The 144,179-nt window shown below is 43.8% G+C and overlaps 1 protein-coding gene across 1 annotated transcript; it reads left to right on the plus strand.

Annotated features, from left to right (window-relative positions):
* The first annotated feature begins 23,785 nt into the window (after positions 1–23,785).
* On the plus strand, positions 23,786–117,119 carry LOC122930494 (4-hydroxyphenylpyruvate dioxygenase). Its single transcript, XM_044283942.1, has 14 exons — positions 23,786–23,858; positions 40,089–40,115; positions 40,520–40,582; positions 40,681–40,785; positions 44,009–44,051; positions 56,949–57,031; positions 85,754–85,843; positions 86,154–86,260; positions 99,621–99,698; positions 102,503–102,665; positions 104,388–104,459; positions 106,431–106,553; positions 109,556–109,672; positions 116,932–117,119. The coding sequence occupies exons 1-14, from the start codon at positions 23,856–23,858 to the stop codon at positions 117,043–117,045; spliced, it is 1,188 nt and encodes a 395-aa protein (XP_044139877.1). The 5' UTR covers positions 23,786–23,855; the 3' UTR covers positions 117,046–117,119.
* The last annotated feature ends 27,060 nt before the right edge of the window (positions 117,120–144,179 follow it).

Below are 144,179 nucleotides of genomic sequence, written 5' to 3' on the forward strand. Positions count from 1 at the left end.
ACTAAGGTGGCTGAAATGGCCAAACTTATGAGAGCTTAGGGTGGCCAGAGGTCTGGTTTTAGGCCGGACAGTCTGGCTTTCTGACCCTCTAGCCTCCAACCCACACAGGGATAAAGTCAACCTCCCACCAACCCCCTGCAGCTGACCTGAAGTTTGTTTTGCATTTTATTTTTTAGCGGAGTCGGGGGACGGGGTTGTAAAGTCTGACTTTTGAGGGTGGTCACCCTATGAGAGCTCAGAAGATGCTAATTGCTGATATAGGCAGTGGTATAAAACATGCTGCATGGTGACAGTAGATGGCGCTGTTTGCAAAGTAATTAGCAGGGGGGTAATACATTGCAATATGGAATATGAAAATGCACACAATAAAACAGACATTATTGCTTGCGAAGGCATGACAATCACCATATGCAACATTGGAAAAACCAGCTACCTGCCTAACAGCCTAGAAAAAGTGACTGAAGTGGGCGTAAGCCCAGGTAAATCTAGACACAGATCCCATCGTTCCTTATATCTCTTCAAAGTTCCCATTTAGGATGCCGAAATACTTCAAGTCGTAGGCCATCAGTAAATGATCACACAACCCCACACCCCCAACGATTTAACTGTTCAGGTGTACCTTAAAGAGGACCTTTCATGGGTTTATGTGTTAGAAACTGGTATGCTTACCAGATAGGCCGGCCCCTACAGATGCCAGCACTTTTTTTTTCTTTCTAAAATAACCCTCCGTTCTGGTGCTATGTCCCCTGCTGTTTTTTGCACCTGATATGTTCATTTAGCGTATCGGTACAGGGAGGAAGAGATGGCTGGGTTTCTCAATGGGCGTAGCGCGGGAGAGAAAACAGCTCACCCTGTCCCATTTTCCCCAGAATTTAAATAAAAATAAACAATATACAAAGTCATCGCCGCTTCCCAAAATGCCCGAACTATTAAAATATAAATGTTTTTATCCCATATGATGAATGCCATAGCAGAAAAAAAACGAAATGGCCAATTTGCCGTTTTTTCATCGCTTCACTTCCAATTTTTTTTTATAAAGAGTGATCAAAAAGCCACACACTCCAAAATTGTATCAATAAAAACTAAAGATTTGTCCATCAAAAGGAACCCTCACACAGCTCAATAGAGGTAACTCTAACATTGTTATGGTGGGAATGAAGTGTCGGGAAAGTTTTCTTGGCAAACCCTGGGCCCTCTGATACCTAAGAATAGATGTAGGCAGGCTCGGACTGGCCCACCGGCGAGCCCGGGAAATCCTAGGTGGGCACCTGCCTAGTTGAAGCCCCGCCCCTCGCAGACATCTCTCTCACCAGGAGCAGCTCCAGAGACTGGACTAGACACTACTTTGTGGTTACAGGACCTGTGGTGATGTCACAGTCATGTGATCAGCTATGTGTGTGGGAGGTGTTAGGGGAACACAGGCTCCGTGTAGGACTGCACTGGTGGAGAATGCAGAGGTACTTTATGTATGGAAGGTGTGTATAAAGCAGGGCTATGTCAGTGTAACCAGTCTATTGTACAGTTTTCTATGTGTAATGTGCACTCAGTAGTTCTATCTGTGTAATGGACATGTAGCAGAGCTGTGTGTGCAATGTGTATATAGTAAACGGTCTGTGTAATGGGCATGTGGTAGAGCTATGTATGTAATATGTATATAGTAGTGTCAGGTGGGCGCTGTGTATGGCAGCGTCAGGCGAGCCCTATGTATGGCAGCGTCAGGCGAGCCCTATGTATGGCAGCGTCAGGTGAGCCCTGTGTATGGCAGCGTCAGGTGGGCGCTGTGTATGGCAGCAGTGGTCTTATGTTTAGTGTATGATGTTGGATAAATGTAAAATGGGCTACATTTATTTCTGCATGGGAGAATAGCAATGGTTTCCCTGCAGAAATATCAGCCTCATAACGTTATGTGGCCTATGCATTATACAGTATATGTGAATTACCGCACAATTTGTACTCCTCCTCGGCTAAAAATACTCCTCAAAATTGGTAAGAGGAGTATTTTTAATCTTCTGGAAAAAATGTGCGACCTCTGGTCTATATATTAATCAGCAGTGGCAGGCAGCCCCAGCTTTCTTCTGGCAAGCGCTGCTGGCTGCCGCTTCAATAGGAAGAGCAGAGCTATACAGACATACAGAAGGTGGCGGGATGATCTTAATCATCTCGCCACTTTACTTGCCCTGCAGTGATGCTGACGCCTGGCGCTGTCATCTTTCAGGCAGGAACCGCCTCTTGATACATGTGGTGCGGTGCCTGCGCTTCCTTCTCACTCCCCGCACTGCAAGCACGCTGCGTTCTCACAGAGCCCTGCCACCTGCCCATATTCTAGAGTCTGCAGAGCGCGGTGGCGGCCTTTTACTGTGCTCCTGAGTGTGCAGACGTGCTGGTGGTGCTGCTGTGTCCCCCATGAAACAGAGGCTGCCTGTGACTGACTGGTGGACATCACAGGCTGCCGCTAGTCCCCCAAGACAGTATGAAATATAGGTAAATCTATAGTTTAATAAAAATATTACTTCACATTTTACTGCATTTCCCTCTGGAAATTACAACTCCTAGCATGTCCTGTAAGATGCGAACCTTCAGGACCCGCTGGGAGTTGTAGTTTTCCTGCAACATGCTGTAGTTTTATAACACAATTATGATTGCATACTACAAAAATTTTAATAAACATTGCTAAAAAAAAGTCATACACATACGGTATAAAAAAATTAGTCCTCACACAGCTCCGTAGATGTAAATGTAAACAAAGACAGTATTTTTTGTTTCATTTTGTGCTTTAGTTGTTTGTTTTTTTGTATTAACCTATAGGACACCTAGGTTTCAAGTAAAAAAAAAAACTAAAAAAACGCAGCTTTCCCATAATAAAGTCATATAAAAATATAAATAACTGAATAAAAAAAGAAAACCAGACATATATTAGGTATTGCTGCGTCTCTAACGACCTGCTCTATAAAAATATCACACGATCTATCCCATCAGGTGAATGCCGTAAAAAAAAACTAAATAAAAACAGTGCCAAAACTAAGTCTAATGCCAAGCAATCTAAAAATCGTATGTACTCCGAAATGGTACCAATCAAACTGTCACCTCATCCTGCAAAAAACAAGCTCCTACATAAAGACAATCGCCCCAAAAATTAAAAAAATATGGCTTTCAGAAAATGGTAACACGAAGATATTTTTCACTGTGTAAAACTTAAAGGGATTGTCTTATCTCAGACAATGGGGGCATATGGATTGTCTTATAGATGTGGGTCCCATCTATATCAGTAACGGAGCCCCACAAGGTGGTGGCTGGAGGACTTCGGTCTGGCCACCACCAAGCGGTCTCCCCATAGAAGTGAATGGGAGCGCATCGCTCATGACCGGCCACCACTCCCATTCACTTCTATGGCCCTGACGGAAATAGCCGAGCCAGCGCACGGCTATTTGTGGCGGCCCCATAGAAAATAAATGGATGGCGGCTGCGTATGCACAGTGTGCCCTCTACCAGTTTCAGGGCTCCGTTCTCAATATAGGTGTGGGTCCCAGCATAGGTGTGACCCGCACCTATAAGACAATGGGGGAATATCCTATTAACCACTTCAACCCCGCTAGCTAAAACCCCCTTAATGACCAGGCCACTTTTTACACTTCTGCACTACACTACTTTCACAGTTTATCGCTCGGTCATACAACTTACCACCCAAGTGAATTTTACCTCCTTTTCTTCTCACTAATGGAGCTTTCATTTGGTGGTATTTCATTGCTGCTGACATTTTTACTTTTTTTGTTATTAATCAAAATGTAACGATTTTTTTGCAAAAAAATGAAATTTTTCACTTTCAGCTGTAAAATTTTGCAAACAAAAAGACATCCATATATAAATTTTTCGCTAAATTTATTGTTCTACATGTCTTTGATAAAAAAAAAATGTTTGGGCAAAAAAAAAAAATGGTTTGGGTAAAAGTTATAGCGTTTACAAACTATGGTGCAAAAATTTGAATTTCCGCTTTTTGAAGCAGCTCTGACTTTCTGAGCACCTGTCATGTTTCCTGAGGTTCTACAATGCCTAAACAGTAGAAAAAACCCACAAATGACCCCATTTCGGAAAGTAGACACCCTAAGGTATTCGCTGATGGGCATAGTGAGTTCATAGAACTTTTTATTTTTTGTCACAAGTTAGCGGAAAATGATGATTTTTAATTTTTTTTTCTTACAAAGTCTCATATTCCACTAACTTGCGACAAAAAATAAAAAAATTCTAGGAACTCGCCATGCCCCTCACGGAATACCTTGGGGTGTCTTCTTTCCAAAATGGGGTCACTTGTGGGGGTCGCTGTGTTTGAGCCAATTTTTACTAACATCCTTTTGGAGTCTGCTCCTGACAAACTTGTCAGGAGCAGACTCCAAAAGGATGTTAGTAAAAATTGGCTCAAACGCAGCCTTCCAAAGGGCAACTATAGATGTGGAAACTGTTCACTGTGCACTAATAATTCCCAGAAAAAGAGTATTGAATTTGCTGGTATTAAACACACAGTCAATACCTTTATTAACTGCCGGAGTACTTTTTTAGTATATCTATTGTTGTGCACATGTGGACGTTTCTACATTGGAAAAACTATCAGATGCCTTTTTGAACGTGTGCGGGAACATTTTAATTCTATTAAGACAGGGAAAGGTTGTCCGAGATTCATTGAGCACATGAGAACCGCACATAATGGTGACACTGATTGCATCTCATTCTCTGGCCTCGAAATTGTGTCCACTCCTCTGCAGGGGGGAGACAGACACCGTCTCCTCCTGCAGAGAGAGGCTAGGTGGATAATACGCACCCAGGCCCTGGGAGAACTCGGGCTTAACGATAGAAATGATCTCAGCCCATTCTTGTAGTGCTTTGTAGTGTAATATTACACAAATATTTGCCGCTTGATTTGCATACTTATTCTAATTTATTGCATGGATCTTTGTGTTTTATTGTGTGCGGTTTGTATATTACTTTGTCTATGCAGGTGCTGCCTGATTCGTCAGTCTCTGTGATGACGGGCTGCGCCGGCTTTTAAAAGGAGTGGTGTAAGAGGCACGCATTGACGCACAGCCAGAAGAAGCGCAGTTAGCGCGAAACGGCCGCCGCTGATCAATGCGTTCCTGTGTACATCCGCCCCCTGCCTGAGTTAATCCTGGAATGAATAAAGCTACTGAAGTTGTTTGAAGCACACGGGTGAGTGCCGCTGTTTTCATTTACCTCCTATTACGCACATTCCCCAGCTTCTCCTGAGTACGGCGATACCACATGTGTGACACTTTTTTGCAGCCTAGATGCGCAAAAGTGCCCAAATTCCTTTTAGGAGGGCATTTTTAGACATTTGGATCCCAGACTTCTTCTCACGCTTTAGGGCCCCTAAAAAGCCAGGGCAGTATAAATACCCCACATGTGACCCCACTTTGGAAAGAAGACACCCCAAGGTATTCAATGAGGGGCCTGGCAAGTTCATCGAAATTTATTTTTTTGGCATAAGTTAGTGGAAATTGATTTTTTTTTAGTTTTTTCTCACAAAGTCTCACTTTCCGCTAACTTAGGACAAAAATGTAAATCTTTCATGGACTCAATATGCCCCTCAGCGAATACCTTGGGGTGTCTTCTTTCCAAAATGGGGTCAGTTGTGGGGTGTTTGTACTGCCCTGGCATTTGAGGGTCTCCGCAATCATTACATGTATGGCCAGCATTAGGAGTTTCTGCTATTCTCCTTATATTGAGCATACAGGTAATGAGATTTTTTTTCCGTTCAGCCTCTGGGCTGAAAGAAAAAAATTAACGGCACAGATTTCTTCATTCGCATCGATCAATGTGGATGAAAAAAAAAAGGAGGGGAAAGGCGTCTGCCAGGACATAGGAGCTCCGCCCAACATCCATACCCAACTTAGCGCGTATGCCCTGGCAAACCAGATTTCTCCATTCACATCAATCGATGTGGATGAATAAATCATTGCCGGGATTTATTTTATTTTTTTTACATACATTACATACAAAGTGTTTGCCAAAGCATAGGAACGCCGCCTCCTCCTCAGCTCGTATGCCTTGGCAAACGTATCTGTTACTGCAGAGTAGAAATCTCGTCTTGCAGCGCCGCATACACCGACTTGCGTGTAATCTGACAGCAGCGCAATGCTTCTGTCAGAATGCACATCAGTGCTGCAGCTAGTCGATCGGTTGGTCCACCTGGAAGGTAAAAAAAAAAAAAAAGAAAAAACCAGGCCGCAACGCAATAATTTTATTAACTTTGGAACAGAATATATAAACTTGAACTTTTTGAACTAAACATTAACCTTTTTGCTTACTGGTGTTTTTTTTTTTTTTTTTTACCTTTATAGAACAAACCTCTCCTTCCCCATGGGTCAATGTGCAAAGCGCAAATCGCCCAAAGATGTGGCGAAGTGCGTTATGCACTTTGTCCCAGGTGAAAGGAGAGGTTTGCAGCAGCTGTGAGTGAATGTGCCCTAATAGCCCTGTGTGCCTGTCCTGGTGAGATGATCCCTATGCTAGGTGTACCTGTGTGTGGTACTTCCGGAAACACTCTCCAAAGCATAGGGCAGGGTGGTCAGGACAGTCAGGACAGAAATAGCGGGTGTCACGCCTTATTCCACTCCTGCTACAGACACGACATCTTTTTCGGGGTGACGGTTGGGTTGAGGTACCAGGAACGACATTGGGGAAATGTCGCTCGTGTAGACGGCTAACTACACTGGTAGATGGGGCCACGGAACCTCCTGGGTACAGGAGGTTCTCGATGATCTCTTCCTGAAATTTGAGGAAGGATCCAGTTCTCCCAGCCTTACTGTAGAGAACAAAACTATTATACAGAGCCAATTGAATTAAATATACAGACACCTTCTTATACCAGCGTCTGGTTCTGCGGGAAACTAAATACGGAGACAACATCTGGTCATTGAAGTCCACCCCTCCCATGTGAAGGTTATAGTCGTGGACTGAGAGGGGCTTTTCAATGACACGGGTTGCTCGCTCAATTTGTATTGTCGTGTCTGTGTGAATGGAGGAGAGCATGTAAACGTCACGCTTGTCTCTCCATTTCACCGCGAGCAGTTCTTCGTTACACAGTGCGGCCCTCTGCCCCCTTGCAAGACGGGTGATAACGAGCCGTTGGGGGAGGCACCGCGCGACTAGCTCGCGCGGTGCCACAGGCGCCAATCCGTTCTAGAAACAAATGCCTAAAGAGGGCCACACTTGTGTAAAAATTGTCCACATAAAGATGGTACCCCTTGCCGAATAAGGGTGACACCAAGTCCCAGACTGTCTTCCCACTGCTCCCCAGGTAGTCAGGGCAACCGACCGGCTCCAGGGTCTGATCTTTTCCCTCATAGATCCGAAATTTGTGGGTATAGCCTGTGGCCCTTTCACAGAGCTTATACAATTTGACCCCATACCGGGCGCGCTTGCTTGGGATGTATTGTTTGAAGCCAAGGCGCCCGGTAAAATGTATCAGGGACTCGTCTACGTAGATGTTTTGCTCTGGGGTATACAAATCTGCAAATTTCAGGTTGAAATGGTCTATGAGGGGCCGAATTTTGTGGAGCCGGTCAAAAGCAGGGTGGCCTCTGGGACGGGAGGCGGTGTTGTCGCTAAAGTGCAGGAAACGCAGGATGGCCTCAAAACGTGCCCTGGACATAGCAGCAGAGAACATGGGCATGTGATGAATTGGGTTCGTGGACCAATATGACCGCAATTCATGCTTTTTAGTTAGACCCATGTTGAGGAGAAGGCCCAGAAAAGTTTTAATTTCGGAAACTTGGACTGGTTTCCACCGGAAAGGCTGGGCATAATAGCTTCCCGGGTTGGCGGTTATAAATTGTGTGGCATACCTGTTTGTTTCGGCCACAACTAAGTCTAAGAGCTCCGCAGTCAAGAACAGCTCAAAAAATCCCAGGGCCGAACCGATCTGAGCTGTCTCAACCCGAACTCCAGACTGGGCAGTGAAAGGGAAAACTACAGGTGCGGCTGAAGTTGGGGACTGCCAATCAGGGTTTGCCAGCACCTCAGGGATTCTAGGGGCTCTACGGGCACGTCTTTGCGGTGGCTGCGACGGGGTCACTACTGCTCGTGCCACCGTACCATCTTCAACTGCCCTTCTGGTGCTCGCCACTTCACCAGGTTGTACGGCAGTGCTGGTACTAGGTCCAGGGAGGGCTGCGCTGCTGGTGTATGCCTCACCACGTAATCTGACAGCACCAGCCCCACTCTGCTGCTCTTGAAGCGGATCCTGCGCAACCTGTGGTCTAGCAACACGGGGCCGGGTACGCCTGGTGCTATCAGGGACCTCAGCCTCCTCGTCCGAACTTTGGGTCAGAGAGCCACTGCTTTCTACAGGTTCGTATTCTGACCCGCTAGATTCATCAGATGAGGGTTCCCATTCCTCATCCGACTGGGTCAGAAGCCTGTAGGCCTCTTCAGAAGAATACCCCCTGTTTAACATTTGGGCAACTAAATTTAGGGGTATTCCCTGAGACTACCCAAGAAAAAAAGCAAGCCTGTCTTACAAAGGGGAGGCTAGCGAAGTACCGGAGGCCGCTGATTTTTTTATCGCCGCAGCGCAAGTAAAGTGAATGTGCAGTGATCAAAAAAAAAAATTTTTTTGTCACTGCGGTGGGGCGGGTGTGGGCGAACGCACGTGTGGGCGACCGATCAGGCCTGATCGGGCAAACACTGCATTTTGGGTGGAGGGAGAACTAAAGTGACACTAATACAATTATAGATCTGACCGTGATCAGTTTTGATCACTTCCAGATACTATAAAAGTACAAATGCTGATTAGCGATACGCTAATCAGCGAATCAGTGACTGCGGTGCGGTGGGCTGGGCGCTAGCCGATCCCTAAACTACCTAACCAAGGGACCTAAACTATACTAAAACCTAACGGTCAATACCAGTGAAAAAAAAAAAGTGACAGTTTGCACTGATCACTTTTTTCCTTTCACTAGTGATTGAAAGGGGTGATCAAAGGGTTAATTGGGGTTCAGGGGGGTGATCTGGGGCTAGTATGTGGTGTTGGTGCTACTCACTGTGAAGCCTGCTCCTCTGCTGGATCCAACCGACGAAAAGGACCAGCAGAGGAGCAGGGCAGCCATATAACAGATCATATTTACAAATATGATCTGTTATCTGGCTTCTCATTGGATTTTTTCAAAATCATCAGCTTGCCAGCCGCGATCATTGGCTGGCAAGCTGATGACGCAACCCCCCTCGACGAAATGCCGGCCCGAACTGCGCATGCGCGGGCCGGCAAAGCACGCCATCTCGCGTCTCGCGAGATGACGCGTATATGCGTGACTCTGCGCAGCGATGCCGCCTCCGGACCGCACATCTGCGTTAGGCGGTCCGGAGGCGGTTAATATGCTCCATTGTCTGAGATGAGAAAATCTATTTATTAGAAATATAGAAAAAAAAAATAGACATATTAGGCATCGCTGCGTCTGTAACGACCTGCTCTATAAATATGACATGACCTATCTCCTCAGGTGAATGCCATAAAAAAAAACATTTTTTTGGTCCCCTTGCCCCCAAAAAGTGTAATATTGAACGTTCCAAAAATCATATACACCCAAAAAATGCAACAATTAATATGTCAACTTCCTGCAAAAAAGGAGCCCCTACACAAGATCATTGGCAGAAAATAAAAAATTTATGGCTTTCAAAAATGGAAACATGATAAAAAAAAATGCTTTATTATGTAAAAAGATAAATAAAGATAGACATATTGTCACAGTGTAGTTCACTGTGACACAGGTTACCGTGTCGCTCGCTTTAGTAGCTCTTGGGCGTACTGGCTGTGGTAGATGCAGTATAGACTGATTACCTGATGAACGAACAAAACGCTCATTCATCGGGTACCGTAATTCAATCGTTTGTGCGCACATAAAAATGATCATTTACTGGAAGTAGATTGTGCTATGTAATCACGATCTGCTGCCGGCAAACAACTAGTCAGTATGGGGAAGAACATTGACAGTAGTGATCACTGCTCCCCATACAATGGAGATGACTGCATGTAAATACAGCGTTCTCCTCCATTAAAGAGTAGGCAATTGTCGGGAAGGAACGCTTCCTTCCCAACAACCTCCTGCTCTGTCGCCCTGTAGAAAGGGACCTTAACAGATTAGGTTATCAACTACAATGAGCTATATAGAGCAGTGCACAATACCGTTCTGTTTTGCACACTGTATTGTGTGCTAAACTGCAAATATTCATGTGCATGAGCCAGAAAAATGAACAAGTAATATTTCTTTTCTGTAGCTGTAGGGTGGGCCCGTAAGATAATTTCCACTGGTGGGCCCTAGGCACCCCAGTCCAACACTGGATGTAGGACTTACCTAAGCACTGTCGCTGGCCAAGTTCATCCCTTTATGGCAGCTGTTTACCCTGTAGCAGAAGAACACTTTCAGCAGGAAAATGAACCAGGCCACAAGGGTTGTATAGACCAGAGAGGAATGCGTTGCACCCTAGGGCTGACTACGACAATAGATGCACACAAGTTTTTAGACAGCACCCCGTGATGATGATGATAATACGTAGTAATTAATTTCATAATATTTCAGCCGGGCACAGTGGTACACAAGTTGCTTGCAACGTTTCGGGCTAACATAAGCCCTTCATCAGGCTCTAGCAGGACCACATAACAGGTGTTGCCAGCGCAATAGATGGGGAGAGGTGCTTCAAAATATAAATGCAAATGTGAAGAAAATCCAACACGCTCCCAAATTGATGCAAAAAGTGACCAAATCGATTTATTAACAGTCAGTACATATAGGAGATTTAAAAGCCAAGTTTATGAAAACCAACTTAGGTGGTAAAGAGACACATGTGAAATGGTGGCTTTATTTCTCTCTGACATTTTGGTCCTCCTGAACCTTAGCCTGTAGAGCCGCCGAGAGGCTGGAGAGACTAGAGAGAGCGTCTGCTTTCCGGAGCTTGTAAGTGGCCCGTGCTTGTGTTATATAGTCATAAATAGGTTCCTGGCCTTCACAGTCCCCAGATCATTTTTTATCCTGTAGAGCATCTCTGGAACAATGTAGAAAGAGCTGTTCCAGAGCATGTCCATATCTCCATTTAATTTGTGGCCACTGCACAAAGGTATCCTGTCTGCATCGACTAATATCACTGCAGAACTATTTTAAAACCTAGCGGAATCTATGCCATGACAAATTGCTGCGGTTCTGTAGGGCAAAGGAAGTCCAATTCACTATAACAGGGTTCAGCAACCTCCCAAACTCCAGCTGTTGGGAACATGCATGAGAACTCCCATAAAAGTGAATGGAGCATGCTGGAAGTTGTAGTTCATAATAGCTTGGGGTGGCAGAGGTTGCAGACTTTATTGATGATATGGGGGTTAGGCCCTGAGAATAATTTCCTCTGCTGGGCCCAAGGAACCCCACTCCGAAAATGTATATATACATATGTGCATTTGTTTTATTTGGCAAAGTCTGATATTTTCTCCCTTTTCACTATGAATTGTCTACATATTTTCTCTTTTAGAAATGTATCTGATTATCTACCACTAGAGTGTGCTAGAAGCCATTTCTTCAGCTATGCTTCATCTGTTCAAACTGACTTCTGGAGAAAAAAAATCTACCTTTCTTCTAACAGTAAAGGCAGAAGTCTGGTATAAAGTTCCATTCATTAGTTAGTTAGGTATGAATTTAGTCCATAAGACTGCTTTCACACAAGTTTTTGGTGACGTTTTTCAGCACTTTTGCATTTTTTTGCTCCTGTAATTTGTGGTAGAAACACCAGCTCCAGATGAAGGTCTAAATAAAATAGTGAAACAGAGGAACACAAGCATTTTTTGCTACTGGCATTTTTGTTTCGAGGTGGTATTTTTTGCGTTTCTAGCTTATTTTTTTTTTAACGCAGAATGGTGGAGCTCTTGGAGATTTTTTTTCAGGCCTTTTCACATCACCTTCTCTGTAGGGCAAAAACGTGATGAAGAATACATTAGTGATTCCACATGCACATACAGACCTTTCCTGCCCAAGAAGCAATTCTTCTACAAGAGAATCGTTAATTTCTAACGATAATTTGTTTTCCCTTAGTCCTAACAGCAGCACAGATGGGGTTAACTGCCCCTGTGGACTGGTAGGACCGGCGGAATTTTAATGAGCCCAAGAACCAATAAACGATCTTCAGCTCCCTGAAAGGGAGGAGATCACCCCCCAGCCCACCGTGTTTTTAACAAGCATAATGTATTTAGGGTGGGATATTTGTGTGCTGCTGTTAGGACTAAGGGAAAACAAATTATCGTTAGAAATTAACGATTCCCTTACGTCCTCAACAGCAGCACAGATGGGGAGATAGCAAGAAGAATCCCCTAGGGAGGGTCCTCATGCCTGGCAGAACTAAGAACAGTCTGCCCAAAAGCCGAAAACTCTGCCATCCTAGCATCTATCCTATAATGGGAGATGAAGGTTGACTCAGAGCTCCAGGAGGCCGCCTTACAGATCAACTCTAAGGGGAGGAGTCTTCTCTCCGCAACCGAGGTGGAGACCGCCCTAGTAGAATGGGCCCTCACAAACTCGGGAGGATCTAAGGATTGGGAGACGAAAGCTTCCAAAATGGCCTCCTTGATCCAGCGACTAATGGTGGCTTTAGACGCTTTACGGCCTTTAGACTTACCGGCAAACAGGATAAGAAGATTCTCATCTTTCCTGAACTCACTAGATCTATCCACATAGATCTGGAGGCATCTTGAAATATCCAGCGGGTCTCTAGCTGGAGTATCAGAGGAGGAGGCTGTAAACAAAACTGGTAAAGATATTATCTGATTGATGTTCTGGAAAGTAGGCACCTTAGGCCTGAAGTAAGGTAAAAACTTCAGGAGTACTCTATCCTGTAGAAAAATAATGTACGGGTGATTTGCGGAAAAAGCCTGCAATTCAGAAACTCTTTTGGCTGAAGCTATAGCCAGAAGAAAGACCATCTTTAAAGTCAGAAATTTAAAATTTACCTCCTCCAAGGGCTCGAAGGGGGGAGATGCTAGCCCCCTGAGCACTACTGAAAGATCCCACTGGGGGATAGGTTTCAGTATAGTAGGCTTTAGTCTTTCAGCTCCCTTCAGGAAGCGTTTGATGAGTGGGTCCCGAGAATGTGGCCTGTTGAGACAGGCCGAGATGGCATAAACCTGTACCTTCAAGGTAGCTGGAGATAGGCCTCTATCTAATCCATCCTGAAGAAATTGAAGTATCGCAGGAAGGGGCGGATCTGCAGACGCCACCTGTCTGGAATCACACCATGCCTCGAAGATTCTCATGATCCTGGAGTAGGCCTTCTTTGTAGACTCTGCTCGGGAATGCGACAAAGTTCTCAGGACCGACTCGGAAAGCCCTTCTATGTTGGGAAGGGACTGATCAACCTCCAGGCTGTCAGGTTGAACCTGTGCAGATCTGGGCAGAGGTGAGTGTCCCACGACACCAGGGTCTGCTCCGGGGGGAGTCTCCAGTATTGTCCCCGACTCATCTGAATGAGCTGGGTAAACCAGGATCTTCTGGGCCAAAACGGTATGATGGCTATTACCGAGGCCTGATCCTGACGGATTTTCATCAATACCCTCGGTATCATGGAAAAGGGAGGGAAGATGTAAGCCAGCCTGAACCTCCACGGTATTGACAGAGCATCTATCGCCAGGGGGTTGTCTTCCCTGTAGAGGGAACAGAACCTCATCACCTTGGCGTTGAACCTGGTTGCCATGAGATCCACTTCTGGCATACCCCATCTGTGAACTAGCTGCCTGAAGATCTCCGGATGCAGAGACCACTCCATGGTCGGTAATCCTCGACTTAAGCGGTCCGCTATCATATTGAGGGAGCCTCGAATATGAACGGCAGATAGATGGGAAAGGTTCAGCTCTGCCCACCGAAGAATTACCCCGATCTCTGACAGAAGGGGCAATGATCTTGTGCCTCCCTGTTTGTTTATATAGAGGACAGCAGTCATATTGTCTGACTGGACTTTCACTGCTTTGCCCCGGATCTGAGGCGCAAAGTGAAGGAGGGCTAGCCGGATAGCTCGCATCTCGCGAAGATTGGAGGAAAGATGCCGCTCCAGAGGAGACCAAGATCCCTGAATTGGGGATCCGTCCAGGTGAGCGCCCCAGCCTACAAGGGACGCGTCTGTAGTCAATATGACCCAAGCTGGTTGGGTCATAGACTTCCCTGGTGGTAGCTGAAACCACCATCTGAGGGAATTTCGGGTTTGACCGGACAGGGAGCACAGGAAATCTAGCCCCGCAGGGCTGCCGTTCCATAGGTGTAAGACCTCCGACTGAAGAGGACGGAGGTGCCATAACGCCCAAGGGACCGCATCCGCAGCCGCTGACATGAGCCCCAGCATCTTCATGAGAGTCCGGATAGAGACTCGACGAGGGACATAAAGGACCTTTGCCAGGTCCTGAATCCGCGCTCTCCTTTCTGGAGTCAACCGGAGGGAGATCTCCACAGAGTCGACCACGAATCCTAAGTAATGGATTGAAGTCGATGGGCTCACATTCGACTTCTGCCAGTTGATAATCCAGCCTAGGCGGAAGAGAAAGGAGACTGCGACCTGAAGATGGTGGGTAAGGATCGGAACTGAAGAGGCTATGAAAAGCCAATCGTCCAGATAAGGAATAATAGTCAGTCCTTGGAGTCTCAAAGCTGCCACCACCGAAACTACCACCTTGGTGAAGATGAGGGGGGCAGAAGAGATTCCGAAGGGAAGCACGGCGAACTGAAAGTGCCTGCAAACCCCTGAGATCTGGACCGCGATCCTGAGGAGTTTCCGGGAAGCGGAATGGATCGGAATGTGAAGGTACGCATCCTTGAGGTCCAGAGTAGCCATGACGTCCCCAGAATTGAGGATATGGCTGACTGACCTTATGGTTTCCATGCGAAACCTTGTTTTCCTTATAAATCGATTGAGGAATCTCAAATCGATGATCATCCGGAGATCTCCTGTCTTCTTGGGAACCAGGAACACTGGTGAATAAATCCCTAGGCCCCTCTCCCCTGCCGGTACCTCCTCCAGGGCTCCCTTGGAAATATAGTCCTGAATGTAAGATTCTAGGACCACCTGTTTGGCAGACCCGAAGCTTCGTGTGGCGATGAATCTCTCTGGGGGGAGAGAGATAAGATCTACCCGGTACCCGGCGGAAACTATGTCCTGGACCCAGGGGTCTGCAATCAACCGGCTCCAAGAGTCTTTGAAATGGGTAAGACGGCCCCCCACGGGAATCTGGGGGAGGGGTACGGGAAAATCTAGAGGAGACACTGCAGGGGCAGCAGGGCTTATCCAAGAGCCTCGAGGAGGCCCATAGTCAGGAGGGTTTTGCCTCCCTGGTGGGTTTGCGGGGGCGTCTCGGATATTTACGAGATGGCCCCCCCCAATCTCTGCGCCTAGACTGCTGCCCAGAACGACCTCCGCCCTTCTTTTCCTGTCTGGGGCGTCCCCGAAAGCGCTGCTGGGGGAGGCTCTTCCCTTTTTTATCGGAGAGCCCCTCCATTATTTTGTCCAATTCGGACCCGAATAACCTATCTGGTTCGAAGGGGAGCCCACAAAGGTTAAACTTGGATGCGTTATCCGCAATCCACGGTTTCAGCCAGAGTGGTCTGCGGGCAGCTGAAACTAGGGCCATAGTTTTGGCGGCCAGCTTTAGCTGCATCTGGGAGGAATCAACTAAAAAGTCCATAGCCAGGTTGGCTGACTTGAAGGCTGCCAGGATGTCGTCTCTTGATACGCTCTGGTCCACATCCGTCTGGATTTGATTAAGCCTAGAGCGTAGATAGGTGGCTACCTCAGTGGCCGCAATGGAAGTAGATGCGGAGGCGGCGGCCGCCGCGTAACCCCTCCTAAGGGTGCACTCTGCCCTCCGGTCTAGGGGGTCCTGCAGGCTAGACCCATCGTCTGCAGGGACTAGAGTGCGCCGGGACAACTTGGCTATAGCCATGTCCACCTTGGGAGCGGAACCCCACGATTCCACCAAGGGTTTAGCCATCGGGTACATGAGTCTGAATTTTCTGGTAAGCACTGGACCCTTCTCAGGCTTCTTCCACTCTGTGCGCATCACAGAGAGGAGGGTCTCATCCGCTCTAAAGACACGCTGTGTCCGACCGGCGGGATCGGAGGACTCCCCCATGTCAACATCCTGGTCCCCCGACCTGATGGACTTGAGTAACTTCTGCGTCTTTTCTGGAGGAAAAAAGCAAGAAGTAGATTCTTCTTCCTCAGAAGAAGAAGACCCCACTGAACAGGGGGTAGGTCTTTCGACCGGTGCGCCCACCTCCATGGGAGTCTGAGAGGGACCTGGTAGCCTCTCATTAAGTAGCTGAACTACTCCCTTGATGGAATCATCCACGTATGTCTTGGTCCATTGGAACATCTCCTGCATCGTGGGTTCCGTGGATGCCGTGCGACAACTCTCACATCTGGAGTAAGGACAGCTGTCAACTAGGGGTGTGTTACATTCGTAACATGCCAAATGCTTCCTCTTGGCCCCAGCCTTCCGCTGATCCTCCTTAGGGGAAGCCATAGTCTGTAATGGAAGAAACAAAACAGGTCATAACACCTACAACATTAGGAGGTGGAGAAAACCAGACCTTAAGGGGGCCCACCAGCACTAGAAGAAATAGAGCTGAAAGAAGAGGAAGTACAAAACCCAAGCAAAGCAATACTGCAGGAATATCACAAAGCACAGGAGAGCTCTGGAGCTAACTTGTGAAAGCAACGCAACCAGAGCACTGACTGATGGGCTCTGGGCGCTTAAAAGGAGGAAACCCCGCCCAATGGGCGGGTTCCTGAAACGAGATCAGCACCACTCCCTTTTTTTTTTTTTTTTGTATATGTGCTGCCAAAGCAAGCACTCAGAAAAACCAGAGCCTATACTGGCTCTACCTAAACGAAAAATTGTCTCCCCAGACTAATCCTAAGTCCAGGATGTCATTCTAGGGAGCCAGTTTAAGAAAAGGTGAGTTTTATACATCACCGCATCGCTTCGGAAAACCGGAAGTGACGTAGCGCACCTAAGGCGCGTCACTTCCGGGAAATGGCGGCGCCCATAGCGCCGCACACATGCGGTAACGGAGGAACGGAGCACCGTCTACAGATGATGAAAGAAGAGGGGAGGGGACGCCCCCCTCCCCAACGGTACCCCAGACCGAAATCGCCATGATCAGGCCTAAAATAAAGGCACTGAGATGCATAGAAAGCGAGCTAAGCTTTAAGGAGGGAAAAAAGAACCCCTAAGCAATCTTCAGCTCCCAAAGAGGGAGCGACACGCCAGTCCACCTGTCCAGAGGACAGAAAAAAACACGGTGGGCTGGGGGGTGATCTCCTCCCTTTCAGGGAGCTGAAGATCGTTTATTGGTTCTTGGGCTCATTAAAATTCCACCGGTCCTACCAGTCCACAGGGGCAGTTAACCCCATCTGTGCTGCTGTTGAGGACGTAAGGGAATCCAATATTTGTCAGCTCTCACAAAGAGACATACTAAGTTTTCTTGTTTTTTTCCTTTTGGATTCCATACACATCTTTGGCCCTATGCACCTGTATATGGCAGCCTTAGTTACAGCATCAGACTGGCCCACCAGAGTGCCAGAGGATCCTCCAGTTGGCCCATGCTCTGATACTATAGTGGGCCCCGAAGGTCCAGGAGAAACAAACATATGGAGCCAATAACCTGTTGCTAGAGTCTATTTCTTTGATTCAAAGGGATTCTGTCACCTCTCATAACACAAATTCAGATTTTAAACCAGTCATGCTCCACAGATTACCTTGAATTGGCTTTGCTGTTCTATACTGTAATCCGTCCAGTAGTTTTGCTGAAAAATGACTTTTATAACTATGCTAATTAACCCTGAAGGTGCCCAGAGGGGCGTTATGTTCCACTTTGTGTGCCCAGTAACGCCCCTCTTACAGTGCCCAAAACGCCTTCCTCCTGAATCCCTAACCGCCCACAGCGTCTCATCCCTCTCCTCCCCCTCCCTGACGGCCGAGCGAAGTCTCGCGCAGACACAGTACCCACTGAGGGCTGCTCCAGTGCGATTTGCTGGAGACTGAGGGCAGGAGCTTCATCGTCGTCACTGGGCATGCGCCGAGCCCAGTGACGTCCAATGCTCGCTCTTCCCTCAGTCTCCAGCAAATCTCACTGGCGCAGCCCTCAGTGGGTACTGTGTCTGCGCGAGACTTCGCTCGGCCGTCAGGGAGGGGGAGGAGAGGGGTGAGACGCTGTGGGCGGTTAGGGATTCAGGAGGAAGGCGTTTTGGGCACTGCAGGGGGGCGTTACTGGGCACACAAAGTGGAACATAACGCCCCTCTGGGCACCTTCAGGCTTAATTAGCATAATTATAAAAGTCGTTTTTCAGCAAAACTACTGGACGTATTACAGTATAGAACAGCAAAGCCGATTCAAGGTAATCTGTGGAGCATGACTGGTTTAAAATCTGAATTTGTGTTATGAGAGATGACAGAATCTCTTTAATATCTATTAGACTTTATTGATCATGTGAGCTTTGGGCCCCGAGAACAATTTCCTCTGGTAGGCCCAAAGAACCCCAGTTTATCCCTGCTTTTTATCCCTGCTTAGTATTGTGTGTTTCTCGGTAACAAAAAAAAAACAAAAAAGCTAAACACTATAAGTAAGCAGACATATTTTATATCCCTGTATCTATAGAAAACAATGTAAATATAACTTAAACATTTAGGTATGAATATGGTAAATTTACTGCCTTAAAAAAGCTCACCTGGCAGAAATCTTGGCCACAAAGAAACAGCATGGGTGCTGCATGCACATCCATGTGCACAGCTTACTATTTCTTTTTTTTCATCAGCTGTTGTCTCCTCCTTGTGGGCCAAGAAACAAAGCTCTTGATGAGAGCAAATGTTCTGGCGCAAACAAAACTTTAGATTGACGCTGTAAGGCTTATTAGGCCATTGCATAGACTGATCACTGTGCATACTATAATCAAGCTTTTTAGTAGTCAACAGTGTAACCTCTTAAAGGGCTAAGTCTAAGGGGAAACCATTTTACAGTTAAAGAGGTTCTCTGGCCATTTTACCTAATTCGTAGTTCTTACAAAACTGTTGAAGGAAGGTCTATTACATAGTACTTGCCCGTCCCTCACTCCTCCAATGTCGTCTTTGTTGTGTTTGAAGTTACTGACCAGAAGTGGTCTGCAATTGTCCATTAGGGCCCTTTCACACTTGCGTTGTCCGGATCCGGCGTGTACTCTACTTGCCGGAATTACACGCCGGATCCGGAAAAACGCAAGTGTACTGAAAGCATTTGAAGACGGAGCCGTCTTCAAAATGCGTTCAGTGTTACTATGGCAGCCAGGACGCTATTAATGTCCTGGTTGCCATAGTAGTAGTGGGGAGCGGGGGAGCGGTATACTTACAGTCCGTGTGGCTCCCGGGGCGCTCCAGAATGACGTCAGAGCGCCCCGTGCGCATGGATGACGTGTTCCATGTGATCACGTGATCCATGCGCTTGGGGCACCCTGACGTCACTCTGGAGCGCCCGGGGAGCCGCACGGACAGTAAGTATGCTGCTCCCCCGCTCCCCGCTACACTTTACCATGGCTGCCAGGACTTTAGCGTCCCGGCAGCCATGGTAACCACTCTAAAAAAGCTAAACATCGGATCCGGCAATGCGCCGAAACGACGTTTAGCTTAAGGCCGGATCCGGATCAATGCCTTTCAATGGGCATTCATTCCGGATCCGGCCTTGCGGCAAGTCTTCAGGATTTTTGGCCGGAGCAAAAAGTGCAGCATGCTGCGGTATTTTCTCCGGCCAAAAAACGTTCCGCTCCGGAACTGAAGACATCCTGATGCATCCTGAACGGATTTCACTCCATTCAGAATGCATTAGGATAATCCTGATCAGGATTCTTCCGGCATAGAGCCCCGACGACGGAACTCTATGCCGGATCCGGGCAACGCAAGTGTGAAAGATCCCTATCTCAATGAAGAGCAAAAACTGTTTCAGCATTATAGTATCCCAATCACTGAATAAGAAGAACATAATCTACAAAAGAAGCATGCTAGTAGCTGCCACTCTAAACAGTGTCTCCAACCATATCTACTCTTTCTGCATTTTGAAACAATATGTACTCACCTTGCAGACAACTTGATCACAAAAAAGCAGCGTGGATTCTACACACACACCTGAACATAGCATATGACTGCTGTATATGGCAGCTGATCCAAATCAAAATGGAGAGTGGCTGACACAAAACGGTTCATTTGGCCTTTGCATTGATGGTAGGGCTGGGCACTGGCAGACAGATTAAGGCAATGCAATGACATTGTTCCAAACATCTTGGAGAACCAGTCACTGATCTTCTGTGGATGTAGGCTTGATCAAATCCTTCTGTCTTTTTATGTAATCCCAGATAGACTCGATGTTGAGATTCTGTGGGGATTATATCATCACTTCCAGGACTCCTTCTTTTTTTTTACACTGAAGATATTTCTTAATCACTAATGTCAAATATTTAGAAAAGGCTCAACCAGCAAACTACTGGAGCTCAGCCTTTCAGTTACCAACTGAAAAGAAGAAATAAATCAATAATAATATAGGCTGGCTCACAGTATTTTTGCATAATTTTTTTTTTTATTAATACACTAAATCAAAAACAAACTAGCTTTGTGCCATCATATCAGCATACATACATGAATAAATTTGTACAAATAGGTAAATATGAACGGAGCTCACGCACAAACCTAGATGGTTGGAGTACTCCTAAGAATAGGACCAAATGGCTAGAGTGAGGCTGCAAGAGATATTCACTTAAATTGAACCGCTTGAATATCCAGGACATAGATGTCGATTTGCCGGATAGTTGAAACAAAGTTTCAAAAGATTCCAGAACGTCTTTGCTGTAATTCCCACAGGAAAGGTTCTCTATTCAAGTGTCCGAACGGGTCTGAGGTCTTGCTCCGCAAGTAAAAAGTAAGTGGAACATTGCCAAATAAGTGCGGTTATGATCTGTTACAGGACACTTGAATAGAGAACCTTTCCTGTGGGAATTACAGCAAAGACGTTCTGGAATCTTTTGAAACTTTGTTTCAACTATCCGGCAAATCGACATCTATGTCCTGGATATTCAAGCGGTTCAATTTAAGTGAATATCTCTTGCAGCCTCACTCTAGCCATTTGGTCCTATTCTTAGGAGTACTCCAACCATCTAGGTTTGTGCGTGAGCTCCGCACATATTTACCTATTTGTACACATTTATTCATGTATGTATGCTGATATGATGGCACAAAGCTAGTTTGTTTTTGATTTAGTGTATTAATAAAATAAAAAAAATATGCAAAAATACTGTGAGCCAGCCTATATTATTATTGATTTATTTCTTAATCACATTGGTTGGGGTTATTGTCCTGCTGCAGAATACATTTAAATTTAAACTAGTAACACTTTTATTTTTGAAACCATTGTTACTTTGCAGCATTTTCTTTAACACCTACCTAAAACTTTTACACAGTACTGTATTTCATTATTTTTTCAGTATTTTCTATGGGGTCTCAAACCGAGGGCCTGGTATATGGTAGGCTGAAGTACTAACAGTGAGTCACAGGCTGCTATGAGAGGATTTTCTCTGTGTTAAAACCTTTATAATATTATTCTTTACAGGCATAACGTACTGGTATCATATATAAAAGGCAAGGCATGTTGCCAATGACTGACTTCTCTGCAGTGGTCATGTGGTGTAACAACAAGCAGATATACATGGTGCTAACTGTGAGTGCTGATGTACAGCTTCTCAGCCTGCCTCTCATCTCCTTGCATGGACTATTCAAATAAACATGCTGTTTTTATATATGTAAACTCTGTTTAGTGGGGCAGATTTATTAAAACTGTCTGAAATAAGAACTGTTTGTTGCCCATAGCAACCAATCATAGCACAAGTTTTAGAAATAAAAGCTGAGCTCTGATTGGTTGCTGTGGACAACAAACACAATTTATTTTAAAGACAAGAGTCCACTACTCAAGACTCCTCATTCCCCTCTACTCCTCCGCCACAGGAAGAGGCGTATTGAGTAGTTGACTCTGCCAACATACGCGTAGAGCAAGTTGTGATGTCCCTTAGAAGGGTATTGTGTAGTGAATGTTCCAGATGTGGTTGAAGAGTTCCCTTGTGCCTTGTCCTTTATCATCCTGCAAATGCTTCCACATTTTGCATTTTATTGTTTCATAAAAATGAAATACCAGCAAGAGTTTTCTAGAGCCAAGTGGTGACATACTCAGCGGACAGTGATGTTATAGAGCAGACAGTGTTGGCATACTCAGGGGACAGAGTGGTGGCATCCAGGTAGAGTGATTATATTAGGGGGCAGAGCCCATTGTATTTGTTCAAACAATGGACTTTATTGCTGGAATATAGATACATTTCTATATGCCTGTATATAGTGTTAGCACAGTGCTCTGTGCCTGTGCATGATGTGCTGACATGATGTGCTGTGCTGGAGCTTCCTTCCTTCCTCCTTAGAGCCCTGTACTGTTTGTTAGGGCGTGCGCGAGCATATCTCTCCTCCATTTATGAAGTAGCATGTGCACGCCCTCTATCTCCACCTCTGGCTGGGTTGCAGGATGTATTTAAAGGCACTTCCTGCCTCAGGAAGGAGCCTGAGCAATGTGGTTACTAACTAGTCTAGTCCCTTGTGTCAAGGTGTTTGGAAGCTTTTGCTTTACTGTGTACTGGACCCTGTTTCTCGATTAAACAGACTTTGCTTGATTGCCGCCTTCCCCTGACCTTGGACTTTATTTACGGACTTTGCTTGATCGCTGCCTGCCCTGACTCAGGACTTCCTGATCACATTTTTCCCCTATGAGCTTTGCACCATTATCTCTGACCCCCAGGTCAGCTGCCACTGGCCTGGGACTGCTCTGGAGTGGCACCTGGTGACTACCCTAACGGCCCAAGCCTATCCTCACCATCAGAGGCTCTAGTGAAGACCAGGTAGTTACTTAGTCACGTTCCTCCAGAGTATAGCCTGTCATTGGTGCAGTAGGTCCACACCCACTTGCATAACATAGTATAGTAAAAACTGAAAAGTAAAAGTCATTTTTTTTTTTGTAAAGTTAGTCAAACCTGAGGGTGCATAAACAATTATAATCAATGCATTTTTGTAATAAATAAATAAATGAAGGGGAAAACAAAAAGATTCTTCTGACCATCTGAACAATCTGATGTACGGCCTCCAAATTTACTTCAGTTAAAAGATTAAATTACAACCTTTGTGACATGTGGCTGCCGCTTTCCTTTTTAAGATACTATGTTCCTGTTTGGTGGGTGTTTTTGTAGAAATTACTAGACAAATATATATATATGTACCATAATTAAGAAAAACACACACAAAATGCAGCAAAAACCCTGATTAGAATCTAATTCACAGGAAGTGGAGGACACAAGCACCCATGAGGGTGTCCTCTCTTATCTATACATAGCCCATACATGTCTACCCGTTTTCGTAAATGTTTGTACTATTTAGTATGTCTTTAGTATTACTAGTGTGTTTAACCTCTTCCTTCTAAGACAATATTTACAACTCACTTTCAGTGTGGGTCTGTTTGGTCACCTGTTTTCAGTAGTTCCAGTTTAGGAATGGTAGTTACACAATATTCCATATGAGGGAAAAGGTGAGGGACCCAGGACAGGTTAAAGTAACACACAAAATTTATTTATTTGGGGCGGAGGGCCAGAGGGTGTTTTTACAGCTGGCCAATCACTGCATTTTTCCATGGTTTATACGTGAACTGTTTTCATCAAACTGCCCTTTGAGTTATCCTGAAGTCTATAAGTGGGAGATAAACCAGAGAGCAGTTAGAACATTCGGCATAATGGTAAGTACCAACAAGTAAGTTTGGTATTTCTTTACCAAGCTATCACTTTGCTGTTCTTTAAGGTCCACTGAGTTTCTGCTTTAACCACATTTGTTGAAAGAATACTTTTCTTTCCAACATGCTGCTGTAATACAATGCCTAGGAGACTGCAATAAGCCCTCTAAATGTATGCCAAAGGGACACTCTTTTGGCATACATCTAGAAGTTTATGAAAATGTTATAGTACACATCTGGATACCCTCTACTAGCTGCATATCATGTTGTTTAATTTCCATTTATTGACATTAAGCAGAGATCTTGAAAATGGTGAGGAATTAATACACCAAGGTAAACAATAATATTAAGGCAATAACATTGTGTCATTTAGCTCTTTAGGATCACAAGGGAAGAAAAAAATAAAAGACAAAGGGCGTTTAAAAAAGTTGCATACAGACATATCATAATAATTTTAGGGATTTCATATAACTTGTTGTATCCTTCATGTATTACTTATGTACAGTATAATAAACTTTCCAGTCCATAAATGTATGTGATTTTATCATTAGAAACATTCATTATTATTTACATATATAAAATATTAATGGAAGTAGTTCATCCAGTAACAATAAAGCACAATTCCAAAGCATACAGTATAACTGTGCAATTCTTCTCCAATGATAGCGTATGGACAGCAGCAATAACAAGGGTTGTAGTAATCCTTCTTTGTGTCTCCCTCTAAAGTCTCTCTGCAGAACCTTAGGCATGCAGTGAGGATCTTGGTAAGCTTCTACAGCTCCCGGGCGGAGGGGTGCAGATATAAGACATGGTGTGCCAAACCATCTCAAAGTGTGGGGAACGCTTTAGGGTCCATTCACACATCCGTGTGTGTTTTGCGGATCCACGGATCCGCAAAACACGGACACCGGCAATGTGCGTTCCACATTTTGCAGACCGCACATTGCCGGCACTAATAGACTATGCCTATTCTTGTCCGCAATTGCGGACAAGAATAGGGCATGTTCTATTTGGTTTTCAGGGGAACGGAAATGCAGACCCGGAGGTGCGGGTCCGCATTTCCGGATCGGGGCCGGGTCCGCAATTCCATTCCACAAAATGCGGAAAGGAATTGCGGATGTGTGAATAGGGCCTTAGGCTGGGTTCACATCACGTTTCTGCCATACATTTAACGTATACAAAAAACGTATAATTTAACGGATGCCTCAGACTGATGCCATACAGTGGCATCTGTTCACCATAGAGTTTCATTGTAAACAAAAGTATACATTAACGTATATATTTTTTACCAGACTCTGTAGGATACAAAAGAGTGGTGTGCTGCACTTTTGTATGCTTTTTTTGTTCCAACTTATATGCAGAACAGATGGGAAAAACGGGATGTAAACCCACCCTTAGCAATATTATTTTCCACAACAGTAAGGTCTTTCTGCCATAAACGTGCACAATGCCTTGCTGACTGACTCCAATGCACAGCCTTGTGAGTTGTGGACTTTCCAACTTCCTTCTCTTAAGAACACTTTAGTGGTAGTGGTAAAGGTACTTTGTTGGCTGTAGAAGAGATGAGGGTTCTCTGGGCTCAGCCTAGCTCCGAGGAGATGCACATAGGTCTTCACTGTAGCACTCAACAGCCCTAACTCTAACTAACCAGGGGGTGGACCTAGGCCCATCTTCTGGCAACCCACATAACCAGTAATAAGTTAACCAGTAATTGTCCATACAATGCCATTAGGTATACAAACATATCAAATCACAACATTTAACTTAGCAATGGAACGTCATAGCAATTAACCCTTTGCAGTAACCCTGATTCCAGGTACTGCACCATCACCATCTGCTTATATATTATTAGACAAAGAGGAAACTGAAATACATAAAGGGGAGATTTATCAAGACCAACATTTTCTATGCCATCTTGATATCCCCTGCGCTGCCAAGGATGCGCTTAATTTCTGATGAGGTGCACACTTCATAAATAAAGTGCGTCCTCAGGCAGTCTGTATGCCTAAACTGAAATCTATGCCAGCTCATAGTTGGTGTACATTTCAGTCATTTACATAATAAATCTGGTGTAAATGATGATAGAGCTGTGTTGAGCAATGACACTTCCCACCAATGACTCTAACCCCTTTGAGAAAATGGTGCAAGTGCCATTTTAAAAGTTTGCAACCTTTTTTTAAAGAGCATCTGTCAGCAGATTTGTAACTATGAAACTGGCCGACCTGTTACATGTGCACTTGGCAGCTGAAGAAATCTGTGTTTAGTACCTTTACTGTTGTTTTTTTTTAATAGAAAGAATGTTTTTGGCGCACCTAATTTTCTGAATTTGAAATATTGAGATTTTCCTAATCTGCAAAATTTGGTATTGTCTTAAAATGTCTTAGTAAAGTAATTATATATACAGACGTGGACAAAATTGTTGGTACCCTTTGGTCAATGAAAGAAAAAGTCACAATGGTCACAGAAATAACTTTAATCTGACAAAAGTAATAATAAATTAAAATTCTATAAATGTTAACCAATGAAAGTCAGACATTGTTTTTCAACCATGCTTCAACAGAATTATGTAAAAAAATAAACTCATGAAACAGGCATGGACAAAAATGATGGTACCCCTAACTTAATATTTTGTTGCGCAACCTTTTGAGGCAATCACTGCAATCAAACGCTTCCTGTAACTGTCAATGAGACATCTGCACCTCTCAGCAGGTATTTTGGCCCACTCCTCATGAGCAAACTGCTCCAGTTGTGTCCGGTTTGAAGGGTGCCTTTTCCAGACTGCATGTTTCAGCTCCTTCCAAAGATGCTCAATAGGATTGAGGTCAGGGCTCATAGAAGGCCACTTTAGAATAGTCCAATTTTTTCCTCTTAGCCATTCTTGGGTGTTTTTAGCGGTGTGTTTTGGGTCATTGTCCTGTTGCAAGACCCATGACCTGCGACTGAGACCAAGCTTTCTGACACTGGCTAGTACATTTCTCTCTAGAATTCCTTGATAGTCTTGAGATTTCATTGTACCCTGCACAGATTCAAGACACCCTGTGCCAGACGCAGCAAAGCAGCCCCAGAACATAACAGAGCCTCCTCCATGTTTCACAGTAGGGACAGTGTTCTTTTCTTGATATGCTTCATTTTTTCGTCTGTGAACATACAGCTGATGTGCCTTGGCAAAAACTTCGATTTTTGTCTCATCTGTCCACAGGACATTCTCCCAGAAGCTTTGTGGCTTGTCAACATGTAGTTTGGCATATTCCAGTCTTGCTTTTTTATGATTCGTTTTCAACAATGGTGTCCTCCTTGGTCGTCTCCCATGTAGTCCACTTTGGCTCAAACAACGACGGATGGTGCGATCTGACACTGATGTTCCTTGAGCATGAAGTTCACCTTGAATCTCTTTAGAAGTCTTTCTAGGCTCTTTTGTTACCATTCGGATTATCCGTCTCTTAGATTTGTCATCAATTTTCCTCCTGCGGCCACGTCCAGGGAGGTTGGCTACAGTCCCATGGATCTTAAACTTATGAATAATATGTGCAACTGTACTCACAGGAACATCTAGTTGCTTGGAGATGGTCTTATAGCCTTTACCTTTAACATGCTTGTCTATAATTTTCTTTCTGATCTCTTGAGACAGCTCTTTCCTTTGCTTCCTCTGGTCCATGTCGAGTGTGGTACACACCATATCACCAAACAACACAGTGATTACCTGGAGCCATATATATAGGCCCAATGGCTGATTACAAGGTTGTAGACACCTGTGATGCTAATTAGTGGACACACCTTGAATTAACATGTCCCTTTGGTCACATTATGTTCTGTGTTTTCTAGGGGTACCATCATTTTTGTCCATGCCTGTTTCATGAGTTTATTTTTTTACATAATTCTGTTGAAGCATGGTTGAAAAACAATGTCTGACTTTCATTGGTTAACATTTATAGAATTTTAATTTATTATTACTTTTGTCAGATTAAAGTTATTTCTGTGACCATTGTGACTTTTTCTTTCATTGACCAAAGGGTACCAACAATTTTGTCCACGTCTGTATATATATATATATATATAAAATTAAAAAAATTAAAAAAATGGCAGCACAGACACGAATATCAAAGGTGCACGGGTCCAAAGCCCAATGGGAATGAGCAATTATCCACACATAAAAACGAAAAAGGGCAGCACTCCAGAAAAATATTTAAAAGAAAAAACTTTTATTCACCCAGTGGTACAGGCAACGTTTTTAAGCTCAGCAATAGAGCCTTTCTCAAGTGCTTGAAAAAGGCTCTATTGCTGAGCTGAAACGTCGCCTGTACCACTTTATATAGATATACAGGGAGTGCAGAATTATTAGGCAAGTTGTATTTTTGAGGATTAATTTTATTATTGAACAACAACCATGTTCTCAATGAACCCAAAAAACTCATTAATATCAAAGCTGAATATTTTTGGAAGTAGTTTTTAGTTTGTTTTTAGTTTTAGCTATTTTAGGGGGATATCTGTGTGTGCAGGTGACTATTACTGTACATAATTATTAGGCAACTTAACAAAAAACAAATATATACCCATTTCAATTTTTTATTTTTACCAGTGAAACCAATATAACATCTCAACATTCACAAATATACATTTCTGACATTCAAAAACAAAACAAAAACAAATCAGTGACCAATATAGCCACCTTTCTTTGCAAGGACACTCAAAAGCCTGCCATCCATGGATTCTGTCAGTGTTTTGATCTGTTCACCATCAACATTGCGTGCAGCAGCAACCACAGCCTCCCAGACACTGTTCAGAGAGGTGTACTGTTTTCCCTCCTTGTAAATCTCACATTTGATGATGGACCACAGGTTCTCAATGGGGTTCAGATCAGGTGAACAAGGAGGCCATGTCATTAGATTTTCTTCTTTTATACCCTTTCTTGCCAGCCACGTTGTGGAGTACTTGGACGCGTGTGATGGAGCATTGTCCTGCATGAAAATCATGTTTTTCTTACCTTGCAGACTTCTTCCTGTACCACTGCTTGAAGAAGGTGTCTTCCAGAAACTGGCAGTAGGACTGGGAGTTGAGCTTGACTCCATCCTCAACCCAAAAAGGCCCCACAAGCTCATCTTTGATGATACCAGCCCAAACCAGTACTCCACCTCCACCTTGCTGGCGTCTGAGTCGGACTGGAGCTCTCTGCCCTTTACCAATCCAGCCATCTGGCCCATCAAGACTCACTCTCATTTCATCAGTCCATAAAACCTTAGGAAAATCAGTCTTGAGATATTTCTTGGCCCAGTCTTGACGTTTCAGCTTGTGTGTCTTGTTCAGTGGTGGTAGTCTTTCAGCCTTTCTTACCTTGGCCATGTCTCTGAGTATTGCACACCTTGTGCTTTTGGGCACTCCAGTGATGTTGCAGCTCTGAAATATGGCCAAACTGGTGGCAAGTGGCATCTTGGCAGCTGCACGCTTGACTTTTCTCAGTTCATGGGCAGTTATTTTGCGCCTTGGTTTTTCCACACGCTTCTTGCGACCCTGTTGACTATTTTGAATGAAACGCTTGATTGTTCGATGATCACGCTTCAGAAGCTTTGCAATTTTAAGAGTGCTGCATCCCTCTGCAAGATATCTCACTATTTTTGACTTTTCTGAGCCTGTCAAGTCCTTCTTTTGACCCATTTTGCCAAAAGAAAGGAAGTTGCCTAATAATTATGCACACCTGATATAGGGTGTTGATGTCATTAGACCACACCCCTTCTCATTACAGAGATGCACATCACCTAATATGCTTAATTGGTAGTAGGCTTTCGAGCCGATACAGCTTGGAGTAAGACAACATGCATAAAGAGGATGATGTGGTCAAAATACTCATTTGCCTAATAATTCTGCACGTAGTGTATATATTTACAGTGCCTTGCAAAAGTATTCACTTTTTTGGGTATTTTGTTACATTACAGACCTAAGTTCAATGTTTTGTTAATCTGAATTTTATGTGATGGATCAGAACACAATAGTCTAAGTTGGTGAAGTGAAATGAGAAAAATGTATAAATAAAACTATTCTTTAGAAATAGAAAACAGAAAATTGGCATGTGCGTATGTATTCACCCCTTTGTTAGGAAGCCCATAAAAAGCTCTGGTGCAACCAATTACCTTCAGAAGTCACATAATTAGGCCTTATGCACACGACAGTGTTTTTTCACTGTCAGTGATTTGGCTTCAGTGGTCCGTGTCCGATTTTGCTTCAGTTGTGTTTCCTTGTGTCTTCCTTTTTTTTGTCTGACAGGGGGAAAAAAAGGTAGGTTAATGAAAAGTGTAATTTTATTGCACCAAGGTCTTGTAGAAAAAAATGGACGCGGACACGGATGACATACCAGTTTTTTTTTGACGGACCCATTGACTTGAATGGTTCCGTCCTCCATTTTCCACTGACAAGAATAGGACAGGTTATATATTTTAGACGGACTGGAATCACGGATCACGGACGCGGAGAAAAAACGGAGGACTATCAGTTTTTTTTCACAGCTTCTTAGAAATGAATGGGACCTCCGCTAAACTGTGAAAAATGACGGAACAGACGCGGACGCGGTCGTGTGCATGAGGCCTTAGTGAAATTATGTCTACCTGTGTGCAATCTAAGTGTCACATGATCTGTCATTACATACACATCTTTTTTGAAAGGCCCCAGAGGCTGCAACACCTAAGCAAGAGGCATCACTAACCAAACACTGCCATGAAGACCAAGGAACTCTCCAAACAAGTAAGGGACAATGTTGTTGAGAAGTGCAAGTCAGGGTTAGGTTATAAAAAAAATATCCAAAGCTTTGCGGATCACCAGAAGCACCATCGAATCTATCATAACCAAATGGAAAGAACATGGCACAACAGCAAACCTGCCAAGAGACAGCCGCCCACCAAAACTCACGGACTGGGCAAGGAGGTCATTATTCAGAGAGGCAGCACATAGGCCTAAGGTAACCCTGGAGGAGCTGCAGAGTTCCACAACAGAGACTGGAGTACCTGTACATAGGATGACAATAAGCCGTACACTTTATAGAGTTGGGCTTTATGGCAGAGTAGCCAGAAGAAAGCCATTACTTTCAGCTAAAAACAAAAAGGCACGTTGTGAGTTTGCGAAAAGGCATGTGGGAGACTCCCAAAATGTATGGAGGAAGGTGCTCTCGTCTGATGAGACTTAAATTGAACTTTTTGGCCATCAAAGAAAACGCTATGTCTGGCGCAAACCCAACACATGACATCACCCAAAGAACACCATCCCCACGGTGAAACATGGTGGTGGTAGCATCATGCTGTGGGGATGTTTTTTAGCAGTCGGGACTGGGAAACTGGTCAGGGATATTCTTGAGCAAAACCTGTACCACTCTGTGCATGATTTGAGGCTAGGACGGAGGTTCACCTTCCAGCAGGACAATGACCCCAAACACACTGCTAAAGCAACACTTGAGTGGTTTAAGGGGAAACATGTAAATGTATTGGAATGGCCTAGTCAAAGCCCAGATCTCAATCCAATAGAAAATCTGTGGTCAAATTTAAAGATTGCTGTTCACAAGCGCAAACCATCCAACTTGAAGGAGCTGGAGAGGTTTTGCAAGGAGGAATGGGCAAATATCCCGGTGGTAATATGTGGCAAGCTTATAGAGACTTATCCAAAGCGACTTGTAGCTGTGATTGCCTCAAAAGGTGGCTCTACAAAGTATTGACTTTAGAGGGGTGAATAGTTTTTCACATTGACTTTTTCTGTTATTTTGTCCTTTTTGTTGTTTGCTTCACAATAAAATAAAACATCTTCAAAGTTGTGGGAATTTTTTGTACATTAAATGAGGCAAATCCTCAAACAATCCATGTTAATTCCAGGTTGCGAGGCACCAAAATACAAAAAAAGTCAAGGGGGGTTAATACTTTTGCAAGGCACTGTATATATGTGTATATATATATATAATCCTCTTAAAATGACATGTCAGACTTAACAGATCTTATTGTTGGAATACCCCTTTAAGTCCTTAAAACAAGTAAATGCAATAGCTTCAGAGGGAATTCCAAACATTTTGTAAAGGTCAGTGGCCCATTATTTACCTGCAGTAGTAAATCTGGGCCTGATAACATCATGTTGGATAGTCAGAAAGTTGCTGACAGTATGTGCTGATTTATTTTAAAGACTTTTAGTGTTCTTTAAACTGCCATCTCGAGTTTTTTCATTTTCTTTTCTTACCTACTTTTATTACAAACCATTAAATACAAAACCTGGAAACAGATTTCCTATTGTGCTAATAAATCTGATCCTACATACAGTATCGCAAACATATTACTAAGTTACTTAGGCTTCTTTCACACTGGCTTTAGGATTGTCCAGCAGGCTGCTGCGGTTTTTGTCCTGCCGCCTCTCGGCATGTTTGCAGTGCTGCGGCCGCATCTCCCGTCCGTCCCCATTATAGTGAAAGGGGCCGGGTAGGACTTCTGGCAGCACACGTGTGCAAACGTTAGCACGGTTCCGGCAGGCTGTTCCCTGCCAGAACACTCTGCCGGACAATCCTAACGACAGTGTGAAAGAGGCCTTAGTTTACTATAGCCTGCAGATGTGGTTATCTACCATCATTTGATAATTATTTTAGAGATTAGTTTAAAACATGTCTTATAATTAGTAAGCTGTGACTCCTCTGTGTGACATGATTCTTTATTTCTGGTTAACAACAAATCTGTATATCACCACCTCCTGTTTATTCTCTTCCTTATTTGACTGTCCACCTCAGTAACATTGCTGAGGGGGTCGGGCATGCTCAGTTCTGTCCTTAAAGTGCCATCTTCTTTTCGAAGCTGTGACAGTTAACGGCAGTGTATCATCAGAAAATGACCTATTGTTTAAATGACATTTAATGCTTAACATGTTTTTAAAGATTTTTTGATGTTACATTAAATTTTCCACATCAATATCTATATTTAAACAGAATTCATAAAATCCTGCAGTTTAGGCACTGGCCATTAAGCCTAATAATAGGCGCCTCTTCTTGGTCAGCACAGATCACTTTACTGCAGTTACCTGCTTATCAATCATTCTAGTCCTGCCTGTAATGTTATCACCTCTGGGTATAGATAAAACAGAATCCACAATTCACAATAGGTGATTGTCAAATCTTATCTATTCTTTCCTTGTAAAATGACCTCTGCACAGGTCACAGAGCATGCCTAGAAAGCTCCCCCATAGAAGGCAATGAGGTCCTCTCCTGACCATTGTCTCCATGGCCCATGTGGCTGCCGTAAAGCAATTTGTTTAATGTTGTGTAACTGCTTTTAAGAACAGCTTAGGCAAGATGTCCGCCCCCATAATCATGTTCAGCATATAGAATAAAAAAATCTACAATCAGAAAATAAAAACAGATTAGGAAGAAGGATATTTGTTACTATTTGGTTTTAACTAGGAGACAACATCTTTGGTGACACATTTCCTTTAAGGAGGACGCTACTACAAATAGGACACACACCCTGAATTGTTAGCTTGAAATAAATCCGAGCAGTTGGAGCAATGATTGGGGAGATATCTGGATTCATCCGATGTACAGAGCTGGTTCTAGCTTTGTTAGAATTTATTTTATGATGGGAGCTAATAACAGACTACTTGTGAACTGTATGTCCATCAGGATGTTCAGGATCACATATTTATTTTTATAGTAGGACAAGTGTATAGAAGCGATCCGTACCATTGAAATGAATGGGATGGCTTGGGTGTAATTACACCTGCTCACCGCTGCAGATGCAACGGTGAGCAGGTAAACAGTGAAGAGGAGGCAGCGCTGGCACGGAGCACGCCTTCTCTTCAAACAGCTGATCGGTGGGGGTGTGTGTCTCACTGAATGTAAAGGGCCTTAACTCAAATATCAAAAACCACCTTTAATGGCACTCAACTCATATTATGCAACATTTATGCCCCCCAATTCTGCCCAAATACCCTTTTTAAATAAAGTGCTACGGAAGCTTTCTCACTACCTCCCTGCTGCCCTGATCAAAGGAGGAGATTTAAATATTTCCTTCTCAGAACACATGGATAGAAATTCCCTTAGCGGAGCTACACCTTCACATTCCCAACGCAGACTTTCACGTCTGTTTAGGAGGTTGATCCGAAAGTTCGCATTATACGACTTGTGGAGAATAAACTATCTCATGTCTAAAACATACACCTTTTACTCCCACCCACATAGCACGCATACCCGTATTGATTACTTTTTGGGAAATATTGCAACCCTTAGGCTGCTTGATAATGCGGACATAGGTGATATCACATGGTCGGACCATGCCCCAATTTCAGTCTCCAGTAAAACATCTGGTGTGCGTACTAGGGTGTGTCAATGGAGGTTAAACGAGACCTTACTTACTAGGCCGATACTCAGACAGGAACTTCAAGACACTCTCTCTGATTACTTCTCTTTTAACTAATCTTCTGTCTCCTCTGTCTCTACAATATGGGAGGCCCATAAGGCGGTATTTAGGGGAAACTGTATTGAGTTGGGTTCGAGACTAAAAAAAGATTGTGCTTTGCTTTACGACACTATTAAAACACAGCTGAAGGATTTAGAGTCCCAATTGGAAACACGGCGCTCATATAATTTTTTGCATCGGATAGTGGTTCTGCGAGCTAGACTGTGGGAATTGGCCTTTGTAGGAACGGAGAAGCTCTTATTATATTCAAGGCAGCGTTTTTATGCTTGGGGTAATAAGCATCACACTATGTTAGCAAGACAACTTCGAGACTCTAACCTCTCAGGGTCTCCCACAGTCATGAGAAATCCTGACAGTACTAAGAAATATGATCCTAAAGGTATCTTAGACCTTTTCCATGACTTTTATGCTTCTCTATACTCCCTTCCACAACAAATGCCATCTGGCCAGATGGAGAACAGAAATCTTTTTACCTCCTTCTTAAATCAATGTAATCTACTGTCGGGGGAGGCTTTGTCATCACTCAACGCACAGATAACGGCGGAGGAGATTCAGCAGGTGGTGAATCAACTACCCAATAATCAATCCCTAGGGCCTGATGGTCTACCCTACCTCTATTATAAGACCTTCTCTTCTATCCTACTCCCACATATGTTATCGCTTTTTAACTCTTTCCTACAGGGTTCACCAATACCTACATCTATCCTACATTCATATATAACTCTTATCCCAAAACCTGATAAGGACCCATTAGACTGTTCGAACTACAGACCCATAGCCCTTCTCAACTCTGATTTTAACATTTTTTACCAAAATCCTGGCCAATAGACTTGCGCACTGGTTACCACAACTTGTGCACAAAGATCAGGTAGGCTTTGTGATGGGTCACCGGGGGGGGGGGGATAATTCAAATTCAAGAAGAACTATAGACCTGATAGATATTGTTTACCAGCGCTAGGACTTGACTCTGAAAAGGTGTTTGATCGCCTTCATTGGCCTTATATGTTCTCCACATTGAGAGCTTTTGGCATTACAGGACTGTTTGTCGCCCTTCATGCCCTCTACGCTCAACCGACGACCACCATTAAAACTACCCCACGTTCAATCTAAACCATTTCTATCTTTAATGGCACACGACAGGGGTGCCCGCTCTCCCCTCTCCTCTTTGTGTTATGTATTGAACCTCTAGCAGCAGCTATTAGGTCTCACCCTGACATACATGGAGTTAAAGTTAATCAAGTAGAATTTAAAGTCTCCTTATTTGCGGATTACATTTTGCTTACTTTAACTGACTTACATACAGTTGTGTTCAAAATTATAGCAGTGTGTTTTAAAAAGTGAATAAAGCTCAAAATCCTTCTAATAGCTTTTATTTCCATACACATGCATTGGGAACACTACACATTCTATTCCAAATCAAAACATGAAGAAAAATATAGCAAATTCGTGTTGTTCCTCTAAACAAATTGAAGAAAAAATGAATATTAGACTGTTCAAAAAAAATAGCAGTGTTTGTATTCTTCTTTACAAACTCAAACATTCACTATATAAACTGAAAAATGTTTGAAGATTTTTCTTTCCTTTGAATCACTTAACTAATATTTAGTTGTATAAGCACTGTTTCTGAGAACTGCTGTACATCTGTGTTACATGGAGTCAACCAACTTCTGGCACCTGTGAACAGGTATTCCAGCCCAGGATGATTGGACTACATTCCACAGTTCTTCTCTATTTCTTGGTTTTGCCTCAGAAACTGCATTTTTTTATGTCAACCCACAAGTTTTCTATTGGATTAAGATCCGGGGATTGGGCTGACTACTCCATAACGTCAATCTTGTTGGTCTGGAACCAAGATGTTGCACATTTACTGGTGTGTTTGGGGTCGTTGTCTTGTTGGAACACCCATTTTAAGGGCATGTCTTTTTCAGTATAAGGCAGCATGACCTCTTCAAGTATTCTGATGTATTCAAACTGATCCATGATCCCTGGTATGTGATAAATAGGCCCAACACCGTAGTATGAGAAACATCCCCATATTATGATGCTTGCGCTTCACAGTGTACTGTGGCTTGAATTCAGTGTTTGGGGGTCATCTGACAAACTGTCTCCGGCCACTAGACCCAAAAATAACAATCTTACTTTCATCAGTCCACAAAATGTCTCTTTAGGCCAGTCAATGTGCTCTTTGGCAAATTGTAACCTCTTCAGCACATGCCTTTTTTTCAGTGGGACTTTGCGGGGGCTTCTTGCAGATAGCTTGGTTTCACATAGGAGTCTTCTAATTGTAACAGTACTCACAGGTAACTTTAGACCTTCTTTGATCTTCCTGGAGCTGATTGTTAGCTGATTCCTTGCCATTTTGGCTATTCTTCTATCCATTCTAATGGTAGTTTTTTGCTTTCTTCCATGTCTTTCAGGTTTTGGTTGCCATTTTAAAGCATTTGCGATCATTTTAGCTGAGCAGCCTATCATTTTCTGCACTTCTTAATATGTTTTCCCCTCTCCAATCAACTTTTTATTCAAGGTACACTGTTCTTCTGAACAATGTCTGGTACAACCCATTTTCATCAGAATTTCAGAGATAAATGCAATGTAACCAGCATGTACAACATTTGCTGCCTTCCTTCCTTAAATAAGGGCAATAATTGCCACCTGTTTTTCAAAGAATGAATGACCTCACTCATTGAACTCCACACTGCTATTATTTTGAACATGCCCCTTTCAATAAGTGATTGAATTAGGCAGAATCAGCAGCATTCATGTCATGACTGTTGGATTTCTATTACTATACTACACCTGCTAGTAAATTATTTGCCATGTAGAAATATCATTTCTACCAAAAACAGTGATTTATCAGGTTAGTGATGTCTGACTGCTATTATTTTGAACACAACTGTATAACTCTTCAGGCTAATTTTCATTTCCAAAGGAGTGACAGAGCCCTACGTTATCTAGGAATACAATTAACCCCGACCTACTCTTCTTTATACGCTCAAAACTTTCCAACCCTTTTTAGAGACCTTAAGGCTCTTTTAAATATGTGGATGACTTTACACGTTTCCCCCTTTCGGTCGCATAGCAACGGTCAAAATGTCTATCCTGCCTAAATTATTATATTTATTTGAAACTCTTCCAGTTCCAGTACCTGGAAAGGACTTAAAAGCACTACAATCAGTGATACAAAAATTTATATGGAATGGGAACCGGAACAGGATAGCATTCAGCATTCTCATAGATCTTAAGTCAAAAGAGGGGTTGGCGGTCCCAGATATTAATCGGTATTACTGGGCTACACACCTTAGGCGGTTACCGGCATGGTCCACCCTGTACACATACTCCAAATGGATGGAGATAGAGAAGCTATAGATAGCACCTGTACATCCTAATTCTCTTATATGGTCACCTGTGCCATCTACGCTAATACCCCAATTATTGGGGCCAATGAAGTTTACGTATGCTATATGGTGCAGATGCAGACTGAATGCGTGCGTCCTTTTTTAAATTATGGTTCTCCAACAAGATATTTAGATTTGCGGACATGGTGGATTAAAGGACTCTACAAATTCTACCATTTGAAGCACTTAAATCCTCATTTAGACTACCAGATTCCGCTAATTACCAATATTTGCAAATCAGATATTTTCTCACTAGCTTATTTGACTCTTCGCAGGTTTCCACACCGACAATATTTGAAAAAGTATGCAAACTCTCGGATTCAACTAAAGGGCTCATTTCAGAGATCTATGTTATACTTTCTACTCCTTCATCCCCCTCACACATTAAGCATTCATACATGTCTAAGTGGGAGTCGATTTTAGATCGTCCCATTCCTTTCAAGGAATGGGGGCTTATTTGGAAGAGGACAGCACTAAATACTGATGTTTTGGTACCACACTCCACAATTGCTGAAGCACCTCAACCCTAATACAGTCCTGATCAAAAGTTTAAGATCATTTAAAAAATGGCAAAAAATCATATTTAGCATGGTTGGATCTTAACAAGGTTCCAAGTAGAGCTTCAACATGCAACAAGAAGAAATGGGAGTGAGACAAAACATTTTTTGAGCATTCAATTTAATGAAAACAACGAATAAACTGAAACAGGCTGTTTTTCAGCTGATCAAAAGTTTAGGACCACACCTCCAAAAAACGAAACCCCCCCAAAACAGAAATCCAACTTCTAAACATGAACTCAGTAATGAGTAGCTCCGCCGTTATTGTTGATCACTTCAAAAATTCGTTTCAGCATGCTTGATGCAAGCGTTTCCATGAAGTGAGTGGGAACATTTCTCCAAGTGTTGAAGACTGCTGCACAAAGGCCATCTACTGTCTGGAACTGTTGTCCATCTTTGTAAACTTCCCTTGCCATCCATCGCCAAAGGTTCTCAATTGGATTTAGATCAGGGGAACACGCAGGATGGGCCAAAAGAGTGATGTTATTCTCCTGGAAGAAGTTCCTTGTCCTGAGGGTATTGTGTACTGTAGCGTTGTCCTGTTGAAAAACCCAGTCGTTACCACACAGACGAGGGCCCTCAGTCATGAGGAATGCTCTCTGCAACATCTGGACATAGCCAGTGGACGTTTGACGCCCCTGCACTTCCTGAAGCTACATTGTTCCACTGAAGGAAAAAGCACCCCATTATGGTGCCCCCTCCACTGTGGCGAGTAGAAAACATCTCAGGTGGGATCTGCTTGCCAAGCCAGTAACGTTGGAAACCATCAGGACCATCAAGGTTACATTTTTTCTCATCAGAGAATAAAACTTTCTTCCACCTTTGAATGTCCCATGTTTGGTGCTCTCCTGCAAAGTCCAAACAAGCAGTTCTGTGGCGTTCAAGGAGACGAGGTCTTTGAAGACGTTTTTTGTTTTTGAAGCCCTTCAGTCTCAGATGCCGTCTGATGGTTATGGGGCTTACATCCAACAATGTAAAATATGATGTTTTGCAAGTGGTCTTAAACTTTTCAAGTGGTCTTTCACATTTTTTAAGTGGTCTTAAACTTTTGATCAGGACTATATCACAGACAGGTGTTGGAGATGTGGAACGGGAGTGGGATCACATATACATATTTTTTGGGAATGCACAGTATTGATTCCATTTTGGACTCTTCTCCTCCAACTACTAAATATTAAGTTCCCTCTAGACCCTTATTTTACCTATTAAACATGCCTCCTACACCGTTAAAGAAGCATGTCCTAGCTTTAACCCTATATATACTGACGGCAGCTAGGCGCCTTATAGCCAGTTTCTGGAAAAGGACAGATCCGCCTACTGATCTAGACTTACTGGCTAGTGTACTGGAGACCAGAAGAATGGAACATCTCACAGCTACCATAACTAACCAGTTAGACAGATTCAATTGAATATGGAAACCCTGGGATGATTACTTTGACTCACGTGTCTAGATAATTTCTTAACCCTCTCCCTAACTGTATAACTGTATACCCCTTATGTGTCCAGTCCTGTAGTAGTCTATTGGTCTAATGTATGTCTTTTTCAATTTCGTTTTTTCTTTCCTTTTTGGTTCTTTATCACCAATATAGCAAGATTATATATATACTGATTAACAAAGTTGTTATGCCAGAAAACCTCACGATTCTCCGTTAAAATATTCATTAATGTTTGAATGACATTACTAACAATGTTTTGATGTTTCTGGTTCTTATACGGTGCTGTTATTTGCCTTCAAAGAAAAATGAACTGTAGAAATAAGCATGATTATACCATTGTATTGTGTTTATCAGAAATACTTTAATAAAAAGACAATTATAAAAAAAAAAGTAAATGAAAAGAAGAAATAAGATTCTTTTTTCCTTTCAGACTTCTTACACCGACAAAGGGGAAAAGGTAATATCATTTAAGTTTAAATAATTATTCAGACATTAAACACTGTTAGTAGACATCGTCTTTTATATATCAGTTGGTATATTACCACACTCACTGCTAACGTGTTTATCAAATTGCTACCCTGGACAAATGTAAGCGTACATAGTGGTAGGTCAAAAAGGGCAACATAATTTTAGTCTCTTAAAGAGTTGAAACAAATCTACCTGGTGTGAATGTAGCCTTACAGCAACAATTATAACTGTTAGGACTGTATTAGTTTCACTAGTTCGTTTTCTATACTCGCCGCTCAAAAAAGTCAGAAAGGAAAGTACACAGAAGCAGCCAGGCATTCAACATGCTAATGTTTTCTGTTTCAAATTGCAAATCCTATTTGTAATATTAATTTTGATAATTCTTTTTTTAAGCATGAACGAGGTCGCTTTCTAAGCTTCCATCATCTTACCTTTTGGGTTGGAAATGCAAAACAGGTAGGTTTTATAACACACCAGTTCTACATCAGTTATGCAGCAATTAGATATTCTTTTCTAAAGCATCCAATTTGCACATTGTGGACATCTCCTTGCAGGCTGCATCATTCTATTGCGATAAGATGGGATTTGAACCTTTTGCCTACAAAGGACTGGAGACTGGCAGTCGAGAGGTGGTATCCCATGTTGTCAAGCAGAACAAGGTAAGTAGTCCAAGACAATAAAAGAAACAATATTGTTATCAATTTATTTTTACTTTTTGGTAAGAATTGCTATTATGTGTTCACGTTTAGTGTTTTTATTTTGCTTTAAAAGGTTGTTCCACAAATATTGATTATTCAAAATATAGTTTTTCAATACGAATCATTTAACCCTTTCCTGACCCTGCAATGTTCTGTTTCCCCCCCCCCCCCCCCCCATTTTTTTTTTATCTACTTGAGGATACTCACCAACTAATCTGGAGCCTGGCCCACTGATCACCCCTCAGTTAACTGCGTACTTCAATAGAAAAAATAAATAAATATGGCTGGCTCTCAGCAGTTTATTAGCGTCTTTTATTAAATTAGTTCATATATGTATACAAAAGGCATTTAATTATTCACTATATGTATAACAAATAGCCCCATTCTAATCACCAAATAATACGAAGTCATATAATTATAAAAACCTCATATTTAAAACACATATACAAACGGTATATTTATTCGATGACCCGTCCCTAAAGCGGAGCTCTCGCATTAAAAAATAAAATTAAAAATAGAACAAAGCGGCTAAAAAAAATAAAGACATCTAACTGGACAGGTTTCAAATGATGAATTCTGTGTGGGTAATGAAGATTTATATCTTTTGTTGCTTGAAATTGGCTTCAACCAAGCACAGTCGTGAGTAGCACTAAGTCGACTTACACTGGTATCAACACAGTGTGTATACACTCCAGTGACTGCCGTTCTAATGTGGTTAGGTGCTACATGCAATACCAGAGATATATAATACGGACACTCTATAGCCGGGATGTGCATAAATCGTATTGACACAAGAAGCGTTGTCTATAGGAGCAGTTGCGTTGACCAGTTACTGAGCTGTTACTGTATTTGAAGCCAATATCAAGCAATAAAAGATATAAATCTTCATTACCCACACAGAATTCATCATTTGAAACCTGCCCAGTTAGATGTCCTAATTTTTTATAGCCACTTTGTTCTATTTTTTATTTTATTTTTTAATGCGAGAGCTCCGCATTAGGGACTTGGGTCATCCAATAAATATACCGTTTGTATATGTGTTTTAAATATGAGGTTTTTAAAATTATATGAATTTGGTGATTAGAATAGGGCTATTTGTTATACATATAGTGAATTATTAAATGCCCTTTGTATACATATATGAACTGATTTAACCACCTCAGCTCCCCTGGCTTAAACCCCCTTTTTACAATTCTGCACTACACTACTTTCAAGGTTTATTGCTCGGTCATACAACTTACCACCCAAATGAATTTTACCTCATTTTCTTCTCACTAATAGAGCTTTCATTTGGTGGTATTTCATTGCTGCTGACATTTAATTTTTTTTGATATTAATCGAAATTGACCGAAATTTTTGCAAAAAACATCATTTTTCACTTTCGGTTGTAACATTTTTCAATTAAAACTACATTTCTATATAAATTTTTCTCTAAATTTATTGTTCTACATGTCTTTGATAAAAAAAAATGCAATAAGGGTATATTTATTGGTTTGGGTAAAAGTTATAGCATTTACAAACTATGGTGCAAAAATGTGAATTTCCGCATTTTGAAACAGCTCTGACTTTCTGAGCACCGGTCATGTTTCCTGAGGTTCTACAATGCCCAGACAGTAGAAACACCGCACAAATGACCCCATTTCGGACAAGTAGACACCCTAAGGTATTCGCTGATGGGCATAGTGAGTTCATGGAAGTTTTTATTTTTGGTCACAAGTTAGCGGAAAATTATAATTTTTTTATTTTTATTTTTTTTACAAAGTCTCATATTCCACTAACTTGTGACAAAAATATTTTTTTTACATGAACTAACCATACCGCTCACGGAATACCTTGGGGTGTCTTCTTTCCGAAATGGGGTCACATGTGGGGTATTTATACTGCCCTGGCATTTTAGGGGCCCTAAAGCGTGAGAAGTAGTTTGGAATCCAAATGCGTAAAAAATGCCCTGTGAAATCCTGAAAGTACTCATTGGAAATTAGGCCCCTTTGCGCATCTTGGCTGCAAAAAAGTGTCACATGGTGTATTTTTACATATACCCATGCCATGTGAGATTTTATTTTTTGTCACAAGTTAGTGGAATATGAGACTTTGCAAGAAAAAAATATATATATATCAATTTCCGCTAACTTGTGGCTAAATCGCACAGGGCAAAAGCATTTTCAGGGCTCTCCATGGGGCTGCCAGGATAATTCCGCAACTCTTCTGGGAAAATTTTCTATGAACTCATGAGACAAAAGTGGAACTTTTTAGTACAAATGCACAATGCTATGTTTGAAAGAAAAAGAACATTACACACCTACACCACAACCTCATCCCAACTGTGAACCATGGTTGGGGCCTGAACTCCTTGCAATCATTGAGGGAACAATGAATTCTAAAGTGTATCAAATCATTTTACAACACAATGTAGGAGCAGCATGACCTCAAGCTGAACAGCCATTAGATAATGCAACAAGACAATGACCCAAAGTATTGTACAGAAGTAAATTAACTAATGAATGACTGCAAAAAAATTAAGATTTGTGTTTTGGAATGGCCAAGTCATTGTCAATCCCTTAGTATGGCCAGCATAGACTTCTATTATAATGGAATGCCTCTTATAGGCTTCTATGGTGCATGCCGTCATAGAATTCTGTTATGGTCCGTGGTAGTGGAATCTATAACAGGATTCTTAGATACATCGAACTTAAAAACACAAGTTCGCTCAACACTAGTCATTTACAAACAAACTGCCATGTGAAAGTCACATATATTTGTGAAAACTGCATTTTGCACAACAAATTTTGACTTTTTGCCTTTCTCCACTGCTCTTGCCACTTTTTGGCAGCATACAGATGTCTCAGATACAACAAATTTATTAAAAGGCATGCGCCCCTAAATAAATTGGCCTCATCTTACTCCAGCAGCTTTTTTTTTTTTACTTAGACAGGCATGTAAAACACCAGTCTTTAGTAAATGAGCCCCAATGCGATACATATTTCATATTCATATTTAACAACATATTCTAACAGACAATCGAGACCATTACTATTTTTAAAGGAGCAGGGGGCCCAGTTGCCTCCAAGGCCCATGTGCAGCTGCACAGGTTGCATAGATGGTATATTTGCTCTTGTTGGAAGATTAGTCAACGCTCATTATTATTTTTTTATTCATTTTATGTTTTTAATGTGTTTTTTGACAGATATTTTTCATTTTTCAATCTCCACTGAATCCAGAAAATCAAGGTAAGCCTATTCATATATGATCTGATGACTTTATTTCTCTGACATGTGTACTGTACATTAGATAAGGAGCAGTTCAATAGTATATCTTATGAAGAAATAATACTCTCAGGGGCATAGACCCAGATCTAATGGTGCCCGTAGCAAAACATAGTATCCAAAATTTATATCCAAAGGAAGCTTTAATTTTTAATAAACACTAATTAAAAAAAATATTTTATCTCAAAATGAGTACAATGCAATGATAATAAAAAAAAAATGCCCCCAAAGGTGGACTTAGCCTTTAAACATGTCATTTATACTGCACAGTGAACGCTGTTAAAACAAAAGCTGAAAATCCAAACAGAACATCCAAACAACTGTATTCTGCAGGCCTTTGTTCATGGCTCCAAAATAAAAAAGAGCAAATAGGAAACCAATTATATATAGCTTGCAACATTCTCCAGAGATGTGTGACTGAAACAGGTATCAACGTGAGGAAACCTTCAAAAGCAAACACTGACGACAATAGCGTAATGATCAAAACTGCTAAACAGTGATGAAAATTAGCACTAACGGCCAGAAATTATAATCTGAAAGTCAAACAAGGTTCCAAATGCAGAAAAATAAAGACACCAACTCCAACACACCTACTTGGACCAACAGTTATGAAGAAAAGGACGATATGGCAGGTAAAACCTTTACACAAAAGACTACCACCAAGTGACTAAAATACTACTATAGGATCAAAAACGAAAGGCAAAATAGCTCATCTTAACCCCTTAAGGACCAGGCTCATTTTCACCTTAAAGGGGTATTCCCATCTTCAGTTTTCATACTTACCTTCGTCCAGCACGACGTTCACTTCCTGGATTCGGCGGTGCTTGATTGATGTCTTCTCCTGGCCAGGCCGCGCTTGCGCAGAAGACTGAAGTTTTTCTCCCAGCCGGGCCGCGCAATGTCCTGAACGCGCACGAACGCCGCGCATGCGCCATGGTGACTTATTCCTGGCCTGTATAGTACAGAGCCGGCGTGCGCGTTCGCAGCTCTGTACTATACTGGCCAGGAAGAAGTCATCATGGCGCATTTAGGACATTGCCCGGCCGGGAGAGAATCTTCAGTCTTCTGCGCAATCGTGGCCCGGCGAGATTCGACAGGAGAGGTGGCCGTAACCAGGGGAGACATAGAAACATAGAATGTGTCGGCAGATAAGAACCATTTGGCCGATCTAGTCTGCCCAATATACTGAATACTATGAATAGCCCTTGACCCTATCTTATATGAAGGATGGCCTTATGCCTATCCCATGCATGCCTAAACTCCTTCACTGTATTTGCAGCTACCACTTCTGCAGGAAGGCTATTCCATGCATCCACTATTCTCTCAGTAAAGTAATACTTCCTGATATTACTTTTAAACCTTCGCCCCTCTAATTTAAAACTTTGTCCTCTTGTAGCAGTTTTTCTTCTTTTAAATATTCTCTCCTCTTTTACCTTGTTGATTCCCTTGATGTATTTAAAAGTTTCTATCATATCCCCTCTGTCTCGTCTTTCTCCCAAGCTATACATGTTAAGGTCCTTTAATCTTTCCTGGTAAGTTTTATCCTGCAATCCATGTACTAGTTTAGTAGCTCTTCTCTGAACTCTCTCCAAAGTATCAATATCCTTCTCGAGATATGGTCTCCAGTACTGAGCACAATACTCCAAATGAGGTCTCACTGGTGCTCTGTAGAGCGGCATGAGCACCTCCCTCTTTCTACTGGTAATGCCTCTCCCTATACACCCAAGCATTCTGCTAGCATTTCCTGCTGCTCTATGACATTGTCTGCCTACCTTTAAGTCTTTCCTCAGATACTGAGGTTAGGACTGCATCACTGATTTTATATTCTGCTCTTAGGTTTTTACGCCCCAGGTGCATTATCTTGCACTTATCAACATAAAAATTTTAGTTGCCAGATTTTTGACCATTCCTCTAGTTTTCCTAAATCCTTTTCCATTTAGTGTACCCCTCCAGGAACATCAATCCTGCTACAAATCTTTGTGTCATCAGCAAAAAGACACACCTTACCATCGAGGCCTTTTGCCATTTCGCTGATAAAGATATTAAACAATATGGGTCCCAGAACAGATCCCTGAGGTACCCACTGGTAACAAGACCATGGTCTGAATATACTCCATTGACTACAACCCTCTGTTGTCTGTCCCTCAGCCACTGCCTAATCCATTCAACAATATGGGAGTCCACGCACAAAGACTGCAATTTATTGATAAGCCTTCTATGTGGGACAGTATCAAAAGCCTTACTAAGGTCCAGATAAGCGATGTCTACTGCACCTCCGCCATCTATTATTTTAGTCACGCAATCAAAAAAATCAATAAGATTAGTTTGACATGATCTCCCTGAAGTAAACCCATGGGGCCAGATTTATCATTAGCTCAAGTCAGAATAATGGAGTGCAAAGGAGCAAATTTTTGCGCAATCATTAAAACTGCGCAGAAATTTGCGACTTTTTTCTGCTCTGCACTATGCTCGCCAGTTTTCTGAAAGTGGGCGTGTTTTCTTATGAAAATTAATCTCTAGACAGATTTACTATTGAGACTATTTAAAAAGTCGCAAAAAAGTCGCAAAAAATTGCGCAATTTCACTCCAGTGAGGACCATGCTTATCTTATGAGACTTTTTAATAGAACATGCGACTTTTTCGTAAAGACATGCGACTTTTTCGTAAAGATGTGCCACTTTTGTAAAGCTGCTTACTGACGGATAAACTGCTACCGTCAAACCACATTTATTACAGTCTTAAAGGGCCGTTCATAAATCTGACTTGGCTAAAACTGACTTTAGCCATATGTGAAAGTGGAGTGAGCTGTCAGAGTCATGATAAATCTGGCCCATGATGTTTTTCATCTTTCAATCCATGGGATTTTAGATGTTCCACAATGCTCTCCTTAAGTATGGTTTCCATTAATTTCCCCACTATTGATGTCAGGCTTACTGGCCTATAGTTGCCCGATTCCTCCCTACTACCTTTCTTGTGAATCGGCACAACATTTGCCAATTTCCAAACTTCTGGGATGACTCCTGTTGCCAGTGATTGTTTAAATAAATCTGTTAATGGTTTTGCTAGTTAGCCACTGAGCTCTTTTAATAGCTTTGGGTGTATCCCATCAGGCCCCTGTGACTTATTTGTATTACTTTTAGACAGCTGACTAAGGCTACTTTCACACTAGCGTTCGTCGGTCCACTCGTGAGCTCCGTTTGAAGGGGCTCACGAGCGGACCCGAACGCTTCCGTCCAGCCCTGATGCAGTCTGAATGGATGCGGATCCGCTCAGACTGCATCAGTCTGGCGGCGTTCAGCCTCCGCTCCGCTCGCCTCCGCACGGACAGGCGGACAGCTGAACGCTGCTTGCAGCATTCGGGTGTCCGCCTGGCCGTGCGGAGGCGTGCGGATCCGTCCAGACTTACAATGTAAGTCAATGGGGACGGATCCGTTTGAAGATGCCACAATATGGCTCAATCTTCAAGCGGATCCGTCCCCCATTGACTTTACATTGAAAGTCTGGACGGATCCGTCCGAGGCTATTTTCACACTTAGCTTTTATATGCCAATATAATGCAGACGGATCCGTTCTGAACGGAGCCTCCGTCTGCATTATTATGATCGGATCCGTTCAGAACGGATCCGATCGAACGCTAGTGTGAAAGTAGCCTAACTGAGGTCCTTTTCCTTCATTTTCCTTTGTAAAAACTGAACAGAAGTATTCATTGAGGCAGTCAGTTAGTTCTTTATCTTCTTCCATATACCTTCCTTCTTTTGTTTTTAATTTGGTTATTCCTTGTTTAATTTCCTTTTTTCATTTATGTATCTGAAGAATGTCTTATCGCCTATTTTCACTGACTGAGCTAATTTCTCTTCTGCCTGTGCTTTAGAAGCTCTTATAACTTGTTTGGCCTCTCTCTGCCTAATCTTATAAATTTGCCTGTCATCCTCGTTTATTTTTTATTTATAATTACTAAATGCTATCTTTTTGTTTTTAATGATTTTGGCCACTTCTGCTGAGTACCACAGTGGTCTCTTCCCTTTTTTGCTTTTACTGACTAGCCTAATGCAATTTTCTGTTGCCTTCAATAGTGCCACTTTTAAGTAGTTCCATTTCTCCTGGACTCCATTGAAACTGTTCCAATCTGATAGGGACTCGTATACCACTAATCTAATTTTAGAAAAGTCAGTTTTTCGAAAATCTAAAACTCTTGTTTTTGTGTGGTGTGACTTAGTCACTGTACTTATAGTAAACCACACTGACTGGTGATCACTAGATCCCAAGCTTTCCCCTACAGTAATATCAGTCCCATTTGTGAATACTAAATCTAAAATGGCCTCCTTCCGGGTTGGCTCCTCAACTACTTGCTGTAGAGATAATCCCAGTAGGGAATTTAGAATATCTGTACTCTTGGCAGAACTAGCTATTTTGGTTTTCCAGTTTACATCAGGAAGAATAAAGTCTCCCATAATGATAACTTCCCCCTTCAATGTCATTTTAGCTATTTCCTTAACTAATAGATCATCTAGTTCTTTGACTTGGCTAGGTGGTCTATATATCACACCTACACGAGTTACCTTATGATGATCAAGCTGCAAGGTAACCCAAACTGACTCTAAATTGGTCTCCCTAACTTGTATCAAATTAGATTTCATGCTATCTTTCACATACAGGGCCACCCCTCCCCCCTTCTTGCCTTCTCTGTCTTTCCTGTATAGAGAGAACCCTAGTATTGTTATATCCCAGTCATTACTCCCATTGAACCATGTCTCAATAACAGCCACTAAATCTATATTCAAAGATGCCATTATAGCCTCAAGTTCATTGATCCTATTCTCTAAACAGCGAGCATTTGTAGACAAGAATCTGAGCTTGTCATTTCTTAACCTTTGTGCTACTGGCATCTTCTGGCATTGTTCCGGGGGCAGTTGGACTGCTGGATTATCACTCTTTTGCCCCCCTTTCCTAGTTTAAATTCTCCTTAGCAAATACTTGGAACTGTTCACTGAGGGAGGACATTCGTTCCCTTGAGAGAAAGATGCAAACCATCTTTCTTGTACAGTTCTTTTCCATTCCAACGAGAGCTAACATGAGCCACAAAGCCAAACCCTTGGTATAGACACCATTCACCAAGCCATACATTGAATTCCTTAATGTGCATCCTCCTGTTGAAGGTTATGCACAGGCAAAACTGCAGAGAATGAAACAGCTGATGCAACCTCCCGTATATCATTTCCAAGTGTGTGAAAAGCTTCCGTCACCTCATTGCAAGCCAGATCATTTGTCCCAAGATGGACAATAACATCCACCTCCCTTTCCTGCTTTGCTTGCCTAACAATATTAAGGATCCGACGAAAGACAACAATCGGGTAAGAGGGGACTAATTTTCTCAAAAAGGGTGGGAATTGGGTAATAAAATGTATTTAGAAAAATGATCACTGTCAAATCATTGTGATGGGAATACCCCTTTAAGGACCAGGCCATTTTTTGCAAATCTGACCAGTGTCACTTTGTGTGAATAACTTTAAAAAACTTTTACTTATCCAGGCCATTCTGAGATTGTTTTTTCGTCACATATTGTACTTCATAACACTGGTAAAATGGAGTAAAAAAATTATTTTTTTTATTTATAAAAAAAATAGCAAATTTACCAAAAATTTGGAAAAATTAGCAAATTTCCAAGTTTCAATTTCTCTACTTCTATAATACATAGTAATACCTCCAAAAGTAGTTATTCATTTACATTCCCCATATGTCTACTTCATGTTTGGATCATTTTTGGAATGCCATTTTATTTATTGGGGACTGTACAAGGCTTAGAAGTTTAGAAGCAAATCTTGAAATGTTTCTGAAAATTTCCAAAACCCACTAAGGACCAGTTCAGGTCTGAAGTTACTTTGTGAGGCTTACATAATAGAAACCAGCCATAAATTACCCCATTTTAGAAACTACACCCCTCAAGGTATTAAAAACAGATTTTACTAACGTTGTTAACCCTTTAGGTGTTCCACAAGAATTAATGGAAAATGGAGATGAAATTTCAGAATTTCACTTTTTTGGCAGATTTTCCATTTTAATAAAAAAATTTCGCTAACAAATCAAGGATTAACAGCCAAACTAAACTTAATATTTATTGCCCTGATTCTGTAGTTTACAGAAACACCCTATAATATGTGGTTGTAAACTGCTGTACGGGCACACGGCAGGGCGCAAAAGTAAAGGAACGCCATATGGTTTTTGGAGGGCAGATTTCACTGGGATAATTTGAACTTGCCATGCACATTTGAAGACCCCCTGATGCACCCCTAGAGTAGAAACTCCAAAAAAGTTACCCCATTTTGGAAACTATGGGATAAGGTTGCAGTTCTGTTGGTACTATTTTAGGGTACATATGATTTTTGGTTGCTCTATATTAAACTTTTTGTAAGGCAAGGTAACAAAAAAGCTGTTTTGGCACAGTTTATTTTTTGTTATTTACAACGTTCATCTGACATGTTAGATCATGAGCTATTTTTATAGAGCAGGTTGTTACGGATGCGACAATACCAAATATGACTATTTTTTGTTTTTGTTTGTTTCAGTTTTATATAATAAAGCATTAAAAAACATTTTTTGTCTCTCCATATTCTGAAAGCCATATTTATTTTTTTTTTTCGAGCGACTGTCTTATGTAGGGGCTCATTTTTTTCAGTATGAGATGACGGTTTGATTGGTACTATTTTAGGGTGCATATGACTTTTTGATCGCTTGGTATTACACTTTTTGTGATGTAAGGTGACAAAAAAAATTCTTTTTGACATTGTTTTATTAAATTTTTTACAGTGTTCACCTGAGGGGTTAAGTTGTGATATTTTTAAAGAGAAGGTTTTTACGGACGCGGCGATACCTAATATGTAAACTTTTTACACTAATATAATTTTTGAAACAAAAAAAATATCATGTTTTAGTGTCTCAATAGTCTGAGAGACATAGTTTTTTTCTTTTGGGGCGATTGTCCTATGTAGGGGCTCATTTTTGGCGGGATGAGGTGACGGTTAGATTAGTACTATTTTGGGGGGCATACGCCTTTTTGATCGCTTAGTATTGCATTTTTAGTGATGTAAGATGACAAAAATGGCTTTTTTACACTGTTCTTATTTTTATTTTTTTATGGTGTCTATCGGATGGGGTTGATCATGGGATATATATATAGAGCTGGCCGTTACGGACGCGGCAATATCTAATATGTGTGTTTTTATTGAAAAAAAATTTTTTCTGTCCCACTCTGGGACTTCAACTTTTGGGGGTCGGATCCCCTCTGCATTTTAATGCATTGCCTGTTAGTGTATGAGTCATACACTAACAGGTTGCCTAGGAGACCCAGCCTGAGGCTGGATCTCCTCGGCTCCCGTAGAAGGCAGGTCCCGATGCCGTGCAACGCATTGGGCAGCCTCTGCACCGCATCGGGCTGTCTTCTCACCCATCAGGTCCCTGCCACAGCAGCGCAGGGACTCGATGGGCTCCCTCGGCCACAAACAAATTCTATGTTGCGGTCAGTGCGGACCGCGGCATAGAAGGTGTGACGAATACCACACCTCGTGCCCGCTTGACGTCACCTACGTTGAGCTCATGAGACGCGGTATGGTCACGGGTTACCAAAAATGTGATGTTACGCCCTCCAGAGGACCAGGTAAAGTCAGCTTGGTACAGTTTACACAGACACCTCCTGTCCACGCGGGCACAGAGAGGCAACAAGCTGAGAGAGCCCTTTCACTGCCGCAGTGAAGACAGCGCTGTCTCAGCCCGGGTATCTGCCACCAGCTTCTTGTTTGATATAAGCCCGGTCCGCTAATGGGATTATATAGGGTGAGAAACCAACCCGGGGTATCTTATAACTAGGCCAAAACATGGACATGGGGATTCGTGATTGATATACAAGATAGCACAAGATTAAATTATATATTTAATCGCCGTAAGGGCACACTAGATATAACACAATATACACAGAGAATATATACAGTGATCTGAGGTTACAGATACAGGTTATATGGGTACAACAGGGTAAAGCAGAGCAAAAGTCAGTTACTGGGTAAGATGAAAGTTCCTTTCGGTTGTGGTGTGTTCTTTGCTGTAGTCACATGAAGGGCAGTGATCTCCTGGGTCCACCTAAACACATTACACAATGTGACCCTTCTTCAGAGAAAGACACGCCCACTTGCTGGCACAAGCCTTTTAACCTGTAGCCAGCCCCTCCCCTCCTGGCCTTCAGGAGGGGTCCACCCCCCCCTTCCCGGACTGGCTGCAAATGACCCACAAAACCCTTTAGGGTTTATAGCTCGAATCCAGAAGGTTCTGGGACCAATGGATCTGCCTGGGTTCCGGCTACAACTAGAGTCCAAACATGGTGCTGCTATTGGGTTTCTGTGGGGAGATATGGATATCTACCTTCCCTGGCATGCCACCATCAAACAAAGCCTATGGGCCTGTTCACCGTGGCCACCAGGACACAAATATGTATCCGGTTTGCACCTGCAATGGCCGGGCGATTCATAATTCCTTATGAAATGTAGGTGCCGACATGTCTGGGAGGTATCATTGATCTTGGGCAAGAGCTGAGACCCCCTGCTGGGTGTTTTCCAGCAGATTCCGTTGCCTCCAAACTGGCTGGTTGAGGTGTGACATTATCCACCTGGGGCCTCCTTGAAGCCTGGACCCCTGGGGCTTTCTCCCTTGCTAGCTAACAATCAGATGGCTGGGGGGTGGGAACATATTTTGCATGTACACTGACTGTGTACAAGCCAAAAGGTGAATCAACTGACAATCAGGGCTGCCAGTAAATAATAATCCATATTCCTCACAGAAGGGGTAATCTGCTGCAATCGCCGATACGGGGAAGTCACAGGACCCCCCTCGGCATTGTCACAGGGTGTCTGCTGAATGATTTCAGCAGGCACCCCGTTCGGATCACCGCACGCTGTGCGGCGATGATCGGAAATACACAGGGCGTACCTGTATGCCCTGTGTCCTTAAGGACTCGGACATCAGGGCGTACAGGTACGCCCTGTGTCCGTAAGAGGTTAAGGCTTATTGCACACGAACATGTGCACTCCGTGACCGTATTGTGGACTGCATTTGTGGATCCGCAATACACGGGCACCGTTCCGTGTGCCTTCTGCATCACGGATACAGACCCATTCACTTCAATGGGTCCGCAAATCCGGAGACGCGGAATAGTGCGGAGCGGAAGCACGGATCGGAAACCTACGGAAGCACTACGGAGTACTTCAGTGTGGTTTTGTTCCGTCCCGTACTTATCTTTTTGCGGGAACGGCCGGATCGCGGAACCATTAAAGTGAATGGGTCCGCGATCCACTGCGGATGCCCCACGGTGGGTGTTCGTGCATTGCGGCCGGTAATTCGCGGGCCGCAGCACGGCCACAGGGTGCACACGTTCGTGTGCAAGAGGCCTAAACATGACAAACAACATAGATAGGATTCCAAATAACACTTGTGAAAAGATTTAATGAATGCTTACAAAAACAACACAAAGAAGTTTCCCTCTTCAAGTTACAGCTAGATGATATATAAAGAATCTGCACAAGAATAAATCATCTGTGGATCAGAGGCATGTCAGAAACTGTTCCTGAGAAAGACATTCCAGTGGTGGTCATTCACATTTTCACTAACCTTTTGAGTAGGGAACAATCTGCAGAAGAAGAAGAAGAATCCACAGGGTCTTCAGTCCAAGACTGCCCACCCCAGAGAACCTAGAGAAATGTTATGCAGTCTTCAAACGTTTAGGTCAAAGAGGAAATATTGCTTTTGATATTAACTGCAAATCTAATATAAAGAAGTAACTTTACATATAAAAAAATGGGACACACCTCATAAAGAAACAACAAGGTGATCAGAAAACAGCCTTAGTGCTCAGGCTGTATTCAGACAGCCATATGTTTTTGTGACAGTTCTTCGTCCGTGGACCATGGGCAATAAATCTTGGACCGCATTACAGCATTGGCTAATCTGATCTGTGACTCGGACCAGAATTGGACATGCTGTAAAGTTTTTTTTATGTGGATCCACAGTCTGCTGAAATGTGAATGACCCTTAATTACAATGGGGTCTGTGTGCTGTCTAAGTCCAGTCCATGCAGACTTGAACAGCACAAAGACGTTAAATGGGTTATCCCATAACTAATGAAAATAATGAAAATCAGACATCATATAGTACAGGTGAAACTTGAAAAATTTGACTATCGTGCAAAAGTTCAACAATTAATGCAATTTAATTCAACTTAAAATTAAAATATTGTGAAAAGGTTCAATATTCTAGGCTCAAAGTGTTACACTCTAGTCAGCTAATTAACCCATACCTCCTGAGCAAAGGGTACCTGAGATTGTGACTTTGGGGTTTTCATAAGCTGTAAGCCATAATCATCCAAATTATACCAAATAAAGGCTTGAAATATCTCGCTTTGAATGTAATGAGTCTCTCATATGTTAGTTACACCTTAAGTTGCATTACTGAAATAAATGAACTTTGCACGATATTCTAATTTTTCGAGTTTCACCTGTATATGACAATCTCTTTATAACAAAGCTAGCACCAGACCTGTACCTCACATGGTACCTCACATGGATCCAGAGATCTCCCCATTCATTGCTCTGCTAGATTTATATCAAGCTCACAGTGTCTTTTCTTCTGCAGCTAAGGGGGGTGTCCATTCTGCTGCAGCTCTCTCCCTATCACAGCTCAGGAGGCAGTTGAGGGATGAAACTGAGCATGTGCGGCCTTCTCATTGAGAAGGACAAAGAAATAAGAAAAATAACATAGGTGGCGCTATACAAATGCATTTTATTGAATAGTTCAGTGGCTATGCAATTTTTTTTATTATATGCAATTACAAAAGTGTTCAGATCCAGGTGCTGGTTTGAACACTGTATAATATTTTTCGTGGGGCAACCCCTTTAACACCACCCTATTCCTGTGCCAAAATCATCCATTCTGCTGCCACAACACATGGAGGTCGGTATATCTGTTTTGGACATGGACCAATGATCTCCAGGTCTGTGTTCTGGGAGACAAGGTAGAACCTGCTCTCAGTTTATCTGTGCTGAAATACAGTGTGAAATGAATATGTGCACATGAATAGCACATTTGTGTGAATAGGCCCTTATGGCTAGAAATTTGTAGTCCGGGGCCCCTTTCTACCATATTCTCCAAGTATGACATAATATATATTTCAAAAAGGGCTGTTTGAGACCCATGTTTGTCCATAGCCTGGGTCTTGTATGCAGCTGAGCCCCATGCAAATGGCACTGTATGCCAGTGATAATTTTAGGCAGCATACTTCTTAAGTTTTGGGGCACAAGAGGCAGTATTACCTTTCAAAACATATTATTACTGTGACATGATAAGAGTTAGTTCGAAGCTAGGTTTTGCAGGCATAATACAGGAACTGATAGCAGAATACCAAGAAGTGAGCAACTACCTGAGAAAAAACGAGACCAACATTTCTGGCACTGAACAGGTTAAATTTCAAGAACTGATATTTATTAATAGCTGCACATCAAATACCCAACCCTTGATAAATATGCTAGATTTAACATTTTTTTTGTTTTTGTTTTTAAAATGTCTTTTTTTTCAAATACAGTATGTGATACAAGTTGAACATTTGACAGTCAGGCACATATCATAGTGCATAGTGCATGAGACATGTGGAGATATAATCTCCATAAAAAGTAAATAAAAACGTATTGAAAAAAATGAAAATATTAAACATAATAAAATAAAGAACAACATAAGTACAATAAGGAGGTGTTTCATTCCACTGCTGTTATCCCCATCTCGCCCCTACATAGAACCTGATTCGGTCCCCCAGGGTCTCCTTTATCCCTCCAAGATGGAGGAGGGATATCAGCCTTGCAGTAATATTTTGTATATCTAAAGGCAGTCATCAGATCCTGTATTTCCGCCTCTGTGTAGTACGATTCAATAAAGGTTTTCCACTTATGAAATAAATACTTTCTTTATGTCTTTCTGCCTCTGTACGGTCTATTGAAATTAGCTTTCTCATTTGGGCAATGACAGAATGTCTGTCCGGTGGAGTGGCATCTAGCCATTTAGCAAAAAGACTTTGAAGGGCTACCAAAAGAATAACATGTATAATCTAGATTATCACGGGATAATCTCCCGTGACATGTCTGTGTTAGAAACTGTTGCATTCCCCATGTAATAACGATTCCGGTGCATCTATTCTTATAACTCAATGCTGTGCCATTCCTCAATTATTCCTTATAGAAAGTATAAATGGGTTGCTAGCAGTTTGCAGTGAGGGTCCAGATGGGTATTACAAGTTAAGGGTGTGTCCCTGCACAGTCTGACACTGGCAGCACTGACTGGATAGTGTCAGACTGTGCATGGGCATATCCTTAACTGGTAACACCCAGACTGACCTTTATTTCAAGCTGGTAGTGATTCATTCATAAACCTCTATCAGGAATAATACAGGAATGACAGAATATAGTGTTATAAGAATAGATGCTCCAGAATTGATGAAATGATAGAGAGGTGAGGGGTCCTGTGTAACATAAATCAGGGATTCAAAGGAAAAGTTCTCCCTCCCTCTCTCTTTTGGGTATCTTTTACACATGTAGTCATGGACAGGATGACAACACATCCACTTTGAAGATGATAACTGACCATTTAGGTATGTAAGGTGGACCGGTGCAGACATGTTCTATGTGGTGGTTTTATGATTTGTAGGTTCGTGCTCGGTTCATGTAGAAGATGAGCCATTATATAAACAGCCGACTCTGACAACTGCTTGTAAATCCTATTGTACGCTGTACTAACAACTACCAAATGCCTAATTACATTTCTATCTTTGTTTTTCCTCAGAGATGGGCCAGCATTTAATCAAACATGGAGATGGTGTAAAGGATGTAGCTTTTCAGGTTGAAGACTGTGACTTTTTGGTTCAGGTACTGCTTTATTATATGGCTTTATACAGTAAATGCTCTTTAACACTGTCTAGAAAATGCTAGCCCCTTGCCATGCACTATATAGTACATTTATAACGTTGTAAGCCTGGTATTAATGGCCGTCATACACTGGACTTTCACGGCAAGGTTTGGAGGCAAACCACTTAGATTCTGCAGTCAGTAACAGTTGTGGTATCTAAGTGATAAAAACAAAGGAAAGGATCTGCCATTGTTATTCCATTGCCAACAACTATGACAAACATTACGACCACTGCTAAATATAATATATACATATAATTCCTGGTGTATATATATATTTATATTGTAGCATTTACACTTTATACAGTTTTTGGAAATATCGCTTTGTAGCATGTTAGAATACCATTATAATATATATCTATATTTCTATACCGGTAATATTGGCTACGTAGTGATCCTTCCTGTAATGGTTTTAATATGGTTTTATTGGACTGTGCATTTGTGGAATTATTATTATTATTGCTATTATTATTAATAAATATCTATATTTATACTTTGGTGGTAGGTTTTTTGTTATTGATACACTGAGAAATATATACCGAGAATTATATAGGTGACATATGTAATTTATAGGTGCACATTTCTGACTTACGACTACCATCTCACAAAGTCCAAAACTAATTGTTGTGCCATCTACTGCTAATAGAATCTTGCTAACATTCCCTTATGTTTAAAAGCATTCCTACGTTGGTGCTTCTAATTCCCTCGCTGAAGTATAACTATAGTTAAAGGGTTTGTCTTAGATCAGCAAAAATATGGTCAATTAAAGTTAATGCGGGAAAATAACAAAAGATCCACTACTCACTTGACCCCAGGCAGTCTTTCTTTACTGATGCAGCAATGACATGCCTGTCTACCTATGTGACCGCCGGAGCCAATCGTCTTGTCCTATACGTGGGTAGATGGGCATGACATCAGTGCAATAAACAAAGACTGGAGGGGACCACCGTCTCTGGGATAGTACAGGATTTAGGCTACTTTTACACTTGACGTAGTAGGGTCCGGCAGGCTGTTTCGGCGGGGGAGCAGCCTGCCGGATCTGTGCTAACGGTAGCCCACCATGCTGCCGAAAGTCCGCTCTGGCCCCATTCATTATAATGGGGACTGGCCTGAGGTCCAGCCGCAGCAAAACTACAGCATGCTGCGTTTTTTGTCCGGCTGTCTCTCGGTTTGTCTGCCGTGCTACAGCCGGACCTCCGGCCCGCCCCCATTGTAGTGAATGTGGTCAGAGTGGACTTCCGGCGGCACGGTGGGCTAGCGTTAGCACAGATCTAGCAGGCTGTTCTCCCGCCAGAACAGCCTGCCGGACCCTACTACCACGAATGTAAAAGTAGTCTGGTGAGAAATGGCTCTTTTATTATTTTACTCCATTTAACCCTCTTGGCCAAATTTATGGCACAAATATATGATTTTTATGAAATAAAAAAAAGTGTGAAAAAACTCCAGTTAAAAGATGTAGTGGAACTTACTCTTATTAGTTATTTCCTGCTGATCCATTTTATCTAAATACATGACCTAACAGGTAACGAAGGCGCTTGTAATGTGAGACGCATGAACTGTGGTTAGTGTTTAATGTAAGAACAAACATGACGGTGCTTTGAAAGGCTGGCTTGTTTAATCTGAAAAAAAGACTGTTTGCAAAAGAGCGAGCAAAGTGCTGAGATCAGTGACATCACAGGCCAAATCAAATAAGCTAATGGAAAGAGGAGGAGGAGGCGACGTGCACAGAGAAATAGAGAAATGAAATGCTTGGATGGCAAAGCTCTAGACAAGAATGTTGTTCACTCTCCTAAAGGCAGAAAGTTGATAAAACTGGCAGATTTACAACACAGGCTGAAGTAGCAAATTTTACACTACCTAGAATACAATCCCAAAATGCGCAAGTCTTTTGATATTGGGTTAAACACAGCTGCAACGGCCAAACTAACCTCTAGTGTACCATGTTAGGCCATATTCACACACAGCAGATTTGGTGATGACATTTCTGAGACTGTCCCAGTCAACTGAATGGAGCTTGCCAAATAACACCATTCAGTTGTACGGAATTTATAATCAGAGATCCGGTGAAGTTTCTGCAAGAAATTAGCCAATCTGTTGGCAAATATACACAGTTGGGTCACAATATTATGACCACTTCCATCTTTCGACATCGGCAGCATGTAGCTCATGTCAAGCGAGAAACATTCAAGAACAAAAACCCTGCAACCATTGCTGGAAGAACACAAGCTGATGGTGGCAGCGTCATGGTCTGGGGAATGTTTTCATGGCATTCTTTGGGCCTAGTCACCTATGTGGAAGGCACTCTCTACCGATTTGGTTATGACATTGGTTGTAAGAGCATGACCAAGACTTCAACTATTACCCTGGCCCCCCAATTCCCCAGACTTGAACCCAATTGAGCACCTGTAGGACCACCTTGATCATCTATGGATCCTCTCCCACTCACCCTCCAGCAGCGGTGGGATGCACTGCAGTCAGCATGGCTCCAGATACCTATGACAACCTACCAGGACGTCATTGAGTCATTACAGCCCGTCTAGTTGCTGTCTGTGGTTACTCTGGATATTACAGTACAGGGCCGGCCTTTGGGGTGTGCGGGCTGTGCGGCCGCACAGGGCGCCATAGCAACAGGGGCGCTGGGCGGCCGACAGCTCGCAATGTAATATGCGGCAGGCGAGGCTGCACTTGTGTTCTCCCTCGGGGCGCCCCCTCCATCTCGCCCTCCCCTGTCTGACCTGATTCGTTCCTCCTCCCCTGTGTCTGACCTGCCTGCTGCCCCCGCAGCTGCCAATAAGAAGAGAGATGGGAGGAGGAGGGGAGGGGCTGAGGCCACTGCGCCACCAATGATGAAAACTGACCTGTAATACAAATACAGGAGGCGGGTGCCGGAATCAAATAGCCGGCACCCGACCTCTGTGACAGGGAGCTGCGATCAGCTGCAGTTGAGTTAACCCTTCAGGTGCGGTACCTGAGGGGTTAACTGCCGCTGATCGCAGCTCCCTGTCACAGAGGTCGGGTGTCGGCTATTTGATTCCGGCACCCGCCTCCTGTATTTGTATAAGAAACGTTGGTGGCACAGTGCGCCCCCCCCCCCCCCTCAACACCCCAGTATAAGAAACATTGGTGGCACAGTGGGAAGTGCCAATGAGGGTTAAAAAATAATTTAAAAAAATTAACTCACCTCCTCCAGTTGATCGCAGCTGCCGGTCTCCTGTTTCTTCAGGACCTGTGGTGACGTCACTGAGCTCATCACATGGCCCATTACCATGGTGATGGATCATGTGATGCATCATGTGATGAGCACAGTGATGTCACCACAGGTCCTTTGACAGGTTCTGAAGAAAGGACAGGAGACGAACAATTGGAGGAGGTGAGTTAATAATTTTTTTATTTTTTAACCCTCATTGGCACTGCCCACTGCGCCACCAATGTTTATTATATGGGGGGTGCACTGCGCCACCAATGTTTATTATACTGGGGTGTTGGGGGGGCACACTGAACCACCAATGTTTATTATATTGGGGGGCGCACTGCGCTCATGTTTGTTATATTGGGGGGGCGCACTGCGCTCATGTTCGTTATATTGGGGGCGCACTGCGCTCATGTTTGCTATATTGGGGGGCGCACTGCGCCAATGTTTATTATATTGGGGGGGGTGCACTGCGCCACCAATGTTTATTATATTGGGGTGTTGGGGGGGCGCACTGCGCCACCAATGTTTATTATACTGGGGTGTTGGGGTGGCGCACTGCGCCACCAATGTTTATCATACTGGGGTGTTGGGAGGGGCGCACTGCGCCACCAATGTTTATTATATTGGGGGGGGCGCACTGCGCACAACGACGGGTTAGGGAAATTTCACAGCAGAGTGCGCATGCGCTGGGAGCCTCGCCGGCGGTTAGGGTAGGGAAAAATTATGGGCCAGTGCACAGGTGCGGTGATCGGATGGATGTTCTCAGCTGGACACCGGCCGACACTGCGCATGCGCTGGGAGCCTCACCAGCGGTTAGGGTAGGGAAAAAGCACTGGCCCGTACGTAATTTTTCCCTTCCCTAACCGCTGGTGAGGCTCCCGGTGCATGCGCAGTGTCGGCCGGTGTCCAGCTGAGAACATCCATCCGATCACTGCGCCTGCGCACTGGCCCATAGTTTTTCCCTACCCTAACCGCCGGCGAGGCTCCTGGTGCATGCGCACTCTGCTGTGAATTTTCCCTAACCTGTCGTTGTGCGCCTGCGTGGCGCTGCACACCTCCTCACGTCATGTCCGGTGCGACCGGAAGTGACGAGGGTAGGGAGATCTCACGAAGTAGGGAAGTATAACATTACACCGGCCTTTGGGGTGTGCGGGCTGGTAACTACTTGGTTGGATAGTCAGCCAGCCTATGCCATGATGCCAGCAACAAGCAGTGTTTTTTTTTTTTGGGGGGGGGGGGGGCGCCACAAGGTTAGCTCGCACAGGGCGCCTGAACACCTAAGGCCGGCCCTGTTACAGTAGCTGGTGGTTATAATAATGTGACTCAACTGTGCATATGTACAAATAAATATACCCTAAGGGAGCTATGACACGTGCATTAGCGGCTGTGAATGACCTCACTTGGAGTACAGCCAGTAGCTAGGCTGCAGTCTTGCCATTGTTTCAAGCTGCAATTCGACGTGCAGCTTGGCAAATAGTGATAATCTGTGTGCGGCACCTGCACCTACTAAAGCGTGTGTTATATCACCATAATAGGCAACGATTGCTGAAATTATTGCCGAAATGCTGTGGGTTTGTGGCAGATTTTAACCTATGCATCTTAAGCATAAATTTACAAGCTGTGGATTTAAAATTTGCCCGAGTGTCAAATTATGTGCAGATTTTATTGTGGACTATTTCTGTGGATAACATAAATAAATAAATCGTATCCACTTTGCTGCTGTAAACAATTTTCTGTACGCAAATCTGTGGCGGAAAATCAGCAGCGTTCATGCTGTGCGTACCCATAGCCAAAATCAGAAGCATGTCCATTTAGGCCTTATGCACACGACAGTGTTGTTTCACTGTCAGTGATTTGGCTTCAGTGGTCCGTGTCCAATTTTGCTTCAGTTGTGTTTCCTTTGTGTCTTCCTTTTTTTTTGTCTGACAGGGGGAAAAAAAAGGAGGTTAATGAAAAGTGTAATTTTATTGCACCAAGGTCGGACACGGACACGGATGACAAACCAGTTGTGCATCCGTTTTTTTTGACGGACCCATTGACTTGAATGGGTCTGTCCTCCGTTTTCCACTGACAAGAATAGGACAGGTTATATTTTTTTGACGGACTGGAATCACGGATCACGGACGCAGAGAAAAAACGGAGGACTATCAGTTTTTTTTCACAGCTCCATAGAAATGAATGGGACCTCCGCTAAACTGTGAAAAATTACAGACCGGACGCGAATGTACACAACGGTTGTGTGCATGAGGCCTTTGGCCGTTTTCCTTTTTTTTTCGCAGACCCATTGACTCTCAATGGGTCCGTGGAAAAATCGGAAAATGCACCGTTTTGCAGCCGAGACCGTGATCCGTGTATCCTGTCCGTCAAAAAAATATGACCTGTCCTATTTTTTGGACGGACAACGGTTCACGGACCCGAAGATCCGTCTGCATAAAAGCTTTTTCAGAGCTGAGTTTTCACTTTGTGAAAACTCAGATCCGACAGTATATTCTAACATAGAGGCGTTCCCATGGTGATGGGGACGCTTCTAGTTAGAATATACAACGAACTGTGTACATGACTGCCCCCTGCTGCCTGGCAGCACCCGATCTCTTACAGGTGGCTGTGATCCGTACAATTAACCCCTCAGGTGCTGCACCTGAAGGGGTTAATTGTGCGTATCATAACCCCCTGTAAGAGATCAGGGGCTGCCAGGCAGCAGGGGGCAGACCCCCCTCCCTACCCAGTTTGAATATCATTGGTGGCCAGTGTGTGGCCTCCCCCGGCCCCCCTCCCTCCCTCTATTGCATTATTAACATTGGTGGCAGTGTGCGGCATCCCCCGGCCCCCCTCCCTCCCTCTATTGCATTATTAACATTGGTGGCAGTGTGCGGCCTCCCCCGGCCCCCCCTCCCTCACTCTATTGCATTATTAACATTGGTGGCAGTGTGCGGCATCCCCTGGCCCCCCTCCCTCCCTCCCTCTATTGCATTATTAACATTGGTGGCAGTGTGCGGCCTCCCCTCCCCCCGATCATTGGTGGCAGCGGAGTTCCGATCGGAGTCCCAGTTTAATCGCTGGGGCTCCGATCGGTAACCATGGCAACCAAGACGCCACTGCAGTCCTGGTTGCCATGGTTACTTAGCAATAGTAGAAGCATCATACTTACCTGCTGGCTGCTGCGATGTCTGTGTCCGGCCGGGAGCTCCTCCTACTGGTAAGTGACAGCAATGTGCCGCACAGACCTGTCACTTACCAGTAGGAGGAGCTCCCGGCCGGACACAGACATCGCAGCTAAGTAACCATGGCAACCAGGACTGCAGTAGCGTACTGGTTGCCATGGTTACTGATCGGAGCCCCAGCGATTAAACTGGGACTCCGATCGCAACTCCTCTGCCACCAATGATGGGGGGAAGGGGGAGGGGAGGCGGCACACTGCCACCAATGTTATTGATGCAATAGAGGGAGGGAGGGGGGCCGGGGGAGGCCGCACACTGCCACCAATGTTAATAATGCAATAGAGAGAGGGAGGGGGGGCCGGGGGAGGCCGCACACTGCCACCAATGTTAATAATGCAATAGAGGGAGGGAGGGGGGCCGGGGGAGGCCGCACACTGCCACCAATGCACCAATGTTAATAATGCAATAGAGGGAGGGAGGGGGGCCGGGGGAGGCCGCACACTGGCCACCAATGATATTCAAACTGGGGAGGGGGGGTCAGCCCCCTGCTGCCTGGCAGCCCCTGATCTCTTACAGGGGGCTATGATATGCACAATTAACCCCTTCAGGTGCGGCACCTGAGGGGTTAATTGTGCTGATCACGGCCCCCTGTAAGAGATCGGGTGCTGCCAGGCAGCAGGGGGCAGTCATGTACACAGTTTGTAGTATATTCTAACTAGAAGGGTCCCCATCACCATGGGAACGCCTCTGTGTTAGAATATACTGTCGGATATGAGTTTTCACGATGTAACTCATATCCGAAAGTATATTCTAACATAGAGGCGTTTTCATGGTGATGGGGACGCTTCAAGTTAAAATATACCATCGGATTGGAGAAAACTCTGATCCGATGGTATAAAAGAGACTCCAGATTTTACATTGAAAGTCAATGGGGACGGATCCGTTTGCAATTGCACCATATTGTGTCAACGTCAAATGGATCCGTCCCCATTGACTTGCATTGTAATTCAGGACGGATCCGTTTGGCTCCGCACGGCCAGGCGGACACAAAAACGACTTTTTTTTCATGTCCATGTATCCTCCAAAAATCAAGGAAGACCCACGGACGAAAAAACGGTCATGGACCTACGGACCCCGTTTTTGCGGAGCGTAAAAAAAAAACCGGTCGTGTGCATGAGGCCATACACTGCATAGTGTTATAAAAGAGACTAAAAAGTCCCAGACCGATTTCTAGAACTGTAGGCTTTTGTTCACAAAAATGTGTATTGCCGGCCCATTAGTAGTAACTTGCATACATAATGATGCTTCATAATTCAATATCAGCATTTAACAGATGGCCTAAAGATCTGGGGGATAACTTATCACAAGGGTACATTTTGAAGTCAGTTTTTCTTGAGTGTGTGTTGAGTATTTTGCACCAAATTTATCAAACATTGCATCCTGTTTGTTAAATTTCCTACATCTATAACCACTTCTCCAGCACCGCCATGCATATACGGGGTCTCAAGAGCACAGTGGGCGACATAGCTGTAGGGTTTTTTCAGTTTTAAACAGCAGACACCTGGGACTAATGTCTGTGATTGGCCATAATGCCGATCGCAGACATTTAACCCTTCAGATGCGACGATGACTGGGGGAGCCATTCATTGTCTGCGATAGCCTGGGTCTCTCTGAATAAACTCCTGCAACTGCAGTTGTAGTTCCTATGAAACCCTACAGATGGCAGGGTTCAATAAGAACATAGCTAATCTGCAATAAATTGCAATGGGAATTCTAGTTAAAACTAGGTGACTATGAGAAGCAATTAGATTGCATCTCCCTTGCGGTCTGCAGTGCACGGGCACCGACCATGGGTCCGCCGCATGCAGGTCGCGGACCTATTCACTTTAATGGGGTCCGCGATCCGCATCTTACAGGCCGCACCACAAAAAAGTAGTGCACTCCGTAGTGCTTCCGTGCCTCCGTTCCGGACCAACCTTCCGGATTGCGGACCCATTCAAGTGAATGGGTCCACATCCATGATGCGTTGCCAGAAAGGCCGGGGCCTGTATCTTGCTGGCCGCAATACGGGCCCAGACGGCACACAGTCATGTGCATGAGCCCTTACAATGCAATGGCAATTCATTCTAATGTAAGGGAGAAGCAATCAAATAATTGCTTGTCATAGCAGTCACCTAGTGTGACATAAAAAAGTACAAAATAAAGTAAATATAAAAAATATAGTAAACTAAAAATATAAAAATATTTCCTGACGGACATACAAATACTGTATGCCCTGCTAATTTTTGGGTTCTGTAGGCTGTTCATTGACATTTTCTTGGTTGTGGTAATTGGATCCATCCACATGAGATATTGAGATTGCCCCAGGACTTGTGCCTATATCATTGTGACAGACAGCTATGGCCATCACAATACTGTCATTAAACCGTGGTTTGTCTAAGGGAGCCTCAGGCAACTTCTCCACACTGGATGTCTCTAGGATGAGGGAGGATGGCCAGGTGTCAAGTGACTCCTACCATGCCACCTGTGACTCTACAATGATTTATTAGCACTTCCTGTACCTTTACCCTTTTAATGCATTTAACTTTTTTTTATTTTTATATTACTCTCAATTTATATTCTTTCTGTTCTTCGATAAATATTCCAGTGATCCTATGCTCTTTTCTCTTGACTTTTCAAGTGCTTTGCCCCCTGGCTGCTCTCAGTAACAATAATGGGTCCTCTAGTCCTAAAACTGCATTCCTAATGGCAAAGATGAAATCTCCATTGTGGAACCTTCTATACTAGTGCCTATGCTACTGTACAGTACTGTCAGTTGTTAGGGTGTAATAATATATAAGAAAATATACTGTCCCAACATGATATTTTAGTATAATTCAGAATAAAAAAACTACTTTTTTTTGTAACTGTTAGGCCAGGTTCACATCGGCATTATACTGTAGAATTCCGTTATAGTTTCCGTTATAACAGAGTTATAACGGAATATAACAGAATTCTAAGAGGGAATGCAAAATGGAAGCCTTTAAGAGGCATTCTGTTTTGCTCTGTCCTAATAAATGTCTATGGGGACACATAACATAGAAACAAAGAATGTGTCGGCAGTTAAGAACTATTTGGCCCATCTAGTCAAACGGTTCAGTTTGTTTCCGTTTTACATGGTCCTGTCGACAGGACTATATTTTCAGTCATGTATAACGGGAACCAACGGAACCTATAACGGAATTCTATAACGCCGATGTGAACCTGGCCTTACAAAAAATGCTTCAGTTGTGAAGTGTTTCTTTTACTTCATTATAGTGGCGCCCCCTCGTGCTCAATCTGTACAGTAATATGCACGCCATAAAATGTTCAGTTCTATTCTTCAGCTGCAACCAGCGGTGTATTCAGGATTGTAACCTAATGGAAAGGTTTCAAAAATAGTTGCACGCAACACAATAGTTGCACCGCACAAGAAAGAAAATAAAAGTGCAGCACTAAACTACCTAATCAAACTGTAAGGAATAGGTGTCATTAATCAGCCAAGGACAACTGCATGCCACCACAATACAAACACGAATATAACTAATAATACCACCATAAAGTGAACATACAGTCAGGTCCATAAATATTGGGACATCAACACAATTCTAACATTTTTGGCTCTATACACCACCACAATGGATTTGAAATGAAACGGACAAGATGTGCTTTAACTGGAGACTGTCAGCTTTAATTTGAGGGTATTTACATCCAAATCAGGTGAACAGTGTAGGAATTACAACAGTTTGCATATGTGCCGCCCACTTGTTAAGGGACCAAAAGTAATGGGACAATTGGCTTCTCAGCCGTTCCATGGCCAGGTGTGTGTTATTCCCTCATTATCCCAATTACAATGAGGAGATAAAAGGTCCAGAGTTCATTTCAAGTGTGCTATTTGCATTTGGAATCTGTTGCTGTCAACTCTCAAGATGAGATCCAAAGAGCTGTCACTATCAGTGAAGCAAGCCATCATTAGGCTGAAAAAACAAAACAAACCCATCAGACAGATAGCAAAAACATTAGGCCTGGCCAAAACAACTGTTTGGAACATTCTTAAAAAGAAGGAACGCACCGTTGAGCTCAGCAACACCAAAAGACCCGGAAGACCTCGGAAAACAACTGTGGTGGATGACTGAAGAATTCTTTCCCTGGTAAATAAATCACCCTTCACAACAGTTGGCCAGATCAAGAACACTCCCCAGGAGGAAGGTGTATGTGTGTCAAAGTCAACAATCAAGAGAAGACTTCACCAGAGTGAATACAGAGGGTTCACCACAAGATGTAAACCATTGGTGAGCCTCAAAAACAGGAAGGCCAGATTAGAGTTTGCCAAACGACATCTAAAAAATCCTTCACAGTTCTGGAACAACATCCTATGGACAGATGAGACCAAGATCAACTTGTACCAGAGTGATGGGAAGAGAAGAGTATGGAGAAGGAAAGGAACTGCTCATGATCCTAAGCACACCACCTCATCAGTGAAACAATATCACTGAAAGAATGATATCAAGGTATAGTTGCAATAACAGAAGCACATATCACTGAGGGCAACCATAAAACTTAACTTTTAATAACTATTAAGTAAAAACTAGTTCCCAACGGACCTAAATAACTATAGTATGGCAATACCAGAGCTAGTCGTATAGGGAAGGGCAGTCAATTTAAGTGGATAGGGGGTAGAAACGGGACAGCACGTCAATGATACCTATGCCTGTCCCTACAATTGTCCCTCAATTAACTGCTCAGCCCAGAGCTGCCCCTTAATGGTAGGAGCACTCTGTCCTTGTGCCTCGGCTCACCTATCCCTATGAAGCCCTATACATATCTGATACATTAAAGAGAGTCCCTGAAAAAGGGTCAAAAATCTACCTCAAGACAAGGTATACGTACTCCTTATTTTAACACACTAAAAGAGTACCATCGCGTTTCCCCCTATGATGGATAGGGTTCGTCAGGGGACAAATGGTATCGACCTTGTAAAGAATACGGTACAATAGCAGATATAATAGATAAAGGTACTGGAGAGCCACAGTGGTCTGTGATGGGGTACAGACAAAAATGTTGTCTTAGTACAAGATACAAATGCCAAGGACTTATCTGAAGGCCACCAATGTAGACATCGTCCTCTCACAGACCAATGTGTAGAACTTGGAGGCTCCAGGGGGCCAGGATGCAGCTCAATTCCTCCTTTAAATGTAAGTACAGAAGTGGGTTTAATCGCCATAGGTAGATCGCAGTACACCAGAACACCCCTTCCTGTCAAATGAGGCTGGTATGCGTTCCTATAGGTTCCTGTGTACTGACTTCCTAATTACTATAGAGAAGCATTCCACGTCGTTCACCAGTGGAACGCATCAGGTCCAGAGGTATCAGTTGGTGAGCGGAATCTCCCAGAAGCCTTTGTCCTCCCCTAATGTCAGCCCCCGATCAGAAACTTACATCCCGCGATATCCAGATGTGAATTTCCGGTCACGGGATCGAGTCACATGGCCGCGTCAAAGATGGCTGTGCGTTCCACCCAAGTTTTTACTTAATAGTTATTAAAAGTTAAGTTTTATGGTTGCCCTCACCTCATCAGTGAAGCATGGTGGTGGTAGTGTCATGGCGTGGGCATGTATGGCTGCCAATGGAACTGGTTCTCTTGTATTTATTGATGATGTGACTGCTGACAAAAGCAGCAGGATGAATTCTGAAGTGTTTTGGGCAATATTATCTGCTCATATTCAGCCAAATGCTTCAGAACTCATTGGACGGTGCTTCACAGTGCAGATGGACAATGACCCATAGCATACTGCAAAAGCAACCAAAGAGTTATTTAAGGGAAAGAAGTGGAATGTTACGCAATGGCCAAGTCAATCACCTGACCTGAATCCGATTGAGCATGCATTTCACTTGCTGAAGACAAAACTGAAGGGAAAATGCCCTAAGAACAGGCAGGAGCTGAAGACAGTTGCAGTAGAGGCCGGGCAGAGCATCACCGGGGATGAAACCCAACGTCTGGTGATGTCTATGCGTTCCAGACATCAGGCTGTAATAGACTGCAAAGGATTTGCAACCAAGTATTAACAAGTGAAAGTTTGATTTCTGATTATCATTCTGTCCCATTACATTTGGTCCCTTAACAAGTGAGAGGCACATATGCAAACTGTTGTAATTCCTACACTGTTCACCTGATTTGGATGTAAATACCCTCAAATTAAAGCTGACAGTCTGCAGTTAAAGCACATCTTGTTTGTTTCATTTCAAATCCATTGTGGTGGTGTATAGAGCCAAAAATGTTATAATTGTGTTGATGTCCCAATATTTATGGACCTGACTGTATAATGATCAGATACTGGGCCCATGCACGCAGAGTATTATCACACTGCAGGCTATATAAAAGAGAATAAAGCTGTGAATCCCTGTATCTAGAGACAGCGCCACAGTACATATGTACAGCACCAGAACCAAGCTTAGTACATAAATACAGCTCCAAAACCAAGCCTATAATATAAGTGCAGCTCCAGAACAAAGGGGGTCATTTATCAAACTAGTGTAAAGTAGAACTGGCTTAGTTGCCCATAGCAACCAATGATATTCCACCTTACATGTTCCAAAGGTTGGTTGCTATGGGCAACTAAGCCAGTTCTACTTTACACCAGTTTGATAAATGACCCCCAAAGTGCATAATAAAAATACAGCACCAGAGGCAAGCATGTAACATTGACAGGACAGAACCAAACTCACTACAGAGATTAATTGAGTCTATCTAGCTGCATACCCGTGTACTCCTGTATATACCCCTCTAATAGAGAGGTATATACAGGAGTACACGGCTATACAGAAATATAGATGGGGTAGAGTATATATAGAAGTACACAGCAATATAGAGGGGTATATAAGGAATATACCTGAATATACCTCTCTATATTGCTGTATAATCCTGTATATACCATGAGAGGTAGTAAGGGACAGCAAATGGATGGCATATAATGGGTTATGTGGGAAAGAACAAGAGAACATCCTTAAAATATGCATGATTCCATTACAAAAAATATCCCAGATTTCATACTTAAAAGGGTTGTCCGGGTTGAGAGCTGAAATCGGACATATCCCCTTTTTCACCCAGGCAGCCCCTCTGAAATGAGGATCATCTCATGCTCCGATGTTCTCTCTTGCCCTGCGCTGAATCGCGCATGGCAAAATCTTTTTCTGCAGATCCGGTGATGTACCAGGTCTCCGCTAGACGGAGGTTTCCGCCTAGTAGCGTTCCCGGTGACGACACTGGCACTAATGTGCGGGCTTTAGCGCTGCCCTAGCCTGTAAAACAGCTAGGGCAGCACTAAAACCCACCCATTAGGAAGTCTCCGCCTAAGGCCTCCTGCACACGACAGTATTTTTTAACGTCCTGCAAAACGTGGTTCCATTGTACCGTGATCCGTGTCCATTTTTTTTCTTCCGTGGGTCTTCCATGATTTTTGGAGGATCCACGGACATGAAAAATGAAAAAAAAATCTAAGTCAAGTTTGCCATTGAAATGATAGGAAAAAACGGACACGGATCACGGATGACAATCTTGTGTGCATCCGTGATTTTCACGGACCCATTGACTTGAATGGGTCCGTGAATCGTTGGCCGTGAAAAAAATAGGACAGGTCATATTTTTTTCACGGCCAGGAAACACGGATCACGGATGCGGCTGCAAAACGGTGCAGTTTCCGATTTTTCCACAGACCCATTGAAAGTCAATGGGTCCGCGAAAAAAAACGGAAAACTGCACAACGGCCACGGATGCACACAACGGTCGTGTGCATGAGGCCTAACCCTGGGTTCACACCTAAGCGTTCCTCAAACGCGCATTTTACGCGCGTTTTTGTCGCGCGTTTTTATGCGCGTTTTTTGTAATAGTAAACGCGCGTTTGACGCGCGTTTGTGTCATTGACTGCAGTGTCCTATGGCCACAAACGTGCGTCAAAACGCCCCAAAGAAGCTCAAGTACTTGTTTGAGCGTCGGGCGTTTTACAGCGCGTTCGTACGCGCTGTAAAACGCCCAGGTGTGAACCCTTCCCATAGGGAAGCATTGGTTTTCATGTCTTAAGCGTTTTACAGCGCGTTTGAACGCGCTGTAAAACGCTCAGGTGTGAACCCAGGGTAAAAGTGTAAAAAAGAAGCCCTTGAAGCATGAGATCCTCCGATGCTCATCTCAGAGGAGCTGCCTGGGTGAAAAGGGGGATATGTCCGGGTTCAGAGCTGAGCCCCTTTAAGCATATGTACATCAAGTACACAGGAGTATCCCCAATAGAGAAAAAACATATCGCCTTTAAAAAAAAAAGAGCAGAACTCAAAATATGATCAAACCATTGGTGTCGTATAGCATCCCATGCTAAGCCACTCCCCCAAATAATCGTTCTTTAATCAAAATTGTGGTTACATGTTCACTTAATCACTATTTTCATTTTTGACATAATTGCCCAGCCCTAGATTTAAGTATCCCATTCATGTGATTAGTGGGGATCCCAGGTCGTCAGACCCACAATAGTCATTCATCATCTGTCCTTTACATATTATGCTATTTTACTATGTTTATTTCAACCCTTTCATGACCGGGCTTAAAAAAGGCCTGAATGTCCCGTCAAATTTTAGTGATTTTGTGCACGTGGTTTAGTGACGTAGGTTTTTTATTTGTTTGACTACCAAAGTAATATTTGCGATTTTTTTTTTTTACTTGACACTTAGGACTTTTTATTAGAATGTTTTTATTTTAGAGGTTTTTTTTCTTTCTTTAGGTTTAAATTGAAGGAAAACCGCTAATTATTATTAAAAAGTAATTTTTTTGTAATTATAGCTTTTTATTTCTTAAATATTAAAACCGACACAAAAATGAATTATTGCAATAGGTTCCCTATTTTGTGACGATCGTTTTCATATATAACATGTATAGGTTTGAGAGAACGGGGAGACTATGGTGACAGTTTCTGTTAGCGACTGCATTTTTTATTTTATTTTTGACATTTTTTTATTTGTATTTTTTATTTAAAAAAAAGTTTTACTTATATTTTTATATCTTTTTGGCACATAATCTGTCACCCAGGAGGTCATTAAAAGACCTCTGGAGGACACAGACTTATTTTTTTTTCACTGTTTCCACTGTAATTGGGGCATCCACAGGAGACACACAGGCAAAGCTGATCAGGGTCTCCTTAGACCCTGCAGCTCTGCTCCTGCTCCAGACACTCCTGGCGGTCACGTGACCGCTGAGACTAAGGCCCCAGTCATATGTCCCGGCTCCGGAAATGAGGACCCGCACTTCCGGGTCCGCATTTCCGTTCCTAAAAAATTGAACAATTGTGCAAATTGAGCAATTGCGGACAAGAATAGGCATAATCTATTAGTGCCGGCGATGTGCGGTCCGCAAAATGCGGAAAGCACATTGCTGTGTGAATGGACGTGTGAATGGACCCTAACAGGGGTAGCAGCTCTGCCTCTTCCTGCTCCCTCCACCATGCGCTCGTACAGCGCTCTCCTGCCTACACAGGAGAAGGCATAAGTGGAAATAAACCACTCCTGTCTTCTCCTCAGGGTCCCTGCTGTGTCTGTTAGCCAGGGCCCAACCTGCTCCTGCTATCTGCACAGGGCATGTGCAGATAGGACGTACAGTATATACACAATGGGCAGTCGGGAAGGGGTTAAAGTGCTTCTCACAGTGTCTTTTATAAGTATTCATACCCTAAGTCACTTTTGATAATGCGCGTGGTTCGACGAATAGTCTCAATAAGTAAATACTCGTACATACCTGCTTTAGATGGTTGAAATTGCAATTGCAGATCTTCGGTTATGCAGAATTTTTTTTAAGAATTGCTGTACGTAAATCCAATTGTTTGATCGTCTGGCGATGACATCTCAAACGATGATCAAAGTTGTTTATCTTCTGGAAAGAAGTTGACTGTGTTTAAAATGTCTTAAATACTAGCTGGTCCACAAACAATCTTTCAGTAAAGCAACGTCCCTGGAAAGATTGATCGCCCATTGACACTGAACAAGTACGGCAAGGCTGAACCACTGTAATGGTCAATATTGACTAAAATTTGGCAGAAGAATCACTCATCAGGTGATCATTCATTCAGCCATCAACCTTCTTTACTATATTGTGATATTGTGTATGGCCAACTCAAAGGTGTTGCAACCGGCTTAACCATCTTGCACATGTGTCCACTGAGGCCTGATTGGCGGCAGTGGTCACGGGACCTCACTACTACTGATCCGGCGGGGACCTGAAACAGCCAGGACAGGAGATGCAGAGCTGCAACACCTTGACTGTGAACAGGAGAGCGATGGGGTTTTATAAAAAAAAAATTGGGGGGGGAGTGCAAACATTTCAGCCACTAATTAAGTCTTCTGCTAGAGCAGACAACCCCCTTTAAAACAAGTCAGGTAGGTGTATTCAGCTTGTATAGCACTACGATCTAAAAAACCCTTATAACTGCTATAAAGATGGGTAAGTAGTGGCCAAATGTGGCCGCACTCAATGCAGCAATGCTGTTTTCTCCAATAAGTCAGCGCTCTGACACGAGTGCCGAGCAACTAAACTCTGTTTAATTCTCACTGGCAGAATCGCTCCATAGGATATCATACATACCATACTATATTCTAAAACAGACCACAAGGGTTGATGGCTACAAAGACTATCCTTCTGCAGCCCACAAGGCACAGTGATTCTAGATACAGATAGTTGTACAAAGATGACTTTTCTGTCTCAACAATTGATTAAAAATCACAGCAGATGATCTTCAATTGGAATGCTTCTATTTACTTGAATACATTAGATAGACATGTGGCAGTTCGTGTTAACGTTTTCGTCGCGTAGGCCTTCGTCAGACACTGCATAAATAAATAAATAAATAAAGCACTTTATTGGAATCATGTATTATAACATTCAGTGTTTTTCCACATATCATGTATTGCGCATCAAAATTAGCAATTGAGCCAGATCATCTCTATGTGTGTCTCCCCCCCCCCTTTTTTTTAACTGACAGATACTGTATTAATCTGGGATTCATTTGTGATGATTACCTACAAAAGGATATGTGATCATTCTACAAGCTTGCTGATATGTGATTGTTGACGAGATTGATAATACCTGCTCCAGAATAGATGGCCATTTTTTAATTTCTAACATTGCATCAGTCTTGTATAAGATGTATAAATTATTTCCTTTTCTATATTTTGATGAATTTTGTTCTATTATACTCGCAGTGTCTGACGAAGGCCTATGCGCCAAAAACGTTAACACGAACTGCCACATGTCTATCTAATGCATTCAAGTAAATAAAAGCATAAGTGAAAGTAGCCTTAGAAGAGAGAAACTCTCAGCAGTATTATCTTCCCTACTGATACAGTTCAGACGCCCCTAGCACCCCCCACAGCTCTCGCTAGTTCTTGAGACTTCACCCAGCTTCACACATTCATGACTTGCAAGGCTTTCTCTTTGGCCTGACACTTCAGGGCCACCCACTGAACCTTGAATTACAGGAACAGCACCTTTTTATCATTTTAGCACCACCCAGTGAAACATGCCTGGCAATCTTACCACACGTGCTCTCCAATGCTGTGGCAGACATGGCATGGCAAATGGGACCAGCCTTTCTCCAGCTGCCAGAACTGAACAAAGAATACACAAACATATTATTAAATGGCAGAGGCGCTACAATGTATTATGGTAAACTACTTTACACTGAATGGCAGTTTAATAATAAATAATTATAATAATTACAATAAAGTGGCATAATGTGTACATTATGTAACTGGAAGAAGTACCACTCCTCTCTGTACAGATGTTACACACAGTAGTTTAGGTTATAATAATAATAGACAATGAAGAATAGTCCCATACCCAACTCCTACTAATTTCTACATTTCTGTCCATTATGATTTCAACTTAAAGGGAATGTGTCATCAGAAAACTACCTATAGTTTAAACCACATCTTTATGTTTACCATATTTTAAAATAATTTTTGATGATGTTATTTTTAATTTTCCATGTCAATATCTATATTTAAACTAAAACCATAAAATCCTGCAGTTTTCGCACTGGCCACTAATTGTAATAATTGGCGCCACTTCTTGGTCTGTAAAGATCACGTTACTGCAGTTACCTGCTTATGTGTCATTATAATCCTGCCTGTAATGATATCACCTCTGTGTATGGATAAGACAAGATCCTCCATTCACAATAGGTGATTTTCAGATCTTAACTATTCTTTCCTTGTACAATGACCGCTGCACAGGTCACAGAGCGTGTCTATAAAACTCTACCATAGAAGTCAGTGAGGTCCTCTCCTGACCATTGTGTCTATGGACTACGGGGCTGCCGTAAAGCAATATGCTTAATGCTTTCTAAATGCTGTTAAGAACAGCTCAGGCAAAATGGCCACCCCATAATGATGTTCAGGAAAAAGAATAAAAAATCTACAATCAGAAAATAAAAACAGATTAGAAAAGAGATATGTGTTGCTCTCTGGTTTTAAATGGCAGATAAAATTTGGTTTACGTAGCATTTGCTAACAATTCGTTACAAAGTCCACTAGAGGGCAAGGTAATGTAATGTATCAGCCAGAAATCAGTTCAGCTCACTTCACTAGATAACCAGTTCTACCCTTGTTTTGCAAAATTATCAGATGAAGATGGAGTGTAAAATCCCCTTTACATGGGTTGACTGTGCAGACAATTATTGGGAGCAAACTGTTTCCGATAACTGCCCAATGGTCAGCAGAGGTGAGTGCTGCATTTACAACTCCTCATTCCGGTGATCTCTTGTCCTCATACAGATTGCTGTTTATACAGAATGATCTTCTGCCCAAAACTGTGATTTTGGTGTCTGTATCAATGGTGCTTTCATCCACAGCATCTTGACAAAGGGCAATTATTGAGAATGACTGTTTATAGCAGGGCTGGCCAACCTGCGGCTCTCCAGCTGTTGCAAAACTACAACTCCCAGCATGCCTAGACTGCCTACAGCTATCAGCCTACAGCAGGGCATGGTGGGAATTGTAGTTTTACAACAGCTGGAGAGCCGCAGGTTGGCCAGCCCTGGTTTATAGGAACCCTCCTTCCTGATAACTGCCCCATTGCTTGGTCCATGTAAAGGGACTTATGTTTAAACAATGCTTTGTACTAGAAGATTCAGTGTGTTTCACATAGGCAAGAATCATTACTAGTGCGCCAACCAATCTAGAAAGAGTGGTGCAAGGAACATATTACATGGTGTATCCCACAAAAAGTAGTGCTATGCAATGAATAGGGCATTTCAAATGAAGTATTATGGTAATATACGTACATGCATTAGAACTATCGTTTTTTTTTAAATGTATATTATATTTTCCTCTCTGGTTGTGCCCCCTGCTGTTTCCCCTGTGGCCAAAATCCACCTTCTCCTGCATTCTGTGGTGGACTAACATGCTCAGTAGCTTCCCGCTCTCTTCTTCGCCTCAGGCTGGGTTCACACTTGAGCGTTGCGCAAACGTTTTTGACGCGCATTTTTATGCGCGTTTTTGTAATAGTAAACGCGCGTTTGACGCGCGTTTGTGTGATTCACTACAGTGTCCTATGGCCACAAACGCCCCAAAAGTCGCTCATGTACTTTTTGGAGCGTCGGGCGTTTTACAGCGCGATCGTACGCGCTGTAAAACGCCCAAGTGTGAACCATTCCCATAGGGAATCATTGGTTTCTCCTTGTTGAGCGTTTTACAGCGCGTAGGAACGCGCTGTAAAACGCTCAGGTGTGAACCCAGCCTTAGTGCAATGTGCTCATAGTAAAGCAGCCGAGACCTTTCATTAATTCATCCCTACGGTACTTCTAAATTCATAGAGATATATAGCTCTATCTCTCTCTCTAAGGCCTCTTTGACACTTGCGTTGTCCGGATCCGGCATGTACTCCACTTGCCGGAATTACACGCCGGATCCGGAAAAACGCAAGTGTACTGAAAGCATTTAAAGACGGATCCGTCTTCAAAATGCGTTCAGTGTTACTATGGCAGCCAGGACGCTATTAAAGTCCTGGTTGCCATAGTAGTAGTGGGGAGCAGGGGAGCGGCATACTTACAGTCCGTGCGGCTCCCGGGGCGCTCCAGAATGACGTCAGAGCGCCCCATGCGCATGGATGACGTGTCATGCGATCACGTCATCCATGCGCCTGGGACGCCCTGACGTCACTCTGGAGCGCCCGGGAGCCGCACGGATGGTAAGTAAGCTGCTCCCCGCTACACTTTACCATGACTGCCAGGACTTTAGCGTCCCGGCAGCCATGGTAACCATTGAGAAAAAGCTAAACGTCGGATCCGGCAATGCGCCGAAACGACGTTTAGCTTAAGGCCGGATCCGGATCAATGCCTTTCAATGGGCATTCATTCCGGATCCGGCCTTGCGGCAAGTCTTAAGGATTTTTGGCCGGAGCAAAAAGCGCAGCATGCTGCGGTATTTTCTCCGGCCAAAAAACGTTCCGTTCCGGAACTGAAGACATCCTGATGCATCCTGAACGGATTTCACTCCATTCAGAATGCATTAGGATAAAACTGATCAGGATTCTTCCGGCATAGAGCCCCGACGACGGAACTCTATGCCGGAAGAAAAGAACGCAAGTGTGAAAGAGCCCTAACAGGGGCAAAGAAAATTGGAGGAGACATTTCATACTATAGTGTTGGGGCTTCAAGTGAGGGACTAGTTTTTATGCTGGGAAGCAAGGGGTTAACAAAAGCTGATTGCAACGTAGAGAGATGCAGTTGACGGATTGTTACATGGGCAGAGCTACTGGCCAACCAAAAAAACATAGAAGAGACCTCCAGATAATGTAAGTAAAAAAAGAAAGAAAGAGGGTGAAAATGACACTGGAGAGCAGTGTTATTTGCTTTGATATAGTTAAAATAATGGTGTGCATCACTCCAGATATTTATATATATTTTTTAACATTTGCCATGACATTTTAAGGTGCTTAAAGAGAACCTTTCACCAAAAAATGCAATACAACCTGTAGGCAGCATGTTAATGAGCCGGAGGATCTGAGCCGATTGATATATACAGTACATTATCTCACAAAAGTAAGTACACCCCTCACATTTTGTAAATATTTTATTCTATCTTTTCAGGGACAACACTGAAGATCTGACGCTTTGATACCATGTACAGTAGTCAGTGCACAGCTTGTATAACAGTGTACATTTGGTGTAGCCTCAAAATAACTCAACACACAGCCATTAACCACTTAAGGACCACAGGTTTATACCCCCCTAGTGACCAGGCCCTTTTTTTTACAAATCGGCACTTCACAACTTTAACGGTTTATTGCTCGGTCATGCAACTTGGCACCCAAATGAATTTTACCTCCTTTTCTTCTCACAAATACAGCTTTCTTTTGGTGGTATTTGATTGCTTCAGAAATTTTTCGTTTTTCTGATATTAATCAAAATAGACCGCAATTTTCTCCCAAAACTTGTATTTTTAACTTTTTCTGGTAAAATTGTTCAAATATAATTACATTTCTATACAAGTTTGTGTCAGAATTTATTGTGCTACATGTCTTTGATAAAAAAATCCAATAAGTGTATATTTATTGGGTTACGCAAAAGTTATAGCGTTTACAAACGATGGTACAAAAATGTGAATTTCCGCATTTTGAAGCAGCTCTGACTTTCTGAGCACCTGTCATGTTTCTTGAGGCGCTACAATGCCAGGATAGTATAAATACCCCCCAAATGACCCCCATTTTAGAAAGAAGACACCCCAAAGTATTCGCGGAGGGGCATGGTGAGTTCATGTATGATTTAATTTTTTTTTTCACAAGTTAGCAGAAAATTACACTTTCTGAGGAAAAAAATATATATAAAGTTTCCATTTCTGCTAACTTCTGGCAAAAAATAAATAAATCGACCACGGACTCACTATGCCCCTCAGTGAATACCTTGGGGTCTCTACTTTCCGAAGTGGGGTCATTTGTGGGGTGTGTTTACTGTTCTGGCATTTTGGGCGGGGCTAAATTGTGAGCAACCCTGTAAAGCCTAAAGGTACTCGTTGGACTTACGCACCTAGGCTGCAAAAAAGTGTCACACATGTGGTATCGCCGTATTCAGGAGAAGTAGGGCAATGTGTTTTGGGGTGTATTTTTACATATACCCATGCTGGGTGAGAGAAATAACAACTTTGTATAAAATGTTTTAAAAAGTTGTCATTTACAGAGATATTTCTCACACACAGTATGGGTATATGTAAAAAGACACCCCAGAACACATTGCCCTACTTCTTCTGAGTATGGCGATACCACATGTATGACACTTTTTTGCAGCCTAGGTGCGCAAAGGGGCCCAAATTCCAATGAGTTACCTTTAGGATTTCACAGGGCATTTTTACGCATTTGGATTCCAAAATACTTCTCACGCTTTAGGGCCCCTAAAATGCCAGGGCAGTATAAAACCCCCACAAGTAACCCCATTTTGGAAAGAAGACACCCCAAGGTATTCAGTGAGGGGCATGGCGAGTTTATAGAAGTTTTTTTTTTGCACAAGTTAGCGGAAAATGATTTTTTTAAATTATTTTTTTAACTTGTGACAAAAAAATAAAATTTTATATGAACTCGCCATGCCCCTCACGGAATACCTTGGGGTGTCTTCTTTCCAAAATGGGGTCACTTGTGGGGTATTTATACTGCCCTGGCATTTTAGGGGCCCTAAAGCGTGAGAAGAAGTCTGGAATCCAAATGTCTAAAAATGCCCTCCTAAAAGGTACTCATTGGAATTTGGGCCCCTTTGTACACCTAGGCTGCAAAAAAGTGTCATACATGTGGTATCGCCGTATTTAGAAGAAGTAGGGCAATGTGTTTTGGGGTGTATTTTTACATATACCCATCCTGTGTGTGAGAAATATCTCTGTAAATGACAACTTTTTCCATTTTTTTATGCAAAGTTGTCAATTTACAGAGATATTTCTCTCACCCAGAATGGGTATATGTAAAAATACACCCCAAAACACATTGCCCTACTTCTTCTGAGTACGGCGATACCACATGTGTGACACTTTTTTGCTGCCAAGATGCGCAAAGGGGCCCAAATTCCAATGAGTACCTTTAGGATTTCACAGGGCATTTTTAAGCATTTGGATTCCGTGAGGGGTATGGTGAGTTCATGTAAGATTTTATTTTTTGGCACAAATTAGTGGAATATGAGACTTTGTAAGAAAAAAGAAAAAAAAAAAGAAAAAATCTATTTCCGCTAACTTGTGGCAAAAAGTAGCTAACTAACTGGCGGTGATAAGGGACCCTTAGGCCCCATTCACACGTCCCCAATTCTGTTCCGCATTTTGCGGAACGGAATTGCGGACCCATTAATTTCTATGGCGACAGACTTTGTCCCGCTCGGATCCGGAATTGCGGATCTGCACTTCCGTTCTGCAAAAATATAGAACATGTCCTAATCTTGTCCGCAATTGTGGACAAGAAAAGGCATTTTCTATATAGTTCTGGCAATGTGCGGATCCGCAAAATGCGGAAAGCACATTGCCAATGTCTGTATTTTGTGGATCCGCGGATGATCAATGACAGGGGGGTGATCAGGGAGTCTATATGGGGTGATCAGAGGTTAATAAGGGGTTAACAAGTGACGGGGGGGTGTAGTGTAGTGTGGTGATTGGTGCTACTTACAGAGCTGCCTGTGTCCTCTGGTGGTCGATCCAAGCAAAAGGGACCACCAGAGGACCAGGTAGCAGGTATATCAGACGCTGTTAACAAAACAGCGTCTGATATACCTTTCTGATGCGATTATTTTAACATCTACAGCCTGCCAGCGAATGATCATTGCTGGCAGGCTGTAGTATAACTTCTGAGCAGCGCGCTGCTGTGAACGCGCGAGTGTTCACAGGAAATCTCGGGTCTCACGAGATGATGCCTTTCGTCGTTAGTGTGACCTGAGAGAGCCGCCGCACTGACGCCTTTCGGTGTTAGTGTGACGGCAAGGGGTTAATGTCTAAACCGTTGGTAAAAATAAAGTAAGTACACCCCTAAGTGAAAATGCCCAAAGTGTCAATATTTTGTGTGGCCACCATTATTTTCCAGCACGGTCTTAACTTTCTTGGGCATGGAGTTCTCTAGAGCTTTACAGGTTGCCACTGGGACCCTCTTCCACTCCTCCATGATGACATCACGGAGCTGGGAGATGTTAGAGACTGTGCGCTCCTCCACTTTCCGTTTGAGGTTCTCCTGCAGAGGCTCAATAGGGTTTAGGTCTGGAGACATGCAGTGGTCATCGTGGAGGTGTGTTTGGGGTCGTCATCATGTTGGAATACTGCCCTTCCGCTCAGTTTCCAAAGGGAGGGGATGATGCTCTGCTTCAGTATGTCACAGTACATGTTGGCATTCATGGTTTCCCCTTTGAACTGTAGCTCCCCACAGCCGGCAGCACTGATGCAACTCCAAACCATGATACTCCCACCGCAATGCTTGACTGTAGGCAAGACACCCTTGACACCGTCTGAACCAAATAGGTTAATCTTGGTCTCATCAGATCACAGAACATGGCTCCAGTAATCCATGTCCTTAGACTGCTTGTCTTCAGCAAACTGTTTGCGGGCTTTCTTGTGCATCATCTTTAGAAGAGGTTTTCTTCTTGGACGAAAGCCATGCAGACCAATTTGATGCAGTGTGCGGCGTATGGTCTGAGCACTGACAGGCTGACCCCCACCCCTGTAACCTCTGCATCTATTTTGAAAAGACAACCTCTGGTTATGACGCTGAACACGTGCACTCGACTTCTTTGGTCGACCATGGTGAGGCCTGCTCTGAGTGGAACCTGTCTTGTTAAACCGCTGTATGGTCTTGGCCACCATGCTGCAGCTCAGTTTCAGGGTGTTGGCAATCTTCTTATAGCCTAGGCCATCATTATGTAGAGCAACAATTCTTTTTTTCAGATCCTCAGAGAATTCATTGCCATGAGGTGCCATGTTGAACTTCCAGTGACCAGTATGAGAGAATGTGAGAGCGATAACACCAAATGTAACAGACCTGCTCCCCATTCACACCTGAGACCTTGTAACACTAACGAGTCACATGATACTGCGAAGGGAAAATGGCTAATTGGGCACATTGGGGTGCAGTCACTTTTGTTGCCAGCGGTTTAGACATTAATGGCTGTGTTGAGTTATTTTGAGGGAACACCAAATGTGCACTGTTATACAAGCTGTGCACTGACTACTGTACATGGTATCAAAGTGTCAGATCTTCAGTGTTGTCCCATGAAAAGATAGGATAAAATATTTACCAAAATGTGAGGATTGTACTCTCTTTTGTTAGATACTGTAGTTATGTGGGATTTTTGTTGTTGCAATTTAGACATTTATAAATTGCTGGTTTTACTGAATCTTTTCCCACAAAACTGTATATCAATCTGCTCAGCTCCTCCTGCTCTATAACATGCTGCTGTCATATTGCATTGCGTTTATTGGTGACAGATCCTCTTAAAGAAGTTTGCTTTATGTCCTATGACACAGTATTTAGGATTTCACATGTCTTAGAAGTTTATTACATAACTACTTATGGATTCTGCTCCTACCTAGTTTTTTTCCTTGTATAATGATGGTCATAGACTATTACTGTGCTACACTAATTCTTTGCTTCAATGTTCAGGTGATTTCTAGGATTAGGCCTCATGCACACTACTGTATTTTTGGTCTGCATCTGATCCGCATTTTTTGCAGTTTGGACGAGGACCCATTCATTACTATGGGACACAAAAATTGTAGACAGCACACGGATGTCATCCATGTGTCCATCCCACAAATTATAGAACAAGTCCTATTCTTGTCTATTTTGCAGATAAGAATAGGCATTTCTACTATTGGGACGGCAAAAAATGTGGCATGCACATGGCTGGTATCCGTATATTGCAGATCTGTGGTTTGCAGACCACAAAATACATAATGTCGTGTGCATGAGGCCTTACTCTGCAACAGCAATGAGTAATATAGCATCATGGTAAACTTAAAACACATATTGGAAATATGGAAAAGTGACATACTGTCTGAAAAAATGTCTCCAATAAAAATCCTTGTATGCTTATATTGCAGAGAGGGAAAGTGAGTTCTTACAGTGACGTAACATTAAGGGAAGGAAAGCCTTGTAGGACACATACCAGGTTTATGGCAATAAAAGGCCTCTTTCACTAGAAAATTTGCTTCATGTTTATTTGTTAATTTAGTCTTTTAAAAAAAATGAATGAACTGTATTTTCAACAGAATATTTGTGCTCCTAACAGATTCCAAAATGTTGGTTCTCAAAACTTTTTCTTCTTAAAAATATGGTCAATGAAAAACTATCCATACAATTTATAAAATGGATATACTATAAAAACACAAATGTAAGCTGAACCCTCTAGGTTTTTACGCTCCATCGTAAGGTGTTACCTATTTTATGCCAAAAGGATCTGAACCTGTAGAAATACCTTTCCTAAATGAATGTCCAGGATTTAGCTGAGCGGGGGGTTTGAAGGTTACTGTGCAGCCATTAAGGCCACCTGGACACGTTTCGGAATACATGCAGTTTTTCTGTGCAGATTCCTGTGCGGGGAAAAAACACAGCGTATTATAGTACCAGCAAAGTGTGTGAGATTACACTAATCTCATGTACACTTTGTAGTTTTTTTCTGTGCCGAAATTGACCTGCCGCTTGGATTTCAAATTAAATAGCATGTCAATTATGATTGCGGTTTTCTTCCCCGTACCGATAGCTGTTCACAGGAAGTGGAAAAAGCAAAGATATAAATGTATTAATTACAAGTTTTACTGAATCTTTACCCACAAATCAATATATTAATCTTAGTCTACAACATGCTGCTTTCAAGATTGCATTGCATTTTGTGGTGACCGGTCCTCTTAAGAAGTGGTAATATCCAGGACTTTGGGTCCTTTTTGAGTAGGTAAACAGCATAGTTAATTAATAAAATACATTACAAAAATCATTTTTGGGCTATTTAGAACAGTTTAAAAGAAAGTTATAAAAAGGTTAGTTACTCTTTAAGGTTCAACTTCATACATTTTGTAGTGGGCCAACATTTGTCTAATGCAGGGATGCACAACCTTTTCCAGCCTAAGGGCCACATTGTCGGCTTGAACCAATCCCAAAGGCGGCAATAAAACTTAAAGTTATATTACCTCCTGAGACATTTATGGCATATGGAAAGTATATGCTATAAATAGGTGCTGGTTACAAGTCCAGGACTCCCATTTATCAGGAGAATGGGGTCCACCATTCCATTCTCTGGAGCTCAAAAAAGGAAGACATCACTCCTGCAATCCTCTCCATTGTAGTTTAATAAAGATAACTGCATGATTGGCTACCTCTCCTACTCCTTTCTGGAAAACCATACAGGAGTAGAAGGCCGCTATTCTGCAGCTATAAGGGGATCTTAGAAAAGGCCACACAGCACACCATTAGTAGATAAATGTCTTGTTCTCATGCTACACCCCACTCCTCTTATGGAAAATATCGCAAATTGGGTAACCAGGAAGGTAGAGGCACTCATAGGGTAGTATGTATGGTAGAGAAAAGGAAATTTAGGATGATTAGGCTCACCTTAAGTGGTTGTGCAACCGTAGGCACAACCCTAGTGTACACAGGTGTTGGTAAGAGGTTGGTGCTGCCGGTGTCGTCTGATCCTCACTAGAACGGGTTGACAGCCCCTGGGAGGTGGGTAATGAAATTGGAGAGGGTGGGGCCTACGTGGAGATCCACCCTCCGTGAAGACACTTTGTCGGCGCGACTGAACGACCAGACGAAATAAGGATGTGAACTTCAGTTTATTCAAGGATGACAACGTGTTTCGTAGCATACAAGGCTCCTTTTTCAAGTCTTAGATGACGGTGGCCAGACGTGGGGGATGCCAAAACGCTTCCCGTGATGCTGGGCTTGGAAAATATGTGAGCAGCCACAGATTTTTACTGCAGAACCCCTTTAATATCAATTTCCAGCCAGTAACTAAAGTTTTGGTTGGAGAGACTAGATATCCAGAATGTCACCACCAAGTTCCCATTACTAAAGCCCCCCATTTTTTAAGGAGGAGGAGATAGTCCCCGAATGTAAACCAGCCATTCCAGCATTTATGGGTGGTGCTGCATGTGTGGAACCTCAATCCTACTTCAGGCAGCCCTGTCTGTGCATAAAGAAAATCACTGAAGTCATCTAAATGGATAGGGGGTTCAATCTCCAACCAAATCTAGTTGAATATTTGCTTGAATTGAATTATGTTTTCAAATGTTAGAGGTTACACCATGCAGACATTGATTCTTGACTTTGTGTGTTTAAAGAAAGCCAAAGAACACGGAGCTGTGGTTGTAAATGAGCCTTGGATTGAAGAGGATGAAGGAGGCAGAGTAAAATATGCGGTCCTGCAGACGGTAGGTTTTGACGCTCTCTTTAGGGCTGATTGAATTATCAGTTTCTTTCCTGACACCAGATATTATGGAGATCTACCATTTGTTTCTCTTATCCCTCAGGCTCTGCTTTGTCCAGTGATTAAACTCTTCGCTTTGATCACTGACTTCTCTCTGATGAGGCAGTTTTGCCTTCTGACAGTGACTGGGAGGGGGACTTCATTTCGCTTCCTAGGCTATTTGCCTGGAGGAAATTCTTTCTAGGACTAATGATAGAACTGGTAGCTGCTGAATACATATGCTACTATTTCAGTTTTTTTTTCTTTTTTTGCAGTATGGAGATACTACACATACACTCATTGAATACCTGGGGCCATATCAAGGTGTCTTCCTTCCAGGTTTTAAAAAGCCTATGTTCAGTGACCCAATGTTATCTTCGCTGTGAGTAAGACTGCGGTAAAACATGAATAATGTTACTGAAATAAATGGGAAACACAATGTTTCATACAAAACTATTAAAGAGACGTTTCTGTATACACAAAACATGGATAATGACGTGTTTTATATTTTATAGGTTTAGTTATAGTCTTTACAGACAACCAAACTCATCTATGACTATTATTACTAATACTAAACAGAAGTCTGTGCAATTGTTTTTAGGATGCAGCTCACTTAAATCCAATGACAAGGCCCCAGCTTTTCGGTTATATTGATCATGCTTACTTTTTGTCTCACTTCCACAAATGGCATTTATCATGTAGAGAAAGTTCATACAAGGCAGGACTGTGGGAGCGCACATAGGCTGGTGCTTTTTCCATAGTCTGCAAGCACGACCATCGCTGCAGGATTACAGGGTGGTCCTAACCATGGAAACTTGAATCCAGCCAGCAAAGGAAGCAATATGGATAATCACAATACACTTTCTCTACATGATAAATGTCATTTGCTAAAAAAGTTCATGTGTTTTTTTTCACGTTTTGTACATATTTTAAACTGTATACCTAGAAAAGGTGTTTTTTTATTGGCATTTTTAATCTTCCATAGATTTCTACTGAAAAAATGATATACCTAGAGCATGCTGCATTTTGTCACCAATGCCAAAACCTCTAAAAACACACAAGCACAACGCAAAAAACACCATGCAAAAGACCCCTTTGTCTATTGTGACTTTTATAATTAACTATAGACTTTAAAGTAGCATCTAGCTACTTTAAAGTCCTTTTTTGACGGATCCGCAATTTGTGGACAGCAAAAAACTGCACGGTCGTGTGCATGAGCCCTTAGTCTTCCTTCACAAATAATTTTCCAGTGGTAAAAAAAAAATGCATATCTTCTTTATCTTTTTTTTTCGGTGGCATTCTTTGTGTGGCATTCTATTTTGTGTATTTTTTTAATTGTATACTGAAAAAAGGCATTTTATTATTCAGGTGTTTTTCAATTTCCAGAGACTGTTTTAAGTAAAACACCTGAAAAAAACAAAAAACAAAAAACTACAGCATGTTGTGTGTTGACAAAAATGCTAAAAGACGCACAACAGCAATGCAAAAAACAAGAAAAAACATTTTCATTATTCACTACAAAGTAACATGTGGCCATATAAAAGAAATCTGGCATAATCACTCCAAAATACGTGAATAACACAAAAAACCCTACGTGTGAAACCAGCCTCAATGATTTTAACAGAAAGGTGCATCACAAACATCACAATCACTAAAAGGAGCCATGTTTGCATAGTCAAAAGGCAACATATACACTACTGCAATGCAGTTATATAGTCAAACTGGTCACCTTTTATCATTCACTCTACACAGTGAACTAGTTTAGTGCTCCTATTAAGAGAAACAAAATAAGGGCTCATGCACACGAACGTATATTCTTTCCGTGTCCATTCCGTTTTTTTTACGGGCCGTATACAGGACCATTAATTCCAATGGGTCCGCAAAAATAACTGAAGTTACTCCGTGTGCATTCCGTTTCCGTATGTCTGTATTTCTGTTCCGCAAAAAAATAGAACATGTCCTATTATTGTCCGCATTATGGACAAGGATAGTACTGTTCTATTATGGGACAGATGTTCTATTCCGCAAAATACGGAATGCACACGGACTTCATCCGTATTTTTTTCAGATCCATTTTTTGGGGACCGCAAAACACATACAGTTGTGTGCATGAGGCCTAAGAGTATTGCAGGTTTGATACCTTTTAATGGCTCTCGTGATCTGATCTTCAATTGAAGCAGGATGATAGCCCTGGTGTAAAAATGTCCTTTTCAGATGTTTTAAATGCTCATCCCTGTCTGATCTGATTCTCTGCACTAAATGCCCTGTTGGAGGCCTCTACGTTGGGAAACAGGACAGAAACTCAATCCCATCACCACACAATAAGGCCTCTTGCACACAAACGTTTTTTTTTTCCCGTTTCCATTCTGTTTTTGCGGATTCCATTTGCGGTCCGTATGCAGAACCATTCATTTCAATGGTTACGCAAAAAAAAACGGAATGTACTCCGTATGCATTCCGTATCCATATTTCTGTATATCCGTTCAGCTGAAAGATAGAACTTGTCCTATTATTGTCCGCAAATAACGATCCGGGGCTCCATTCAAGTCAATGGGTCCGCAAAAAATACGGAATGCATACGGAACACATCTGTATTTTATCAGTTTTTTGAGGATCCATGCCCATTGTGCCCATGTGTATACTGTTAAAACACATTACTGTACATTACATTAACGATTTAAAATCATATCTTTCTGTTTGCGATCCGCAAACAACGGATCGCATACGGAAACCATACAGAGATTTTTTGCTGAACTACATAACGGAAACACAACATAAACAAAAAACGGAACAACGGATCCGTGAAAAACAGAACGCAAAATACAGAAAAAGCCATACAGGCCTTAAAGGGAACCTGTCATCAACTTTATGCTGACCTCACTGAGGACAGCGGTGTGTCTCTCATGAGCTAATAGTAAGTGGTTGCCGAGACCCAGCATTATAATCATGGCAGCACAGGCCTGGAAAAGAGTTAAATCTACCTGAGAAGAGTCATGGTTATTCATAATCTCCTGCTCTCCCCCATCTGCTGATGGTTGTAAGTTCTCAGAGAAAGGGAGAAAACTGGTGGGCAATGAGAGCAGGAATTCATGACTAACCAGGACTCTTCTCAGGTGGCCAGGACTCTATTCCAGGCCCAGTCTGCAATGACTGTGATGTTGGTTCTCGGCAACCACTTACTTTTAACTTATAAATGACAGACCGCTGAAATCAACTCACCTGTCTCTACTTTATTCTGCTGTTAGTATGGGCAGCATAAAGTTGATGACAGGTTCCCTTTTAAGGAGAAGAAGCTACACTTTCCTGTGGGTAAGCATTTCTGTAGCCCAGGACACAATGAAGAATACATGAAAGTTCTCATAATAAAAGGAAATTTCAGATCTCAAAGAGCCAGAAGAATGTGAGAATACAAATTTATAACACTGCTTGACACTTTGACTACTATACTGGACTGAATTTGTCCCAAGGATTTATGACACACTACAAGATCTAAAGAATCTTCTATAGACATAGTCGGGGCAACAGGTCTCTGAGATAACATCAATTTAGAGACCATAAAACTTTCACACCCCTTATCTGTAAGATAATTAAGGACTCATTCTCAAGATCTGTTGTTTTTCAAATGTCTATTCATTCCCCAATGTGCTACGTTCTTATTGTATATACAGTGCCTTGCAAAAGTATTCACCCCCCTCGACTTTTTTCGTATTTTGGTGCCTCACAACCTGGAATTAACATGGATTGTTTGAGGATTTGCATCAATTAATTTACAGAACATGCCCACAACTTTGAAGATGTTTTTTATTTATTTATTGTGAAGCAAACAACAAAGAGGACAAAATAACAGAAAAAGTCAATGTGCATAACTATTCACCCCCCTAAAGTCAATACTTTGTAGAGCCACCTTTTGCGGCAATCACAGCTACAAGTCTCTTTGGATAAGTCTCTATGAGCTTGCCACATCTTACCACTGGGATTTTTGCCCATTCCTCCTTGCAAAACTGCTCCAGCTCCTTCAAGTTGGATGGTTTGCACTTGTGAACAGCAATCATTAAGTCTGACCACAGATTTTCTATTGGATTGAGATCTGGGCTTTGACTAGGCCATTCCAACACATTTACATGTTTCCCCTTAAACCAGTCAAGTGTTGCTTTAGCAGTGTGTTTGGGGTCATTGTCCTGCTGGAAGGTGAACCTCCGTCCTAGCCTCAAATCCCGCACAGAGTGGTACAGGTTTTGCTCAAGAATATCCCTGTATTTAGCACCATCCATCTTTCCCTCAACTCTGACCAGTTTCCCAGTCCCGGCTGCTGAAAAACATCACCACAGCATGATGCTGCCACCACCATGTTTCACTGTGGGGATGGTGTTCTTTGGGTGATGTGATGTGTTGGATTTGCGCCAGACATAGCGTTTTCTTTGATGGCCGAAAAGTTCAATTTTAGTCTCATCAGACCAGAGCACCTTCCTCCATACATTTTGGGAGTGAGTCTCCCACATGCCTTTTCGCAAACTCACAACGTGCCGTATTGTTTTTAGCTGAAAGTAATGGCTTTCTTCTGGCCACTCTGCCATAAAGCCCAACTCTATCGAGCGTACGGCTTATTGTCATCCTATCCACAGATACTCCAGTCTCTGCTGTGGAACTCTGCAGCTCCTCCAGGGTTACCTTAGGTCTCTGTGCTGCCTCTCTGATTAATGCCCTCCTTGCCCCGTCCATGAGTTTTGGTGGGCGGCCATCTCTTGGCAGGTTTGCTGTTGTGCCATGTTCTTTCCATTTGGTTATGATAGATTTGATGGTGCTCCTGGGGATCATCAAAGATTTGGATATTTTTTTATAATCTAACCCTGACTTGTACTTCTCAACAACATTGTCCCTTACTTGTTTGGAGAGTTCCTTGGTCTTCATGGCATGTTTGGTTAGTGATGCCTCTTGCTTAGTGTCATGGAACCATGAACCAGACGTACAACAAGAGATAAGTGGAAAATAAGAAGGCTTTATTGAAAAGCAAGCCGTAAGCAAAAGTCCAAACGGATGGCTAAACCGAAGCAGGGTCTTGCGTAGACAGAGGTCAGGAACCAGAAGGGTAGTCAGACGAAGCCAGGATCAGGAACCAACGGGGTAGTCAGACGAAGCCAGGATCAGGAACCAACGGGGTAGTCAGACGAAGCCAGGATCAGGAACCAACGGGGTAGTCAGACGAGGCCAGGATCAGGAACCAGAAGCAGCAGCAGTCTTAGAAGCATGTGAACACAGGAGGACCAAGCAAGGAACTGAAGCCACAGACCTCCTATATATATGAGCTAGGCATCCAGCTCCTCCCAGTGGGAAGGAGAAGCCGCAGGGTGGGAGGCTACAAGAAACCCAGAAACCAAGATGGCCGCCAGCACATGTCAAACGAAGGAGAACAGTGAGAAGGTAAGACCATGACAGTACCTCCCCCTCAAGGGCCCCTCCTCCGCGGAGTAAGGAACGGTTTCTGAGGGAAGCGTGCGTGGAAGGCTCGGAGCAAAGCAGGAGCATGGACATCTGCGGAGGGAACCCAGGAACGCTCCTCTGGACCATAACCACGCCAATGGACCAAAAACTGCAACCGACCGCGGACCAGGCGTGAGTCCAGGATATTGCTCACCTCATATTCCTCACGATTGCCCACTTGGACCGGACGGGGCCGAGGAAGTGAAACGATTACACACCAATGGCTTCAACAGGGAGACATGAAACACGTTGGAGATCCGCATGCCAGGAGGAAGCGCAAGGGCATAGGCTACCGGGTTTACCCTGCGAAGCACTCGGAAGGGACCAACAAAGCGAGGCGCCAGCTTGGGAGTGGGCACTCGAAGGTTGAGGTTGCGGGTGGACAACCATACACGGTCTCCGACCTGGTAGGAAGGAGCGGGCGCTCGTCTGCGATCAGCCTGGAGTCTCTGGCGCTGCGCAGAGACCTCAAGGGACCTCTGGATCTGTACCCAAGAAGCACGTAGGACGGAAAGGTGATCCTCCACAGCCGGAATATCCTGGGGAGAGAATACCTCCGGTAACACGGCAGGTTGGAACCCATAGTTGGCCATGAAGGGAGACGTCCCAGAGGAAGAGTTCACTGCCGTGTTCCTGGCAAACTCAGCCCAAGGCAGGAGGTCAACCCAATTGTCTTGGTGATCGGAGACATAGCAACGAAGGAATTGCTCCAAGGCCTGATTGGATCGTTCTGCGGCCCCATTGGACTGAGGGTGGTAGGCCGAGGAGAAAGAGAGATGAATCCCCAACTGGGAGCAAAAGGCGCGCCAGAACCTGGACACAAACTGACTCCCCCGATCCGACACAATCTCCTTGGGCAAACCGTGCAACCGGAAGACCTCCCTGGCGAAAATCGTGGCCAACTCTTGTGCAGAGGGTAACTTCTTGAGAGGAACACAGTGGCACATTTTGGAAAACCGATCCACAATCATGAGAATGACCGTATGGCCTCGGGATGCAGGGAGGTCCACAATGAAATCCATCCCCAGGTGTGACCATGGGCGCTCCCCGGTGGCTATGGGTTGCAAAAGGCCCAACGGAAGGTGCCGAGGGGACTTACTCTGGGCACAAACGGAGCATGCCGCTACATATGCGGCGATGTCGGAACGTAGAGAAGGCCACCAGAACAGACGTGAAACAGCCCAGGACAGCTGATTCTTTCCAGGATGCCCCGCGGCCTTGGAGTTATGGTAGGTTCGCAACAACCGAATGCGCAACTCCTCAGGCACAAAACACCTGCCGTTGGGTCTCCCAGAGGGAGCACCAGATTGAGCCGCCAAAATCTGCTCACCCAGGGGAGAGGTCAGGCTGGTGCGAATGGCGGCCAGGATCTGATTCGGAGGTATGACCGAAGTCGGAATCGACTCCTCCCTGGACAGCTCGGAGTACTGCCGTGATAAGGCATCCGCTCTGATGTTCTTGGAACCGGGTAGGTAGGAGACCACATAATTAAAACGTGACAAGAACAGAGCCCATCTGGCCTGACGTGGTGTCAATCTCTTGGCCTCAGAAAGGTAGGTCAGATTCTTGTGGTCCGTCAGGATGAGAACCGGAACCACCGAACCCTCGAGCAAGTGCCTCCATTCTTTAAGAGCCTGCACGATGGCCAATAACTCCCTGTCACCAATCTGATAGTTGCACTCCGTGGAAGACAGTTTCCGGGAGTAAAACCCACAAGGAAGCAGAGGACCCTCTGGTGTTCTACGCTGAGACAGGAGGGCGCCTACTCCCGTCTCAGACGCGTCCACCTCGAGGACAAAGGGCAACCCAGGGTTGGGATGCGACAGAATCGGAGCCGACACAAAGGCGGACTTTAGAGCCTCAAACGCTCGGATGGCCTCGAGCGGCCAGACCTGGAAATTACTGCCCTTCCTGGTCAGATCCGTGAGCGGCTTGGCTAGCATAGAAAAGTCCCTGATGAACTTCCGATAATAATTGGCGAAGCCCAAAAAGCGCTGCAGGGCACGGAGACCACTGGGCTGGGGCCACTGTAAGACAGCCGAAACCTTCTCAGGATCCATGGAGAACCCCTCAGCGGAAATGATGTAACCTAAGAAGGTTACCTGGGATCGGTGAAATTCGCATTTCTCAAGCTTACCGAACAGCCTGTTCTCTCGTAACCGTTGCAACACTCGTCCGACATCCATAATGTGGGCCTCCATGGATTCAGAATATACCAAGATGTCATCCAAATAGACCACCACACACTGCTGCAACAGGTCACGGAAAACATCGTTGATGAATTCCTGGAAGACTGCGGGCGCATTGCACAACCCAAAGGGCATAACCAAGGATTCATAATGACCGGTCCTGGTGTTAAACGCGGTCTTCCACTCATCGCCCGCCTTGATCCTTACCAGGTTATATGCCGCCCTCAGGTCGAGTTTGGTAAAGACCGTGGCCCCTTTGAGGCGATCGAACAGCTCGGAAATCAAGGGTATCGGGTAAGCGTTCTTGATCGTGATGCGATTGAGACCCCTGTAATCGATGCAAGGCCTCAACTCACCGCCCTTCTTTTTCACAAAGAAAAATCCAGCCCCTGCCGGGGACGAGGATTTGCGAATGTGTCCGCGTGAAAGTGCCTCCCTCACGTACTCCTCCATGGCCTCATTCTCCGCTACCGACAGTGGATAGACTTTGCCACGAGGAGGAACGGCACCAGATTGTAACTCTATGGCACAATCGTATGGGCGGTGCGGAGGTAGGGCAACCGCGCGCACCTTATCGAATACATCCCGGTACTCTTCGTATTCAGGAGGCAACAGAGAGTCCGAGGAAGTACACAGCAACTTGACAGGCCCATGGATGCAACTAGCCCCACACTGCGGTGACCACGAGAGGATCTCGGCCGATCTCCAATCGAAAGTCGGATTATGCTTCTGGTGCCAGGGGTACCCCAAGACCACCGAGTAGTGTGGAGACGAAATCACCTGGAAACAGACCGACTCTCTGTGAACGGCACCAATGGCTATCCCCACTGGAAGGGTCTCATGAGTTACGTGTGGCGGCAGAAGGGGTCTGCCGTCTATCGCCTCAAGAGCCAGTGGGGAACCTCGAGGCTGCAGAGGAATGGAATTGGCGGCAGCGAACACACTATCAATGAACAAACCACCAGCACCAGAGTCCACCAACGCCTGGGTCGTCACCGAGCCCCCGACCCAGGAGAGGACAACAGTGATCAGTGGTTTGTCAACACGGGAAACCGGGGACGAGGAGACTCCACCCAAGATCTGCCCCCGACAGGATCTCAGGTGCGAGCGTTTCCCGGACGGTTCGGACATGCCAACCGAAAATGCCCACCGAGACCACAGTACATGCATCGGCCCTCGCGTCTCCGGAGTACCCTCTCCCCCTCGGACAGGCGAGCAAACCCCAGCTGCATGGGTTCACCCCCAGACAAGTCATCCCCAGGAGGCGTGGGAGGAGAGGGAGGCACGGGTGGGACAGCAAACGTAGGCGCCAATCTGTTAGAAGACCTCCGCAGGCTCTCCTTAAAGGAAGGTCTCTCCCTGAGTCTGGTGTCAATCAAAATCAGGAAAGAAATAAGAGACTCGAGCTCCACTGGTAGGTCCTTAGCTGCAACCTCATCCTTCAAGGCATCCGAAAGACCATGAGAGAAAGCAGCGACCAGAGCCTCATTATTCCAGCCCACCTCTGCTGCCAGGGTACGAAACTCAATGGCGTATTCAGCTACGGATCGTGAACCCTGTCTGATGGACATAAGGAGCTTCGCAGCAGAGGCAGCACGAGCCGGCACATCGAATACCTTCCGAAGAGAAGCAACAAAACCGGAAAACTCGGCAACCACCGGATTGTTGTTCTCCCATAAAGGGCTGGACCAGGCCAAGGCCTTGTCCGAGAGCAGCGAGATCAAGAAGCCCACCTTTGATCTCTCAGTAGGAAAGGCATGTGGCAGCAACTCGAAATAAATGCCCACCTGGTTAAGGAAACCTCGGCACTGAGTTGGCTCTCCCCCAAAGCGCTGTGGAAGGGGGGCAGAACCGGTCATACCCCGAGACACCGCAGGCGCAGCAACAGGTGTCGGGGTAGACTCTGGCGCAACAACCGGAGCGGCAGTAGGAACGGGCCCAGGAGCGACAACCGACCCATCGGCAACGGAAGCGAAATGAGCCGTGCGTTCAAGCAGGGTTTGCAACGCCACAGCGAACCGACCCAACAGGTGATCCTGCTGATCAAGTCTGGCAACCAGCGTAGGTAGCGAGGATGGCCCTGTACCGTCAGAATTCATGGCTTGGTCCTAATGTCATGGAACCATGAACCAGACGTACAACAAGAGATAAGTGGAAAATAAGAAGGCTTTATTGAAAAGCAAGCCGTAAGCAAAAGTCCAAACGGATGGCTAAACCGAAGCAGGGTCTTGCGTAGACAGAGGTCAGGAACCAGAAGGGTAGTCAGACGAAGCCAGGATCAGGAACCAACGGGGTAGTCAGACGAAGCCAGGATCAGGAACCAACGGGGTAGTCAGACGAAGCCAGGATCAGGAACCAACGGGGTAGTCAGACGAGGCCAGGATCAGGAACCAGAAGCAGCAGCAGTCTTAGAAGCATGTGAACACAGGAGGACCAAGCAAGGAACTGAAGCCACAGACCTCCTATATATATGAGCTAGGCATCCAGCTCCTCCCAGTGGGAAGGAGAAGCCGCAGGGTGGGAGGCTACAAGAAACCCAGAAACCAAGATGGCCGCCAGCACATGTCAAACGAAGGAGAACAGTGAGAAGGTAAGACCATGACACTTAGGTGTTGCAGCCTCTGGGGCCTTTCAAAAAAGGTGTGTATATGTAATGACAGATCATGCGACACTTAGATTGCACACAGGTGGACATCATTTCACTAATTATGTGACTTCTGAAGGTAATTGGTTGCACCAGAGCTTTTTTATGGGCTTCCTAACAAAGGGGGTGAATACATATGCACATGCCAATTTTCTGTTTTCTATTTCTAAACAATAGTTTTATTTATATATTTTTCTCATTTTACTTCACCAACTTAGACTATTGTGTTCTGATCCATCACATACAATTCAGATTAACAAAACATTGAACTTAAGGCTGTAATGTAACAAAATACGAAAAAAATTGAAGGGGGGTGATTACTTTTGCAAGGCACTGTATATATTGCTGTTTCTTCATATATTCTTGTAGTACAGCTGATGAAGGGACTGGTGATGTCCCAAAAGCTCTCTATGTACCATCATTACTTCTATTTTTGTTAGCCATTACAAGGTATAAAACCTGCAATACTCTTATTTTGTTGCTCTTAATGAGAGCACTAAACTAGTTTTCTATTGGCTAACACGGTACCAGGCTTTTTCCTTTTTCTCTACACAGTAACAATGTGCATGAAGAAGCAATGGCACATTAGAAGACAGCTGTATCCAGGAGCGTAGCTACAGGGGAAGCGGCTGCTTTGGGGCCCTGACCTAAAAGGGGCCCATCCAGGAGGAGGAGGACTAAAAGACTTTGTCAGGGCCCCCTTAACAGTATTACACAAATACATTATATACAGTGGCAGTATAGACAGTGTAGAAAACGGATGGAACAGCTGCCGGGCCTGGTCTGAGAGAGCAATCTTTAGTAGCCACAGGAATGGGGGCGGCATGAAAGGAGGGGGTTGCAAAAAAATTACTGGGGGAGGGGAGCCCCATTAAAAAGTTTGCTGTGGGGCCCAGTCATTTCTAGCTACGCCACTGGCTGCATCCCAAGGACTGTGTTCACACCACAATCTGTGTGTACAATAGTACTGAACAGGTCCATAGGGTTTGTTCACACGACCGTATGTATTTTGCGGTCCGCTAAAAATACAGATGACGTCTGTGTGCATTTCGCATTTTGCGGAACGGAACAGCTGGCCCCTAAGAGAACAGTATTATCCTTGTCCGTAATGCAGACAATAATAGGACATGTTCTATTTTTTTGCAGAACGGAAATACAGACATACAGAAACGGAATGCACACGGAGTACCTTCCATTTTTTTTGCAGACCCATTGAAATGAATGGTTCCGTATACGGTCTGCAAAAAAAAAACTGAACGGACACTGAAAGAAAATACATTTGTGTCATGAGCCCTAAAACTTCATAGACCTGATGGTTGCCAAAAACATTTCCTCATGGAACCTGCTGGGAAGATATATGGCTATGAAATATTTTTTTTTCTGTATAAATGGCCTGCAGCACTTATACAGTCTGCCACAGGATAAAATATACCATGCTGTATATTAGCTTTTTTTTTTTTTTACTTAATAGGGGTTGCATATTTCAGGTGTATGTGCAGAACATAGCCCCTAGACATGATGTGCGCAGAGCATTAGTTGTACTATGTTATTAAGATCCTAAGGGTGCAGCCACACGGTCAGGTTTCCTGATGTGGTTTTGGAAGCAAAACCAGGTGTGAATGAAAAAAAAAAAAAAGATGAAAAGTAGTATATGTACTTTATTTCTTCTTGTGATGCACTCCTGATTTTGGCTTCCAAAACTACATCAGGAAATCTGAACTGGTGGATGTAACATGTTATACCATGTTATGAGGGAAAATAATAAAGATTGGGGACCCGTTCACCTCACGCATTGCACCTGCACGGAATTCTCGCCCGTGTGAAAGGGGCCTAAGGAAAAAGATGCGGGTGCGTTACGGGAACATGCACGATTTTTCCGCGCGAATGCAAAACATTGTAATGCGTTTTGCACGCGCGTGAGAAAAATCTGCATGTTTGGTACCCAAACCTGAACTTCTTCACAGAAGTTTGGGCTTGGGATCGGGGTTCTGTAGATTGTATTATTTTCCCTTATAACATGGTTATAAGGGAAAATAATAGCATTCTGAATACAGAATGCATAGTATAATAGAGCTGGAGGGGTTAAAAAAAAATAAAAAAATAATATAACTCACCTTAATCCACTTGCTCGCGCAGCCGGCATCTCTTCTGTCTTCTTTCTTTGCTTTGTGATGGCTCATGTGATGACCGGAGTGACGTCACCACAGGTCCTGTTCCTGCACAAAGCAAAGAAAGAAAACAGAAGAGATGCCGGCTGCGCGATCAAGTGGATTAAGGTGAGTTAAATTATTTTTTTTTTAAATTTAACCCCTCCAGCGCTATTTTACTATGCATTCTGTATTCAGAATGCTATTATTTTCCCTTATAACCATGTTATAAGGGAAAATAATAATGATCGGGTCTCCATCCCGATCGTCTCCTAGCAACCGTGTGTGAAAATCGCACCGCATCCGCACTTGCTTGCGATTTTAACGCAACCCCATTCATTTCTATGGGGCCTGCATTACGTGAAAAACGCACAAAATAGAGCATGCTGCAATTTTCACACAACGCACAAGTGATGCATAAAAATCACCGCTCATGTGAACAGCCCCATAGAAATGAATGGGTCGGGATTCAGTGCGGGTGCAATGCGCTCAACTCACGCATCCGCGCGGAATACTCGCCCGTGTGAAAGGGGCCTAAGGGTTACATAGCATCATAAATCAATATAATGCTATGCGACCCTGGCAGTGCTGGAAGTTCAGGCGGGGTGCCTTACTGCGAGCCCGCAGCGTGACACTCGCTCGTCTGTAGGGGTCTTTACTCTAGTTTTGAAAAGTGGTTGGGGAAGTGGGCGTGGTTAGCTATGGTAATTAGCTTCACTCCAGATTTATCAACTGAGACTAAAAAGTTGCAAAAATTGTCTCAGTTTCATTCCAGTTAAAGGGATGGTGTAAAAAGTAAGGAGTAACATTTTAAGATAGAAAGGGCTATTTCGCTCGAACGAGTCCACTGCGGGAGTCACGCTCTGTGTGTGAGTGTGATCCTCCGTTCTGGACTTGCAGGAGCGCGGCATTATCATGATGTATAATGCTATGTGCCTCTGCTTTACCTTACTTCTACAGAATCATACTGACATAAAGCTGTCACTATGATCCCGCAGAAGTAAGATCATGCAGAGGCACATAGCATTATACATCATGATAATGCCGCGCTCCTGCAAGTCCAGAACGGAGGCTCACGCTCACACAGGGAGCGTGGACTCCTTCACGTGAAACAGCCCTTAGACTTTAAGGTGCACTAGATGCAAATTAAACATAAATGACATCAATAAAATGACAGCAATGCAGACTCTTGCAAAACTTACTTTAAAAATTCCTCTGATGATAAACTCACCTCATTGTAAAGCGCATTAATGGACAATACTTCTTTATTTCTACTTTTCACAGGCCGTCTGGTTGCCTAAACTTCATTGATCACATTGTAGGAAACCAGCCCGATGATGAAATGGAGCCCACTGTGAACTGGTAATCTACAAGTATACAGAAACTACATAGGTCTCTCCAGACCGCCACACTAAGAGTCCATTCACACGTCCGTTGAATGGGTCCGGATCCGTTCCGCAATTATGCAGAAGGGGTGTGGACCCATTAATTCTGAAGGGGCCGGAAAAGATGTGGACAGCAAACACAGTGTGCTGTCCGCATCTGCATTTCCAGTGCACGGCCCTGAACTTCCGCAAAACACTGCGGACGTGTGAATGGACCCTTAAGCTTATATTAAACCTGCAGATCATTGCTAAAAAACATTTGCAGGAACGCTCGCTAGCGATGATATGGCAGTTTTTGCGCACAGCGATGCCCATGATGTTCATAGGAACTAATGTGCAACAGCCTTTTGTCACTCAGGAGGACTGAGACTGCTGCACACTGCAGTCGTCTCCCGCGATCCTTGCCGCTTCCGAGTTTTTGCACCTTCAGATGCTGTGGTCACGTTTGATCACGTCATCTAAGGGGTTAGAGGTCCACGATCGGTATAACTGTCAGTCGAGGATATTAGGCCCAGGTGTCCCATCACATATCAGGAAAGGGTTAAAGGATTAGAAAATATGTCTGCTTTTTCCCCAAACACAGCCCCACACTTCTCCACTGGTAGCGTCTGGTATAGCAATTTACAACATTGAGGTGAAAGGAGCTGATCTTCAATACAAAACACAACCTGCGCACAAAAATGGCACTGTTTTGGGAAGAAAGCGGACATATTTTTTATGTACATGCCCTTTAATAATCTACAATTCCAATGAATATTCAGTGGCTTTTCACTAGAGATGATGTAAATACATTTCTAAACTCAGAAGCCCAATCTAGAAGTCAGGCTGCCAGACAGCAAAGGTCTTTTCAAGGGATATAGGGAAGTGAGAAATGTTGTGCCTTCAGGAACAGAAAAACCTTTAGGCCTCTTGCAGATGAGCGTTCCTCCCGCAGAGAGTCCGCATGCATCGCAGCACCCGGCCTGACCTCCCAGCACTGACGGGATTCACATAGCATTACATGATTTATGATGCTATTTAACCCTTAGGCCCGTTCACACGGGCAAGTTTTCCGCGCGGGTGCAATGCATGAAGTGAACGCATTGCACCCGCACTGAATCTGGACCCATTCATTTCTATGGGGCTGTGCACATGAGCGGTGATTTTCACGCATTTTCACGTGAAAATCGCAGCAAGCTGTATTTTTTGCGTTTTTCACTTAACCAGGCCCCCCAAGCAAGTGCGGATGCGGCGCAATTTTCACACACGGTTGCTAGGAGACGATCGGGATGGAGACCCGATCATTATTATTTCCGCTGTTACTTAATGTTAGCTTTCTGTGTTTGCCTTGCAATCCTTTTTGTCTCACTCAGGGATCCGTAGCTTCTCCTCCTCAGCTGTTTCTTGTCTGTCACTCCCAACCTCCTTATATTCTCCTCTCACACTTCTCTGGTTGCCAGATATAGAGCTTCCTGCCTGGACTTCTATACTGACCCACTGGAGCTGAGTTGCTGTTATCCCTGGTTGTTGTACCAGAGCATTACCCTCTGGATCCCTGTTGGTTGTTTGTTGTCGCCCACCTGGGACTATTTGTTTTGTCAGTATTGTAAGCAAATTTGAAGCAACAAACCCCAGACCAGACCCCAAAATGGATACAAACTACAGACCAGACCCAAGGTCAGAACTCTAAAATAACTGGGTTGTTTAGCCATGTAGTGTTTTATAAACTGCTTATAAAGTTATAAAATAATAAAAGTAGTGATATCTTACTGATGCCCCGCTGTTCACTTCCCAATAACTGGCTGCAGTGGTCCGAGTCAAGTGGGACTAGGAAGTACAGAGACCAGCGAAGACACGGGAAGCAGCGGAGGATCAGAAAGATATCAGTTCTTTTATTATTTTATGACTTTCTAATCAGTCGTCAAAAATAAGTATTACATGACTGGACAACCCAATTTTAATACAGACCCCAGACCAGATCAAAAATTGATAGACACCAGATGAGACCTCCAAAATTAATATTGACCTCCAGACAAACCTCAAAATGAATACATGCTCCCAGGTAGACTCCAAAATGAATACAGACCCATAGATCCCAAAATAAATACAGGCCTTCAGACAGACTTAAAAATTAATACAGACCCCTAGACTCCAAAATTAAAGACCTCCAGATCAAACTCCAAAATGAATAGAGACCCCAAATCAGCCCCCTAATTCACTCAGACTCCAAATCAGACCCCAAATTTATACAGACCCCAAATTCATAAGACCCTAGATCAGACCTCAAATTTGTACGGACCCCAGATAAGCTCCCAAACTCACACAGACCCCAGAAAGCAACCCTCAAATTCATATAATCCCCAGATTAGCCACCAAATTCATACACGCTCCATATCACCCCCAACTTTATACAGACCCTTGATCAGCCCCCCCAATTCATACAGAACACAAATTAGAGTTGGGGTCCCTAGGTAATTGCCCAGTTTGCCCCCCTCTAACGCCTGACAGAGCCGGTTTGTGAGCTCAGCAGTCACATGCCATTCCTGCCCAGGTCACCACTGAGGCCATTGATTGGCCGGCGGTGGTGACATTTCCGTTCTGCTCTGAACATGGGTCTTTTTTCGTGACTATTGGATCCCATTCTCAGAGAACCACTTTAAGCTTCCCTAAAGCTATTCACCGTTTACCATAGATTCAAAAGGATTTCTTTGCTAACAGAGTCTCTTTAAAGTAATGACATATTCGTTATAACACTGAATGAAATAAATAACACACATTTTTGTATCTTTTATAAACCTTTAGGTATCAAAAGTGCCTGCTCTTCCACAGATTCTGGTCTGTAGATGACAAGCAGATTCATACGCAGTACAGTGCCCTGCGCTCAATTGTGGTGACAAATTATGAGGAGACTATAAAGATGCCAATAAATGAACCAGCTCGTGGGAAGAAAAAGTCACAGATACAGGTACAAGTGATTGCCCTTAAAAATGGGGACTTCCGGTATTGGCCTCCGCATAGGACACCTTACCCCCTGCAACCCTGATCAGCAGTTCCGCAGTAGCTCCAGCGCTTGAAGTCAGCACCAGAACTACACCACTCTGACTATTGTACAGATGAGGTGGTAACTGCAGCGCTGCTCCAAATTCACTTCAATGGGAGAAGTGCCAGAACTGTTTACTACCCAACGGACAGAGCTGTGTAGTTCCAACACCAACTTCCGGTGTCAGAGCTACTATAGAATAGCTGATCGGCAGGGGTGCGGGGTGTTGAATTCCCGCTAATCAGACATTGATGGCTTATCCAGAGGACAGGCCACGGATATTACAAGCCCGGAAAACCTCTTTAAAGGTCTGAAAAATTCCTTTAACATTTAACAGCCATAAGATAGGTTATCAATGTTTGATTGGTGAGCGTCACTCTTCTGGGGTGCAGCATTATGAAGGGACTGTGGAGCGGTCCCCTTCATTGTTTACACAGACACAGTTGCTTGCCCGCATGAGTGCCTGATGCTGAGGCAGTGGCGTCACTAGAAATGACTGGGTCCCCCACCAAATTTTTGAATGGGCCCCCCCATGCAAATTCTTTGCAACCCCCAACTCTGCTGCAACTCAGTCCTGTGGCTAGTCAAGATCACTCTTTTAGACGGCAGCACCTCTGTCCAATTCCTACAGTGTCTCTGTCATTGTATAATACTGTTGAGGGGGCCCTGACAATAAAATCTATTATGCCTCCTACTGAGTGGACCCCTTCTGAGTTTGGCCCCATAGCAGCTGCTTCCCCTGCATTTTAAGTGGACCTGCGCTGCTCACACCACATAAATGCAAAAAAAGACAGGCAAATAAAGCAATTTTCCTGAGATCTCTACAAAAGCTGTCTTGATGTTCACTGCAGCCTTTAAGCAGGGGATTTGGATCTCCCACAGTTGCTAGGTCAATACTCCGTTCTCGGATAAATCCCCTTTAGGGAAACTGCACCCAATGCGGATTACATGCGGTTTTCCAGCACAGAGTATATAGTACCAGCAAAGATCAAATAATTGCATTAGTTTACTCAGTGTTGGACTGGGGTTCCTTGGGCCCACCAGAGGAAATTATTTTGGAGCCCAACCGGTATATTATCAATAAAGTCTGATAGGTATTGATCCAAAGGAATACACCCTAGTGGTGATTGGATCCAAAGAGGTTAATTTCCACTGATCCTTTGGGGCGTAATGTGGTATCAGAGCCTGGGCCCATCAGAGGTTCCTCGGGTGGGCCAGTTTGACACTGAGTTTACTACAGTTTGGAGTCAAGCTCTCATTTACGTAGACAGCAGTCTATAGTTTGCTGATGTAAGCTCTGCTGAAATGTAGGGAATCAGATTTTTTTCAGTTAAAGAGAGCCTTTATAATACAGTATGTACAAAATGCCCTTCTGACCTATGTCTTATAATATCTTTATAGCAGTTGGAGCTGAGCTCTTTGATACAGATCTCCAGTTCCTAGCGATTCTAAACGCCCCCTGATGGTGGAAGAATTTGACAATTTGGTGTGCTGTGCCATAAAAATAGTTCTGGCCGCTGTAAAGATATACTAAGAAATAAACCAGCACCTAAAAGCAACACAGTGTCAAAAGGTTCCCAAAGTCATAGGCACGCTTCTTACATAATTGTAACTAGTAAGTAATGAGTAATTTTCACTTTCTTTCAGGAATATGTAGACTACTATGGCGGAGCTGGTGTACAGCACATTGCTCTTAACACTTCCGACATCATCAAAGCAGTGAGTAATCCAGACATAGCTACCAAGGCAGCGGAGGGAGCGGCGAGTCCTCTGCTTTGATCTCCTTGCTGTTTAGCTAAGAGGGTGGCGTGTTTACCAGTGCAAGTCGGAGCATGAATACCTCCATGTTATGTATATATTGTCTTCTCTTTGATATGGAGAATGTATTATTAATGAATGTGTGTGTGATGACATATGCAGAATGAGCTTACAACATCTTAAATTCCATAATTTATCAGTGCATAAAGGTGAGTAAAGATCCAGTAAGTGCTACTGCAGCCAAATGGCATTATATGCGAACATTTGGCTGCTGACAGATCCTTAGGCTACTTTCACACTCGTGTTTTGTGCGGATCTGTCATGGACGGATCCGTTCAGATAATATAACCTAATGTATCCGTTCAGAACGGATCCGTTTGTATTATCTGTAACATAGCCAAGACTGATCTGTCTTCAACACCATTGAAAGTCAATAGAGAAAGGATCTGTTTTCTATTGTACCATATTGTGCCATAGAAAACGGATCCGTCCCCATTGACTTAGGCTACTTTCACACTCGTGTTTGGTGCGGATCCGTCTTGTATCTGCACAGACGGATCCACACCAATAATGCAAACGCTTGTATCCGTCCATAACGGATCCGTTTGCATTATTCATTAAAAAAAAAGTCTAAGTGAAAACGGATCCGTCCCCCATTGACTTACATTGAAAGTCAATGGGGGATGGATCCGTTTTCAATTGCACCATATTGTGTCAGTGAAAAACGGATTTGTCCCCATTGACTTACATTGTAAGTCAAGACGGATCCGTTTGTCTCCGCATAGTCAGACGGTCATCAAAACGCTGCAAGCTGCGTTGTAGTGACCGTCTAAAAAACGCAATGGAGACCAAACGCAGCCAAATTGATCCTTATCCATTCATAATGCATTGGGACTTAACTGATCCCTGCTGGGCCCTTGTGAGAGCGCTGAAACGGATCTCACAAGCGGACCCAGAAACGCCAGTGTGTACCAGGACCGATCCGTTTGGCTCAGTTTCATCAGACGGACACCAAAACGCTGCAAGCAGCATTTTGGTGTCCGTTTCCAAAGCGGAATGGAGACTGAACTGATACAAACTGATCCGTTTTGGACCGCTTGTGAGAGCCCTGAACGGATCTCACAAACGAAAAACAAAACGCCAGTGTGAAAGTAGCCTTATCTAAAAGGTGACCCCATTCCCCGATTTATTTTTGCAACATCGCCCCGCAGCCAATTCCATTGCACATTGCTGCTAGCAACCACGTGCTCTATCACTTAAAGGCATTGTCAAAGTTTAATGTTTGGGAGGCTGTTAATAATAATAATAAAAGAAAAAAGATTAAACTCACCTTTCCAAGCTGCTTCCGATCCAGCACTGGCAGTCCGCCCTCTCAACCAAGCTGCAACCATGACACTTTGTCTTCGTTGCAATGGTGAAGTACTGTAAATCACACATGACCACTGCAGCCAATCACCGGCCTTCGCAGTGACAGCGCAAGACTACTGAGACCAGTCATGGCTGCAGTGGTCACTGGGGTATATAGCACGCTAAAACAATACATCATGGCTGCAGCCCGAGAGAGAGGACAGAGATGCAGGGCTGGAGGGGGCTTGGAAAGGTGAGTTTAAGCTTTCCTTTTATAATTTTAACAACCTCCCTGTAGTTTGCCCATAAAAAAGTTAACTTGGACCTTTGGAACTTTAACCTTTTCTACTTTCTGTATGGCTATCTAGAGGATGAACTACTGGATAACCAATACGCATGGTAGTCACAGTACCAAAACCCTAGACAAAGTTTTAAGAAGAGGGGTTTCTATAGGTGATGAAACCACTCCAGTTTAGTTCTTTCCCTGTGTAATCTTGGACCAGGTCCATTACATTAAATCACTATCAATAAGTTCTTATCTATAATCTATACTATCTCAATTCTGATTCATATATATTCCTAAAGGTGAAGAATCTGAAATCACGTGGCATGCAGTTTCTTTCTGCACCAGACACCTATTATGATGACCTGAGAAAAAAATTAAAAAGTGCCAAGATCACTGTGAAGGAAGATATTGGCGTGCTACAGGTAATTGAAAATGAATGTATTGCATGATCCATAAGAAGCAAGATTTAGCCATAAAACCAAGATTTGGCTATGACCAGCATGTCATAGCTACTGGTAATATTCCCGTTTTATAAATCCCTCGTAAGGCCACATCTAGAATACAGGATTTCGTTTTGGACATATACTATAAAGGATATATGACAGTTAAAAGGGGTTCATAGATGGTCAACCAGATTAGTAAAGGAGATGGAAGGTCTCTCCTATAATCAGAGGCTTAAAAATTGGGCTTGTTCACTTTAGAAAAAAGAAGCTTTAGAGGTGACCTTATTCACATGTGGAAATATATGCGTGGTCAACACAAAGAGCTGAGACATGATGTATTCACTCCAAGGACTTTACAAAGGAACAGGGGACACTCATTACGTGTGAAGGAAAGGAGATTTAGACATCAAGACAGGAATGGATGCTTTACAGTTAAGCTGGATTTATACGGACCAATTGTTGGGACCGGGAATGAAAGTTACCATCAATGCTCGTTCCCAATCATCGGCCCCTGTAAATGTGTTGGCGATCACCCGATGAGCAAAATGCTCGTTCATCTGGTGAAATGATGTTTCATGCAGCACATTAAAACCATTGTCTCTGGGCAGCAGACCGTGCTGTGAGAACACAGATCTGCAGCCGACAAACAATAAACCTGTGTGAGGACAGGAGTCATCATTTGTCCCCATACAGTGGAGATGATCACCACATGTACATACAGCTCTTCATCTCCAATAACTAGTAGGCAATTCTCGGGAAGAAATGGCTCCTTCCCCATTAATTGACAGATCGGGCCATGTAAATCCAGCTGTAGGGCTTTTGCAGACGAGCGTGTCCAGTGCGGAAATCATGCTCCGTGTGTGAACGTGATTCGCCGTTACGGACACTGCTCGTTTCTCAGGAGCACACGGCATTATACTGATTTATAATACTGTGTGTCTCTGCATGACCTGTATCCCCTGAATTATACTGACAGCATTATGTCAGTATGATTCTGTAGAAGTAAGGTCACGCAGAGACACACAGCATTATAAATATGTAGAAAGCAGTGCGTTCCTGAGAAACGAGCAGTGTCCGTTACGGAGAATCACACTCTCACAGGGAGTGCGATTCCAGCTTAGGACACGCTCGTCTGCAAGAGTCCTTAGAATTGTCAAATTATGGAATGCCCTTTCCCAAGAAGTAGTAATGGCAGATAATAGTCCAACATTTAAAAAAGGGCTAGATGCTAATAGCAAACAGCATTAAAGGTTATAATTAATCTAAGAATTAATATTGTATAATTGATCTGAGAATGGTTGAACTTGATGGACCTGTGTCTATTTTTTAACCTATATAACTATGTAAATAGTGATCACCGGGAATGGCACTGGCACTGCTGCTGCCTTATTAAACGCTGTGTGTAAAAAGACTGAGCGGCAGAAATGATTTTAAAAAAAATAATGCCTCTACTAGGTGCACTAATGGCTCAGCTCTGCAGTAACCAGCTCTGACCACTACACAATGGATGGAGCTGTGCAGTTCCTGTGCCAGCGCTACTCCTAAATAGCTGAAGAGGCGAGGTGTGGGGAGTCAGACCACTGCCACTCTAAGGCCCCTTGCAGACGAGCGTGTGCGGATTAGGTCCGAATGCATTGCGAATGCGTTCAGTGAAAAATGCACCATTTCACAAAGTCATTCAGTTTTGTCTGCGATCACATTCAGTTGTTCAGTTTTTATCACGTGGGTGCAGTGCGATTTTAATCCGTTTTGCACGCACATGATAAAAACTGAAGGTATACAAACAACATCTCTTAGCAACCATCCGTGAAAAACGCATCGCATCCGCACTTGCTCGCGGATGCGATTTTCATGCAGCTCAATTTACTACTATGGGGCCAACGCTGCGTGAAAATCACAGAATATAGAACATGCTGCGATTTTCACGCAACGCACAAGTGATGCGTGTAAACCAACGCACATGTACACAGACCCATTGAAATTAATGGGTCCGGATTCTGTGCGGGCGCAATGCGTTTGCATCATGCATTGCAACCGCGCGGAATACTCGCTCGTCTGCAAGGGGCTCATGCACACGACTGTATGTATTTTGCAGTCTGCAAAAAACGGATACGCAAAAACTACCGATGACATCTGTATGCATTCCGTATTTTGCAGAACGGAATAGCTGGCCCCTAATAGAACAGTACTATGCTTGTCCGTAATGCGGACAATAATAGGACATGTTCTATTTTTTTCCATAACTGATATGCAGACATACGGACACGGAAGCATTTTGTTTTTTTTGCAGCCCCATAGAAATGAATGGTTCCGCATACGGTCCGCAAAAAAAAAAAAACTGAACGGCGACGGGGAAAAAATACGTTTGTGTGCATGAGCCCTAATATGGATGGCCTAGTCTGAAGATAGACCATCAATATGTACATCCCAGAAAACCCCTTTAAGAAATTAATCAGCACCAAATTTTGGAACTAAAAATGATATAGTGTTAAAAAGAAGATTAATTTAAAATTTGCCATACACTTTAGACCAAGCATGACTGAGCACACATGTTAATTTCAATGGAGAGAGTTATACATTTTCTAGTAAAGAGTGGTGAAATCTTACATACCTGATTGTTTCACCCAACATGCGCCACTAGGGGACAGTCCTGAGGCCTCTATATGCCAAGATTCATCTAATGTGTATGAGAAACTTTACCAATGAGAGGCAGATAACCGCAATCTCCATTTGCATCATTCTTGGAGAATACAGCTTATAACAGTACTGCAAAAATGGGATGGAGCTGAACAACTGTACATACGGCATCTGATGGATTCTTTGCAAACCTATACCCATACATTTGGATTCCACTACCATTGATTTCCATTGTATAACAACCTGTCAATTCTGGGTCCTGTATCGAAAAAACTCCCCCAGATATTATACACAGTATATTCCAAGAGAACTCTCTGTGACTAAAGCTGTCTTCATTATTTCAGGAGCTAAAAATTTTGGTTGATTATGATGACAAAGGATATCTTCTTCAAATCTTCACCAAGCCAATGCAGGACCGACCGACCCTCTTCCTAGAAGTTATACAAAGATATAATCATCATGTGAGTCGTTCTGCTATACATACACATACATAACACCAGTTCTGTTCATTACCTAACCTGCACAAAGTAGATGAGGGATCTTTAGGAACAGATTTAAATCTAAGAGTAAAGGCTCATGTAGACAGCTGTTGCCGGGCCGTGTCCGTATTGCGGCCTGCAAACTGTGGGTCCGCTATATGCAGGCACCGGCCATGTGCTCACTGCATCACGGATGCGGACCAATTCACTTGAATGGTTCCACAATCCAGAAGGTGCTGTGCGGAACGGAGGTACGGAACCCCATGGAAGCACCACAGAGTGCTTCCGTGGGGTTTCTCTCCGTGCCTCCGCACTGCAAAAAAAATAGAACATGTTCTATTTTTTTGTGGTGCGGATGGATCATGGACCTATACAAGTTGAATGGGTCTGCATTTGTCTGTGGAATCCGCACGGATGTTGCCCGTGCATTGGGGACCGCAAATTGTGGTCCCCAATGCACGGAACAGCCGAGCAAAGGACGTGTGCATGAGCCCTAATTCTATTAGATGAATGCACTAAACAGATTTATTGCGTATATGAGCCAACTTTAACATGGGCCTGTCATGGCGATCATCGTTCCCCTTCTAAGATAATTGATATGACTGAATAATATATCCAGAACTATGCAGTATATGCAAATCTTTGCTGGCAGACTTACTTATTTGCTCTCCAGGAGGTGAGTCCTACATTCTCATGAAGAAAAGCTGTCAATCATTGTAGTAGGTTTGGGGGGGGGGGGGGGGGCTCTTTGGACATGTTAGAGAAGGCAAGCAAGTCTGGTAGCATAGATTATTAACTATATGCAATATACAGTCCTGATCAAAAGTTTAAGACCACTTGAAAAATTGCAAAAAATCATATTTAGCATGGCTAGATCTTAACAAGGTTCCAAGTAGAGCTTCAACATGCAACAAGAAGAAATGGGAGTGAGACAAAACATTTTTTGAGCATTCAATTTAATGAAAACAACAAATAAACTGATATTTGTTATTGTTTATCACAAAAATTTGTTTCGGCATGCTTGATGCAAGCGTTTCCATGAGGTGGGTGGGAACATTTCTCCAAGTGGTGAAGACGGCTGCACGAAGGCCATCTACTGTCTGGAACTGTTGTCCATTTTTGTAACCTTCCCTTGCCATCCATCCCCAAAGGTTCTCAATTGGATTTAGATCAGGGGAACACGCAGGATGGGCCAAAAGAGTGATGTTATTCTCCTGGAAGAAGTCCCTTGTCCTGCGGGTATTGTGTACTGTAGCGTTGTCCTGTTGAAAAACCCAGTCGTTACCATACAGACGAGGGCCCTCAGTCATGAGGAATGCTCTCTGCAACATCTGGACATAGCCATTTGATGCCCCTGCACTTCCTGAAGCTCCATTGTTCCACTGAAGGAAAAAGCACCCCAGACCATTATGGCGCCCCCTCCACTGTGGCGCGTAGAAAACATCTCAGGTGGGATCTGCTTGTCATGCCAGTAACGTTGGAAACCATCAGGACCATCAAGGTTAAAAAAATTTCTCATCAGAGAATAAAACTTTCTTCCACCTTTGAATGTCCCATGTTTGGTGCTCTCTTGCAAAGTCCAAACGAGCAGTTCTGTGGCGTTCAAGGAGACGAGGTCTTTGAAGCCGTTTTTTGTTTTTGAAGCCGTCAGTCTCAGATGCCGTCTGATGGTTATGGGGCTGCAGTCAGCACCAGTAAAGGCTTTAATTTGGGTCGAGGATCGTCCAATGTCTTAACAGACAGCCAATTGGATCCTCCGGCTCAGTGCTGAGGACTTTTTTTGGGGTCTTCCACTTGACTTTTTTGTTCCATAACCCTGAGGATCATTTAAGAAATTCCAAATGACTGTCTTATTGCGTCCCACTTCAGCAGCGATGGCGTGCTGTGAGAGACCCTGCTTATGCAGTTCAACAACCCAACCACGTTCAAAAAGGGAGAGTTTTTTTGCCTTTGCCATCACAACGTGTGACTATCTGACAGAAAATGACAATGAATCCACATCTTTGCACAGATTTGGCCTTTTAAAGGCATGTGGTCCTAATATTTTGATCGGCTGAAAAACAGCCTGTTTTTATTCGTTGTTTTCATTTAATTGAATGCTCAATTTTTTTTTGTCTCACTCCCATTTCTTCTTGTTGCATGTTGAAGCTCTACTTGGAACCTTGTTAAGATCCAGCCATGCTAAATATTAATTTTTGCCATTTTTCAAGTGGTCTTAAACTTTTGATCAGGACTGTATGTATATTGGCAGCATGGTGGCTCAGTGGTTAGCACTGGTGACTTGCAGCACTGGGGTCCTAGGTTTAAATCTGACTATCTGCATGGAGTTTGTATGTTCTTGCTGTGTTCGTGTGGATTATACCTGGGTAGCTCCATTGGGGACAGTGGGTGGTGGTAAAATCCTGTGGAATATGTCAGTGTTATGTAAGTGAGTAAAATATATATATATGAATAATCAGGCTTAGGCTACTTTCACACTTGCGGCAGAGAGATCCGGCAAGCAGTTCCGTCGCCGGAAATGCCTGCCGGATCAGGCAAAATGTATGCTAACTGATGGCATTAGTAAGACTGATCAGGATCCTGATCAGTCTTAAAAATGCCTGATCAGTCGAAAAAATGCATTGAAATGCCGGATCCGTCTTTCCGGTGTCATCCGGCAAAACGGATCTGGCATTTATTTTTTTCACCTTTTTTTCAGTCTGCGCATGCGCAGAACGGAAGGACGGATCCGGCATTCCGGTATTCTGAATGCCGGATCCGGCACTGATACATTCCTATGGGAAAAAATGCCATTCCGGCAAGTCTTCAGTTTTTTTCGCCAGAGATAAAACCGTAGCATGCTGCGGTTTTCTCTTATGCCTGATCAGTCAAAACGACTGAACTGAAGACATCCTGATGCAAACTGAATGGATTACTCTCCATTCAGAATGCATGGGGATAAAACTGATCAGTTATGTTCCGGTATAGAGCCCCTGTAAGGGCTCTTTCACACTTGCGTTCTTTTGTTCCGGCATAGAGTTCCGTCGTCGGGGCTCTATGCCGGAAGAATACTGATCAGGATTATCCTAATGCATTCTGAATGGACAGTCCGTCCTTCAGGATGCATCAGGATGTCTTCCGTTCCGTAACGGAACGTTTTTTGGCCGCAGCAAATAGCGCAGCATGCTGCGCTTTTTGCTCCGGCCAAAAATCCGGAACACTTGCCGCAAGGCCGGATCCGGAATGAATGCCCATTGAAAGGCATTGATCCGGATCCGGCCTTAAGCTAAACGTCGTTTCGGCGCATTGCCGGATGCGACGTTTAGCTTTTTCTGAATGGTTACCATGGCTGCCGGGGCGCTAAAGTCCTGGCAGCCATGGTAAAGTGTAGTGGGGAGCAGCATACTTACCATCCGTGCGGCTCCCGGGGCGCTCCAGAGTGACGTCAGGGCGCCCCAAGCGCATGGATGACGTGATCGCATGGATCACATGATCCATGCGCATGGGGCGCTCTGACGTCACTCTGGAGCGCCCCGGGAGCCGCACGGACTGTAAGTATACTGCTCCCCCGCTCCCCGCTACTACTATGGCAACCAGGACTTTAATAGCGTCCTGGGTGCCATAGTAACACTGAAAGCATTTTGAAGACGGATCCGTCTTCAAATGCTTTCAGTACACTTGCGTTTTTCCGGATCCGGCGTGTAATTCCGGCAAGTGGAGTACACGCCGGATCCGGACAACGCAAGTGTGAAAGAGGCCTAACGGAACTCTATGCCGGAAAAGAAAAACGCAAGTGTGAAAGTACCCTAAAAGGGGTTGTCTCACTTCAGTAAATGGCATTTATAATGAAGAGAAAGTTAATACAAGGCACTTACTAATGCATTGTGATTGTCCATATTGCCTCCTTTGCTGGCTTGCATAATTTTTCCATCACATTAAACACTGCTCCTATCCAGGGGTTACAGCCACCACTGCAGTGCAGATACGAGGTGGCTGGGATGGGAGATACTGGGTATGAATGGTCACCAGAGAGGCCAACGCTTTTTCCTATAGTGGTCGTAACGCCTAGAAACGAGTTGTGTATAATGTGGTAAAATGAATCTAGCCAGCAAAGGAGGCAATATGGACAATAACAATACATTAGTATTAGCGTCTCTCACTCTCTCACCACCTCCTAGTCTCATTCCCTCTCTGTTGGTGTCCCGCAAGGCGCTGTCCTAGGACCCCTGCTCTTCTCTATCTACACTTTTGGCCTGGGACATCTCATAGAGTCCCATGGCTTTCAGTATCACTCTTATGCTGACTACACACAGATCTACCTCTCTGGTCCAGACATCACCACCTTGATATCCAGAATCCCACAATGCCTATCTTCCATATCCTCCTTCTCCTCTCGCTTTCTAAAACTTAACATAGATAAAACAGAGTTCATCATCTTTCCCCCATCTTGCTCAACACCCCCAACAGATCACGATCAATGGCTGCACACTCTCCCCGGTCAACCATGACTGCTGCCTTGGAGTGACCTTGGATTCTGCACTCTCCTTCCGACCGCACATCCAAGCCCTTTACACCACCTGCCGCCTCCAACTCAAAAACATCTCCCGCATCTGCGCTTTCCTTAAAGCGAACCTTTCACCAGGATTTCACATAATAAACTATTACCAGTACCTTATAGATATCCTCATTGTGTTTGAATGCATTATTGTGCCGCTTTCCTGGGATGGATATTCATGAAAAAAACTAGTTATAAAGTCCTGTCTTCCCTCACTCCGGGCTGTACCTCCCCTGCCCTAACCCCGCCTCTATGTAGTGTAACTGACACCCGGCTCAGTCGCCGGGACCGCGCTTGTACAGGCGGCACATGAGCCGTTGGACTCGAGCGCGATCCTGTAACTGAATCGCGCATGCGCCGTTCCCGATGCCTGCCTGTCTTCTCTTCCTCACGCGCGATTCAGTTACAGGATCGCGTTTGAGTCCGACGGCGCATGCGCCGCCTGTACAAGCGCGGTCCCTGCGACTGACTTCAGGAGCGTGACTTCAGGAGCTGGAGACAGGACTTTATAACTCGTTTTTTTCATGAATATCCATCCCAGGAAAGCGGCACAATAATGCATTCAAACACAATGAGGATATCTATAAGGTACTGGTAATAGTTTATTATGTGAAATCCTGGTGAAAGGTTTGCTTTAAAGGGAACCTGTCATGTGGATATTTGATTATAATCTAACTAACTATATACAATCATTAACTACTAAAAAGTACCTTAGATGTATTCACTTACTGGTGTGACAGATGGTTACCTCATAACATACACACAAAGATGCCGCATACTAATGAGCTGATTTGAGTCCAGCGTGATGTCATTGAGTCCAGCGTATATTTAATTCAGAGCTATAGCCACTCCCCTGCCCACCTACTGCTGATTCATATGGAAAAAAACTGTCATTCAGCAGCAGGTGGGCGGGGAGAGTCAGGAGCTCATGAATATTCAGGACTCATCATTATCAACTGCAGCTTTTCAATACAAGATGTTGGCAGATTGACTGGGTCAATTAAAGAAAGTGACCAAGCATTTTGCTAAGAGAATCAGTCACTTATTTATGTTGCCCTTAGATAGGACACCATAAAACTGCTGACAGGTTTACTTTAACTTTGAATCTGCAAAAATGCTTGTACATGCCCTCATCATCTCCCGCCTAGACTCCTCTGTGGCCTTCCATCTAGCACTCTTGCACCCCTCCAATCTATCCTCCACTCTGCTGCCCGACTAATCCACCTCTCACCCTGGTACTCTTCTGCCTCTCCACTCTGCCAATCCCTTCACCGGCTCCCCATTGCCCAGCGAATTAACTTTAAAATACTAACAAATACATACAAGGCCATCCACAACCTGCCCTCTCCCTACATCTCTGAGCTACTTTCCCAATACATCCCCACACGCACTCTCCGATCCTCACAAGACCTCCTTCTCTCCTCACCTCTTATCACCTCTTCCCATAATCGCCTCCAAGATTTCTCCCGTGCATTTTCCACACACTAGAACTCGCTACCCCAACATATCAGACTCTCACCCACAGCGGAATCCTTCAAAAGAAACCTGAAAACCTATCTCTTTAGACAAGCCTACAACCAGTGACCCTGCTGCCTCTATACCGCCATGACCAACTTCACCCGCACCTACTGTGTATTTCTCCCATACCATGTAGATTGTAAGCCCTCACGGGCAGGGCCCTTTCTCCTTCTGTACAAGTTTGTAACTCCTCTTGTTTATGATTAATTGTCTGTATTATGTACTGTATGTATACCCCTTTTCATAAGAATGCTATGGAATGAATGGCGCTTTAATAATAAATAATTATTATTATTTTCCCTTATAACATGGTTATAAGGGAAAATAATAGCATTCTTAATACAGAATGCTTAGTAAAATGTCCATTGAGGGGTTAAAAATAATAAACAAATTTAACTCACCCCATCCACTTGGTCGCATAGCGGATCTCCTCTTATTTCTTCTGGACCTGGGTAAAGGACCTTTGATGACGTCACTGCGCTCATCACATGGTACATAACCATGGTGATGGATCATGTGATGGACCATGTGATGAGCGCAGTGACATCACCACAGGTCCTTTTCCTCCTGGGCATCAAAGAAGAAGACAGAAGAGAAGCCGGGCTGCGTGAACAAGTGGATGTGGTGAGTTAAATTATTATCTTTTTTTTTTTAACCCCTCCATCCCTATTTTACTAAGAATTCTGTATTAGGAATGCTATTATTTTCCCTTATAACCATGTTATAATGGAAAATAATAATGATCGGGTCCCCATCCCGATCGTCTCCTAGCAACCATGCGTGAAAATCGTACCGCATCCGCACTTGCTTGTGGATGTTTGCGATTTTCATGCAGTCCCATTCACTTCTATGGGGCCTGTGTTGCGTGAAAAACTCACAAAATAGAGCATGCTTTGATTTTCACGCACGGCACAAGTGATGCGTGAAAATCACTGCTCATGTGCACAGCCCCATAGAAATGAATGGGTCCGGATTCAGTGCGGGTGCAATGCGTTCACCTCACGCATTGCACTTGCGCGAAAATCCCGCCCGTGTGAAAGAGGCCTAATAGTCCCAGACTCTGACCTGTGGTAAAAAGGTCATAAAACTACATACATAAAGAGACCAAGTAAAGCCTATGAAATGTATATGTGAAATAATACATCATTTGAACATATAAAGCCAACTCTGTGATCAATCTATTTTGCAGGGCTTTGGTGCTGGTAACTTCAAATCCTTGTTTGAAGCAATAGAAGCAGATCAAGATGCCAGGGGGAATCTTACGGTCTACTCTGAAAACGAAGACCCTCAGGTGTTTTATTGAAAGAAACACGCAATTGAATAGACATAAATTTCCCTTATGTATGTGAAAAATAATAATAAAAATCTTTTACCTGAGTTATTACAGGTTGTGCTGGCCTTCTGTGCCTGTGTCCCATGGCATGATGTTATAATCCCGCAAATTGTTATCACAGAGATAGTGGATTCCACAGAAACTATTTATTCATTCTTTTGCTTAAAATTCTGATTGGTTATATTTCCTGATGATAAGGGCTCATGCACACGACTGTATATATTTTGCAGTCCGCAAATATGGATCCGCAAAAAATATGGTCTGTCTGTATTCATTCCGTATTTTGCGGAACAGAAGAGCTGGCCCCCAATAGAGCAGTCCTATATTTGTCCATAATGCGGACAATAATAGGACATGTTCTATTTTATTGTTTGTAGAAATGACATAGGGAAGCGGAATGCACTTCTGTAACTTCAGTTTTTTTTGCGGATCCATTGAAATAAATGGTTCCGCATACGATCCGCAAAAAAAACACAAAAACGAATGGACACAGAAAGAAAATACGTTTGAGTGCATGAGCCCTAAGACTGAACATAAGAAGGAAGTGTGGTCGGGGGGACATAAGCTTTCAGAGGCTGAAATTACAGGCCTCCTAGAAGAGCAACTCCTTTTACGTTGACGAGTGTAACATGCTGTATCGTCAATTGGCGCTCAAGTATCTACCATTGATAAAGGACCCTAAGGATAAAGGGGGAGATTTATCAAACGCCAGTAGAACTGGCCTAGTTGCCCATAGCAACCAATTAGATTCTACCTTTCATTTCCCAAAGGTGGAATCTGATTGGTTGCTATGGGCAACTAAGCCCGTTCTACTTTACACCAGTTTGATAAATCTCCCCTAAAATGTTAATCTTTTTTTTTTTTTTTTTTTTTTTTTTAACACAGATATGCAGGTAGTTCTCCTGTAATCTTGTATTTGACTTTGAGTTTTGTCATGTCAAAAGTTTTTTTGTATAGCAAAAGTTATAGAATTGTCCAATACAAACCAACCAACAGGAACCTTCTTTCTTTGACTTCCAGGGAATATATACAATATCTGTCCTGATCATCAGCTTTGATTTACATACATGAGACAGGGGAGTAAATGATTCTGAGAAAATCTGGTCTACTGATGCAGAAAGTATATTATAAAACTGCTTAACTTTTCATTACACAAAAATAACGTTAACATCCTAAAACTGCATTACTCTCTTAACCAACAGGGGTATCAATTTACATCTCAGTTTAACCCTAAAGGGCATTTGTCAGCGGGATTAATCCTAGTAAACCAGCCATAATGCCTGGTAGGGCTGACTCTGCTGATTAAATTCTACTTTTCATCCCCGATCTGTTTCTGCATTTAGGAAAAATGTGTATCTGTTTGAAAAAATGCTAATTAGGTTTTAAGTGCACCTGAAGGCAGGCCCCAGCCACTAAGTGCACCTTAGCTCCTCCCCCCTGCTTCCCAAGACACTCCCCCACTCCGCTAGGTGTCCAAGTGGAGGGCGGAGCATCTTGGGAAGAGGAGTGGAAGAGCTAAGGTGCACTGAGTGGCTAGGGCAGCCTTCAGTGCACTTAAGCCCTGATATCTATATAATAAGAATTAATACAGCATTATAGCAATCACAACACAAAAAAGTACAACATAAAATATAGAAGCACAATACATAGCTTTTTATAGTGACAGTATGAAGCATTTACAACAAGAAAAGTGACATAATTACTAAAAGTTCTACCTCAGGAAAGCTAGAAAACACCATGGGGGAGATTTATCAAGACCGGTGCTTACTGTGCTGGTCTTGATATCCCCTACGCTGTTGGTGGATACTTCTAATTTATGATGGGGTGTACAATTTGTCATAAATTAGGCACATCCTCCAGCAGTCTATGTGCCTAAACAAAAATTTACGCACACAGATTTTTTTAGTGTTGCAATTAAATTATTTATTTAGTTTCACAGTAGTTTCATCAAATTGCCCAATATTTATCTTCAAGGTACAAACAGAATATCCAGACCGGATGTTTCGGCCACATCAGACCTTCATCAGCGGTCACATTTTTTATCTGTTCTGGGAGGGAAGAATGGGCCTTCTGGGCTCGGATGTGTGGCCGCACACCGAGCCCAGAGGACCCATGGCTAGAACAGATAAAAAATGTGACCGCTGATGACGGTCTTGATGTGACCGAAACGTCCGGTCTAGATATTCTGTTTGTACCTTGAAGATAAATATTGGGCAATTTGATGAAACTACTGTGAAACTAAATAAATAATTTAATTGCAACACTTTAAAAATATGTGTGCCTCAATTCACTGCATGTACATTGGCTGATTTCAGCCCTTGATTGGCACCAGAGTCCATCAAATTGAGTGCGGTTCTCCACTCCATCATATAAACAAAAATCTACAACCGCTCAGACCTGCCATAAATTCTGGCTTAATTTGCACCAGAAAACTGGTGTAAATGAAGATAAATTTGTCTCTGCTGTTGACCACACCCCTTTTTTTTTTGTTGCTAAAGTGCCAAGGGCAGCGTAAAAAGAGACACTTTTGTTATCCCCAAAAAGCCACATTTAAAAATTCACCACTTGCGACTTTTAAAAGCCACTTTTCTGGCATAAGGGAGATGATAAATATCCCCCACGTGCCATCAAGTGCAGCTTGGTGTCTTCCGAGAAATTAGATGTTGTGTTGGAACATGATCTGTAAAAACCACTTCATTGGAAAAAATACCATTCTTTTTTAATTTAGGTTTTAGAGGGATCTGCGGCAATCTGAACGGCATGGGTAGCAAAAACTCTTCTTCTATTGTGGCTGTTCCTTATGCTTTTGATTGCTTTAATTATACTAAATTATACACAATAGGCAAATATGAGCGACAGGAGGTCAGGCCTGAATTGATTGGTACTTCCTTTTAGAATCTTCACTTAATCCACATAAATTACAGTTCTTTCCACCAGACATGGTGCCCATATACACTACAACAGGGGTAGGCAACCTCCGGCACTCCAGCTGTTGTGAAACCAAAACTCCCAGCAGGCATTCTTGCTCTGCTCCTCTCAGAACTCTCATAGAAATGAATAGAGCATGCTGGGAATTATAGTTTCGGAACAGCTGGAGTGTCGAAGCTTGCTGATCCCTGCACTAGAAATTTTAGATGGCCATTTTCTGAATGACTTAAAGGGGTTCTCCGGGAACTAAGAAAATTAAAATACTTAAATATTTATTTATTATAAAAATATTCCCAAATACCTTTCATTAGTTATAATGGCTCGTTTCGTCTAGGGAGCAATCATCAGGGGAAATAAAATGGCCGCCGTCCTATTAGTACAGACAAAATATGTCCTAATAACACAGCACAGAACAGGTTACTTCAAGACATTATGCTAAAGAGCTGCCTCATCCTATGCTCTGCTTCTCTTGTCAGGGATTATGATCCTAAATAGAGTTTAATATGATCTTCAGCTGAATCTCTGTAGAAATGGAGTTCATGAGGAGACAGGGGTGTGGATAATGAGCAGCAGCGCTTGTATGCAGTCTCCATTACCAGAGCCTCACATTACCACTGTCTGTCCTGTCCATCCACTCAGTTCTTCATGTCTCCTCATGAACTCTTCCTACAGAGATTCAGCTAAAGATCTTATCAGCTGTATTCAGGATGATAATCACTAACATGTAGGGCAGAGAGGAGGATGGTGTGATAGGTTTTGTGTGCAGTAATAGGACAGCGGCCATTTTGTTTCTCCTAATGATTGCTTTCTAGACAAAACGAGCCATTATAACTAATGAAAGGCATTTGGGAATATATTTATAATAAAGTAATATTTAAGTATTTTCATTTTCTCAATTCCCGGAGAACCCCTTTAACCACTTCAGCCCCGCTAGGTGAAACCCCCTTCATGACCAGGTCACTTTTTACACTTCGGCACTACACTCCTTTCACCGTTTATCGCTCAGTCATGCAACTTACCACCCAAATGAATTTTACCTCCTTTTCTTCTCACTAATGGAGCTTTCATTTGGTGGTATTTTATTGCTGCTGGCATTTTTACTTTTTTTGTTATTAATCAAAATATAACGATTTTTTTGCAAAAAAATGACATTTTTCACTTTCAGCTGTGAAATTTTGCAAAAAAAACGACATCCATATATAAATTTTTCGCTAAATTTATAGTTCTACATGTCTTTGATAAAAAAAAAATGTTTGGGCAACAAAAAAAATGGTTTGGGTAAAAGTTATAGCATTTACAAACTATGGTACAAAAATGTGAATTTCCGCTTTTTGAAACGGCTCTGATTTTCTGAGCATCTGTCATGTTTCCTGAGGTTCTACAATGCCCAAACAGTATAACTACCCCACAAATGACCCCATTTCGGAAAGTAGACACCCTAAGGTATTCGCTGATGGGCATAGTGAGTTCATAGAACTTTTTATTTTTTGTCACAAGTTAGCGGAAAATGATGATGATTTTTTTATTTTTTTTTTTTTCTTACAAAGTCTCATATTCCACTAACTTGCGACAAAAAATAAAAAATTCTAGGAACTCACCATGCCCCTCACAGAATACCTTGGGGTGTCTTCTTTCCAAAATGGGGTCACTTGTGGGGTAGTTATACTGCCCTGGCAATTTAGGGGCCCAAATCGCCGTACTCAGGAGAAGTTGGGGAATGTGTTTTGGGGTGTCATTTTACATATACCCATGCTGGGTGAGAGAAATATCTTGGCAAAAGACAACTTTTCCCATTTTTTTATACAAAGTTGGCATTTGACCAAGATATTTTTCTCACCCAGCATGGGTATATGTAAAATGACACCCCAAAACACATTCCCCAACTTCTCCTGAGTACGGCGATACCAGATGTGTCACACTTTTTTGCTGCCAAGGTGGGCAAAGGGGCACATATTCCAAAGTGCACCTTTCGGATTTTGCAGGGCATTTTTTACACATTTTGATTGCAAGGTACTTCTCACACATTTGGGCCCCTAAATTGCCAGGGCAGTATAACTACGCCACAAGTGACCCCATTTTGGAAAGAAGACACCCTAAGGTATTCCGTGAGGGGCATGGCGAGTTCCTAGAATTTTTTTTTTTTTGTCACAAGTTAGCGGAAAATGATGATTTTTTTTTTTTCTCTTTTTTCCTTACAAAGTCTCATATTCCACTAACTTGCGACAAAAAATAAAAAATTCTAGGAACTCGCCATCCCCTCACGGAATACCTTGGGGTGTCTTCTTTCCAAAATGGGGTCACTTGTGGCGTAGTTATACTGCCCTGGCAATTTAGGGGCCCATATGTGTGAGAAGTACTTTGCAATCAAAATCTGTAAAAAATGACCGGTGAAATACGAAAGGTGCACTTTGGAATATGCGCCCCTTTGCCCACCTTGGCATCAAAAAAGTGTCACACATCTGGTATCGCCGTACTCAGGAGAAGTTGGGGAATGTGTTTTGGGGTGTCATTTTACATATACCCATGCTGGGTGAGAGAAATATCTTGGCAAACGACAACTTTTCCCATTTTTTTATACAAAGTTGGCATTTGACCAAGATATTTTTCTCACCCAGCATGGGTATATGTAAAATGACACCCCAAAACACATTCCCCAACTTCTTCTGAGTACGGCGATACCAGATGTGTGACACTTTTTTGCAGCCTAGATGCGCAAAGGGGCCCAAATTCCTTTTAGGAGGGCATTTTTAGACATTTGGATCCCAGACTTCTTCTCACGCTTTAGGGCCCCTAAAAAGCCAGGGCAGTATAAATACCCCACATGTGACCCCACTTTGGAAAGAAGACACTCCAAGGTATCCAATGAGGGGCCTGGCAAGTTCATAGAATTTTATTTTTTTTCGCATAAGTTAGCGGAAATTGATTTTTTTTTTTGTTTTTTCTCACAAAGTCTCACTTTCCGCTAACTTAGGACAAAAATTTCAATCTTTCATGGACTCAATATGCCCCTCAGCAAATACCTTGGGGTGTCTTCTTTCCAAAATGGGGTCAGTTGTGGGGTGTTTGTACTGCCCTGGCATTTGAGGGTCTCCGCAATCATTACATGTATGGCCAGCATTAGGAGTTTCTGCTATTCTCCTTATATTGAGCATACAGGTAATGAGATTTTTTTTTCCGTTCAGCCTCTGGGCTGAAAGAAAAAAATGAACGGCACAGATTTCTTCATTCGCATCGATCAATGTGGATGAAAAAATCTCTGCCAAAAAAAAAAATGGAGGGGAAAGGCGTCTGCCAGGACATAGGAGCTCCGCCCTACATCCATACCCACTTAGCTCGTATGCCCTGGCAAACCAGATTTCTCCATTCGCATCAATCGATGTGGATGAATAAATCATTGCCGGGATTTTTTTTTTTTATATATATATATATATATATATACAAAGTGCTTGCCAAAGCATAGGAACGCCGCCTCCTCCTCAGCTCGTATGCCTCGGCAAACGTATCTGTCACTGCAGAGGAGAAAATCCCGTCTTGCAGCGCCGCATACACCGACTTGCGTGTAATCTGACAGCAGCGCAATGCTTCTGTCAGAATGCACATCGGTGCTGCAGCTAGTAGATCGGTTGGTCCACCTGGAAGGTAAAAAGACAAAAAAAAAAAAAAAAAGAAAAAACCAGGCCACAACGCAATAATTTTATTAACTTTGGAACAGAACATGTAACTTTAACTTTTGGAACTAAACATTAACCTGTTTGCTTACCTGTTTTTTTTTTTTTTTTTTTTTTTTTTTTTTTTTTTTGTTTTTTTACCTTTATAGAACAAACCTCTCCTTCCCCATGGGTCAATGTGCAAAGCGCAAATCGCCCAAAGATGTGGCGAAGTGCGTTATGCACTTTGTCCCATGTGAAAGGAGACGTTTGCAGCAGCTGTGAGTGAATGGGCCCTAATAGCCCTGTGTGCCTATCCTGGTGAGATGTGATCCCTATGCTAGGTGTACCTGTGTGTGGTACTTTCGGAAACACTCCCCTAAGCATAGGGCAGGGTGGTCGGGACAGTCAGGACAGAAATAGCGGGTGTCACGCCTTATTCCACTCCTGCTACAGACACGACATTTTTTTCGGGGTGGCGGTCGGTTTGAGGTACCAGCAACGACACTGGGGAAGTGTCGCTCGTGTAGACGGCTAACTACACTGGTGGATGGGGCCACGGAACCTCCTGGATACAGGAGGTTCGCGATGATCTCTTCCTGAAATTTGAGGAAGGATCCAGTTCTCCCAGCCTTACTGTAGAGAACAAAACTATTGTACAGAGCCAATTGAATTAAATATACAGACACCTTCTTATACCAGCGTCTGGTGCGTCGGGAAACTAAATACGGAGCCAACATCTGGTCATTGAAGTCGACCCCTCCCATGTGGAGGTTATAGTCGTGGACTGAGAGGGGCTTTTCAATGACACGGGTTGCTCGCTCAATTTGTATTGTCGTGTCTGCGTGAATGGAGGAGAGCATGTAAACGTCACGCTTGTCTCTCCATTTCACCGCGAGCAGTTCTTCGTTACACAGTGCGGCCCTCTGCCCCCTTGCAAGACGGGTGCTAACGAGCCGTTGGGGGAAGCCCGCGCGACTAGTTCGCGCGGTACCACAGGCGCCAATCCGTTCTAGAAACAAATGCCTAAAGAGGGCCACACTTGTGTAGAAATTGTCCACATAAAGATGGTACCCCTTGCCGAATAAGGGTGACACCAAGTCCCAAACTGTCTTCCCACTGCTCCCCAGGTAGTCAGGGCAACCGACCGGCTCCAGGGTCTGATCTTTTCCCTCATAGACCCGAAATTTGTGGGTATAGCCTGTGGCCCTTTCACAGAGCTTATACAATTTGACCCCATACCGGGCGCGCTTGCTTGGGATGTATTGTTTGAAGCCAAGGCGCCCGGTAAAATGTATTAGGGACTCGTCTATGCAGATGTTTTGCTCAGGGGTATACAAATCTGCAAATTTCTGGTTGAAATGGTCTATGAGGGGCCGAATTTTGTGGAGACGGTCAAAAGCAGGGTGGCCCCTGGGACGGGAGGCGGTGTTGTCGCTAAAGTGCAGGAAACGCAGGATGACCTCAAATCGTGTCCTGGACATAGCAGCAGAGAACATGGGCATGTGATGAATCGGGTTCGTGGACCAATATGACCTCAATTCATGCTTTTTTGTCAGGCCCATGTTGAGGAGGAGGCCCAGAAAAGTTTTAAATTCGGAAACTTGGACTGGTTTCCACCGGAAAGGCTGGGCATAAAAGCTTTCCGGGTTAGCGGTGATAAATTGTGTGGCATACCTGTTTGTCTCTGCCACGACTAAGTCTAAAAGCTCCGCAGTCAAGAACAGCTCAAAAAATCCCAGGGCCGAATCGATCTGAGCTGTCTCAACCCGAACTCCAGACTGGGCGGTGAAAGGGAAAACTACGGGTGCGGCTGAAGTTGGGGACTGCCAATCAGGGTTTGCCAGCACCTCTGGGATTCTAGGGGCTCTACGGGCACGTCTTTGCGGTGGCTGCGACGGGGTCACTACTGCACGTGCCACCGTACCAGCTTCAACTGCCCTTCTGGTGCTCGCTACTTCACCAGGTTGTACGGCAGTGCTGGTACTAGGTCCAGGAAGGGCTGGGCTGCTGGTGTATGCCTCACCACGTAATCCGACAGCACCAGCCCCACTCTGCTGCTCTTGAAGCGGATCCTGCGCAACCTGCGGTCTAGCGACACGGGGCCGGGTACGCCTGGTGCTATCAGGGACCTCAGCCTCCTCGTCCGAACTTTGGGTCAGAGAGCCACTGCTTTCTACAGGTTCGTATTCTGACCCGCTGGATTCATCAGATGAGGGTTCCCACTCCTCATCCGACTGGGTCAGAAGCCTGTAGGCCTCTTCAGAAGAATACCCCCTGTTAGACATGTGGGCAACTAAATTTCGGGGTATTCCCTGAGACTACCCAAGAAAAAAAAAGCAAGCCTGTCTTACAAAGGGGAGGCTAGCGAAGTACCGGAGGCTGCTGCGGTTGATAAAAAATATCAAAACTGATTTTTTTATCGCCGCAGTGCGTGTAAAGTGAATGTGCAGTGATCAAAAAAAATTAATTTTTTTGTCACTGCGGTGGGGCGGGCGTGGGCAAACGCACGTGTGGGCGACCGATCAGGCCTGATCGGGCAAACACTGCGTTTTGGGTGGAGGGCGAACTAAAGTGACACTAGTACTATTATAGATCTGACCGTGATCAGTTTTGATCACTTTCAGATACTATAAAAGTACAAATGCTGATTAGCGATACGCTAATCAGCGAATAACGGACTGCGGTGCGGTGGGCTGGGCGCTAACTGATCGCTAACTACCTAACCAAGGGACCTAAACTATACCTAAAACCTAACGGTCAATAACAGTGAAAAAAAAAAGTGACAGTTTGCACTGATCACTTTTTTCCTTTCACTAGTGATTGACAGGGGGGGATAAAAGGGGTGATCAAAGGGTTAATTGGGGTGATCTGGGGGCTAAATGTGGTGTGGTGGGTACTCACAGTAATGATGTGCTCCTCTGCTCCTCTGCTGGAACCAACCGACCAAAAGAAGGAGCAGAGGAGCACAGCAGCCATATAACCCCATCATATTTACTAATATGTGGGGTTATATGGCTGCTGATTGGTTTTTTTAAAAATCAGCAGCCTGCCAGCCAATGATCGTGGCCGGCAGGCTGCTGACGAAATACTCTTCTGCGAAATGCCGGCCCGCGATGCGCATGCGCGGGCCGGCTGTGACGTAATCTCGCGTCTCGCCGATGCGTCCAGGAGGAACTAAACAACCACCTCCCGGACGCATCGGTGCGTACAGCGGTCGGGAGGTGGTTAAGGAAAAAACACAGTGCAACAGCACTCTGCAAACACAAATAAAGTGCAATAATGGCAAAGTTATAGAAAATATTTTGGCGCTAATGCTACGCTTATTTTCTAAATTTGAGATTCTTGGCAAATACATTTTGTACAAAATAATTTGAGCCCGTCTGCCGGCGCCAAGACGATCTCTGCAAGACGGGAACTTAACACTAAATACTACCTGTTATGTGCCATACTGGCCGCCATAAAATTCAGGGAATGCAGGCTCCACTCTGCCTTTTTTGTGCCATAATGGCCTCAATTAAATCCAGGGAAGGCAGGTACCATTTTAGCATTTTCTGAATGACTTGCCATCAACATTTGGTCTGTGAAGGTAGTTCTAGATGAGAAAGTCAAAAATTGAAATGGTAAATTGTCGATGAGGCAGACTGATCTTATGTATTTCAATGGGGCCACAAAAAATTGCAAACAGCACACTGTGTTCTGTTCGCCTGTTTATTTTGCAGACAGGAATGGGCGTTTTTACAACAGAGCGGGGCATATGGAACGGGAAAGTGCGGGACGCACAAGCCCAGTTTCTGTGTTTTGCTGATCGGTAAAAACGGATACGGTTGTGTGCATGAGGGTTTAAACAGCAGTTTTATGAGGTTGATCTCTCTGAGGGCTCATGCACTGTATGTATTTTGCGATCCGTAAAAAGAAACAGTCCTATCCTTGCCCATAATGCGGACAATAATAGGACATGTTCAATTCTTTGGGGGAACGGACATACGAACACGGAATGCAGACGTATAGGACTGACTTATATTCCCAACATATATAATGCAGTGTGAGCAGTTTTTTTGAGAAGACAAAGGTGGTAAAAAGTCCTTGTGGCTTGGGTCTGCTGATACATTACATAGCGTAACACAGACAAGTTTTACAGCAGCCTATATTCTGTCATTCACAGATAATATGATATCCCTCTGCCATTAACCACTACTGGACAGCCACTAAGCTTTGTTCTTGCTATAGAGCTGAAGGCACCCATAGCGGTTCACATTTCATTCCAATGCATCCTACTTACTATTGTACAACCATAACAGTGTCTGCGCAGATTATAGCCGCTATACGTGACACAAGAAGCATGTTTGGAAGCTAAAGAGAGTAAACCACAAAGGATAATTGAGAAGTACTATTTTATTCTGTGAAATAATAACAGCTGTCTGTAGTCGGCATTGTAAATAGCAGGGTGTGGGTTGTGGTATGGAAAATATGAGTATTGTGTCAGCCTGCTTTAGACAACAGGAAAACCTTACTGGAAGCCATTGTCAAGACTGTAAATGCTTTTCAAAGGATACTACCACCGAGTCAAGGGCAGTATTATGTTAAAGGGAATGTATCAACCCTATTTAATTTTTACTAATTAAAACCAGATACTGATGAATGTCATATTTTTTTCGGACAGTTTTTTGTGTGGAATTCTAATTTCTTTACATGAATATGGTGGCGGCCATGTTGTTCTGAACAGCATTCAGAGATATGCTTTACAGCAGCCAGTCTGGAGATGTTCATTGACTTTTGTCAGAGGGTTTTGTAGACATGCTCTGTGACGTGGGCAGAAGTCATTGTGCAGGGATGGGGAATAGATAAGCTGTAACCATCACCTATTGTCAACAGTGGATCCTGTGTTATCTTTACAGATGTGATACCTGGTATTGTAATCCTGCCTGGGATAGTAATAAGGTGACTGCAGAAAAACGGAAAGCGTCAGCCTATCAAGGACACAGTTATCTTTGTGAAACTGCAGGATTCCCAGATTGTTTTTAAAGTAGATAATGATATGGAAAATGTTTACATAATCACTGAACATATGCTTACCGTAAAACCTTCAGTTAAACAATAGGTAATTTTCTGGTGACACGTTTCCTTAAAGGGAACCTGTCACCAACTTTATGCAGCCCATACTAACAGCAGTATAAAGTAGAGTTGATTTCAGCGGTCTGTCATTTAAAAGTAAGTGGTTGCTGAGAACCAGCATCACAATCATTACAGACTGGGCCTGGAAAAGAGTCCCGGCCACCTGAGAAGAGTCCTGGTTATTCATGAATTCCTGCTCTCCTGCCCACCTGCTGATGACTGACAGTCTTCTACCTAGTTTTCTCTCTTTCTCTCTAGGAGAGAACTGACAACCATCAGCAGATGAGCAGGAGATTATAAATACCCAGGACTCTTCTCATGCAGATTTGACTCTTTTCAAGGCCTGCGCTGCAATGATTATGATGCTGGTTCTCAGCAACCACTTACTTTTAGCTCATGGGTGACACACCGCTGAAATCAGCATTTCTGTCACTAATTTATGCTGCCCTCAGTACGGTCAGCATAAAGTTGATGACAGGTTCCCTTTAAAGGAGTATTCCAGGATTTTAAAATTGATAACTGATCCTCAGGATAGACCATCAATATCAGCAGGGGTTCGACACCCCCCACTCCCAATGATCTCAGCTGTTTCAGAATAGCACCAGTAGGGAAAGTCAGCCATGGAACAACACAGCTTCATCCATTGTGCACTGGGTGGAGCTTGTAACTAAAGTGCTGTTCAATGCACTTCAATGGGAGCAGCACTTAAGTTACCAGCTCCAGGGCTAATCGGTAGGGGTGTGGGCTGTTGGACTCCCGCCGATCAGATACTGAGTGCCTATCCTAGTAGACAATCCATATTAAAATACTGGAATACCCCTTTAAAGTGGAAATCCTGTCTGAAAGGACTGCACATAATCTGGGCATGTTCACATCTGTGTTGCACCTTCATCAAAGATTTAGTAGGCTCTTTCACACTTGCGTTGTTCTTTTCTTCCGGCATAGAGTTCCGTCGTCGGGGCTCTATGCCGGAAGAATCCTGATCAGGATTATCCCCATGCATTCTGAATGGAGAGAAATCCGTTCAGGATGCATCAGGATGTCTTCAGTTCCGGACCGGAATGTTTTTTTGGCCGGAGAAAATACCGCAGCATGCTGCGCTTTTTGCTCCGGCGCAAAATCCTGAACACTTACCACAAGGCCGGATCCGGAATTAATGCCCATTGAAAGGCATTAATCCGGACCTGGTCTTAAGCTAAACGTCGTTTCAGCACATTACTGGATCCGACGTTTAGCTTTTTCTGAATGGTTACCATGGCTGCCAGGACGCTAAAGTCCTGTTTGCCATGGTAAAGTGTAGTGGGGAGCAGCATACTTACCGTCCATGCGGCTCCCGGGGCGCTTCAGAGTGACGTCAGGGCACCCTACGCGCATGGATGACGTGATCACATGGCACGTCATCCATACGCATGGGGCACTCTGACGTCACTCTGGAGCGCCCCGGGAGCCGCGCGGACTGTAAGTATACTGCTCCCCCGCTCCCCACTACTACTATGGCAACCAGGACTTTAATAGCGTCCTGGCTGCCATAGTAACACTGAACGCATTTTGAAGACTGATCCGTCTTCAAATGCTTTCAGTTCACTTGCGTTTTTCCGGATCCGACGTGTAATTCCGGCAAATGGAGTACACGACGGATCCGGACAACGCAAGTGTGAAAGAGCCCTAAAAAATAGCAGAGCGAATAATCCTGCATGGATGGAGGACTTTTTTCTCCACTAGAAATGTCTTCTGTTTTGCTCCATTTCTGCCAGTAATGTGCCCACACTTCCGTTATTTTCATTGTTTTGCTTCTTTAACGAAACAGAACAATGGAAATGAAAAATGCTCATATGAAAGAGAACTATCAAAAATATTTTTTTTTTTACTGCTGAGGCCTGCAACATGTTTGCCCCTAATGTCTCGATGACCATACTTTATGTCCTGGACTCTTCAGCATTGCCATATGGACATCATATGGATCCCAGTTTCTATCCACATGTATTCAGATCCTAACTACTATTTCTAAAGCTGTTAGTATGTGGAAGGTGATCTGGATCCATACAAAGGCTCTGTACAAAGGGCAACACTGCTGCAGCCAAAGTTTACATTTAGTGACATGTCCAGAGAAAAGAAAAAAATCATATTGGCAACCAGCATTTACTGTGAGCTGTAAGATCATGACAATCACAATGATCTGTAAAGTACTATCAGCCTGAAATAAATCACACCCTTTTTTCATGAATACCAGAAAAATGTTCCCTGTTGTTACCCTTTCTGGCAGTGGCTTACTCCCGTCTCCCCATTGAGAACACATAAGCATGCATATGTGCAGCATACGGGTAGGCTACCCGACACTGCTAGATTTGAGTGTGTAGTTCCCTTTAAGCCAGTCAGGCCGGTTACCGGCAATCCTTATCACAGCCAGCAGAGGGAGCCCCCAGTTCAGTATAAATAGGCTAGGGCCTAGCTCAGGAAGTTAGAAGTTTCCAGACTCAGTGCAGAGAGGATTCCCTCCTGAGTCCATGCATAGAAGTCAGAAGGGCATAGCTAATCAGCCTGAAGACACAGAATACCACAGAAGCCGATCAGATAAAGCAAGAGGTACTCAAGATAACAGAGGAGGTACTAGATAAGGACAGCTTCAAGGGTACGCCAGATAAAGGGCATTAGACCTTGGAGAGAAAGTCACATGTAGCAGGACCAGTCAGGAATAGTGAGCAAGCCGCCTGTACTGCATCTCCTGTAATCAACACTCTGTATAATGCCTTGCTAAGACCGGCCATTCTGTACTTTCAAGAACCAGCTGTATTCACTGATATTCAGTAAATGTTCCAGTTTTTGTTGGCTATCCTATGCTTGCTTCATTCTTCTACAATACCATACACGGCGTGTCACCGTTTAATTGACACTGGCGTCACGAACTGTTAAATACCTGCCTGTTCCAGTATTTGCCCCAATTGAAGACGACAGTGGATCCCAGGTTAGTGAGTCGATCTGCACTACAAAGCCCAGCATACACTACTGACCCCCTGGGACACTGCATCGCTCTTTTTGGCGTCACGAACAGGATCCGCATACTTCGACAGTGCAGAGAAGTGTGAACTGTGTGCTTTAACTATTCCACCACCGTATTGCGAGGACTGTACCCTTTATTTCCAAGCCGGTGGATTGAAATTGTGCCTGGGAGGAATCAGAGACGCTGTACTGTGTTGCGCTACCCCCAGAGAGAAAATCGTATTTGTGGACTGTGATTTATTGGACTTTGCAACACCCTGCTTGCTGTCAGGGAATCGTGATCAAGATGGCCACCGGCCGCCTGGAGTAAAGTTTCCCGCGCTGCTGAGGACCTCCGTGGGCGGATCCCTTCAAAGACACAGAGAATCCCGCCCCTCTTCATCATCACACCGCCGCGGCCCTGCTTTTCCTGCGTCAGCAACGTCACCGCGTACACAGGACGTCCGGAGTCTCACGAGATTTGGCCTGCGCGAACCCGCCGATACCGGTAAGAACTTGTATCCGGAGGGAAGGGGATTGTTCCGGCCCCTTTAGTCACCAGCGGCCACCTCGTAATAAGTTAACATGTCAGATCCGGGAGTTGCCGAGTGGCCGGACCCGGGAGAGCTTGCGGCTCCTAATCATCCTATAGCCCCCAGCATGATGCCCTTTACCATGCCTTACTATTTTGGGGCCCCATGGTTTCCCCGCTATAACGGAGAGGCCCATACCCTAAGAGACTTTAAAGAAAAGTTGCTGGCCTTATTCAAACTGTACCCCATAAATGCCGATCAGCAAATGGAAATCTTGCTAGCGCAACTTGAGGGGGCTGCCCGCAGAGAGGTATTATCCTGGCCTGCTGCTGAAAGGAGTACTCTGGAGCAGATATTCACCCGCCTCAGGGCCACTTTTGAAACGAGGACTGCCTCAGAGATAAAGATGCACTTCTTTGGCAAGAAACAGAAGTCCGGTGAGTCCCTCTGTGACTATGCCCTATCACTTCAGGAGGCTTTGGGGGCTGTAATCCAGATAGATCCCAAGGAAGCTGATAACCAGGATCAGACCCTGAGGGAACAATTTATTACCGGAGTGTCTAGTGAGCAAATAAGGACCCAATTAAAGATGCTGTCCGCCCAACACCCTAACAGTACCTTTCTGGACTTTAAAGAACTGGCTATAAAAATTCTGGGGTCAGCAGTATCTACAGAGTTGAGCCCCCCACCTGAGTTATCAGCCTGCAGGTCAAAACCGCTTATCATTAACCGAGCTGAGGCCGGTCAAGCTGTTCAAGCTACAGCTACCGATACTATCGCCATGCTGACAGAGCAAGTAAATCATCTCACTAAAAGCCTAGAGAGAGTGTGCAGAAAAATGGAGGAATGGGAAAAACCTATGATGTCAGAAGAGGAGTTCCTGTCACCCTCTAAGCCGTTCCCACCTCCATACCAAGAGACTCACCCCAGGGATCCTGGGAGGCGCACTAGGGGTCGCAAGCGGCCCGTGTGTACATACTGCAAAAAGATGGGACACACAGAATCCACTTGCTGGCAGTTAAACGGGCAACCCCTGAGGCTGAGGACCACCCCTCGGGAGGTAGAACACTAGGTCCAAAAGATCCAAATTGGATGCCACGGTATGTAGGATCCCATCCTAAAATCAATGTGGAGATTAACGGGGTCCCCTTTGAAGCCCTATTAGATACTGGGTCTCAGGTCACTACTATTCAGCTGCCCGCCTTTGAAAGATTCTGGGACACCAATCAATTGACCCAGCCGCCTGAATCCTGGGTAGAGATTATCGCCAGCAATGGCAAACCGGTAAAGATCCATGGATACTGGGAACCCACCCTGCAGGTGGGAGAAGTAACCTTGCCTCAACAGGGGGTGATATTAGTACAGGCCGGCGACAGAGGAGGACATCCTGTCATTCTAGGCACCAATGTCTTCAAAAACTGTTATGCTGAAATACTTGCCGTATTACACCAGACTCTGCCCACCGCTTCCTCTGCGTCCAAGAGGGTGATTCAAAAGACTATCACTGTGTTAAGTGCCCAGCAGAGGTTTGCTAACGGGAAAGGAGAAATTTGTACTGCCAAGATTCATGATAATAAGCCTGTGACTTTGCCTCCTAATTCCCAAACTCTCTTATGGTGTCGTGCTGTCCTGGGAGTCCAAGGCCAAGATTATCCAGCCCTGGTGGAACCTATCCAGATGGAGAACTACCCTTATGTGAGAGCTGCCAAGTGCCTGGTGAATGTCTCCCAAGGTAAAGTACCTGTCCGTCTGATTAACCTGAGTGACCATCCTGTTGCGCTTACTAAGCATTACCCTGTTGCCCAGCTTTCTCAGGTGTTCTTCCAAGACATCATCCGTCTTCCAGTGACAGAAAAGCCGCCAGCTGCAGTCAGCGGATGTCCGCCGGTGCCTCAGTCACAAGTACCCTGGTGGGAAGAGCTACATGTCGGGGACGAGACTACCCCCCAACATCAACAAGAAGGGATACTACGGCTTGTCAAAGAGCACCACCAGGCCTTCAGTAAACATGCTGCTGATTATGGAGAGGTTAGTGCCATACAACACACCATACCTACTGGCTCTCATCCTCCTATCAAGGAGAGATACCGACCCTTACCGCCTACTTCATATCAGACTGTAAAAGAAATGATCCAAGAGATGAAAGACTCTAATGTAATCCGGGACAGTCGTAGCCCGTGGGCGGCACCCCTGGTCCTTGTAAAGAAGAAGGATGGTGGTATCCGTTTCTGCGTGGACTATAGTAAGATTAACCAAATAACCCACAAAGATGCGTACCCACTGCCCCGCATTGAAGAGTCACTAACTGCTCTGGGCTCCGCTGCCTATTTCTCCACATTGGACTTGACCAGTGGCTACTGGCAAGTACCCATGGCCCCGGCAGATAGGGAAAAGACTGCTTTCACCACTCCCATGGGCCTGTTTGAATTTAATTGTATGCCGTTCGGGTTATGTAATGCCCCAGGAACTTTCCAGAGACTAATGGAGCGGTGTTTGGGTCACAAAAACTTCGAAACAGTGCTGCTGTATCTAGATGACGTCATTGTGTACTCAAAAACATATGAAGACCACCTGAAACACCTAGCAGAGGTCTTTGAAATCCTTGTCAAATATGGCCTGAAGGTAAAGCCATCTAAATGCCACTTGCTCAAACCTGCGGTAAAATACCTGGGGCATGTGGTAAGCGGAGAGGGCGTACAACCTGACCCTGATAAGTTAGCGGCTGTCCGTAACTGGCCGGTACCCACTACCGTCAAAGAGGTGAGGGGTTTCCTTGGTTTTGCCGGCTACTATAGACGTTTCATCCCCCATTTTGCTCAAATAGCCGATCCTATCCAGGAACTCTTGAGGGGGCAGCCCAAGAAAAGTCCTAGAACTCCAGTGCTCATTGAGTGGAATGAAGAAAGAGAGATAGCGTTCCAGTTGTTAAAAAAGAAACTGACCGAGCCTCCCGTGTTAGGTTATCCAGATTACAGCAAGCCCTTCCATCTGTATACTGATGCTAGCAAACGAGGCCTGGGGGCTGTGTTAGCCCAGATTCAAGAGAGAAAAGAAAGAGTGATAGCTTATGCAAGCCGCTCCCTGAAAGGAGCTGAGAAAAATGACCAGAATTATAGTTCCTTCAAACTAGAGTTCCTGGCATTAGTGTGGGCGGTGATGGAAAAATTCAAAGATTATCTAGCCGCTACCCCATTCATTGCATTCACTGATAATAACCCTCTGGCACATCTAAATACAGCTAAATTGGGGGCTTTGGAGCAAAGATGGGCCTCTCGCCTCGCCAACTATGATTTCTCTGTAAAATATCGTGCTGGACGTACTAATGACAATGCTGATGCTTTATCCAGACTTCCCACAGAGACAGCTCCTGATGATGTGCGAGATGCCTGGGAAGATGTAGAAATGCCGGCCTTCTACCATAAATTTGCTCAACAGGATCAGGCTCGGGCTACCAGTAACAGCGCTGCAGTTCCTTCACCCTCCAGTAGGCCGGAACTCAAAGAAGAAAGGTGGGTGAAACTACAGTCTGAAAGTAGAGTGCTGGGTGAATTGCTGGACTTCATTACCAGTGGCAGAACCCCTGAGAGGATTCGGCGTAAGAGTACAGATCCTGAGCTCATCAAACTGTGGAGACAGCGCCATCAACTCTTCATACAAAAGGGCCTGCTGCTACGGAGAAGCCTAGACCCAGTGTCCAACGAAAGAGTGCATCAAATTCTCATACCCCGACGAGATGCAGGTATGGTGTTGGAGATGTACCACAATCAATCCGGTCACTTTGGGGTCCAAAAGACTGAGGCAAATATCCGCCAGCGGTTTTACTGGGTGGGCATGAGAGAAGACATGGAGAAGTGGTGTCGGGAGTGTGTAGCCTGTGCCTTGAAACGAGGTGAACACCATGATCAGAGGGCACCACTGAGACCCATTGTAAGTACTCGTCCTCTTGAACTTGTCGCCATCGACCATGTGAAACTGGAGCCTAGTCGCTCAGGGTATGTGTACGCTATGACTATTATTGACCATTTCACTAAGTTTGTTGTAGCGGTGCCTGTGAGAGACCAGACGGCCAAGACTACAGCCGAACTGTTCTGGAAACACTTCCTCCTGCCCTACGGTTGTCCAGAGAAGATCCTCACCGATCAAGGTCCTGCTTTTGAGTCCCATCTGTTCCATGAACTGTGCCGCCTGCACAACTGTAAGAAGATCCGGACGACGGCCTACCATCCGCAAGGTAATGGATTATGTGAAAAAATGAATCAGACCTTGATAGAGATGCTGAGGACCGTGCCTCCTGAAACTAGGGGAGATTGGCCTAATCTGTTGCCACAGCTCATGTTCACATACAATCATACCATACACTGTTCCACCGGGTATACCCCCTTTTATTTGATGTTTGGGCGCCAAGGATTATTGCCTGCTGACCACTCCTTGGATGTACTCGTACCTGATTGCATCAACCCATTCCCTAATACCGACTGGGTTGCTGAACACCAAAGGCGATTGAATACGGCCCAAGCTATTGTTCAGGAACGTATGGACTATGCTAGAGACCGGCAGCAGAGAGACTATGACCAAGCAGCCCATGCAGAACCCTTGACAATAGGGGCTGTGGTATGGTTAAAAAATAACCGCCGTACCAGTAAACTGGACAGTAAATGGGAGCAAAGTCCTTATGTTGTCACTGCAATCCCAAATGTTGGAACTCACACTTATGAGATCACCCGGGAGGGCAGGGGATCCCAAATTGTACACCGAAACCGGTTAAAGCTCTGCCTGACACCAGGACCCAGTGCCGAGAGTTCTATATCTGAACCCCCTGTGTCAGAGTCATCGATACAGCCCGAGGATCCTATGCAGGCTGTCCATCTAAGGTATGACGCCGATCCCATGCATTGGCTTCTGACACCATGGTTGAACTTGTTGGTGCCCGCTCCGGCACCCACTGTACCTTTACTTCCAGAAGAGCCGGTTCAAGATGCCCCGGATCCAGTTCCCCCTCCAGTGGATCCTGTTGTTCCTGTTGTTCCCGTTGTTCCTGACCAAGGTCTCACGGATGGAGATCCTCCTGTTGCTACTCCCTCTTCTACCTCGGTGCTAAGGGAAGAGGAAACCCCTGTGTTGAGAAGGTCCACCCGGATGACCAGGGGACGTCCGCCAGTCCATTTAAGAGACTTTGACTATGCTGGTGGTGTCTCCTCCCGAACAGTTACTATCGGAAATAGCCTGCTTGATGTTTGTGCGCAAGAATGGACTCCTCCACGTGAGCCCTTGCCTGTTCTACACCCACGGGGAAACCCTGTGTAGTTCCTTATTATACCGCAGTCAAGAAAAATAGACTAACCTGGTTCACCTTAAGTCCGCTGTGCCAGGTCAGCGGCCGTGCCTAAGAAGAAAGAAGACGCCCTTTTTCTTGCGTCATTTATTGCAAATGTTATATTTTTATGTGAAATAGTTGTTTATTATATTTATAATGTAATGTTTAAATTATGCATCAGCTTATGTTGGTTCAGGCATGTGTGTGAGTACGAGGCCTTACTCACGTTAAAGTCTGGGGGTGTGCAGCATACGGGTAGGCTACCCGACACTGCTAGATTTGAGTGTGTAGTTCCCTTTAAGCCAGTCAGGCCGGTTACCGGCAATCCTTATCACAGCCAGCAGAGGGAGCCCCCAGTTCAGTATAAATAGGCTAGGGCCTAGCTCAGGAAGTTAGAAGTTTCCAGACTCAGTGCAGAGAGGATTCCCTCCTGAGTCCATGCATAGAAGTCAGAAGGGCATAGCTAATCAGCCTGAAGACACAGAATACCACAGAAGCCGATCAGATAAAGCAAGAGGTACTCAAGATAACAGAGGAGGTACTAGATAAGGACAGCTTCAAGGGTACGCCAGATAAAGGGCATTAGACCTTGGAGAGAAAGTCACATGTAGCAGGACCAGTCAGGAATAGTGAGCAAGCCGCCTGTACTGCATCTCCTGTAATCAACACTCTGTATAATGCCTTGCTAAGACCGGCCATTCTGTACTTTCAAGAACCAGCTGTATTCACTGATATTCAGTAAATGTTCCAGTTTTTGTTGGCTATCCTATGCTTGCTTCATTCTTCTACAATACCATACACGGCGTGTCACCGTTTAATTGACACTGGCGTCACGAACTGTTAAATACCTGCCTGTTCCAGTATTTGCCCCAATTGAAGACGACAGTGGATCCCAGGTTAGTGAGTCGATCTGCACTACAAAGCCCAGCATACACTACTGACCCCCTGGGACACTGCATATGTATAAGTGAAGCGAGGGGGAGAGGGTCTGATAGAACAGCTATCTGAAGTGTATGGTGAGTTTAAAGGGGTTATGTCCTGATGATATAAAAAATTGCAAATCAGACATCATATGTGGCATGCCAGAACCGCAGGGGCGACACGTGAGGTGCACGGTGGGCCAATGAGGGGCCAGTAATAATACAGTTCATTGGGTTACTCACGGTTAGCAGAAAGCCTCCCTGGGCCAGCAGGACAGTGATGCGGAAGACAGCAAGAAATCCTCCGGGGGACACTCTGTGGTAGGGGAGCACCAGCCTAGATGGAGGTTGAGGTGCCCTTGATGACAGCGGTGTTTAGGGTGCTTGTGGCGGCTGGGTCCCTTGGTGGTATTTGTCGTGACGCCAGTGCCGTTTATGGTGGTACAACCAGTTGTAGTGGTAGTATTGAAGAATGAGATAGACAGTGGTAGGATACAACTCACAACTTTTACTGTAGCTGGTTTTAGTTGCGGCATAAACATCCAGACAGAATACAGTCTTTTGATATTTAGAGGAATTCTGTTGATCCACTGTTAATAGGTTTGGCTAGGTTCTGACTCCGGCTGTGGTTCTGTAGTACTCTTTTCGGGTATGCTTAGTCCTATAATTTCTGTATCTTCCAAGCCCTTGAACAGGTAGCTAATCTGTCTTTCTATAATTTATGGTGAGGCTGCCTGTAGCTAGATTGTCTTCCACCATGTGCAAAGGTGCCCATTAAGCCTTAGGTAGTGGCTGTTATCACCGATGTCTCTCTGCTTGGATTTCTTCCAGGGACGAAACGCTATCCTCTGGTTGTAGGATGTAAGGAACTAAGAGGATCACAGGAGGAAACTCTCCCGCTCCTCATACCTTGGCACTACCTCATTGCTGCTTCTGACTTCACTCACTACTCTGTGATGTGGAGTCTTAGCTTAACAACTGACTCTACTCCTCTCTTCTCTTCCTCTCCTCACCACAATAGGCCTGACTCAAGTATTTATATAGACTAAGTGCTATCCCCCTCTAGTGGTGGGATGTATAAAATACACTTAACCAGCCTATGAACAGGGATACCATAGGTGATGTAATGCAAAATGACATGCAACACAGTAATTCAGTTTTACAGTAATTTTGCAGTTCCCACATGTCCTGAGTGGGACGCTGCACATATAGGACATGACAATCTCTTTCTAACAAAGCTAGAATCAGCCATGTACCTTACATGGATCCAGAGATCTCCCCATACATTTCTCCTATTGCTCTGCTAGAATTAAATGAAGCTGGCAGCTATGGGGCAAGTCTTTTTACAGGGGCATGTCCTGCCTGCTGCAGCTGGTGGCCGGTAAAGGAAAGAACTGAGCATGTGCATCCAGTGGCATGGACATAGAAATTAGAAAAAGAGCAAACAGCAGATGGCGCTATACAAATAGGTTTCATTGAATAACTCAGTGTCTACCCATTGTGGACCAATTGAAGTGAATGGTAATGCATACAGTCCGCAAAAAACGGAACGGACACGGAAAGAAAATACGTTCGTGTGCATGAGCCCTAAGACTTAGATTTCTACACATTTTCATAAGCATTCATTTTCTTTAATTTTAAGAAGTCATCTAAGCTCTTTTGAAAACTGTCTACTGTTCCTGTTGTGACCACGTCCAGAGGTAGATTATTCTAGATTCACAGTTCTTACAGTAAAGAATCCTTGATGCCTCTGGAGACTGAACTTTTTCTTCTCCAGTCATAGGCAGTGCCTCCTTGTCGTTTGAGGGCATTTTACATGGAACAGTAGTTTACCGTATTTTTTGTACTGTGCGTTTATATATTTGTATAGGTTAATCATGTCCCTCCTTAGACATCTCTTCTCAAGACTAAATACATTTAATTATTTTAATCTTTCTTCATAACTAAGACCCTCCATGACCCTTATCAGTTTAGTCGCTCTCCTCTGTACTATTTCCAGCTCCAGAGCATCCTATCTATGGACTGGTGCCCAGATGAGGAGGCACCAAAGCTTTGTAAAGTGGTAATATTACATCCCTGCCCCGCGAGTCCATGCCTCTTTTAATACATGACAATATCCTGGTGGCCTTAGAAGCAGCTGATTGACATTGTGTGCTGTTAGTTAATCTATGATCTACAAGGACACCCAAATCCTTCTCTACAAGTGACTCTTCAAGTGTTACTTGCACAGTGAACCTTATTTGCCAAGTTAATGCCCAAACACGCAGAGTGTTCATGTGTCCACCTCAGTGAGTTGGACAGAGAAATTAGAAAAACAGCAAACAGCAGGTGGCACTATACAGATAGTTACAGTTATTCATTGAATAACTCAGTGGCTGTGCTTGTTTTAATTATATGTAATATTGAGGTCCAGGTGCTGTTTTGAAAACTGTAGAATATTTTTCATTGGACCACCGCTTGAGTTTTGCCAAAAGGAAACTAGGAGGACATTTTTTTAACAGTTATAAGCCACAATAGTGGCATATTCAAGTTGCCGATTTTTTTGCACGCCTTTTTGCAGCAAAATCTGTGACTTTTCCCCACTCATGCCACTTATCCGAAGTGGCAAGAAAAGAGGGTATGGCATGGGTGAGGTATCGGGCGGGTCGGCAGGCCCAGCTCATTTATCATTTCAGTTTTTTAGGAAGGAAAATGTCTTGAATCTATGCCAGTAAGGATGCTGGTGTAGATGTAAGTCTGTTGCATGGTCTTCTGGGGGAAGCGCCAAACTTATGTAGAGGCCTCTGTCTCTACATAACTTGGGGCTTCCTCCAGCAGTGCAGAGTGGAAAACTCCAGTCCTAATAAATGTTCCCAGCAGTATTTAGACCTGTAATCTATGGTTAGGCCTTGAAATACCATACTAACATATGAATACTGTAATCAGAGGCCATCGCAACACAGTGGACCCCAGCACTTATTACTTTGCTTAAGGCATCATTAAAGCACCAGCACATTTTATTACATCTTGCAATACCCTCAGAATACATTTGACATGGAAAAGACTATTCTACAGCAAGCTATTGCCCCTAGGTGCACTGCTGTGAGGATCAAGACGTACTTATTAAACAATGAAGCTGCTGGGGTTTTCAGAACAATGGGCTGGCCACCCCAGAGCCCGACATCACTGAATGTGTTTGGGATTACATGGAACGTGAGAAGCAAAAAATGCATTCAGCTTCCAAGCCTGAAATTGTAGATGCTTTAAGAAGCGCTGGAAATGTCCCTGCAGGTTACTTCAAACTCAAACCAAGTCTCTCAAAATGAATGGAAGTGCGTTCAGATTTCTCCTGCTGCCGGAGAGCGAATATCTAGTATTTAATGGCTGCCTGCTCTGGAAATTAAATAAAAGAATGGTTTCTGACATCTGTACAGTACTGTACACAGAAGCGCTTACATGGATCAGATACCTTGCCCACGCCCAGATTTGTGCACATACATATAGACAGAAGCACATGCATGGATCAGATACAGTACAGACCAAAAGTTTGGACACACCTTCTCATTCAAAGAGTTTTCTTTATTTTCATGACTATAAAAATTGTAGATTCACACTGAAGGCATCAAAACTATGAATTAACACACGTGGAATTATATACATAACAAAAAAGTGTGAAACAACTGAAAATATGTCATATTCTAGGTTCTTCGAAGTAGCCACCTTTTGCTTTGATTACTGCTTTGCACACTCTTGGCATTCTCTTGATGAGCTTCAAGAGGTAGTCACCTGAAATGGTCTTCCAACAGTCTTGAAGGAGTTCCCAGAGATGCTTAGCACTTGTTGGCCCTTTTGCCTTCACTCTGCAGTCCAGCTCACCCCAAACCATCTTGATTGGGTTCAGGTCCGGTGACTGTAGAGGCCAGGTCATCTGGCGCAGCACCCCATCACTCTCCTTCATGGTCAAATAGCCCTTACACAGCCCGGAGGTGTGTTTGGGGTCATTGTCCTGTTGAAAAATAAATGATGGTCCAACTAAACGCAAACCGGATGGAAAAGCATGCCGCTGCAAGATGCTGTGGTAGCCATGCTGGTTCAGTATGCCTTCAATTTTGAATAAATCCCCAACAGTGTCACCAGCAAAGCACCCCCAAACCATCACACCTCCTCCTCCATGCTAGACGGTGGGAACCAGGCATGTAGAGTCCATCTGTTCACCTTTTATGCGTCGCACAAAGACACAGTGGTTGGAACCAAAGATCTCAAATTTAGAATCATCAAACCAAAGCACAGATTTCCACTGGTCTAATGTCCATTCCTTGTGTTCTTTAGCCCAAACAAGTCTCTTCTGCTTGTTGCCTGTCCTTAGCAGTGGTTTCCTAGCAGATATTCTACCATGAAGGCCTGATTCACACAGTCTCCTCTTAACAGTTGTTCTAGATATGTGTCTGCTGCTAGAACTCTGTGTGGCATTGACCTGGTCTCTAATCTGAGCTGCTGTTAACCTGCGATTTCTGAGGCTGGTGACTCGGATGAACTTATCCTCCGCAGCAGAGGTGACTCTTGGTTTTCCTTTCCTGGGGCGGTCCGCATGTGAGCCAGTTTCTTTGTAGCGCTTGATGGTTTTTGTGACTGCACTTGGGGACACTTTCAAAGTTTTCCCAATTTTTCGGACTGACTGACCTTCATTTCTTAAAGTAATGATGGCCACTCGTTTTTCTTTACTTAGCTGCTTTTTTCTTGCCATAATACAAATTCTAACAGTCTATTCAGTAGGACTATCAGCTGTGTATCCACCTGACTTCTCCACAATGCAACTGATGGTCCCAACCCCATTTATAAGGCAAGAAATCCCACTTATTAAACCTGACAGGGCACACCTGTGAAGTGAAAACCATTTCAGGTGACTACCTCTTGAAGCTCATCAAGAGAATGCCAAGAGTGTGCAAAGCAGTAATCAAAGCAAAAGGTGGCTACTTGAATCTAGAACCTAGAATATGACATATTTTCAGTTGTTTCACACTTTTTTGTTATGTATATAATTCCACATGTGTTAATTCATAGTTTTGATGCCATCAGTGTGAATCTACAATTTTCATAGTCATGAAAATAAAGAAAACTCTTTGAATGAGAAGGTGTGTCCAAACTTTTGGTATGTACTGTATAAACTGGTGTAAAGTAGAACTGGCTTAGTTGCCCGTAGCAACCAATCAGATCTCACCTTTCATTTTTCAGAGCTCCTTTTAGCTCCAGCTCTACTTTACACCAGTTTTGAGAAATCTCCCCCATATGCTTAAAGACAAAAAATACACAATTAAAATATGTATTCAATTATGAAATGCTATATTTCACAACAATCCTCTCCTGCATAAAGTAAACAGAACGGATCCGTTATGCATGCCATAGACTTCTATTATGACGGAATGCCTCTAAAGTCATTCCATCATGGAACTGCGTTATGGTCCGTGGTAACGGACTCCATAACGCAATTCAGTAATTACCACAACATGAACCTGCACACAAACGTCAAAATATGAAATTCGCTGATCCCTACTCATTACCCCATAATGAGAAAGTGAAAACAGAATGTTAGAAAGCTTTGCTAATTTATTGAAAAGGAAAAACAAAAACCTTGCATTGACATAAGTGTTCAGACCCTTTATTTAGGACTTAGTTGAAGCACCTTTGGAAGCTA

This window comes from Bufo gargarizans, chromosome 3 (assembly GCF_014858855.1).
Source record: "Bufo gargarizans isolate SCDJY-AF-19 chromosome 3, ASM1485885v1, whole genome shotgun sequence".
Lineage (NCBI taxonomy): Eukaryota > Metazoa > Chordata > Amphibia > Anura > Bufonidae > Bufo > Bufo gargarizans.

Excerpts from the sequence above, each read along its gene's own strand:
- LOC122930494 (XM_044283942.1), top strand. Across the intron at positions 86,261-99,620 it reads GACCCAATGTTATCTTCGCT|GCCGTCTGGTTGCCTAAACT; the intron begins GTGAGTAAGACT and ends TACTTTTCACAG. Across the intron at positions 102,666-104,387 it reads AGAAAAAGTCACAGATACAG|GAATATGTAGACTACTATGG; the intron begins GTACAAGTGATT and ends ACTTTCTTTCAG.